General features: G+C 47.2%; 3 protein-coding genes and 17 non-coding genes across 20 annotated transcripts; 17 read left to right on the top strand and 3 right to left on the bottom strand.

Annotated features, from left to right (window-relative positions):
- Nucleotides 1-4,727: 4,727 nt before the first annotated feature.
- TRNAG-GCC (transfer RNA glycine (anticodon GCC)) lies at nucleotides 4,728-4,798 on the top strand. Its single transcript has one exon. It is a non-coding gene; the product is annotated as a tRNA-Gly (tRNA).
- A 12,107-nt stretch (nucleotides 4,799-16,905) lies between these two features.
- Nucleotides 16,906-16,976, top strand: TRNAG-GCC (transfer RNA glycine (anticodon GCC)). The gene has a single exon. It is a non-coding gene; the product is annotated as a tRNA-Gly (tRNA).
- A 9,217-nt stretch (nucleotides 16,977-26,193) lies between these two features.
- On the bottom strand, nucleotides 26,194-30,743 carry LOC146072846 (transcription factor HES-7.1-like). The gene is made up of 4 exons (XM_083180032.1): nucleotides 30,606-30,743; nucleotides 30,058-30,153; nucleotides 27,911-27,989; nucleotides 26,194-26,772 (listed from the first exon to the last, which is right to left on the bottom strand). Exons 1-4 carry the CDS (start codon nucleotides 30,639-30,641, stop codon nucleotides 26,294-26,296), a joined length of 690 nt encoding a protein of 229 aa, XP_083036158.1. The 5' UTR covers nucleotides 30,642-30,743; the 3' UTR covers nucleotides 26,194-26,293.
- Nucleotides 30,744-51,271: 20,528 nt separating this feature from the next.
- On the top strand, nucleotides 51,272-66,127 carry LOC146075856 (transcription factor HES-7.1-B-like). The gene is made up of 3 exons (XM_083185519.1): nucleotides 51,272-51,396; nucleotides 62,782-62,877; nucleotides 64,815-66,127. Exons 2-3 carry the CDS (start codon nucleotides 62,866-62,868, stop codon nucleotides 65,229-65,231), a joined length of 429 nt encoding a protein of 142 aa, XP_083041645.1. The 5' UTR covers nucleotides 51,272-51,396; nucleotides 62,782-62,865; the 3' UTR covers nucleotides 65,232-66,127.
- A 3,052-nt stretch (nucleotides 66,128-69,179) lies between these two features.
- TRNAT-AGU (transfer RNA threonine (anticodon AGU)) lies at nucleotides 69,180-69,253 on the bottom strand. The gene has a single exon. It is a non-coding gene; the product is annotated as a tRNA-Thr (tRNA).
- A 779-nt stretch (nucleotides 69,254-70,032) lies between these two features.
- On the top strand, nucleotides 70,033-70,114 carry TRNAS-CGA (transfer RNA serine (anticodon CGA)). Its single transcript has one exon. It is a non-coding gene; the product is annotated as a tRNA-Ser (tRNA).
- Nucleotides 70,115-71,387: 1,273 nt separating this feature from the next.
- Nucleotides 71,388-71,469, top strand: TRNAS-UGA (transfer RNA serine (anticodon UGA)). Its single transcript has one exon. It is a non-coding gene; the product is annotated as a tRNA-Ser (tRNA).
- A 210-nt stretch (nucleotides 71,470-71,679) lies between these two features.
- Nucleotides 71,680-71,753, top strand: TRNAT-AGU (transfer RNA threonine (anticodon AGU)). The gene has a single exon. It is a non-coding gene; the product is annotated as a tRNA-Thr (tRNA).
- Nucleotides 71,754-72,520: 767 nt separating this feature from the next.
- Nucleotides 72,521-72,602, top strand: TRNAL-AAG (transfer RNA leucine (anticodon AAG)). Its single transcript has one exon. It is a non-coding gene; the product is annotated as a tRNA-Leu (tRNA).
- A 2,801-nt stretch (nucleotides 72,603-75,403) lies between these two features.
- Nucleotides 75,404-75,477, top strand: TRNAT-AGU (transfer RNA threonine (anticodon AGU)). The gene has a single exon. It is a non-coding gene; the product is annotated as a tRNA-Thr (tRNA).
- A 4,631-nt stretch (nucleotides 75,478-80,108) lies between these two features.
- TRNAS-UGA (transfer RNA serine (anticodon UGA)) lies at nucleotides 80,109-80,190 on the top strand. Its single transcript has one exon. It is a non-coding gene; the product is annotated as a tRNA-Ser (tRNA).
- A 521-nt stretch (nucleotides 80,191-80,711) lies between these two features.
- TRNAL-AAG (transfer RNA leucine (anticodon AAG)) lies at nucleotides 80,712-80,793 on the top strand. The gene has a single exon. It is a non-coding gene; the product is annotated as a tRNA-Leu (tRNA).
- Nucleotides 80,794-83,551: 2,758 nt separating this feature from the next.
- Nucleotides 83,552-83,633, top strand: TRNAS-UGA (transfer RNA serine (anticodon UGA)). The gene has a single exon. It is a non-coding gene; the product is annotated as a tRNA-Ser (tRNA).
- Nucleotides 83,634-84,845: 1,212 nt separating this feature from the next.
- TRNAT-AGU (transfer RNA threonine (anticodon AGU)) lies at nucleotides 84,846-84,919 on the top strand. The gene has a single exon. It is a non-coding gene; the product is annotated as a tRNA-Thr (tRNA).
- Nucleotides 84,920-85,187: 268 nt separating this feature from the next.
- Nucleotides 85,188-85,269, top strand: TRNAL-AAG (transfer RNA leucine (anticodon AAG)). Its single transcript has one exon. It is a non-coding gene; the product is annotated as a tRNA-Leu (tRNA).
- A 1,384-nt stretch (nucleotides 85,270-86,653) lies between these two features.
- TRNAT-AGU (transfer RNA threonine (anticodon AGU)) lies at nucleotides 86,654-86,727 on the top strand. Its single transcript has one exon. It is a non-coding gene; the product is annotated as a tRNA-Thr (tRNA).
- Nucleotides 86,728-87,235: 508 nt separating this feature from the next.
- Nucleotides 87,236-87,317, top strand: TRNAL-UAG (transfer RNA leucine (anticodon UAG)). The gene has a single exon. It is a non-coding gene; the product is annotated as a tRNA-Leu (tRNA).
- A 7,081-nt stretch (nucleotides 87,318-94,398) lies between these two features.
- TRNAL-UAG (transfer RNA leucine (anticodon UAG)) lies at nucleotides 94,399-94,480 on the top strand. The gene has a single exon. It is a non-coding gene; the product is annotated as a tRNA-Leu (tRNA).
- Nucleotides 94,481-95,416: 936 nt separating this feature from the next.
- TRNAL-UAG (transfer RNA leucine (anticodon UAG)) lies at nucleotides 95,417-95,498 on the top strand. Its single transcript has one exon. It is a non-coding gene; the product is annotated as a tRNA-Leu (tRNA).
- An 835-nt stretch (nucleotides 95,499-96,333) lies between these two features.
- Nucleotides 96,334-114,624, bottom strand: GUCY2D (guanylate cyclase 2D, retinal). Its single transcript, XM_083185522.1, has 19 exons — nucleotides 114,115-114,624; nucleotides 112,829-113,554; nucleotides 112,221-112,519; nucleotides 110,389-110,740; nucleotides 108,915-108,999; nucleotides 107,724-107,817; nucleotides 107,505-107,636; nucleotides 107,012-107,092; nucleotides 105,436-105,612; nucleotides 102,318-102,474; nucleotides 102,057-102,206; nucleotides 101,731-101,879; nucleotides 100,855-101,018; nucleotides 100,539-100,731; nucleotides 100,267-100,441; nucleotides 100,020-100,118; nucleotides 98,788-98,882; nucleotides 98,614-98,699; nucleotides 96,334-97,095 (listed from the first exon to the last, which is right to left on the bottom strand). Exons 2-19 carry the CDS (start codon nucleotides 113,487-113,489, stop codon nucleotides 96,996-96,998), a joined length of 3,249 nt encoding a protein of 1,082 aa, XP_083041648.1. The 5' UTR covers nucleotides 113,490-113,554; nucleotides 114,115-114,624; the 3' UTR covers nucleotides 96,334-96,995.
- Between the last annotated feature and the right edge of the window lie 3,164 nt (nucleotides 114,625-117,788).

Raw genomic sequence — 117,788 nt, forward strand, 5'->3', positions numbered from 1 at the left:
AGCCATTGCACTTGACGAATCTTGCAACATTGTTGACAATGAACAAATGTCCATTTTTGGGCGATTTTATGATGTTGAAAGTAAACTATTTAGAAATGAGTTGCTAGCAATATTTCCATTTACAGGCAAGACTCGCGGAGAAGATTTGTTTAAACGTTTTGATGATTTCATTACTAAATCAAACATTAGCTATGATAAAATTGTGTCCATTTCAACTGATGGCGCCCCGGCCATAATAGGCAAAGAAAAGGGTAATCAGGGATAAGAATGCTGGGATATTATCTTCTCAGTGCATAATTCATCAGACATCCCTTTGTGGCAAACTCAGTGCTACTGTACATTGAAGAAGGTAATGGATACCTTGATTAAGTTGATCAATTTTATGAGGTCTCGCTCTGCTCTTCAGCACAGACAGTTCAAAGAGTTCTTGTCTGAATGTGAATCGGCCTATTCCAATTTATTACAACACAACAATGTTCGCTGGCTGAGTAAAGGCCAAGTTATTGAATGTTTTTGGCACATAAAAGACGAAGTGACAGCTTTCCTGGCAAATTTGAATACTGAAGAAGCAGGGAAGTACATGGAGTTCCTAGCCAACAAGTGCAATATGCAAGCTTTGTCTTTTCTGAAAGAACTTCTCAAATATTTAAATGAGCTTAATACAGAGTTGCAAGGGAACGGAAAGTTCTTTTTGCGACCTGATACAAAATGTTTCTGCTTTCCGTCGCAAGCTTGATATATTTGAAAAAGACATTGAAAAGCAAGAATTTATTCATTTTCCAACTACTCATGAATTAAGGGAAAATTATTCTGAAATGGACACTGCAGTATTTTCAAGTTTTGTCTCAGATCTTAGAAAGGAATTTGCAGCAAGATTCCAAGACTTTGCAGAGATAGGGAAACTGTCGCATTTTCTAAAAAACTCCCTTTGAAGTTTCTCCAGCGGGAGAATGGACTGATGTAGCTGAGAAGTTGTTCGGACTTTCAAAACCTAGCCTTCAAATGGAGACAATCAACATGCATGAAGATGTTTCCTTGAAAATGTACAAAACTGCATCCACTGAAGAATTTGGGGCTAAGCAAGTTTTAGACAAGTATGTAAATTGTAAAAAAACTGGCTATCAACATAGCTACCATGTTTGGTTCCACATACGTATGTGAGACCTCTTTCACCAAGTTGAATTTTCTGAAGAACAGACATCGATCAAGGTTAACAGATGCCCACCTTGAAGACACTCTGCGTATTTGTTGTTCGCCAAGAGTTCCAAACTTAAAAAAAAATGGCTTAGGATCGCAAGTGCAATTTCTCTCATTAAGTGGGTGATTCTGGTTGGTTTGCAAGAGCAAACTCCTTCTTTAATGGGGAAAACCATGTGCACTGCAGGTGGGGCTGATGTAACATGTGCAGAGAGAGTTACATTTAGATGAGGTATTTGTTCCTGTGCAGAGCAAATACTGGCTGCTTTACTCTTACACTGCAGTATAGATATCAGTTTGGACACACCCCACCCAAATGTAACTCTCTCTGCATATGTTACATCTGCCCCACCTGCAGTGCACATGGTTTTGCCCATTAAAGAAGGAGTTTGCTCTTGCAAACCAACCAGAATCACTGCCAAGACTGTCTCAGAGTACTTTTACTAAAGTACTCTTGGCAGTGATTCTGGTTGGTTTGCAAGAGCAAACTCCTTCTTTAATGGGCAAAACCAGGTGCACTGCAGGACCTCAATCAAAATAATTACAAACTTCCGTACTCCATTAAAAATGACTTGCCTACCCCTGATCTATAGCTTTCATTAGGAAGCTGAGAGAGAGCGAGTGAGCAGAGCAGCAGTGATCTCTGGCTCCCCCCGACTCAGCTCAGCCAGGTCGGGGGGGGGGGGGGGTCTGCACATGCACGGTTAGCGCTGACTGCGCTGATCGCACTGCCCCACCAGAAGTGCGGTAAGTAGCCCGTAGGATATTATGGGCTGCCACCATCCAACAATGGTTGTAGTCCAGGGACCCGATGCTGCCTGATATTGATACATCTGGCCGCGTTGCTGCTGGTGGAGCAGGAGGAGTCACAGCAGAGATCGGAGATTGCTGCTGCCATCCCTCCATGATACATTCCGGGGGTACTTAGACGCTAATTTTAAATGATAAGTGGGCCCCTGGGTCTGGTAATGTCTCATCGCCTGATCCTCACTATGGGAAGACAGCAGGACCCGTTGACAGGACACCAAAGTTACTGTAGAAGTGTCAAAATTAGCAGAAGGCAGCCTGGCACACTTCTCATTATCACAGAAGGAAGGCCAGCCCAGTAATTGGCACCTCCATGTTAATGTCACACACTGCCCTGGGAAATAGTTTGTCCCAATGTTCTCAGACATGGGAGGGGGGGTTTTACGGGAGCCCAGGAGTTTAAGGCACAGGTTCAATCAACCAAGATTAATATATTCAACAAACAAAAGATCTGCATTAGTTTACATGCAAAAAAGGAAGGTGTGGGTATATCCTGCGCTGGTCTTCACTGCTTAATGTTAGTGGGTGTGTAACAAAAGGGATAATTGACACAATGTGTATGTGAATAAAATTAATCCTTTTATTATACTTTATAAAAGATCAAAAAAAGAGTACTGAGTATAGGAATATATAAATTATAATATTAGTGATAGACTAGAAAGTCCTAATACCGGTATACAACAAAAAACTTTGACAGACTCACATAAAACATATATTGCACCGCCCCTATGTGGGCGTTACTAGTGCTTAAAATGAAAAAAGTCTCAATGGATGATCCGGAGTTTTGCACAGTCACTTGGTTTTTTAGCAACGAATTTGCTTACCAGGAGTTGGTTTTCAGTGTTCAGTGCGTATGGGGGTTCCAGGGATACGATCTGTGTCTGCCGGCAGACTTCTTACCTCCACTCGTAGCAGCGCTCCGTGCGGCTTGCTGTGTGGGGAGGGATCGATTACTCTGAGATCGACGCGTTTCGCCTCTGCTTTATCCCGAGGAAGCCTGTGACACAGGCGAAACGCGTCGATCTCAGAGTAATCGATCCCTCCCCACACAGCAAGCCGCACGGACCACTGCTACGAGTGGAGGTAAGAAGTCTGCCGGCAGACACAGATCGTATCCCTGGAACCCCCATACGCACTGAACACTGAAAACCAACTCCTGGTAAGCAAATTCGTTGCTAAAAAACCAAGTGACTGTGCAAAACTCCGGATCATCCATTGAGACTTTTTTCATTTTAAGCACTAGTAACGCCCACATAGTGGCGGTGCAATATATGTTTTATGTGAGTCTGTCAAAGTTTTTTGTTGTATACCGGTATTAGGACTTTCTAGTCTATCACTAATATTATAATTTATATATTCCTATACTCAGTACTCTTTTTTTGATCTTTTATAAAGTATAATAAAAGGATTAATTTTATTTACATACACATTGTGTCAATTATCCCTTTTGTTACACACCCACTAACATTAAGCAGTGAAGACCAGCGCAGGATATACCCACACCTTCCTTTTTTGCATGTATACTTATGTATAGGGTATCCAGTAGTATACCCAGGGTAAATCCCGCAGCGGCCATCCAAACTGCAAACCCAGCGCAGCTGCCACACACCTCCGTTTAGTAAAAGATCTGCATTGTCTTCTGAAATGACCTTGTCTTTTTCCAACCCTTTCGCTGCAGAGGGATTACCCTCTCCTGCGCTAGTTCCATATTTCGACATTTATGCTCCCCACATTCCAACATCAATATCACCAATTTTCTTATACCATGTTTTTTTTTTCCCCCAGAAGACTTTGGGGTTTAGCAGCGCAACTGACACAGATGCTGACACTTGCACCAGCTGGAGCCACCAGGGAGGGATCCTTTGGATTCCTCTCCTGAACTAAACCTGCAAAGGGTAGTCCATAGTCTAATGCCATTTAAAGATGGTGTTAGTAGCCACGACCAAGCTTGGCAAATGGGGGGAATATCTGCTGTGTTCCCTCTGGGATAAAACATTTATGGGGATTTTCAAGAGAATGTATTTTCCGATAATAACACCAGTCATTCTGCTTTTTCTAATACCGCAAATAAAATGTAACCACAGCGGCCCAAAAAGGTTTTTTTTTTTTTTTCAGTTTTTTTTGTGTGGAGACTGCAACCGAGAGACTTGGAAAGTTTCTAAGTGACGAAGTGGTGAAATATGAAAAAGTCCACAAAATGTAAACAAATTGTGGGGAAAAAATCACGCTGACCAATAGAATGTCAACCTTTTTACCTAGTCGACCTTTTGACTGGCGAAATTTTTATTTTTGACATTTTTACCCCGTCGACCTTTTGACTCAACTTTTTGCTGTTGGCCTACTGACTAGCTATCTAGACACTGTAGATATATCCGCCACAACCCCTTAAAAAGCCTTCTACACAAACCATAACAAATATATAAAACTAACAAGTCCACTCAAAGCAAATGCTTCGGAAGCTAGTCTGCTACCTTGTAATTGCCTCTGTGTTTGTGCATGTGTGAGAGAGAGAGATGGGCAAAGGTTGACGTGCGGTAGGTTGACATGGAGAAAAGTCTGTCACAAGCAAAAGGTCGACGTGGAAAAAAGATCAACACATGAAAAGGTTGAAATTAGTTTTTCACTTTTTTTGGTGTCAATGCATCAACGCCTGAGAACATTACATGAAGTCACTGATTTCATACATAGTCATTTTGTAACATTGTTAAAGTGATGTCATGTGAGCATTGGTGGTTCAGTGGTAGAATTCTCGCCTGCCACGCGGGAGGCCCGGGTTCGATTCCCGGCCAATGCAGCAAAGTTTTTTATATCTATATATATTCTAAAACATTGCACTATGTTATTGTGGCTGTTTTATGCCCCTGTGCATTTCATATCTGTGCCGTGGCTGTAACTACTGTAATGTTGCCATGCTGCATAGTGTGCTATTGTAAGGAATGCAGCGAGGGCGGATGCTGCAGGTTTTACTGCTCCCTCCTCCCTGCAGGTGGTTACCCAGAGGTCATGTGTGCACAGGTCGCGAACACGTGTAGACAGCATACTTTGCAGATGACAGTATTTACTAGTGCTTCATTCTCAAGATGCCTGCACATGGTGAGATTTTGACCGTTTAATTCCCCGGAGCCCAGAACTATACTATCATTACGTGAGATTTTGACTATGGCTTATTTGAACTATACTAGAACACTATACTGTATACAATATAGTAAAATTGGCTTGCCGGCAAAGTCTATTTATTCTTGCGATGCTGATCTTACAGGGGTGGACATTGGCATCGCAAGCTGTATACAAACTGTGCGATATTGCAGACTTTGTGCTAACTTTTCTTCCGATTTTGACCATAGTTGCCTACCCTCCTGTATTCTGCAGGAGCCTCCCTGAAATAGCAGCAATCTCCCTCTCTCCCTCATTAGTCTAGCAATCTCCCTCATGTCACCTAGCCCACATTACACTGTTACATCATAGTTACCCCCCCCCCCCTGCATTCTGCAGGAGACTCCCTGACAGCAGCAATCTCCCTCTCTCCCTCATTAGTCTAGCAATCTCCCTAATTTCACCTAACCCACATTATACTGTTACATCATAGTTACCCCCCCCCCCCTGCATTCTGCAGGAGACACCCTGACAGCAGCAATCTCCCTCTCTCCCTCATTAGTCTAGCAATCTCCCTAATTTCACCTAGCCCACATTACATGGTGACATTTTTGGGGAAAAAGGAATGAGAGACAGATGCATTTACACTGAATCATCAGTGCCATTTCCCAGCACTTTACCAAGTATACTAGCTCTTACTAACTACTTTGGGGCTCATCTACATTTGGACAAAAGTCATTTTAAAAGATTCCTCTCAGATGTAGCAGCACACACCCACGCTTCTTAGGCCTGGTACACACCAGAACGATCCTGATTGTTAGTAGATCGTTAGCAGATTGTGTGATGGTCACACGATCTGTTGGAGCACACAATCTGCTAACAATCTGCTAACCATCTGCATCCAATCTGATCCCAATCCAATCTGAGTCTGTATCCAGTTGAATGGATCTTTTACAGATCCTACCTGCAGCAGGTAGGATCTGTAAAACGACCAAACGACAGCGGGGACACGCATCGGATTGGAATCGGATCGGAATTGGACCTAAACATGCCCAATCTACATACAATCTGCATCCAATCGGTCGGAATTGGATCCAGATTGATGGAATTGAGCCCTAATCGTTCTGGGGTGTTTCCCCCCTAAGTGCCACGTGCACAATCTCTCCAGGATTGGGAGGAGCATGACAAGCCCTCTTAATGGGGCACTGTGCAACTTTCTACTACCAACTATAATCTCCCTGAAACTAGTTTTCAAAAGTAGGCAAGTGTGATTTTGACTATATCGTCAAAATCAGAATCTCAAATCACACTGTGTGGATGCACCTTCAGGGTCAGATTTACTAATCCTGGTGAAATAATGGATAAAGTGGAAGGTGATAATGCAGCAACCACTGAGCTTGACAGTTAGGGGCTGATTGCGTCATCACTCAATATGTGCATGCCTATGATCATGGTACGAAATCGTTCAGTATGTACACACGTTATCAGCAGTGCTGCGAGCCGTCTAGTGCAGTGGTTCTCAACCTCGGTGCTCAGGACCTCCAACAGGCGTATGTTTTCCGGGTCACCCGGCATTGTTCACTGACACATTTGAAAAGATCACAGGTGGAGCTAAATACTTCACCTGTGAGTCTGTGTGGAGACCTGGAAGACGTGCGCTGTTGGGGGGGTCCCGAGGACCAAGGTTGAGAACCACTGGTCTAGTGTGTCGCCCACTGAAGGACCACATGCAGGAAGGTCAACATGGGTTAGGTCGACAGGGTCATTAGGTCAGCACCAGCATTAGGTCAACATGGGGACGGTCGACAGCCAAAAGGTCAACGTGGGGTTTTTCATCTTTTTTTGTCCTGAATGTCCACACAGTCCAGATGGACACTTAAAAGTGCACCGCGTCCCCTCGCATGGCTCGCTATGATCGGCACACTATTTTATTCTCCCATCATGCCCGAGTGGATGGTATGGCAAGAAAAAAATGCCTGTCGGCACACTTTTTTAGTGTCCATGTTGACTGAGTTGACATTATGGACAAAAAAAGGTGAAAAATTCCATGTCGACCTTTTGACTGTCGACCTTCCCCATGTTGACCTAATGATTGTGTCGACCTAATGACTCTGTTGACCTAACCCATGTCGACCTTCAGTCCTGATGACCTTCATGCATGTCAACCTTCAATCATGTCGACCTTCAGTGGTCGACGTAATGCTTGTCGACGTAATGCTTGTAGACCTAGTGATCGTATCCCATTTCACCCGGTATTAATCAGCCACAGAACCTGTCTAATCCATGAGTGACCTGGTCTAATAGGATAATATGGTAATCCTACTTAGTATAGTCAGACACTATAGTGGTGTGTAACTGGAGGCTAGTGTACGTGGCAGGTGGCTTATGGGGTTAACAGCAGACACAGGTTAATAGGGTTTCCAGTTGCTTTAGGGTTATGCTGGGCATTGTGGTGCTCCAAGAGCAGTGCCAGATTAAGCCTTTGGGGGGCCCAGGGGTCTAAAGTCATTACTGGCCGCAATCTGCATAGGAGAATATTACACTGTCAAAACACAGAGTAAAGGCAGTATAAACTTGGGTACAATGGGTAACTGCTTACTCTGTAGGCCTGTAGGAGACCTCACAGTCCCAGTGCTGCCTCTGATTAAAAACCCTCCCATGACTAGGCTGCTGCTGCCGTTCTCCATGGACATGAGAAGCATGTAATGAGCTCTACCAATCAGAGCTCAGCATAAACCTCTCAGCCTCTGCCCTCTTGTGCAAAGTGTCATGGGACTTAGTCAACTAACAGTAATGTCAGTGTGCCTTGGCACCCCATGCTCAGCACCATCAATCATTGTCACATTGGCAGATAGGTGAAGCTGCAGCACTACCCCACTCCCATGCACAAAACCTTTAGCTAAAAAAAAAATCCGGCCCTGTCCAAGAGTATGCACACTGTGCATACTCTTGGACCCGGTGGCGCTGTGATATAAGCCCTGGGCATAGGCAATGTCTTTATTATGTGTTATGGGTATGTAGTCAATATTGGGGTGCGGACAGTCAGAACCCCAGCACCATAATCCCGATGTGGAAAATCACTACATATAGACTAATGAGGCTTATTCACATAGCAGTACATCCTGCCGCTGGCGCTCAGATGTCCCAGTGTCAGAGAGAGATGGAGTTCCCAATGAAAACACCTCATGGAACACACCTGTGCCTTTGTTGTGCATGAATACACAAGGGTCTATGGACCGCTGCGAGCACTGTCTCTCACACAGGGCAGCAGACACTGGGATGTGTATATATAGTGACACTGAGTATTTGTGTATTACTCCACATGAAAATACTGAAGGCCAAAGTCACCCTCAGGTTTATTGTTCCCCCCTGATTTCCATCCCCAGATGTGTCCTCCTATACAATGTTATTGAAATCAGGGACCACAAAGAGCTAAACACTGCATCAATAAGGAGGACCCGCCCCCGTGGTCCATCCTCGTTAGTTTCTGGACAGTGCTAGCCAGCATAACAATACATGGATTCCTCTATAGAATTACTATTACCAATAGTAAACACAGAGTAATCTTGCAGTGACGTGCAGTGAGGTCAGTGGCTGGTGAGGCAAATATGGCAGCTAAAGTACTTTCACTTTCAATCTCCCTCCTGGTCTGTACAGTAGGGATGGCCATCGACCATCGATGATTAGAAATCATCGATGGTTTATGGCCAATGTCGAATAGTTTTGCCATCGATGGGGGAGAACCAGATGGTTTCCCACCATCGATGTAAAGCTTAAACGAATAGTTTCGTTTTTGCTTTTTCCCTACAGTGCCGTAGCACGGAGCATAGCTCCGCCCCTGACACCCGCGAAGCCCCGCCCCTGCATTTTGATTGGCCCACAGGCCACTCAATCAGAGAAAATGGATGACCATCGATATGCAAAAACATCGATGGTCATCCATAGAATGGTTATAGACTATCGATGGGCAGTTGCACTTTTGCCATCAATGGCAATCATCGATGGCAAAGGCAACGATGGCCATCCATACTGTACAGCACTGACAATACCACTGGTCCATGAGCTGCTGCAGCAGGTACCCCTGCCCCCTACACAGCCAGTGCGGTGCCATTTATTACTATGTGCAGCACAGAGTTGGACTACATGATGGGGTTACATAGGGTTGGGGATGGGGGGGTTTGGTTTGACCAAGCAGATTTTTTTGCTCATTTGCAAGAAGTAGAATGTCACTATCAGGATACAGCAGTGTGAATACCTGCTACTGATGATGCAAAGTAACTTGTATGGTAGATGTGTCCCTGGTGCTCTTGATGCAGAGGGGAGAGAAAGCAAAAAATTGTATCTTGTGGGGGGGGTCGCTGGTGCCGTGAATGGGGGAGGGGGGCCGCGGGTGCAGCGAATGGGGGAGGGGGGGCCGTGGATGCCGCGAATGGGGGTTTTGAGTTTGCCGAGAATGTGGGGGGACGGGGCATTTACAGGTGCCGCAAATGGGGGAGGGCATGGTGTTACGGGTGCCGCAAATGGGGTGGAGGTAGAGTTGGAGCTGTGAGCAATGTTCCCTCTAATTTTACTAAGGATGTGTGCGGCTATAGATATTGGCTGTGCAACTTTGGAAGGAAATTTACATTTTTGTGCGTCTCCTATATATAACTGGAAAACGACGTTCAGCATTTGTGTTAACTTTACTTCAAAATGATATTAAACATTCAAAACATTTAAACATTCAAAACACAGCACACGATGTAGTTAATGGGTGAAACACACATTAATTGAGTCCACAACTGCAAAAAGGGGACAACTGCTGCTTTGTGCGCTCTGTTGTCATGTCTGTGCGCACGATCAGCGAGTTGTGTGCGCGCGCACACGCGCACAGCTTAGAGGGAACACTGGCTGTGAGGGGAATTTGTTTGAGGACTGAGGTACAGGAGGCGGTGTTGCAGGGCATTTAGTGCTGTGAGAGGGAGGGAAGACAGCAGGACAGGAGAGGAAAGGACAGGAGAAGCCACTCACTGTGCGCCACTTCAATGCTGAAGTCAGGACGACTGTCGGGACGGGTGGTGGGTGACAGGCGCTTCTTAAACTCTGCACACAGCACTGAAGTCAGCGGGCAGAGGCTGACTACTGCAGCGCAAATCATTACATTACCATACCGTATGCACTCAAAGAAACGCCGCGGCCGTACCCAGGTACCACTGCTACTCCCTCCATTTACATGGCCCAATCACATCGGCTTCAGTGAGAGGGGCGTGCTTTCATATTGGCTGAAAGCACGCTCCTGTCACTGAGGCACTTGTAACGTTGCCACTTCTAGTAGTATTTTTTATGGGCATTTGCAGCCCGCCCCCCTGCCCGTCCGCTGCTTCCAGGGTTTTGTTATGGGCAGCTCAGCTGGAGGACTGCTTTCGGTGCCTCCAAAATCAATGTAAAAACTGTGCAGCAATGAAAATGATTAGAGTAATATAAAGAAGATTCTTATGACACAGAATATGTGTCATAAGTATTTTCTTTGCATTATTTTAATCACTAATGACAGGGGAGGCACTGCCTCCCCTGACTGCACGTCCCTGTAATCTTGTTGCCATTGACTACCGCATGTATTCAGCAATTGGGTGAATACATATATAAGGGCAGATGTACTAAGCCTTGGAGAGCAGTAAAGTGAAAAGAGATAAAGTACCAGCCAATCAGCTCCCAACTGTCCTTTTCCAAACAGCCTGTAACATGACAGTTGGTAGCCGATTGGTTGGTGTTCTAATACTCAGTACATCTCCCCAATAATCTGCAATATGCAAAATATCACAGACCCAAATGTTTCTGGCCTCCTGTCACCAAGAGACCTCCAGTTTGTCTTTTTCTTGGTCCCTTTGATGTCCACACTTCTCCACCGCTCTTGGTCACACTTTTCACGGTGAGGCGTCACAAGGATGGGAAGGTGACAAGACAACACGTTCGGTTCCCCAGTAAGAGCTTCCCAGCCGCCTGTCCACACATGTCCTCCTCAGTAAAAAGAAACACTTAAAGTTTATTGCGCCTGTCCCTGCTGTAATATTGCTGCTCCCACGCCACACTCTCAGCCTTCCGCACACTTCCAAACTAGAAGGGTGATAATAGTCATGTGTGCGATAGGTTATTAGGTGGGTTGGTCCAGTTTTTATTATTTAGGTATAGTTTGATTAGTTTGTTTACTGTTCCTGCCTGCAGTGATTACCTTTCTGCATCCCTCCACTCCTCACTGTTACTGGCTGATGCACATGATGTCATGATGTCATGACATCACTCATTGGTCGCTCAGGACTCCTTTGGGAACATTGTGCAGAGGCACAGTAACAGGGCCCAGTGCCAGTGTTAGTATATTAATACTGGTCTGAGTCTCTGCAAAACTAGAAGCCAACCTTTGTGATGGGTCATGGATTTGCTGGATTTCGTGGACCCTTCGGGAACCCAACTTTGCCTTGTGGGAAATCCATCCCAGAATGTAGCAACTGTGTGAAAATATGAAAAGTGCTGCAGCCACAAGAATATTCTGACGCCCTCCGGCGATTTTGTGGGACCTAGCGGCTACCTGCATGTACAGCGTTGAACTTATTGCAGATGACAACCCCTTTATCACACTATGGCCCAATAGTGTTGGTCACAGCACACAATGAGCAGGGCCGGTGCCACCACTAGGCAGCTTTAGGGATCTGCCTGGGACTCCGGCCACTGGAGGGTGGCAGGAGGGAGCAGGATGGAGGTGAGCAACTCCCCCCCCCCCGGCCGCAACTCTCTCCACCCCCGGCCGCAACTCTCCCCCCCCCACCCCCCGTGCATCACACACACCATCCCCTGGAGTGACTCGGCAGCCCTCACCGCATCTCCCGCCACCCCCCCCCCCATATGGAGCGACACGGCGGCCGCATCACAACCCCCCCCCCCGCTGAGTTATGCGGCAACCCGTGCCGCATTCCCCCCCTGGAGCGGGTGACAGGTGAGCTCCTGACATTAATTACACTTTACCACACACTCCTGTGTCCTTGTTGTGTAGCAGGTTTGTGTGGCTAGTGTCTTTCACACAAAGCATCGGACACTGGGCTGTGTATTTTATAGTGACACGGAGTACATGTGTATTACTCCACAGGGAGACACTCGGGGCCAGTGTTACCTGGACATTGGTGTCTCTGGTTCCTTTCCTGTACCACGAGACCTAATAACTCCAGGAATAACAAGGCCTCGCTTCTTATGTCTGCGCCGACTTCCTGTCAGTCAACCTCCGTCCGCTTTGCATCTACAATCCGTACGCATTTCCTGTCCCTATCCAGCCGCATGCACATGTCATTTCATAATCGCTCAAATCGCAAACTCTCTAATTCAATGCTGAATTAGGCCCCATAAGTGAAACATTACACAGATTGGGCGATCTAAACTCCATACCTTCCCCATTTGAAAATTATTAAATGTGGGTGCAAGGTGCAAAGTGCTCCTGTGCCTAGGGGTAGGGATGGCCATCGACCATCGATGATTCAAAATCATCGATGGTTTGTGGCCAATGTTGAATATCGATGGGGGAGAACCAGATAGTTTCCCTCCAAACAATGTTTTGCTGGGTTTTTTTTCTCAAAATGTCAGGGCACGGAGCATAGCCCCGCCCCGACACCTGCGAAGCCCCACCCCCATGTTCTGATTGGCCCACAGGCCACTCAGTCAAACACAATGGATGACCAGTGATAGCTAAAATATATTGATGGTCATCAGCGGCGTAACTATAGCACCGCAGCCCCCGCCACCGAGCGGGGCGCCCCCTCCCCCCCTAATGGCGGGGGGGCACCCAAAACTTAGTTATGCCACTGATGGTCATCTATGGCATAGTTTAGCACTATCGATGGCCAGTTGCATTATTGCCATCAATGGCAACCATCGATGGCAATGATGGCCATCCCTAACTAGGGGGCAAACTCCGCATCCATATTATTTACTACTTACCTCCGCCCTGGCAGCAGCAGCTGGGCAGAATCACCAGAAAAATGGAGCAGCAGCCGTTTTCCATGTGTTGTGTAGGCGGTAGCACACCACTGCAGGTTATTATATAGAGGGCCGACAGTCAGAAAGTGGACAGTGTCTAGTTCGACCATAAATGATTAACATGGTCAACCATAAGCAAAAGAGTTGACATGGAAATGATTGACGCATGAAAAGGTCAACATGCATTTTTTATGGGGTTTTTTTTGTGTCACTTTCAGCACACGGACCTCCAATTTGTGTGCATCGTTTCCTCGCACGGCTCGATGTAGCGGCAGTGCTTCGCACCAGTACAATACGATATTTCTTTCTTTCTTAGTCAGTGTTGATCGATTTAAAATCACTTTTATCGATGATTGACTTCCAGGGCTATGACACACACATTTACTGACAGATTCATTTTATTGTCATTTTAGGGGGTTATTCAGACCTGATCACAGCTGTGCGAATCCGCTTAGTGACCACTTATCGAATGACTGCGCCTGCGTATGGATCGAAGCTTGCATACGCAAGGCCAAACAGCTACAAAAAAAACAAAAATTACTCTGATCGTCAGCCATTCCCAAGTTGATTGACAGGACACCGCCGTTTGTGGGTGTCACCCGGCCGTTCCTGGGATGCCCTCAATCAGCGATATTAATGTTAGAGTGTGACCAGTGCTAACATCGGATAATGACCTCAGCACAGGGGTGATTAAACCCTCAGCAAACCCTTTCCTCTGAAGTCTTTTACCCACCACACAAGAACGTGTCAGATATATCACCTCATCTCCGCCTGTTGTCCCTCTGGTGTCACTTCCCCAGCTCCCGACCCCCGGCTGCAGAGGTGGCAGACAGAAGTGTGGCCTCATTACTGGCCCATTGTCACCTGGACACACTTCCTGGGCACACTTCTGCCCCTGCAGCCTCGGTTGTTTGATCTGCTCCACAACAGCCCCTCTGATGTAGCACAAAAGGCCACTGCTGCTGTCTAGAATCCCCAGTAACACCTCCCAGGTGTTAGACATCCGGAACTAGTTTCTGCCCCTCGGGGGGGTCCAACATTTTGTACATGTGCCTTTATTACCCAGTGCAAACCATCTTGTTCTGCAGCTGGTCTCACAGGCAGTATATTCTTGTCTGAAAAAATCCTAAATTGTGCTTCAGCCAATCAGCTGCTGTAATTTTTTTTAAATGCCTGACAGTTAGGGGCTGATTGGTTTTATTATTATTATTTTTTTATTATTATTTGTTTTGGATTTATCATCCGTAGCGAGTGATAACAAGAATATCACTCGTTGACAAATCCGCCCCCCCAAGTTCTAATCTGTTCAACCCAACATCGTTTCCGCCATTTTCTGCCTGATGACCTCTTCCTCTTCACGCCCTAAAATCTACACCCATCTGCTGTGATTCCGCACGGAGAGGGGTCATAACACAGAGGTGACAATACAACACAATTCACAACACCTTCACCTCTCTAGGCACACTTCTGTTTCCATGACACACTTTAAAAAACACATGAGGAGTTTTATTGCCTGCTAGCTTGCGGTAAAGATGCGTATGCACTGTGTGACCGCTCCCTGCTGGTTACTTGTTGTCCCTGCATCCAGAGGAAGTTGATGGAATTTGTACTATTTTTCTTTTGCTTACTTGATGCCAAAACTTCTACACAACTGGTGTGCATTGCACTGGTGTGCAATGTGACAGGTTGTATTGGAAGGACCATATATGATGTTCATTGTATGTTTTAGTGGCATATTTATTATTTATTGGGTCCCAGACTTGACCATTGTCATTTACGGATAAACATTGCCCCTGAACTTATGACAAATCGGTTGTGTGTAGATCCACTTCTGTTTTTTGACCAGGATGTGATGAGGGCGGAAGTTGTTAGATGCCCTCACAGTGTTTTTGTTTTATTGTATCTATAATGTACGTAGGTGTAGGGGTACTTCCTCATCTTTGCGGCCACCGCTTACTCTATGGAACTTATGTAGCATCATCGTCCCCTCGCAGGCTCACTTCGCTCACCACGCTTCGGGCTTGGTGGCTCGCTCCGCTCCTCTCGCCACAACTTTACTAAAGGTAATAGATGGTGGCGTGGACACAGGATGGTGGCGTGCAAACAGGATTTGTAACAGGTCCATCATCAAAAATCCTTACGTAGCGGGGGAAAATAGTGAATATAGCGGCTAACTGCGGTGGCCACAAAGATGAGGAAGTACCGATGTAGGGTATTTTCTTTCATTTCAGCTGGATTGTACCCTCGGGGCAGATTTATTTTCTCCCTCAAGGTATATGTGGTCTCAGTGCATGATGGGAAAAGTCCAAATACAGAATTGGATCTAGCTGCAACCACGACGAACCTCATTACTGCCACATGTCAGAGGAAAGCCTCAATAGCAGTGATTTTCAACCTTTTTTACCTTGCGGCACACTAAATAAGATTTTAAAATGAGATCCCCACAGGGCAAAACACATTGGCCCCCACAGGAAAAAAAAAAACCTATTGCCCCCCCATATAAAAAACAATCACACTGGTCCCCACAGGTAACACAAATAAAATACATTGGCCCTTTAAATGAAAAGAAGAGACCAGTAATACCCCTTTTACACCGCCGAAAAATCCGGGTCAGCGGCGGGTCAGACCCGGATCTTCGGCGGTGTAAATCCCTAACGCCGTGTCCCTTTACACGGGACTTCTACCCAGGTCCTGACCTGGGTAGAACACGGCTAGGACCTGGGTAGAGGGCGGTGTAAATGGGAACGCCGGGTCGGATGACCCGGCTCTCATTTACATGAATGGGGAACGTCCAACCTGCGGACCGCAGCGTCCGCAGGTTGGACGGGTTGTCAGTCTGACACTGACAGGCGGCGCTGCTGTCTGCTATACCCTGCAGACAGCAGCGGCGGCGGGGGAGGGAGGTGAACGGATGCCTGTGTGCGGCATCCATTCACCTCCTGTGCGACGGCGGGGGGGGGGTGCGCGCGGTGACTGGGGGCAGCCCAGCAGCTTACCTTAGTGCTGGGCTGCCCCCAGCAGCGTTCCGGTCCGGCGGCGGCGGTGATTGGCGCTTGGAGATGACATCATCCTGTCATCTCCAAGCACCCGGAGGGGAGGGGGGGGGGGTGCGGGCCGGGCTGTCCGCCCGATGTAAATTGCACTAAACGCTGGGTCGCACTCGGCTTGAACCTGGGTCTAAAAAAGCCGGGTGCGACCTGGCGTTTTGGTGTAAAAGGGGTATAAATAACACTTGAACTGGAGGTGGCTGTAAACTAGTTTGGGCATCTCTAGATCTGGAGGCACACACGTGAGAACAGCTATAGATACTTTATCCCACACATGTGGCAGTTATTCCTCCCACAGCCAGAAGGGGTCACTGCAGCGCTTGCCCTGATTCCTTGGCAGTGTAATTAATAACATGGACATAATAACAGTGGTGTCTGTGTTGTAACACTCACTGTGCCTGAGAGCAGACCTCCCACTGGACAGGACAATGATGTGTTGTCATTGTCACCTTGGCACACTCCTCAGGCACACTTTCAGCCCTCTCCCCCGGGCTGTGCATGTGTGATGTGTGCATTAGCATCTTCCTTCACAGACACAGCTAGCACTAGTGCCTTTTGTATAACACTTAACACATCAAGTCACAAAATCTGGAACTGATGATTGGATTAGAAGTAGCTCTGGGCTATGGATAAGTGGTGACCAAAAAAAGTTGACTTTAAAGTCTAAATAAAGTTTGCAAACTTTAAATACGTTATAAGCAGCAGGACAGTCCTGTGCACTCCTATACACATCTCCCCCGTTGCAGAAAGTATGACTATGTGAGCATTGGTGGTTCAGTGGTAGAATTCTCGCCTGCCACGCGGGAGGCCCGGGTTCGATTCCCGGCCAATGCAGCAGAGTTTTTTTTTTTCTCTTTTTTTTTGTCATTAATTTTAATCTGTTTCAGGTTGTTTTTTTTTTTAAGAACAACATTGTAAGAAACACCAATGCCAGAATATTGTATTCATTGTTGGTGCATTCTTAATGGAGATGGTAAGTCACTTTCTTCTCTGGATGTGATGTCACAAATGGACCTATTTATCAATATTGAACAGAAAGTATATTCTTTTTTTTTTTTTATCCTTGACCTACTCTCTCTTTTTCTGTCCGTGCAAAAAAACAACCGCCGGACCGGACCACAAAATCTGCAGTCCAGAGCTTGTAGTGTCCGGTCCGGGGGGTGTCCTGTCCAGGGGGTGTCTTGTCCGGGGGGGTCCCTGCGATAGCTATAACTAGGGACATGGGGAAGGGGAGATTACAGCCTCCCCGTGTGGTCCGGACCGTCCAGTTTTTGCTACATGCCTGGACCATACAGGGAGGCTTTATTCTCCCCCTCCTTCTCTCCATGGTGACAGGTGTCACAGGTAGCCCCCCAGACAGGACACCCCCGGACCTGACGCTACAAGCTCCAAAATGCAGAGTTTGATGTCCGCTCCGGCGGTCTGGAGGTCTTGTCCTGGTCCGGTTTTTACCCATACCCGTTTCCCAATGCTTTGCATGCACTTGACTGTCGACCTATTAACCCCTTGAGTGGTGGGTTTTGCTGGGGCTGGACGAACCTACCAGAGCGTAGGATCCTCCCCCCCACACCACCCCCCCCCCCTTCCTCCTGTCACTCCCCCCCCTCATCCCCACTCTGGCAATCGTACGGCAGAGCCCCCCTGCCGCTGCCCCAGCCGCCATTCACAGCAGACAGAGACCAGGTAAGGTGGCAGGCTCGGGGATGTTCGGGGCAGTTCTGGAGGAGTCGGCACCCGAGCACCCCTGAGCCGCGCCAAGCATCCCCGTGCCTACCGCCTGCTCACTGCAACTAATGATGGTGGGGGCAGCTGCAGGGGAACAGGGGGAGTGACAGGTGGGGAGGGCAGAGCGACCACTTTGGGGGGTGCCTGGAGAAGTGATGCGCCAGTGGTGCACAGCTCCAGGCACCACTGGCGCACACCTTCATATTGGTGGTATGCCCGGAAATTTTCCGAGACAGCCCACTGCGGCAGCGCAGCTGAGCCCGGTCAATTTCCGGGCATACCACTGAAGAGGCTAACTTTCTAATCATACACTGTTGACCTATCATCCGGATCTCGGGCTCTAGCTCTCCACATTGTACGCAAGGGGTGTGGCTGCCTCCTGGCCGTGCATACGCACCAGTTGACGTGGCAGAGGCCAAATCCATTAATTATTTAATTATGAAACCTAAGGACCAAAGTTTACCTATATAGTCCACCATGAGACTCCACTATGTGCTAAGTAGAGTGTTAGTTCATCTGTTTGGAGCATGAAATCCCATAGACCATCTCATTCTCTGTTGCCCTCAGGTTTCCCACCTTGGCTCCTTATTTTGTGTATTTTCCCCTAAGTGTGAGAGTGTCCCCACCATTGATGTTGTCTGGTGACACGTTGGGTGGACACTAGTGCACCAAGTATATTCGCATAGGGTTTGGTTGCATAGATAGGGCAGGAAGAGCATTTAAATCACATGTTTGCTTAAAGAGGTGAGAAGCTGATTGTAGCTCAGTATACGGAGATACAATGGTTCCCGGATCACCTTCACTTGCTTCTCATGGAAAGCTAATGAGGTCCCTCAGAGTTCATTAGTAACTTGGTTATTTAGAGAACACTTCCTTGTTCCAGGTTCTCCGACTGTGGTGGGGGATGTGGTCATCAAGGGGGGCCCGGAAGTGAGGAGGATCCCAGATATTCTTATACACCCTTCTGAAGACAAATATGGTCCTTGTGCTCTTGCACCTGTTTGGCACGCCTTCTATACAGAACTCTACTGCAATGATGGGAGAGACCAAAATGGCGCCAATTATGTGAGAGACAAACTAATAGCATTGCCTAGAGATCAACAAGGTTCTTTATTTGTCTATCCATCTATTGGGCAACTTGTGGACCTCTATGTAGCACCAATTGCTAGATATCGCAGTAGACCTATGATACTGATGACACAATGCTGAGCAATCTGAAGTACACATACTGTAGATAGAATAGATACACAGGGGTTCCGTTTCCCAATACAAATCTTTGTCACAAAGCCTCTGGTTTCCACAGGTGTCTCTTATTTACATTGCAATGACCTGCCCCAAATGCTTCATGTTTATACATGAATGTGACCTGCTGCCTGGTCTTTGTCCCTATTATGTCCTTTTCTTTTGTGTCATTTCACCTTGTGTCCCCCCCCCCCCCCCCGACCCGGATATCTTCTGAGTTATTGACTTTCTGCATCTGGACACATGTTGTACACAGAGGGGCTCAGACCCGCTCAAGTGTTGTGGACAAAATGCCCAAATAGATCTCCTGCTCTTCACTGGAATAAATTGATAACAAACTATTTAAATAGACAAGGTTCCTGGTGCAACCTCTTATATAGCCATACCCTGGCTTAGTAGGAGAATTGAGGTCAGTCAGATCTCTGGAAGATCTGGAGACATCAAAGGCTCATTAGAAGTGTCAGGGGCCACCAGACGTTCACTTGTGAAGCAAGAAGTGTGTCTTTCCCATGAACACACTTCTCTTTAATGGTCCCAGGACAATAAAGTGGTGATGCTACCTCCATAATTTGAATGCCCTTGTTAATTTCACACCGCCCTGTGGCCAACACTCAGCTCCTCATCTCCTGGACGCAGGGAGTTCTCGTCATTTGGTGGCAGAGATTTCATGTTCTTGAGGAATTTTTTATGCATCATAATGGAATTTATTAAATATTGCCAGCAGTATATATATATACAGGTCGGGTATCCCGTATCCGGGCATCCCGTATCCGAATTATTCCAAAAACCGTGGTTTTTTGGAATAATTCAATTCCCCCCCCCCCCCCCCTAACCCTCTTTTAATACTTACCAAGTCCTCTGGCGTCCACGGCAGGCCTTCAGCATCCTCTCCGGCATCTCCAGCGGTCCCAGGAGTGCTTTGCGCGAGTGCGCGCGCCGGTGACGTCACCGGCGCGCCTGGGAACTTGCGCAAAGCACTCCTGGGACCGCTGGAGACGCCGGAGACGGTGCTGGTGGCCTGCCGTGGACGCCGGAGGACTCCATGGACGCCAAAAAACTGAATTTTCCCTTATCCGGAATGCTCGTGGTCCCGAGCATTTCGGATAAGGGATACTCAACCTGTATATATATATATATATATATATATATATATATATATATATATATATATATATATATACAGTATATACATATATATTTATTTGGGTATATTACCTGGCTATAATTTAGGGCCTGATTCAGGTTGGTTCAGTCCCCAGCTTATTCACGCCAGGGACCGATGGTGCGGCTCTGCACCTGTGTATCGGTAAATATACGTATATGTTTTAGCCAGGACATTGGGGGTTATTCAGACCTTATCAGAAGCAGGTTGGCCGATTATCGATAGACTGTGTATGCGTATGGATCGTACCTCGCACGTGCGAGGCCATGTTGGGATAAAATCCAGCGCCTTTTTTTTTATTGCTGGCCATATGCGGGTTGATTGACTGACGTTTGTGTGTAATAACGGACGTTTTCTGGGAGTGTCAGGGAAAACGCAGGCATTCCCGAGTGTTTTCAGGGAACGCCTGCGACGTCAGCTCCTGGCCTTTATCAGCCGGATTCTATCGCACAGGCGGAGTAGGGTTCTCAGCTACGCAACGACTGCACACACTGGATAAATCATTCCATCGAGGGGTTCATTTACTAAGATGGGAGTTCTATTGAAGATGGGATGTTGCTATGGGCAACCAATCAGATTCTATCTATTACCTTCTAGAAGGTGCTAAATAAATAAGTAAATTCTGATTGGTTCCTGTGGGCAAAATCTCATCTTCAATAGAACTCCCATCTTAGTAAATAATATAATTACAGTATAAGGTGGATGACTACACGGACAATTACTTATGCATACACCTTACTGGACATGGGTCCCAGGAAATGTTCCACAGATCACAAGATAAGTCCAGCATCCCAGAGCTGGGGATCATCTCAGTAGCAGCATTGGAACCTGCTGTCCTTTGATGTCACCCACAGAGCCCAGCCTGTCCTTCTGCTGTTGTCACACTTAGAGGATGTATGGAGAGGTGTTATAGGAATGGGGAGGCGATAAGGACACAATCCAAATTTCCAACCATTTGTCCCCCTCCCCTTCTCTGACACACTCTCAGATTTTCCCATAAAAAGTCCTGGGAAAACTTTCTGTAGACTTTTGTTCCTTCGGTGTGAACCACCCCCCCACCGTGACCTTGTGACTGGCACAAAGCGGTTTGGACTCCTGATCGTAAATGATTATCATTACCATGATAGGATCTACGCACAGGCCTGCAAGAGTAATGGACAGTTGTTCAGACATAGGAGCTTACATCCCCTCCATGGCCTGACCACTGGCCATAATACATCTATTACACCCAATACAGACATAGGCGCTTACATCCCCTCCATGGCCTGACCACTGGCCATAATACATCTATTACACCCTATACAGACATAGGAGCTTACATCCCCTCCATGGCCTGACCACTGGCCATAATACATCTATTACACCCTATACAGACATAGGACACTACACCCCCAACCTGTCCTGACCGCTGACCATAATACATCTATTACACCCTATACAGACATAGGACACTAAACCCCAACATATCCTGACCGCTGGCCATAATACATCTATTACACCCTATACAGACATAGGACACTACACCCCCAACATGTCCTGACCCCTGACCATAATACATCTATTACACCCTATACAGACATAGGACACTAAACCCCAACATATCCTGACCGCTGGCCATAATACATCTATTACATCCTATACAGAAATCTCGCTTGCACCTCTCGTAATCTGTCTGTCTCCCCTTCCTACTAGATTGTAAACTCCTCCGAGTAGGGCCCTCTTCCCTCCTGTTGTCAAAGCCCACTTCTCTTCACATTTCACTCACAGCTCTCCTATACTCCAACACTCAGTGACCATCTTCGTCCGCATACTCATCTCCATCATTGGCCTTAAGCCTCTAGTTGTATGTTGATTGAGTCCTCACTACTTACATTTAAGCTGTAATGTGTATTGATCTGTGGTGCTCTTTATTTGTACTGTATTTTTGTTATTTATTCAATGTTATGCCAAGCTTTGTCTCCCTGTACTGTTCCTTTGTACGGCGCTGCGAAACACTTGTGGCGCCTTATAAATAAAATTATAATAATAATAAATAATATTACACCCTATACAGACATAGGACACTACACCCCCCAACATGTCCTGACCACTGGCCATAATACATCTATTACACCCTATACAGACATAGGACACTACACCCCCCAACATGTCCTGACTGCCGGCCATAATACATCTATTACACCCTATACAGACATAGGACACTACACCCCAACATGTCCTGACCACTGGCCATAATACATATATTACTCCCTATACAGACATAGGACACTAGACCCCAACATGACCTGACCGCCGGCCACAATACATCTATTACCCCCTATACAGACATAGGACACTACACCCCAACATGTCCTGACCGCTGGCCATAATACATCTATTACACCCTATACAGACATAGGACACTACACCCAAACATGTCCTGACCACCGGCCATAATACATCTATTACACCCTATACAGACATAGGACACTACACCCCCAACATGTCCAGACCGCTGCCCATAATACATCTATTACACCCTATACAGACATAGGACACTACACCCCCAACATGTCCTGACCACTGGCCATAATACATCTATTACACCCTATACAGACATAGGACACTAAACCCCAACATATCCTGACCGCTGGCCATAATACATCTATTACATCCTATAGAGAAATCTCGCTTGCACCTCTCGTAATCTGTCTGTCCCCTTCCTACTAGATTGTAAACTCCTCCGAGCAGGGCCCTCTTCCCTTCTGTTGTCAAAGCCCACTTCTCTTCACATGTCACTCACAGGTCTCCTATACTCCTATACTCCAACACTCAGTGACCATTTTCGTCTGCATACTCATCTCCATCATTGGCCTCAAGCCTCTAGTTGTATGTTGATTGAGTCCTCACTTCTTACATTTAAGCTGTAATGTGTATTGATCTGTGGCGCTCTTTATTTGTACTGTATTTTTGTTATTTATTCAATGTTATGCCAAGCTTTGTCTCCCTGTATTGTTCCTTTGTACGGCGCTGCGAAACACTTGTGGCACCTTATAAATAAAATTATAATAATAAATAATATTACACCCTATACAGACATAGGACACTACACCCCCCAACATGTCCTGACCACTGGCCATAATACATCTATTACACCCTATACAGACATAGGACACTACATCCCAACATGTCCTGACAACTGGCCATAATACATCTCTTACACCCTATAGAGACATAGGACACTACACCCCAACATGTCCTGACCGCTGGCCATAATACATCTATTACACCCTATACAGACATAGGACACTACACCCCCAACATGTCCTGACCGCTGGCTATAATACATCTATTACACCCTATACAGACATAGGACACTACACCCCCAACATGTCCTGACCGCTGGCTATAATACATCTATTACACCCTATACAGACATAGGACACTACACCCCAACATGTCCTGACCACTGGCCATAATACATCTATTACACCCTATACAGACACAGGACACTACACCCCAACATGTCCTGACCACCGGCCATAATACATCTATTACCCCCTATACAGACATAGGACACTACACCCCAACATGTCCTGACCACTGGCCATAATACATCTATTACACCCTATACAGACATAGGACACTACACCCCCAACATGTCCTGACCACTGGCCATTATACACCTATGGACATATCAGAGCCTGTTCTATTTGTGTCCAAGCCCCTTTGCTTTTGATGCACGTATAGATCTGTATTTATCTGAAACGCAGTCCTGTTGTAACTAAAATGTCTATCTAGCTGTCATTACATAGACCATGCTAGATATAAATGACAGTACGAAGCTGATTGGCTGCAATGAGCATCTATTCAGGCTTCCTCCAAGGCTGGCTACATCTCCCCATAAGCCTGCCAGATGCCAGCTTGTGCTAGCAAAACAGCAAACTCTCCATGCTAGACAGCTGCTTACCATCCTTCAGGTGGGGGCCAGGGGATGGCCGCACGCAAGCGAGCTTATATCCATCGGAGCTTTCATCCCCGAGGAAGGGGAGCCTCACGGACGGTAGGAGGACGAGGGTGACACAGAGGGTGCAGGATGGAGGGGAGACAGAGGGTGTAGGAGTGCCGAGTGTCTCAGGCTGCGCCCCAAACTCGGCCCCCGGCATGACCCCCAGGTGCGGCAACACCATCCCGGCCAGCAGGACTCCCAGCTGGATAGGAGGCCGCGGCTGTTGCACCCGGACCTCAGATGCTGGGCCGCACAGCAGAGGGACATATGGGCCCGGCTAAAATGATGGTGGGGAACCTCCCCTCCCAGAGAAGCCCAAGGAGGAGGTATGGATTCAGTATCGGGGGCAGCGGTGGACCTCGAATCAGAGAGGGCACAACTCCGGCCCTAGGCCTTACTAACTCTCCATCCCCCACCCAGCCTCACTGATTACCCCCTCCACACACGCTGGCTCTCCCTACAGCCGTGGCTCTTACCAGGGCCCCTGACACGCTACCCCCCATAGCCCACAGCAGGACAGCCTCAGGATCCATCCATGCTGGCTGACTCCTGTGGAGTGCTTTATGGGTAGATGGCCTGTTGTCCCCTTGACTGCTGCCCGTGAGCAGCAAGATCAAGATGGCGCCGCAATATGGCTGCCTAGGAACTGTGCCACTCAGCCATATGTACTCCTGTGTCTCCCCTGTCTAGTACACTGCACAACTGTACTGTCTCTGCTTAATCATTACCTACCTGGCTGCTACAATGACCAGTGGTGCCACTGATGGCTGCCTAGGCGCTGTGCAGCTTGGTCGGTATGTGTTCCCTGTGTGCTAACTGTACTGTCTCTGCTTAATCATTACCTACCTGGCTGCTACAATGACCAGTGGCGCCGCTGATGGCTGCCTAGGCGCTGTGCAGCTTGGTCAGTGTTTCCTGTGTGATAGCTTTAATGTCCCTGCTTATATTGTTACCTACTGTACCTAGCTGCTGCAATGACTAGTGGCGCCGCCGATGGCTGCCTAGGCGCTGTGCAGCTCAGCAAATATATGTTTCCTGCATCTATAACCCCCCAGGGTACATCAAGCATATACATGTATGTGTTATGTATATCTGTACTCTCACTGTTTAACTGTTACCTAACCGGCTGTTGCACAGCAATCCAAACCTAATTCCTAGTATATGCAAGTATACCTGGCCAACAGAGCTGATTCTGATTCAGGCTTCTTGATCTCAACTGTTGCTGTTACTCCCCGATCAGTGATCAAGTCAGGGAAACACGGCCGTAATTAGCCATGGAGCCAGTATGACCAAGCAGACCACACCAAAGTCAGCCGGGATTAATCAGCAGGTTCTGCCAATGACTTTCCACCGGGTTTTTGATACCTCTGAAATAACAACTTGCATTGTGTCAAAAATGACCATTTTGTCACTAAAATATATTGATTTAAATGTAATAAAATTAGAAAACCTTATATTTTTGGTTCAAATTGCTGTATGCTGCTAACACCCCTTTCACATCGCGATGACCTGGTCGCACTCTGGGTTTGGACACAGGTCACGCGTCCATCCCGGGAGTGACCCGGTATTTGCAATGTTTATCCCCCACAGTGACCCAGCAATAATCCAGGCCGCTGACATCAGAAAGGGGCGGGGCAGAGTTGCAAGGAAGGAGGCAGCGCTTTATGCTGACACTACCCCCTCCAGATAGTGTGAATAGGACCCGGGTCGATTGACACGGGTTACCCGTTCACACAGCACAGAAACCCAGGTCCGACCCTGGAATTAGCCCTTCTTTTAACCAGGGTCGGCAAATTTTTAGGCACCGGCCAGCCTGCTTAAGCTGAAACTTACTTAGTATTTCATTTTTTTTGAAGACAACATACCTCATTATTGACTTGATAGACAAAGGCGTTAATTATATTTCTTTAATTTACAGTAAAAGTTACAGGCAGGAAGCACTGGAATAGGTAGCAAAGATTAAAAAAGAATAATTTAAATTTACAAAATTTACAAAAAACAAACAAAAAAACGAGAAAGTTTTTAGATAAGATTCTAGGGCCAAGGTCTCCAGACAAGGCTCGGGGCAAGGGAGGAGATAGAGGCTGAAGGAGGGAAAAGAGTTCTTTGGACAGACTTTCTGCAGCTGTTGGCTTGTGCCTTGTGTGCGGGAGACTGTGGGACCTGTTCAAAAGAGGGTGTTTCAGATGAACTGGAGGGTGAGGGATAATGGAATGATGGTTGGCAGGGTTGGGTTTCGGGGTATAGTTTCAGGGTGTCTTCTGGGAGCCGTGAGATTTGAGGAGGGCTTTCTTTGAGTTGTCTCTGGTCAACACTGAAGGAGGTATCTGATGTGGTTTTTGTCCACTCATTGGGACTCCTCTCCTCCATGTGTTGACATAATTTTTCTACAACATAGTCTCTCTTCTTCCCACAAATACTGGCTGTGGAACTTAAGAAGGTGGTGGCTTGGCTCATCCCTTCCTGAAACCCACCTTTGAACCCAAGCTTAGTCGTTTTTCCATCTTCTGGACCTACATGGAAGAAAGAAGTCAATATTTGTGAATATTACGTCAGTAAACACTGACTTCTTCATATTATTATTATTATCATTTTTATTTGATTAATATGGTGACAACAAATGTCCATAGTACAATACATGGAGAGCTACTATAGAATTAACAAACAATAAAACATAGTGAGAGACCGTTATTGACGGTATCACCCAATGACCCCATGCCTGGGAAGGGATTTGAGTCACTGACTGTGGGGGGGAGTGCACTCGATCAATGATAGGTAAGGATGACAACAAACAGGATGGAGGGCCCTGCCTATAAAGGTTTACAATCTACACTGATCCTCCCAAATAGATTAGACGTCCTATTTCATTGTATATTTAATGGCATTAAAGTCAAAACATCACTCACACTGGGGCAGATGTATTAAGCCGGGAGAAGAGATAAAGTGGCTATAAAGTGGAAGGAGATACCACACCAGCCAATCAACTCCCAACTGTCATATTTCCAACACAGCTGATTGGCTGGTGCTTTATCTACTTACACTGTATCTCCACTTTATCTCTTCTCCAGGCTTAATACGTCTGCCACAATGTTTTTTTTATGACTAATATAAAAAGTTTTGTGAATTAAGGTCCATACACATTGGGCGACTATGCCCAGCGTGTATGGACAGCGATGATAGCGTTCATCGCAGCGGGGAAAGCCACTCAGTGCATACACACTGAACGGCTTTCCCCCTGCCCGGCGCCGACGGAGCGGGGGGAGGACGGCTTTGCATAGTGAAGCGCTATGCAAAGCCGTCCTGAAAGCCGCTCATCTGCTGGTATAACCAGCAGATGAGCGGCTTTCCCGGCGATGTTGTGGGAGCGCGCAGCAGCGCTCACCGCTTATCACCGGGGCAAACACACTGGGCGTCTTTGAGCTTAAAGACATTTAAACATGCTGTTTTGAGCGACTTTCAGCTCAAAGTCGCCCAGTGTGTATGGGCCTTAATTGAAATAAACAACTTTGAATAAAATGTAAAGGTTTTACCTCATTTGTAAAATGCAAGGTCTGTCATATATCACACAGTACATAGCTTCATATTCTGCCAACTGATGCATTGTACATCTATTTATTTAGAAGTGTGTAATTGATTTAGAAATATCCTTACCTGAATTATGACACAGTTTTAAAAACTGCACTGTCTTTTTCAGTATATCCGCTTTTTCGGTTTTGGGATTTTTTAATGACTGCAGAGAAAAAATAATTCATGATATTTAGTTAAAAAAAAACAATTGTATCAACAAACGCTTTACATTACACAAAAAAAACAAAAATCCCCATAAAAAAGAAATTAGAAATAATAATAAAATTATATGTCATTGTACACAAAAATCATTAATAAACATATGAACTAAAGCGAAATGTTATGTTTATTACTTATCAGCTAAATTAATTAGTCAATAAAACTAACAAATTAAGACTACAAAAAATAGTATAAATACTACTCAAATGACTGCCACAATTAAAAGTAATAATAATAAGTATATTATTATTATTATATTTTTAGTATAATAATAATTATTATTATTATTAATAATAATATTAATTGTGTAAATATTATTATTATTATTAGTAGTAGTAGTTGTAGCAGAAGAACTATTATTAATAATAAGTATATTATTTTTATTATTATATTATTATTATCATTATTATTATTAGTAGTAGTAGTAGTAGTAGTAGTTGTAGTAGCAGAAGAACTATTATTAATAATAAGTATATTATTATTATTATTATATTATTATTATTAGTAGTAGTAGTAGTAGAAGTAGCAGTAGTGTCATTTTATTATTGTTATTATTATTAGTAGTAGTGTCATTTTATTATTGTTATTATTAGTAGTAGTAGTGCCATTTTATTATTAGTAGTAGTAGTAGTAGTAGTAGTAGTGCCATTTTATTATTATTATTATTATTATTATTATTAGTAGTAGTAGTAGTAGTAGTGTCATTCTATTATTGTTATTAGAAGTAGTAGTAGTGTCATTTTATTATTATTATTATTAGTAGTAGTAGTGTCATTTTATTATTATTATTAGTAGTAGTAGTAGTAGTAGTAGTAGAAGAATAACAATAATAACAATAATAACAACAATAATAATGAGGATGTATATATTATTATAATATATTATTATTCATAAATTATGTTCATATAGAAATAAGCTACTGTTTTTTTTTCATTATATAAACGGATGAAAATGATACTGCTTTCACATTGCAGAAATGGGTAATGACACGGTAAATGGGACTTTAAAACGGGTCAGAGCCTTGAGACCTTTCACATTGCAGGTGAAAACCGTTTTAAAAAATCATTTAATACCATTCAAACATTCAACCCGTTTAACGCCCAAGGGACACGTTTAAAGCCATTGAAATAGAGCTGTTCAAACTGCCCAAAAAACGGCTTTAAAAACGTGTAGGACTCTGCTTTTTAACCGTGTTGAAATACCGGTTAACTTTAACTCGGTAAATCAACTCTGGCACTTTCACATTGCAGCCTTAAACGTTTTAAAATGGAAAAAAAAGGCAATATACCGTTTTAAAAGTGCAATGTGAAAGGGGTATGAGCAAATCATCATTTAGAACTGTTTTGTTTGTGAATTATGTTAACAAAACATAAACAGCAATTAAATCTTAAAATGATGTATATGTAATTATTCTATTGTCACAGTGTTTGGGGTGTAGATCCCATAAAACTTGACCCAAGACATTTAATGGGCCATCACAGAAACATATTACTGTTCTCCTGGCATGGTAGTCTTTAAAGACATGGTTTATGCCTCACAGAACGTTATTTCCATTTGGGATGCATTAAGAGAACTTTATCAATATATTTTAGAGGAAGATCCCTAATTCCCACATTGCAGAGAACTGTGACATTTGCCTCCTCCTGGCCCTCATTCCAGTAAGGAATTCATGACCAGTAAAATACATGAAGTTGCTAATCTCACCAGGAAACAAGCCGTACTTTGTCTCTGATCTTTTGTTATTTGACTGTCTCACCCCCTGTGTAGAGGCCTCTTGGCTCGAGCTTTGAAGTTTCCCATACTGTCCTAGTGCATTTACACTCTACTCATCTCCACGTTCACCATCTAACAGAACATTGTACATTATCTATAAAACCCACCAACACCACCATACTAAGAAAATCAGCCTAACATTACCTTACAATCCCACCAGACACATACAGTTCATTATTTACCCCCAAAAAAATAATTAGGCACAATATCAATGTATAAAGTATCTTATATTTTCTAACCTCATCATGGGTGGCTTCCAGAAGAAGTGTCCTTAAATGGTCCAGGCTCTGGTTTATCCTGTTCCGTCTCCTTTTTTCTATCACTGGCTTCATGAGCTGGCAAGAGAGTGTAGGTTAAGGGTTAGTTATCAGAAGAAGAAGAACGCCAGGATACATAAGAGATGGGGGGACATTGGACAAGGCTTTAGGCAAAAGTTCCTACAGGATGTATTTATCAAAGCTTTAAAAGAGCTAACCAATCAGCTTCTTATTCTCATTTTTAAAATACCTGCCTGTAAAATGAGATCTAGAACCTTATTGGTTTGTGCTTTCTCGTTCTCCACTTTGTCTCCCTCCATGCTTTGGTAAATAACCCCCATTTATTATAAAGTATGAGCGAAACATACATTTAGGAGGGTGGAAGATTCTGGTTGGAGTCAAGTTGAGGGATGGTAAAAAATTGGGGAAATAAAAAACTTTTTTAGGAGATAACAGGGATGAAACAGATAGGCAAAGAAAATAGGCTATGGACAGGGGGATTTTTATCAGGGTCCTAAGTCTGAATGTACCTTTTTATCTTCTCTGGTAAGGTAGCTGTTCCTCATTGTAGCAGTCTGTTTAGTCCAGGGTTAGAGTATAATCTGAATGAGCTACAGGGTCACAGTCACTTTTTCCTACAGACTCCCCCGCCCCCAGGCAGCACTCAGACCCGCCCCCTTTCCCAAATACTCCACCCCCAGCCACCAACACAGTGCAGTCACAATGCTGCCACGGCCACTCCCACCCACCTCCATTTCCTGCCCACTAAAACCATCCACCAACCAGGACCCAGGACCGGTTATTTCTTTTTATCTCTTTGTATCCCCTGAGCCAGCACACTCCACATTTACCATCACAATACCAATTAGCTACCATCAATAGACAAGTGTGTCGGTGGAGGGTGAATGGAGTAATTGCTATGTGGAATACACAGTAAACAGCCAGGATGTTTACGAGACGTGTAATTTTATAAATGTATATAAAACTATATAACTGTATATAAACACACACAAAACAAACTAAGTGCCTAACGTGTAAACAGTCCAATACCAGGATACTGTATTTTATACCTATGACCTAGAACCTGATAATAATCACACTACTCTGTATAATACCATTATATATCATTAGATACTGATAGTGATCTTAGTGCACTGTATTATTAATATTATTATTTTATTTATAGGGCGTCACAAGGGAACCGCAGAGTCCATAGACGACTAAGTAAAACAATATGTATATTGGGCCTGATTCACGATCATTCAGAAGGTTCCGAATTTGGGCCTGTTCCGATGTTGGGGAACCTGCGCATGTGCAAACGCATTTTTGCGCATGCACAGACCACTGCAAGGAACGGCTTTGGCTAGTTACACACTCACTGGGCAGTTTGTTGTGGGAAGGGAGAGCCGGGGGTGGACGGCGGCAGAAACGGGGTTCACCCATGGAAACGGCCAGCGTTTTATTGGCGTCCCCAAATGCTGGGTGTTCCCATGGGAACATGGGCGGGCCGATACCTTCCCAGGACGTCATTCTTTGGTCGGCGACCATCGATGATTTGTCCTGCTAGCGGAGGCATGCGAGTGGTACCGAGGGGATGCGGTGGGTAGGCGTTTGGTGGGGCGGTATTTCAGTGCTCGGTAAGTAGCGATCTTTGCTGCTTACAGAGCCAAGCTGAATCAGGCCCATTATGTGTATTGTGTAATGGTAGAGAATGAGATTCAGAGGCAGAACTCTGGGAGACAATGGAGTCATCTGCCGCCGGGCTCCTGCTCCCAAGGGGGCACCTCTCCTCTCCCTGCAAGTTTAAATCAGTTATTTAAAAGCCAACGATATTGTTTCTGTGGCTGAGTTCTTAAATATATATGTGTTCTCTATCTATTTATCTATATTTCTTAACAGAAATATATATTTTATATAGGGTTGTGAGCGTATGTGTGTGTGTGTGTGGGGTGGGGGGGGGGGCACCAATATGTATCTTTAATACTCCCTTATATCACATGTGGGATGGGAGCCGTTTGGAAGCCTGTGAGTTTGGGTAACGAGCTGGGAGGTGCAGACCGACACACTTTGCCTTTTGCCCCAGTACAGCCAGTAACCCATTCACACCGACCTGAGAATCACTATGTATTTATCCTACAGAGGTCACACTGTCAGGTTCCCACAGTCATATGAGGCTCCATCTCTCTGGGTCAATGGGTCAGAGAGAGAGAGAGAGCGCGAGGTCCTTGGGTCGACAATGTCTAGGTCAACCACTAATGGTCGACCCCTAAAATGCATCGACATACCATAGGCCGACATTGACAGGAAGTCGACACGAGCTTAATGTTGACCTGGACATGGTCGACACTCAAAAAGGCCATGTGGGTTTGACACTTTTGTTTGTTTAGACCGACTTGGTTCTGTACACAACCATCCAAGTCGGTATAGAGTGAGGATATAATTGTGTGCCGAGGGCAGCGAGCCTAGCAAGGGGACGGGGTACATTTATATGGTGTCCTTGTCGACATATGTCGACATAGAGAAAAACAGGAAAAACTTGTGTCAACCTTTTGAGTGTCAACCATACGTTTGTGTCGACCTTCTGTCAATGTTGACCTATGTTATGCCGACCCTTTTCAGGTGTAGACCTAGTCACTGATGACCATTAGTGAATGTTGACCTAGACATTATCGACCCAGAGACCGGATACAGTTTTTGACGCTAAGCCTTGTGGTTAAGTCACGGTAACATCTTGACTTTCAGCAACATGGAGGGGATTACATTTGGCCCTGTGTCTTGTCTGTGGGTCCTAGGGCAGTGCTCTGCGTGTCCTCTGTGTGACGCATGCGTCTGTTAAGGAGCCCATACACGCTCCGTTTTCGCCGGCTCCATTTTGTACTATGTGATGCGCGCTCCCGCGCATCACATAGTACGGTACAAAAAATACTCCACCCCCAGCCACCGACACAGTGCAGTCATAATGCTGCCACGGCCACTCCCACCCACCCCCATTTCCTGCCCACTAAAACCATCCACCAACCAGGACCCAGGACCGGGGATTTCTTTTTATCTCTTTGTATCCCCTGAGCCAGCACACTCCACATTTACCATCACAATACCAATTAGCTACCATCAATAGACAAGTGTGTCGGTGGAGGGTGAATGGAGTAATTGCTATGTGGAATACACAGTAAAAAGCCAGGATGTTTACTAGACGTGTAATTATATAAATGTATATAAAACTATATAACTGTATATAAACACACACAAAACAAACTAAGTGCCTAACGTGTAAACAGTCCAATACCAGGATACTGTATTTTATACCGATGACCTAGAACCTGATAATAATCACACTACTCTGTATAATACCATTATATATCATTAGATACTGATAGTGATCTTAGTGCACTGTATTATTAATATTATTATTTTATTTATAGGGCGCCACAAGGGAACCGCAGAGTCCATAGACGACTAAGTAAAACAATATGTATATTGGGCCTGATTCACGATCATTCAGAAGGTTCCAAATTCGGGCCTGTTCCGATATTGGGGAACCTGCGCATGTGCAAGCGCATTTTTGCGCATGCACAGACCCCTGCAAGGAACGGCTTTGGCTAGTTACACACTCACTGGGCAGTTTGTTGTGGGAAGGGAGAGCCGGGGGGTGGACGGCGGCAGAAACGGGGTTCACCCATGGAAACGGCCAGCGTTTTATTGGCGTCCCCAATTGCTGGGTGTTCCCATGGGAGCGTGGGCGGGCCGATACCTTCCCAGGACGTCATTCTTTGGTCGGCGACTATCGATGATTTGTCCTGCTAGCGGAGGCATGCGAGTGGTACCGAGGGGATGCGGTGGGTGGGCGTTTGGTGGGGCGGTATTTCAGTGCTCGGTAAGTAGCGTCTTTGCTGCTTACAGAGCCAAGCTGAATCAGGCCCATTATGTGTATTGTGTAATGGTAGAGAATGAGATTCAGAGGCAGAACTCTGGGAGGCAATGGAGTCATCTGCCGCCGGGCTCCTGCTCCCAAGGGGGCACCTCTCCTCTCCCTGCAAGTTTAAATCAGTTATTTAAAAGCCAATGATATTGCTTCTGTGGCTGAGTTCTTAAATATATATGTGTTCTCTATCTATCTATTTATCTATATTTCTTAACAGAAATATATATTTTATATAGGGTTGTGAGCGTATGTGTGTGTGTGTGTGTGTGTGTGTGGGGGGGGGGGGGCACCAATATGTATCTTTAATACTCCCTTATATCACATGTGGGATGGGAGCCGTTTGGAAGCCTGTGAGTTTGGGTAACGAGCTGGGAGGTGCAGACCGACACACTTTGCCTTTTGCCCCAGTACAGCCAGTAACCCATTCACACCGACCTGAGAATCACTATGTATTTATCCTACAGAGGTCACACTGTCAGGTTCCCACAGTCATATGAGGCTCCATCTCTCTGGGTCAATGGGTGAGAGAGAGAGAGAGAGAGAGAGGTCCCTGGGTCGACAATGTCTAGGTCAACCACTAATGGTCGACCCCTAAAATGCATCGACATACCATAGGCCGACATTGACAGGAAGTCGACACAAGCTTAAGATTGACATGGACAAGGTCGACACTCAAAATGTCGATGTGAGTTTGACACTTTTGTTTGTTTAGACCGACTTGGTTCTGTACACAACCATCCAAGTCGGCAAAGAGTGAGGATATAATTGTGTGCCGAGGGCAGCGAGCCTAGCAAGGGGACGGGGTACATTTATATGGTGTCCTTGTCGACATATGTCGACATAGAGAAAAACAGGAAAAACTTATGTCAACCTTTTGAGTGTCAACCATGTCAGTCGACCATACGTTTGTGTCGGCCTTCTGTCAATGTTGACCTATGTTATGCCGACCCTTTTCAGGTGTAGACCTAGTCACTGATGACCATTAGTAAATGTTGACCTAGACATTATCGACCCAGAGACCGGATACAGTTTTTGACGCTAAGCCTTGTGGTTAAGTCACGGTAACATCTTGACCTTCAGCAACATGGAGGGGATTACATTTGGCCCTGTGTCTTGTCTGTGGGTCCTAGGGCAGTGCTCTGCGTGTCCTCTGTGTGACGCATGCGTCTGTTAAGGAGCCCATACACGCTCCGTTTTCGCCGGCTCCGTTTTGTACTATGCGATGCGCGCTCCCGCGCATCACATAGTACGGTACAAAAAATACTCCACCCCCAGCCACCGACACAGTGCAGTCACAATGCTGCCGGGGCCACTCCCACCCACCCCCATTTCCTGCCCACTAAAACCATCCACCAACCAGGACCCAGGACCGGGGATTTCTTTTTATCTCTTTGTATCCCCTGAGCCAGCACACTCCACATTTACCATCACAATACCAATTAGCTACCATCAATAGACAAGTGTGTCGGTGGAGGGTGAATGGAGTAATTGCTATGTGGAATACACAGTAAAAAGCCAGGATGTTTACTAGACGTGTAATTATATAAATGTATATAAAACTATATAACTGTATATAAACACACACAAAACAAACTAAGTGCCTAACGTGTAAACAGTCCAATACCAGGATACTGTATTTTATACCGATGACCTAGAACCTGATAATAATCACACTACTCTGTATAATACCATTATATATCATTAGATACTGATAGTGATCTTAGTGCACTGTATTATTAATATTATTATTTTATTTATAGGGCGCCACAAGGGAACCGCAGAGTCCATAGACGACTAAGTAAAACAATATGTATATTGGGCCTGATTCACGATCATTCAGAAGGTTCCAAATTCGGGCCTGTTCCGATATTGGGGAACCTGCGCATGTGCAAGCGCATTTTTGCGCATGCACAGACCCCTGCAAGGAACGGCTTTGGCTAGTTACACACTCACTGGGCAGTTTGTTGTGGGAAGGGAGAGCCGGGGGGTGGACGGCGGCAGAAACGGGGTTCACCCATGGAAACGGCCAGCGTTTTATTGGCGTCCCCAATTGCTGGGTGTTCCCATGGGAGCGTGGGCGGGCCGATACCTTCCCAGGACGTCATTCTTTGGTCGGCGACCATCGATGATTTGTCCTGCTAGCGGAGGCATGCGAGTGGTACCGAGGGGATGCGGTGGGTGGGCGTTTGGTGGGGCGGTATTTCAGTGCTCGGTAAGTAGCGATCTTTGCTGCTTACAGAGCCAAGCTGAATCAGGCCCATTATGTGTATTGTGTAATGGTAGAGAATGAGATTCAGAGGCAGAACTCTGGGAGGCAATGGAGTCATCTGCCGCCGGGCTCCTGCTCCCAAGGGGGCACCTCTCCTCTCCCTGCAAGTTTAAATCAGTTATTTAAAAGCCAACGATATTGTTTCTGTGGCTAAGATATTTGTGTTCTCTATCTATTTATCTATATTTCTTAACAGAAATATATATATTATATAGGGTTGTGAGCGTAAGTGTGTGTGTGTGTGGGGGGGGGGGGGGGGCACCAATATGTATCTTGCCTCCGGGCAACTGTAACGAACTTACGCCTCTGGAGAGATTAGTAATACCCTGATACTTTGTAATTAGTGATGCCAATCCCGGGGCATTTTTTCAATCCCGGGATTGAAAAATGCTCAATCCCGGGATTGGAATCCTTAGTTTGCTGGCGTGTACCCGATACCCACCCCCACACCAGCCGACCCGCAGATTTACTTACATGGGCGGGCGGCCGGGAGTGGAGTGGGTTCTGAGGTGCACGGTGCCGTCGGGCTCGTGCACCTCCTCATCAGCAGTGCACTGCAGCGGGAGGAAGGCGCAGGACCGGCGTCGGTGAAGGGGCGGGCTGGCCGGCGCAGGAGAAGACGTGGGGGGCGGGCGGCCAGGAGGAGCGACACTAACAGTAGTGTGGGCGGCGTGCGTGGCCTGTGCAGCGTGACCGTCACGCTGCGCAGGCCGCATGCAGGGGTCTGGAACAGCCGGGCACTGGGCAGTGTCTGAGCGAGTGCTCAGACGCTGCCCGGTATTAGACTGCGCATGCGCAGTCTAATACCGAAATCCCGGGATTGGATACTCCAATCCCGGGATTGAAATCCCGGACTTTTTAGGGCCAAATCCCGGGATCCCGCCGATCCCGATCCTGGGATTGGCCACCCTATTTGTAATACTGTACATATAATGGGTGAAATGTAATAGGATGAGAGAATCAGACAGTGAGAGATTTTGGTGAGAAATCTCAGTTTTTTGTTAAAGCGGCAATCATTTACACTGCAAAACCTGTTTGATTTCTAAGTATAAATGCCGCTTACCAAATCTCTCACTTTCTGAATCTCTCATCCTATTAAATCTCACCCAATCTTTCCTATAAATAAACCTCTTTAATACTCCCTTATATCACATGTGGGATGGGAGCCGTTTGGAAGCCTGTGAGTTTGGGTAACGAGCTGGGAGGTGCAGACCGACACACTTTGCCTTTTGCCCCAGTACAGCCAGTAACCCATTCACACCGACCTGAGAATCACTATGTATTTATCCTACAGAGGTCACACTGTCAGGTTCCCACAGTCATATGAGGCTCCATCTCTCTGGGTCAATGGGTCAGAGAGAGAGAGAGAGAGAGAGCGCGAGGTCCCTGGGTCGACAATGTCTAGGTCAACCACTAATGGTCGACCCCTAAAATGCATCGACATACCATAGGCCGACATTGACAGAAAGTCGACACAAGTTTAAGATTGACATGGACATGGTCGACACTCAAAATGTCGATGTGAGTTTGACACTTTTGTTTGTTTAGACCGACTTGGTTCTGTACACAACCATCCCAGTCGGCATAGAGTGAGGATATAATTGTGTGCCGAGGGCAGCGAGCCTAGCAAGGGGACGGGGTACATTTATATGGTGTCCTTGTCGACATATGTCGACATTGAGAGAAACAGGAAAAACTTGTGTCAACCTTTTAAGTGTCAACCATGTCAGTCGACCATACGTTTGTGTGGACCTTCTGTCAATGTTGACCTATGTTATGCCGACCCTTTTCAGGTGTAGACCTAGTCACTGATGACCATTAGTGAATGTTGACCTAGACATTATCGACCCAGAGACCGGATACAGTTTTTGACGCTAAGCCTTGTGGTTAAGTCACGGTAACATCTTGGCTTTCAGCAACATGGAGGGGATTACATTTGGCCCTGTGTCTTGTCTGTGGGTCCTAGGGCAGTGCTGTGCGTGTCCTCTGTGTAACGCATGCGTCTGTTAAGGAGCCCATACACGCTCCGTTTTCGCCGGCTCCGTTTTGTACTATGCGATGCGCGCTCCCGCGCATCACATAGTACGGTACAAAAAATACTCCACCCCCAGCCACCGACACAGTGCAGTCACAATGCTGCCACGGCCACTACCACCCACCCCCATTTCCTGCCCACTAAAACCATCCACCAACCAGGACCCAGGACCGGGGATTTCTTTTTATCTCTTTGTACCCCCTGAGCCAGCACACTCCACATTTACCATCACAATACCAATTAGCTACCATCAATAGACAAGTGTGTCGGTGGAGGGTGAATGGAGTAATTGCTATGTGGAATACACAGTAAAAAGCCAGGATGTTTACTAGACGTGTAATTATATAAATGTATATAAAACTATATAACTGTATATAAACACACACAAAACAAACTAAGTGCCTAACGTGTAAACAGTCCAATACCGGGATACTGTATTTTATACCGATGACCTAGAACCTGATAATAATCACACTACTCTGTATAATACCATTATATATCATTAGATACTGATAGTGATCTTAGTGCACTGTATTATTAATATTATTATTTTATTTATAGGGCGCCACAAGGGAACCGCAGAGTCCATAGACGACTAAGTAAAACAATATGTATATTGGGCCTGATTCACGATCATTCAGAAGGTTCCGAATTCGGGCCTGTTCCGATGTTGGGGAACCTGCGCATGTGCAAACGCATTTTTGCGCATGCACAGACCCCTGCAAGGAACGGCTTCGGCTAGTTACACACTCACTGGGCAGTTTGTTGTGGGAAGGGAGAGCCGGGGGTGGACGGCGGCAGAAACGGGGTTCACCCATGGAAACGGCCAGCGTTTTATTGGCGTCCCCAATTGCTGGGTGTTCCCATGGGAGCGTGGGCGGGCCGATACCTTCCCAGGACGTCATTCTTTGGTCGGCGACTATCGATGATTTGTCCTGCTAGCGGAGGCATGCGAGTGGTACCGAGGGGATGCGGTGGGTGGGCGTTTGGTGGGGCGGTATTTCAGTGCTCGGTAAGTAGCGATCTTTGCTGCTTACAGAGCCAAGCTAAATCAGGCCCATTATGTGTATTGTGTAATGGTAGAGAATGAGATTCAGAGGCAGAACTCTGGGAGGCAATGGAGTCATCTGCCGCCGGGCTCCTGCTCCCAAGGGGGCACCTCTCCTTTCCCTGCAAGTTTAAATCAGTTATTTAAAAGCCAACGATATTGCTTCTGTGGCTGAGTTCTTAAATATATATGTGTTCTCTATCTATTTATCTATATTTCTTAACATAAATATATATTTTATATAGGGTTGTGAGCGTATGTGTGTGGGGGGGGGGGGGGCACCAATATGTATCTTTAATACTCCCTTACATCACATGTGGGATGGGAGCCGTTTGGAAGCCTGTGAGTTTGGGTAACGAGCTGGGAGGTGCAGACCGACACACTTTGCCTTTTGCCCCAGTACAGCCAGTAACCCATTCACACCGACCTGAGAATCACTATGTATTTATCCTACAGAGGTCACACTGTCAGGTTCCCACAGTCATACGAGGCTCCATCTCTCTGGGTCAATGGGTCAGAGAGAGAGAGAGAGCGCGAGGTCCCTGGGTCGACAATGTCTAGGTCAACCACTAATGGTCGACCCCTAAAATGCATCGACATACCATAGGCCGACATTGACAGAAAGTCGACACAAGCTTAAGATTGACATGGACAAGGTCGACACTCAAAATGTCGATGTGAGTTTGACACTTTTGTTTGTTTAGACCGACTTGGTTCTGTACACAACCATCCAAGTCGGCAAAGAGTGAGGATATAATTGTGTGCCGAGGGCAGCGAGCCTAGCAAGGGGACGGGGTACATTTATATGGTGTCCTTGTCGACATATGTCGACATAGAGAAAAACAGGAAAAACTTGTGTCAACCTTTTGAGTGTCAACCATACGTTTGTGTCGACCTTCTGTCAATGTTGACTTATGTTATGCCGACCCTTTTCAGGTGTAGACCTAGTCACTGATGGCCATTAGTGAATGTTGACCTAGACATTATCGACCCAGAGACCGGATACAGTTTTTGACGCTAAGCCTTGTGGTTAAGTCACGGTAACATCTTGGCTTTCAGCAGCGTGGAGGGGATTACATTTGGCCCTGTGTCTTGTCTGTGGGTCCTAGGGCAGTGCTCTGCGTGTCCTCTGTGTAACGCATGCGTCTGTTAAGGAGCCCATACACGCTCCGTTTTCGCCGGCTCCGTTTTGTACTATGCAATGCGCGTAGGGTGGCCAATCCCGGGATCGGTGGGATCCCGGGATTTGGCCCCCAAAACGCCGGGATTTCAATCCCGGGATTGGAGTTTCCAATCCCGGGATTTCGGGATTAGATTGCGCATGCGCGCAGTCTAATGCCGGGTAGCGTCTGAGCATCAGAGGTCACGCTGCGCAGGCAGAGGTCGCGCCCGGCAATGTGATGCCGCGCCGCCCGCCCAGCCAGCAAGCCCGCCCAGCCAGCTATGAACCCACCCAGCAAGCCCACTCACCCGCCCAGCCAGCAAGCCCACCCGCCCAGCAAGCCCACTCGCCCGCCCAGCCAGCTATGAACCCGCCCAGCAAGCCCACTCGCCCGCCCAGCCAGCAAGCCTACCCGCCTGCCCAGCCAGCGCGAAGCCAGCCAGCATGCCAGCCCGCACCATGGACAACCCGTCCCCCCCACCCAGCAACCGGGCTCCTGGCAACCCTGCTGCACCCTCAAATGAAGGTAAATGTGGGGCAGCTAGGGTGTCTTTTTATTAGGAAACGCAATCCCGGGATCCCGGGAATCCCGGGAATCCCGGGATTGAGCATTTTTCAATCCCGAATCCAGGGATTGAAAAAATGCCCCGGGATTGGCTTCCCTAGATACGCGCTCCCGCGCATCACATAGTACGGTACAAAAAGTATGTGCTGCACATACTTTTTGTACTAGGTACACATCGTATTGGATTGCAGTGCACACTGCATGCACAAGGCATGCGATCCGATAAGATGTGTACTTTAAAAGTACAAAACGGACCGGCAAAACGGACCGTGTATGGGGGGCTTTAGGCTGATGGACATTAGCCGCCATGATGGGTTGTAGTTGGGAACCAAATGGAGGTGATGCTGGTGGTCAGGAGACCAGCGCCATAATCCCAGCACCTGTCACAATGCCGAAGCCGGAATCCCAACAGGGCCTAGTGTGTACTCACATCGTTAGCACCGATATTGGTGTCAGTCGGATGTAATGATGACCTAGTTCCTCAATCACAATCTGGTACGGTGGCGCAAGCGAGAACGACAAACAAAAACTGCAGAGGGAAGTGAAGACTGTGGAAAGGATCATAGGGACCAACCTCCCCCCGATAAGGGATCTGTTCTCATCCAGGGTAAGGAAACGCGCTGAGAAGATCGTGAAGGACGAGCTGCATCCCGGTCACAACCTGTTCGACATCCTACCATCCGGAAGACTGTTCCGGTCCATCCCCGTCAAAACGTCCAGATCCGCAAGAAGCTTCTTCCTGTTAGCCGTCCATCACCTGAACAATCCAATCAAAGCGAATGCAATCCCAATATCAACAGCCAAACAACGTGTCCTTACTTGGCGACCTGACCACCATAGTCGTAGCTAGAAACGGAATGCTTGTAATGTCTTAATGTAATGTATGTAATGTCCCCCCCCCCCCCTTACCCCTGCTTGATGCTGCACTGTAATCCACAAAAAATTCCTAGTGTGCGCAAGCATACATGGCCAATAAAGTTGATTCTATTCTATCCTAGTTCAGTGGCCATGCAGGATGCCGGCCGAACGCTGACATTTTTTTAAAGGGGCAATCCTTTACAAGGCGTGGCGTGTAAGCAATTGCCCCTCAAGTTCATCCGGGAGGGTGGATGGTTGGGTCAACAAGAATAAGGACGACATTCAATAGGTCGACCACTATTTGGTCGACAGGCATGTCCACGTGAAAAAGGTTGACATCGTTAGGTCAACATGGTCAAAAGGTTGTCACGGACATGAGTTTTTCAGGGTTTTTTTGTTGTCTGTGTTGACATAGGTCGGCATGGATGCTGTATTGGTGCACCGTGTCACCTCGCATGGCTCGTGGCACTCGGGACACTATTATTTTCTTCCTCGGTACAGACATGGATGTACAAGTCGTTTTTTTTTTTAAATCATGAAAAATTCATGTCGATCTTTTTCCATGTCGACCTTTTGCTTGTGTCTATCTTTTTATCATGTCGACCGAGTGCACGTTGACCTTTTTTCACGTATCGCCCAATATCGGTTGACCCTTTTGACTGTCTGCCTAGACACTGATGACCGTTCCCTGTTTGGCCAGCATCCGACGCGGGCGTCATTACATCTGGCTCCATATGTGACATGGGAGTCCCAAATATTAGCGTGCCTTGCAAAGGTTCCTCTCATCCTCACCCCTTGCAGGAGGTCAGGCAGAGGGAAATGCAGATCCCCCCACTCAGAGCAGGACCACTCGTGACAACTGTACAGCCAGCGTTCCCACACTCACACTTGTGTGGCTTCTGGTGTGATACATAAAATCACTCACACTCTGGGCGAAGGTGTAAAGTGACATAATGACAGGGACCTGTTTGCCGGGCTGGGGTCGCCATCCTCTAGGTGACCTCATGCTGGTAGTTACAGGTCCACCAGTGATGGGAATATGAATATGCACAGCACCAATCAGAGTCCTTATGTCATCTACCCTCTGTACTGTTCTCCCGTGATTGGTGATTGGAGAAGCAATGGGACTCCCAAATGGGTCACTGGTCCCTAGCGGTTAATTGGTACTTGTGTATTATCTGGACGCCCGATTTTTACATTGCATGCCACTACTTAAGGCATGCGATGCGATGCAATGCGATTTTTCATTGTAAAGACCTGATTTTTAATTGTATAGTCACCCATGGGTGATTTCATACCCCCACTATCCAACTACGCATGGAGTTGATTTTATATAGTGTGGCGAGCGCTGCGAGCCCCGCGAGGGGATGTGGATTACTTTACATGTATTCTGTGTCCGCTCGCCACGCTTCGGGCTCTAATCAACTCCATGCGTAGTTGGATAGTGGGGGTATGAAATCACCCGATTAAAAATCGGGTCTTTACAATGAAAAATTGCATTGCATGAATTGTATGCCACTATATTGCATGCGATGCGATGCAATGAAAAAATCAGGCGCCCAGATATTACACAAGTACCGGTAAATTTACGAAAGGTTTGTTTTGGGGTTTTGGTTGTTTTTCTATCTGTTTTCCAACGCAATCAGACCCGACTCTAGGACACTTTAAAACATAGGACAAATAATCAATGTTTTAACAAAGACAAGAATGGAGGGCCTGAAGCTAACCTTCGTTCACTGCTCGCAGGGTGATTGACACCCTGCGGACGTTTGGGGGCATGCCGTCTTTGTTTTCTGGGCGTTCCCCAGCTGGCGGGAGGGAGGGCCGGCCTCCTTCTCCCCATGGCCTTCTCAATGCTGAATGAGTCCTGGCTCACAGTCACTCCTGGCTGTGAGCAGAGGGAAATCATTCGATGGAGAATAATCCCCCCCCCCCCTGTGTGCACGGCTGCGTATGTGTTTGTAGCCGTGCACAGGTGCGGGGAAGTGCTTCAGTGGGGCAGCACTATATCAGACAAACCAAAATGGAGAGACACCAGACCATCCTCATCTCTGATTAGTCCTATTCACTACATAGAATGTAAGCTCTCGTGAGCAGGGCCCTCACTCCTCATGTGCTTTTTCCTTGCATAGAAAATATATATTATTATTATTATTTTGTCTTAGTTACAATGTACTTGTCCTAAATTGCCTTGTACTGTCATTGTATTCTCGGTTTTGCCTATGTACGTATTGTTAGGCGCAGCAGAACCCTTGTGGCACCGTATAAATAATCTATAATAATAATGATGACGACGATGAACAGACTGTTTCTTATTTGAAGGAAGTTTCGCTCTCAGCAGAAAACAGATGAAACCAGAAACAGAACAATACGATTAGGAATGCCATCGGCGATCCCGGGATTTCCTGTATTTCTGGCCTTGACTTAGATCCCAGGATCGGAGCCTCCAGTGGCGGGATTTCGAGACTGAAATACACACGCGCGTTTCGTCCAGCAGCGCTCAGCTCCGGTGCTGCCCAGAAAACAATGCTGTGCGACAGGCCTTATGTCGACATCTGAAACAGGTCAACATGGGGAAGGTCAACACAAGCATTAGGTCAACAATGGGAAGGTCGACAGTCAACAGGTCAACATAAGGTTTTCACAGGGTTTTTTGGATGGAATGTCGACACAGCCGACATGGATGCACCGCATCCCCTAGCATGGCTCGCTGCTCTCGCACATTATTATTCTACCATGCCAAATGGTAGGGCATGAAATACCGCAGCTGCATCCACCAGGCCCCCACACACCTGTTTGCCAGTCTCTGCATGCCGTCTCCACTACCTCCCGCCCCCTTCACCGCATCTGCCGGCCCCCGAACAGACTGTCAATATATCATCTTGTAATACTGACACTAATAGTTGCCTGGACGTCACATTATCAATGGCTATACCACACACTGCCTGGCAGCCATTGCTGATGATGATTACCATATACCACACAAAGCCTGGCAGCCATTGCTGATGATGATTACCATGTATGGCAATCCTCCTTATCCTCATCCGCTGGCAGGCTGTGTACTGTACTAGCAGGATATATCATCAATTTCTGGGGGTACCGTGTGCTTTACAATTATATGATTTCCTTCCTTTCAAATCATGGGGGTAACGTCAGAGTATCTACATATATTTGGGGGTAAAAGGTGAACAGGATTGAAAGGTCGACATGAGTATTACATACCTCCCAACTTCTGTGCTGATGAAATAGGGACACTAGCGTCCGGAAAGGGGGCGGGCATATGCAAATGAGGGCGTGACTTATGCTAATTAGACGCAACCTCATTTTCATACGAGAATAGACGCTGTGCGCATGTCTATTGTATTAGATTGGGAGGTCTCCCAACTGCCACCCCCCGCAGCGGGACAATGCCTGCCACGGGTGGGACAGCGGGACAGGACCCGAAAATCGGGACTGTCCCGCTGTAATCGTGACAGTTGGGAGGTATGGTATTAGCGATTACCCCAACTCATAGAACAGAAAGTGAAGACGTATATATATATATATATATATATATGTATATATGTATATGTAGCTTTGTATGACTCCATTGCCGTACCCAGCTCACCATGCTCAGGGCTGGACCAAGCACATAGAGGCGTCTCTCTACATCATATGGATGCCGGACTAAAAAAAGATATTTAATTATTGGTGTCAATTTGTAGATTTCATCACGTGGACTCCGAAGTACTGTACCCCCATCCCCCCGTGTGGCTGACTTAGCTCGGAATGCCCTGGGCCAGGAGCCTTGCTCCGCACACCTTACCCTTCCCAGTCTAAGTCCAGGTGGATGATAGGAAAAAGTCCCCCCAAAAGTAAAAAAAACCTCATGTCAACTTTTTCATGTGTTGACCATTGGCATGTTGAAATTTAGCCTGTGTCGGCATTTTGTTTATTCTGACCCTGTGCATGTTGACCAAATCGTGTTGAACCATTGACTGTCGAGTTAAACAACCTATCAACCGGATACCCATTGTAAAGGAGCCACTGGGATGAGCCCCTGATTGGGACAGTTTCTGTACAGGTGGTAGTGGCGCACTTAGAACGGGTGCGGGTGTGGGCTGCACAGCTCTCATCGTTCATGTGTTTGCTCTTGGTGGAGCCACCTTTCCAGCTATCCATTGGCAAAAGATGGCACCGTCATAGGACAGATTAAAGGCATTGGCAGTCCAGTGGTGGATCCAGAGGAGGGGTTGCAGCACAATTCAAAATACAAAGTGGGGAGCCACACCCACTGCCACCAACTGCCATTCCAAACTGACTCCCCGGCAGTGGGTGTGGCTCCTCACATGAAAAAGTAGATTTTTCATTTGTGGGGGGAATCTTTTACAATTTAATATCCACCTGGACTGGGATCGGGAACGGTAATCCCAGAAGCTTTAAGGCCCCCATACATTAGTCCGACTTGTCCTAGGGACAAGTCGGACATGATTTCCTCGGCAGCTCTCCGGGAGGGGAACACACGATTAGGCACTTGATGTGCCAAATTTTGCATATGATAAATCTCATGGATTTATCATATGCAGTCCCCGGGGAGCTGCAGGGGGAGAGCCGGGTGGGGGACGCTGGGGAGCTGCAGGGAACAGCTGGGCAGGGTGAGCTGACAAATAGCAGGCGGATGACACTGGTGATCCGGACATGGGGAGAGGCTGGCAGGGGCAGCGGACACATAGGCAGCAGGCGGGGGTACGCCGGTGAACCGGCGAGGGGAACAGCTCACGTGCTGGGCAGGAGGACCAGGAAGATGCAGCTGCAAGGAAGAAAAACCCAATACAAAGAATGGGGAGGCAGTGATTGGCTGAGAGCTCTCTCAGCCAATTGCTAATTGTCTGAGAGAGCTCTCTCAGCCAATCACTGCCTCCCCATTCGTTTGTATTGAAGCTGCGGCTGCCTGGTCCTCTGCCCAGCACGTGAGCTGTTCCCCTTGCCGGTTCACCTTCACCGGCGTCCCCTGCTTGCTGTCTGTGTGTCAGCTGCCCTGCCAGCCTCTCCCCATGCCCGGCGTCCCCCGCCTGCTGACTATTTGTCAGCTCAACTTGCCCGGCTGTTCTCTGCAGTTCCCCGGCGTCCCCCGCCTGCTGACCCTGTCCGGAGACTGCACATAAGATTTAGGAAATCTTAAGGCCCCCATACATTAGGCCGACTTGTCCTTAGGAGAAGTCGGACCCAATTCTCCTGTGAGCCGCCCGGCAGCTCCCCGGGAGGCTTACCTACAATTTGTCACTTAATGTGCCAAATTTACATGTGATAAATCGCTTGCGATTTACCACATGTAACGGGGAGCTGCGGGCGGTGAGGAGCAGGGGGCAGGCGGTGAGGGGCAGGGGGGCGCCGGTGATCCTCGGGCACAGGGAGCCGTGTAAGAAGCCACTGCCGTCAGCAGGAGCAGTGGGGCCAGCGCAGAGTACCAGGGAGCCGGGCCGGGCAGGAGAAGAAGCTGCCGTCAGCGGGAGCAGTGGGGGCAGCGCAGAGTACCAGGGAGCCGGGCAGGAGAAGACGCTGCCAGGCAGCGCGAGTGGCGCCGGGAGCAGAACACTTAAAAAAAAAAAGCCCAAGGCAGCTTCTTCTCCTCCTCTGCCGGGCTCCCTGCGCCGCTCCCCTGATCCCTCCACCCGGCTCTGGTAGGTCCCCCCGCCAGCTGCAGTCCCCGCACGGCTCCGGGCAGCACATAAGACAAAATCTTATGTGCAGCCCGTCCGACCTGCCGACTCCGATCTGATGCGCACGGGGCTGCGCATCGGGTCGGAGGGCATGTCTCCATATGCGATTTGGGCCGATTTTATAGCCCGATTCGTTCGAATCGGGCAAAATCGTGCCCAATTCGCATAGTGTATGGGGGCCTTTATGTGCAGCCGGTGCGACTGGCCGACTCCGATCCGATGCGCACGTGACCACGCATCGGGTCGGACAGAGTGTCAAAACTTGCGATTTGGGACGATTTCACAGCCCGATTCATCCGAATCGGGTGAAATCGGGCCCAAATCGCATAATGTATGGGGACCTTTAGTGTGCACTGCTACATCTGAGAGGAATCTTGTAAAATGACTTATATCTAAAAGTAGCTGAGCCACTAAGCAGTTAGTAAGACCTACTATACTTGGTAAGGTGCTGGGAAATGGCGCAGATGATTCAATGTAAATGTATCTGTCTCTTATTCCTTTTTTCCCAAAAAATGTAACAGTGTAATGTGGGTGACATGAGGGAGATTGCTGTTATTTCAGGGAGTCTCCTGCAGAATGCAGGAGGGTATGCAACTATGTACTGAGTGCGATACTGTGTCATCCCGTGTGTGTAATGGGAGTGTTATTTCTGGATATGTCAGCACACACAGGGCAGGGCGAGGGGGAGTGCAGCAGTCTGTCCACCCCTCCGCCCATGTTTGTCACCTCACTCTGTGTGCCAAGTGTGTCACGGTGTCCGTCCTCACACCCCAGGGCATAGCAAGCTGTGTGCTCCCAGAGCAGTGGCAGCAGAGCAATATTCCTCACTATGACCCATATACCTCAGCAGTGTAATGAGAGCTACTGCATAGCCTGGCTTCCCCTGGGTTTTGTAATCATGGGCCTTTCTGTCCCAGAGGCAGTCACCAATGTTAATTCTGCACAGTGTTTTGCTTAAAATAAAAATAATTAAACTCTTTGCGAGTGATAAAACTTGCTGTGTATGGTAAATAAAGGTCAGACTCGGCTCCCAACTGTCAGTTTTGAAACATGTGGCATTTAGGAGCTGATTAGCTGGAACACCATTTATCCTTCACAACGAGTTTTATCACTTTAAATACTGTCTCCTTCTAGTTCTCAGTGATCCAGAGCAGAACATGTTTTCCATATTCCCTACTGGAGCAAACATATAATCAGTTCTTTGAAGAGACCAGAAAAACATGCAATGTTGTCATGAGGGATTCGGTATGAAATCCCGACGGTCAAAATCCCGACAGGGTCAAAATCCCGAATGGGTCATAATACCGACAAGGTCAAAATCCCGACATTTAAAATCCCGACAAGGACAAAATACCGACATTTAGAATGTACAGGTGAAACAGTCAACATGACTTTGTGTCGACAGGTCGTGAGGTCGACATGGGTTTTTTCACTGTTTTTTTTTACCCGAATGTTGACACGGCTGACATGGACACAGTTGGAAGTGAACCGCAGCCCCTCGCAACGCTCGCTTCGCTCGCCAGGCTTCGGGCACACTATTTTATTCTCCCACCACGCCCTAGTGGATGGTAGGGCATGAAATACCACCTGCTGGCACATGTCGGGTCAAAAAACAGTGGAAAAACCCATGTCGACCTTGCGACCTGTCGACACAAAGTCATGTTGACTGTTTCACCTGTACATTCTATATGTCGGTATTTTGACCGTCGGGATTTTGACGAATCCTGTCATGAGGACTGGATTTGGGAAAAACAGGGTTGCCTGCTTTTAAAGTCTCCTCTCTGGGAGAAGCCCGGAGATGAGGCTGTCAGCAGCACTTCTGGGGGCGGGTCCTGATGTAGATGTCATCAAGCTCCACCCCCAGTACCGCAACTTGCGGGTCTTCATTTGAAGGGGTGGTGCTTAATTACATGAATAGCCTATTTAGCCCTCCTGAAAAGCCACGAATTCCAGTTATTTACCACCGCGGCCAGGCCGGATTCCGGGGTATATGGAGGTATCCGGCGCGGGGGGGGGGGGGAGCCTCCCAGCCATTACGGAAGGCTAGGCATCCCTTTCCTTATGTTTGACAACAATAAAGCACTGTGTAAAGGGTACTCAACTTCTGTCCCTTAAGTTGGACTAACATGTCATGTTTTCTGTATAGGTGAATTGACCAACATGTCATGTTTTCTGTATAGGTGAATTGACCTATTTAACTTACACCCATCAGTTTCCACAGACAGAAATCCTGAAAGCATGTCCTGTTGGGGATACTTGAGAACTGCTGACGAGGGAGCATCATATCCGCCTTTATTACATACTTACACATTGGTGGTTTCAAACCTTTCTATGGTATTTCTTGGAGCGCGCTCGTACTTCCTGGGAAATGGGCGGATCGGATGACTCCACCGGAACGGATGGTCACGGATGGTCACATGGGTCATTGGATCTACACATGATTGGTTTGCAAATTTTCTGCCCCGAATGCTGACATAATTGACAAGGGCACCGTCAAAGTGAACCGCGTCCCCTCGCATGTCTCGCTGCCCCCGCCATGCTTCGGGGAATGGTGCACTTGTCACAATATTTTATTCTCCCACCACGTTGGACATGAAATACCGCCTGTCGGCACATTTATTTATTTATTTTATTTATTAGCAGTTTCTTATATAGCGCACACAGATTCCGCAGCACTTTACAGAGTATATTTGACCATTCACATCAGTCCCTGCCCCAGTGGAGCTTACAATCTATATTCCCTACCACATGTACACGCACACAGACATTCTAGGGTTAATTTTGTTGGGAACCAATTAGCCTACCAGTATATTTTTGGATTATGGGAGGAAACCGGAGTACCCGGAGGAAACCCACGCAAGTACGGGGAGAATATACAAACTCCGCACAGTTAGGGCCATGGAGGGTATTGAACCCATGACCTCAGTGCTGTGAGGCGGTAATGCTAACCATTACTCCATCCGTACTGCCCATGTCGACTAACTAAAAAAAATCATGAACTATTCAGGTCAACCTTTCTGACTGTCAACCTTCTCATTGTCGATTTAATGCCTGTGTCGAATTTCCAACCCTGTCGACTTTAACCATGTCGACCTATTTTGTGTGTCGAACTAAGCCCCGTCTACCTTCAGTGGTCAACCCAATGAACGTATCCTGGTCACTTGACCCCCAGGAGATGCTGCGGTCACCGGAAACAGGGATGTTTTATCGACATTCTATCGAGTCGACCTCTCATCCGATTAGTATTGACATGATCACTGTCGACATAACATGCCACCCCATGCTATATTCATCAGCCTCGCCCCAACCGCGGGTTCTCCGTATATTGGAATCCAGGTTTTGCTAAAAAATTAATATTCTCCCTAAGGGCCAGATGTATCAATCTTCAAAAAGTGATAAACGTCCAGCTAATCAGTGATAAACGTCCAGCCAATCAGTGATAAACGTCCAGCCAATCAGTGATAAACGTCCAGCCAATCAGTGATAAACGTCCAGCCAATCAGTGATAAATGGCCAGCCAAACGGCCCGCCATGTCACCATCTGGGTCTGAAAACGACATTTGGGAGCTGGTTGGCTGGTGGTTTATCACTCTCCACTTTATCACTGTTTGAAGCTTGATGTTTAACCTTCTTCTTCCAGGAGCGAGTTGTATACTGTTATATGACTGCAGATGAGCCATATGCGGTGTGGACATGACAGGAGATTATAGAGGCCGGATGTGCATAGGTTAGAAGGCACCATACAGTCATCGCTGGTATTCAGGTAATTACTGAGGCTGGGCTGGTGATTCTCCTTCTCCGCCCCACTGCTCTCTCTTTTCTATACACCCTCCGCCCTCTCTCCGGGATTCCTTCATGCCCATTCATCTCATCCCTCAATGCCTGATTACCCCCTACTCTTCCGGTACTGCCCCCCTCTGTGGTCCTTCATTGTGGCCACCTGCCCCCCTGCCAAGCATCCCCCAACAATTCATTTAAACTTAAACCCCTCCTGTCCATGGCTCAAACATTAAATGCATCTTAGCCTCAGTGACTTGTGCCTGGTCCTGGGGTGCTGGTTACAATCTAGAACATTGTTCTATGGGGGTGGGGGGGTGGGGGGGGGGGGGGTATTCAGACCTGCTCGCATGGTTGTGAATTCATAGGCCAGGCATTTATTGGTACCTGTGTACTGTACGCATGGCCATTCTGAAATATGATCCTGCAACTTTTTTTTTATTGCTGGCCGTACGCAAGTTGATTGGCAGGAAGCTGGTCAATGGGGGTGGTAACCGGTCACCTAAATGGGATTCCCAGGTAAAATGTGAGGTAAGTCGTGTGACGTCAGCTGCGGCCCTGATCTGACTGTTTCTATTGCACCTGCCGAGTTAGTCCTGGGCTATGCACAGACTGCACAGACTTAAAAAAATCATTAGATGGTGAACGGCTAAGCGGCTAATTCAAAGAGGGGGCCATACCAACTGCTGGTGAATTTTGAACTTGGCTGCAGCCCCCCAAATCCCCCCCCCCCCCCTTGATCCGCCACTTTCTTCCTAGTCTCATTACTTCCTAGTCTCAGCTGCAATTTTACAGGGATGTGGTTAGAATCCCGGTGGTCAGAATTCTGAAGCCGGCATTCCGACTAGCAGCAAGAAGACCGACGCCAGAATGCCGACATTGATGAGAATGTAGTTGCAGTCAGGGCTGCCGAGAGGGGGGGGGGGGGCGGTAATTAGTACCTCAACTTTAGAGGGTTTTTTCACTCTCCTCGTAATAATTTTGGGGGCCACTGGGGCCCAAAAGTAGTGTAGCCTGTCCTCTTGCTTTGAGCCGCTTTCCCATTGCCGATTGGAGGACACGTAGAGGGTACAGCATGAATAAGTCTGGGGAAAAATCATGATAAACTCATGTCGATCTTTTATTTGCGTTGACCATTTGGTGTCAACTTATTGACTGTCTACCTAAAGATTGTGTGTGAGCCATCCGGATACCAGAGGTCAGGGTGCTGCGGCTGCGTCACGTCTCTGCCACTCAGATCTCTGCTAACACCTGGCAAACAGGTTACTGTGAGATTTTATAATGTATGGGGTCATTGCGTCGACTGTACGAAGGTCGACATACATTAGGTTGACCGCTGAATGTCGACAGGGTTAAGGTCGACAGGGTTGGAAGGTCGACACAAGCCTACGGTCGACAATGGGAAGGTTGACAGTCAAAATGTCAACACCAATTTTTCATGTTTTTTTTTTTTGTGTCGCGAATGATGACATGTCGGCATTATCACCTTCTCCATGCGCTGCATCCCCTCGGATTATGAAATACAGCCGAACTTCCGACCCTGTTCACCTTAGCTATGTCGACCAATTGCAGGTGTCGACCTAAGGCCTGTCAATCTTCAGTTGTCGACCTAATGTATGTTGACCTTCATAGGGTCGACCTAGTGACGATATCCCAACTTTATCATGCGGTGTCTGTGTCATGCTGCCACCTGCTGGGACCTGTAGGGTAGTGTCGGCCAGTAACTAGGGGTGTGGAGCTGGGTAGGGATCATTGGATAGACAGCAACTAGGTCGACAAGCATTAGGTCGACACCACTAGGTCGACATGACTGAAGGTCGATATGCAGGAAGGTCGACATGACTGAAGGTCTACATGGGTCAGGTCAATAGGGTGATTAGGTCGACACAAGCTTTATGTCGACATATGGAAGGTCAACATTCAAAAAGTTGACAAGGGTTTTTAAACTTTTCGACACAGTCAACATAGACACTAAAATGTAGCACGGCACTGGCTGCGCTTGGCACACTATTTTATTCACCCACCGCCCCCTAGTGGATGGTAGGGCATGAAATACCGTCTGTCGGCACATATTGGCTCCATGTCGACCTAATGACCCTGTCAATCTAACCCGTGTCGGCAGTGCTCAATTTCTATGGGGTGAAAAATCACCCTGTATGTATGCCGCCTAAAACGTGCTCATAGGAATGGAAAACAATTCAGAGAATGGAATTACACCGGAGGTGGACACTATAACGGTACGCAATGCCGACACGCACACAGGCGGCCAATGTAGGGCCTGTATGCAAATGCATTCATATCTGTGACTCTGTACGCAGCCACTGTACGGGAATACACAAATGTTGCTGCCGCCTGGATTGGTGTCAAGACGCTCATCGGACACTTCGCAAATCCCATTATTTACTTTAATGGAAATCTGATCCTGATGCCCTCTTAGGAAATTGAGGCCCAAATTGATGTTAGCTAAGACGCTGCACGCTGCCCGGCCGCATCAAATGATGTCTCCTGCCTTTTATTTTCGAGCACTCGGATGAAGATGGGGCGTGCGGTTGATGTCCTGTGACGCCAGCGGCCCGCTCCCGGCAGGCATTGGCCTGCCCGCGTACCCATAGGAATGCTCAGCGTTTATCATGGGGACGCCCATAACAGGTAAGTGCAGACGCTGATCCCGGCGGGACCACGCACCCGGCAGAGAGCGCAGGAAGTTGATGTCACACGTTGCCCGGCCATAGCCTTCAAATGAGTGCGACAGTTTAAACCATCACCATGGCAACACAAACAAATAACACTACCAGCTTTATACGCTGGAACAATACACAGTTTAAAAACATACAGCAACAAATATAAGGATTACAGATAACGGGGATATAAAATTATGAGTTCAGACGTACCAGATTGTTCGTCGAGACCGTTAGGGGATAGAAGTGGCGGATTAAAGCAGGGGCGATAGGGGCGGTCACCCCGGGGCCCCCACACATCAGGGGGCCCCCTCACTCACGGCGCAGCTGCTAAATGATGCCGGGCAGCATCTGAGTGAGTGCTCAGACACTGCCCAGGAGTTCCCGATCCCCGGCCCGCAGTATAGCGGGTATAGGCAGTCCGACGTCTGACCGTCATGCTGCGCAGGCCGCACCGGCCATATCCTGTTGCAGCTGCGGCCGCCCGCCCTCCGGGCGGCTCTGCTGCTGCTGTTGATGGCACCACCCGCCCTCTCCTGTCTGCCCTGCTCTGCCTCCCGCTGATTTCTGACATTGTCGGCGTGATCTGGGGGGGCATCGTTGGCGTGATCTGTGTATGGCGTATATTGAAAATCCCTACCCATTCCAGGGTGCGGGAACGTTGCCCCCTTATCAGTCTGATTTATAGGCCAACTTTTCATAGCTATCTTTTTAACAATCTGGCTCATATCATTGTAGGTAGTGACCCATGGGATATAAGATTTGGCATCATCAGATTTGATCTTATGAACAAGGAGATCAGCGCTGTCTAGACTGAGTGCTCTCTCTTTGGCTGCACCAGTTAATGATGTCCTGGATAACCTCGTTGTAAGAACTTAAGGACCACATCGTCCATTTGCCTGATCCAGCCACATCAGGACCGGAGACAAGTCTTCTAAAGGTGCCCACACACTAGAACGATTTTTGGGCTGATTTCCGATAAATCGACCAATATTGGTCCGATGCGTGCTCCCGTGGATCTTTTGCTAAATCTTCTAATCTTACGTGCTGCACGAAAGATCAGAAGATCTAGCAAAAGATCCATAGGAACGCACAGGGGATCTTAAGAGAAATCTTTGGTGAAGATGGGCTCTGGCCTGAAATCTTTTGTCCAGGACGGACAAAAAGATTTCAAGGCTAATTTATGCGCACATCTTATGATCGCAGATCTTTCTAGTGTGTGGGCACTTTAACAAGTTGTTCTTGTCTGTAGGCTTTGTATAAAGAGATGTATTAATGACGCCATTGGCCAACCTTATCTCAACGTCTAAAAAGTTGACTACCACCACACACACACACACACATGCTCGTGTGTCAGGCTGCTGGGTATGTACAATAGCGAATCTCATGCACATTTCCGGGGGGCCTCATTGTGCTCCTACTTCCTGGGCAGAAAATTGGATTTAGCAGCTAATGCAATATTTGCACTGGGAGTGAGGGAGAAGGGAAAGGTGGGACACTTCTCCAATCCATTGTCCACCCCCCTGATCCATCTAAAGAGGGATTTAGCCGGGGCTTATCCCCCTAATCCATTTTATCTCTGGGGCTCATTATACTGTTCTCATTTTGCCCTTTTGTGACTTTTAATCTCATCTCATTTTTCCCCCATTTTGGTCCAGTAACTGCTTAGATATTCGGGATGCCCTAATGCTTCCTCGCTCTCATCTCTCCAATGGGTCGGAGCTTCCATAGAAACTGCGGATTACCACTGGAAATCCATCACAAAGAGCAAATGCCTGCGGTCTGATGGCGGATGTAGGGGGTGGGCACTTTCTTTAAAGTTATCCCTAAAGTTTTTACTGTACAAGCAGAAACCTTATTCGATCGGGGCTGTTTAATTCTTGAGTCAAGCTATCATCCTGGTATGCGTCATAAACTTTCCCAGAAATATGGCAGCGTGCATGCAGTAACTGCTATGATCCATTAAAGCCCTCTGTGATCACTAACAGCTGGCCAAAAACTGTAAACAGCACCTGAGCTGTAAAGGGGGGTTCCAAGACAAGGCCTGGCTGTTTATATTTGCTGCCTGGTTTCTACTTACTATACTACGCCAAATCTGAGGTGATTGACATCAGGTCCAATTCGGTGCAGCAAGTCGGACCTGTGTATGAGGACCTTTAAATGTACTACTTTGCGTACAACCTTCCGAAACTTTTCCTGAATGTAATGCTTTAAAAATTGTGCCAAGCTTAAACGTCATTATTTCCGTAGTAGCTCCGCCCCTGGCGATTCTGGTAGGTTGCCTTGTTAAAGCGTTCTTCCAAATGGCCGCAGTAATTGTTATAAACAGGGATCATCTCTATAAACTTAATTGCATAAATATTACAATAAAGGATGTAGGGATTGCTCAGCTCTCCATTACCCCCCCCCAGATCTCACAGCTTGTTACACTGTCATTTCATTAATTAGGTCCTTATGGGAACACAGTGGATGTGGAGTGTGTATGTTGTATTATGTGCAAGGATGGGTAAGCCTCCGCTGATTGGCCGGGGTGTGTGCCTGCTCTTTGCTGATTGGCTTATCTCTATGTAAAGGGAATTCTGTGTGCAAGTGGTGGTCCTGTATATATAAGTAGGGTCTCTTAGCCCCCCTATTAGTAAGAATATGCTTCTATAGGACGGGGAGACATAATACAGCAGCGGAATCAGCACAATGAGGAGCGACACTGAAGGACAATCCCCGGAGACCTCAAGAAAGGTTAAATATATCATCATCTATTAACTGTAATGGATATGCATTTATGTGTGTGTGTGTGTGTGTGTGTGTATGAGTGTATGTTTGTGTGTATATATATATATATATATATATACACACAAAGAATGTTTGTAGGGTATGAAATACCGCCTGTCGGCACATGTCGGCTAACAAAAAAAGCAGGGAAAAACTAATGTCGACATTTTGACTGTCGACCTTCCCTTCCTAAACCTAATGTTTGTGTCGACCGTCCGGGCCCTGTTGATCGTAGCAATGTCAAACTATTTCATGTGGGACCTAAGCAATGTTGAACTTTAGTGGTCAACCTAAATTTGTGTCAACCTTTATCGTGTCGATCTAGTGACCGCGACATTGAAACAAATGTTTTATTTAAAAGTTGGAGTAAAGGAAACGACTTCCTCATAGGAATAAGAAATGCCGCCTTTGCTGGTGATATATATATATATATATATATATATAAACACACGTCATGGGCCACCGTGTGCCTTCTGACCTGCAGAAGCACACTGCCCTAGTATTATGTAACATGTTTAATTCAAGACGGAGACACCTATTTGTGAAGCAGTAAGGAGCAGGGAGGGGTCCGAGGTGAGGGCTGGGGGGGGGGGGGGGGGGGAGGCACCTGTGGCCCATCGCTGGTCTAAAAGTCAATGGTAGCCAACTCCAGTCCTCAAGAGCTACCAACAGTTCACGTTTTCCAGGTCTCCCCACAGGTGCACTCATTACTCACTGACACATTTTAAAAGATCCCCAGGTGGAGCTAATTACTTCACTTGTGATTCTGTGAGGAGACCTGGAAAACGTTAACTGTTAACTGGTATCTCTCGAGGACCTTTAGGTGGCTACCCCTGGTCTAAGGCCCTTATTCTGGTTGGTGCGGTCAGAGCCGCACACGGGGCTCCGACCGCACAAACCAAGGGCCGCCCACCGGACGGATCGCCACGGCCGTCCATACACGGACGGCTGGCGATCCGCACAAAAATGGTGGAGGCTACGCCTCCACCATGGTGGGAGCTGCCCCCTGCCTTCGATGGTCGACGACCATCGAAGGCAGGCCCGCACGCCGCGGCAGCTCCCGCAAGCTCAGACCACACGGACAATCGTCCGTGTGGGAGCTTGTAAGGGGGCTGAAAGCTGACATCCGGCGACGTCAGCTTTCCGCCCCCATGTCATGGTAATGAGGGCGTCATGCCCTCATTACCATGCATACGCCCCGCGTTTGCATGGGAACGCCCATGAAACGCGGGGCGTACACATAGGGAAATGAGGGGCTGAAGCCCCTCACGCCCCTATACGCCCCCTTTGCGGCGGACAAAATCCGTCTGCGGCGAAGGGGGCTGCACATGCGCAGAATGACCTCTGCGCATGTGCAGACAAAAAACATCGGCGGTACGGCCGCACGCGGGCCGTACCGTGCCGATCAAAATAAGGGCCTAAGTGATGTGATGTTATAGAATTAGAACTGAATTTGCTCGGTACAGGACTCTTCGTAGGGTTGCACTGATCATCAGATTCTCAGATAGACAGGTAAAGTACCGCCACTAACCACTAGAGGCCACTCAACGGACCAAATTACTCCTTTGTGGCAAATGTACTTTGATGGGAGTTCTATTGAAGATAGGATGTTGCTATGGGTAACCAATCAGATTCTAGTTATTATCTTCTAGAAAAAATAATACGTAGAATCTGGTTGGTTGCCCAACATCCTACCTTTCACAGAACTCCCATTTTGGTAAAATGTACCCCTTGGTGTGCTAAAAGATGTCATAACAGCAAGTGAAAGCAATATTTGCAGGGACACTGATCTGTTTCAAACTTGCTGGATATGGAGGGAGGGAGCGGTGAAGGCAGAGATTGGAGGTGGGAGCAGATGGGGACTGGGGGTGGGGTGGAGAGTTTGTGGGCTAAAAACTGTCACCGTTCAAAGCTAATGTAAAACTGTCACAGTTCAAAGTGAACGTAAAAACTGTCACAGCTCAAAGTGAAAGTACATGGCAGAAGCCGTCTTTCTGACGGGCTTTTAACTAGTTATATAATAAATGCCATAATCCCGTCAGTATGTTCTAAACCTAGGAGAAAGATAAAGTACCAACCACCAAGCCCCTAACTTCCAGTCATTTTTTAAACTGTCTGTAACATGACAGTTAGGAGCTGATTGCCTGGTACTTTACCTCTGTCCAGTTTATCTCTCTCCAACGCTTAGTACAGGCATGTCCAAACTATGGCCCTCCAGCCGTTGTGAAACTACACATCCCAGCATGCCTTGCAATAAGTTTAGCATTCCCTAATAGCAAAACTGTGGCAAGGCATGATGGGAATTGTAGTTTCACAACAGCTGGAGGGCCATAGTTTGGACACGCCTGGCTTAGTACATAGCCCTGTACATATCACACCAGACCAACTGTAATACTGTCAGGGCAGGGCCGGATTATAATGGGGGCACAAGGGGTCAGTGCCCCTGGGCCCCCCTCTAGCTAGGGGCCCCCTGTGGTTGGCATGTATTTTTCAAAAAAAAAAATATATATATATATATATATATATATATATTATTTTTTTTAGCTAAAGGTTTTGTGCATGGGAGTGGGCAGGGGCTGGCTGGCAACTTTTAGCCTAGGGGGCAAGTCCAGAGCACTGGCCCATAATCAGCCAAGTCACCGTCGGAAGGAATGCTTTTGCGCGCCGTAGGCGCGCCGAAAAATTAGGGGCGTGGCCTATCATAAGGGGCGTTGCCTGTACCATGATTGTATTGTGTACCTGCAGATTGCACATTTTAGCGAACCTTGTAATACCCATTACACATAAAGCCACATGCCGTAATGCCAATTACACATTATGCTGAACACCATGATGCCAGTTACACATTACGCCCAAACACTGCGATGCTAATTACTCAATACACCGCACACTGTGATGCTAATTACACATTATGCTGCACACCTTGATGCCCATTACACCCCATACTGTGATGGCAATTACCCAATGCTCCCCACACCGTAATGTCCATTACGCCCCATACCATGATGCCCATTACACCGCACAATGTGATGTCCACAGTGCCAGATATGCCCCCACAGTGCAAGATATTCCGCCACAGTACCAAATACACATATGCCCCCACAGTGCCAGACACAAATGCCGCCACAGTGCCAGATATTCTGCCACAGTGCCAAATACGCATATTCCTCCACAGTGCCAGATATGCCCCCAGAGTGCCAGAGACACATATGCCCCCACAGTGCCAGAGACACATATGCCCCCACAGTGCCAGAGACACATATTCCCCCACAGTGCCAAAGACAAATATGCCCCCACAGTGCCAGAGACACATATGCCCCCACAGTGCCAGAGACACATATGCCCCCTCAGTGCCAGAGACACATATTCCCCCACAGTGCCAAAGACACATATGCCCCCACAGTGCCAGATATGCCCCCACAGTGCCAGAGACACATATGCCCCCACAGTGCCAGAGACACATATGCCCCCACAGTGCCAAATACACATATGCCCCCACAGTGCCAAATACACATATGCCCCCACAGTGCCAGACACATATGCCCCCACAGTGCCAGATACACATATGTCCCCACAGTGCCAGATACACATATGCCCCCACAGTGCCAGATACACATATGCCCCCACAGTGCCAGATATGCCCCCACAGTGCCAAATACACATATGCCCCACAGTGCCAGATACACATATGCCCCCACAGTGCCAAATACACATATGCCCCCACAGTGCCAGATACACATATGCCCCCACAGTGCCAAATACACATATGCCCCACTGTGCCAGATACACATATGCCCCCACAGTGCCAAATACATATATGCCCCCACAGTGCCAGATATGCCCCCCACAGTGCCAGATACACATATGCCCCCACACAGTGCCAGATATGCCCCCACACAGTGCCAGATATGCCCCCACACAGTGCCAGATATGCCCCCACACAGTGCCAGATATGCCCCCCACAGTGACAGAAACACATATGCTGGGGTGAGGGAGGGGGGGGGGAGAGCGCTTACCCACTCGCTAGCTGCGGGCCGTGCTGCGGCTGGATCAGCTTCTCCAGCCCTCCTGCGCTGGCCGCGGCTTCCAGAACACGGCCGCGGCTACAGGAAAATGGCCGCCGGCCTCCTGCACTGAGAACATGTCCTCAGTGCAGGGGGCCGGCGGCCATTTTCCTGTAGCCGCGGCCGTGTTCTGTAAGCCGCGGCCAGTGCAGGAGGGCTGGAGAAGCTGATCCAGCCGCAGCACGGCCCGCAGCCAGTGGGTGGGTAAGCGGCCCGGGGGGCATATGGTACTCTGCCCCCCGGCCCAGCCCGCCCCTGGGAGTGGGGTAGTGCTGCAGCTTCACCTATCTGCCAATGTGACAATGATTAATGGTGCTGAGCATTGGGTGCCAAGTGTGCAATGCATTACTGGGAGTTGACTAAGTCCCATGACACTTTGCACCAGAGGGCAGAGGCTGAGAGCTTTGTGCTGAGCTCTGATTGGTGGAGCTCCTTACATGCTTCTCAGGACCCATGGATAACAGCAGCAGCCTAGTCATGGGAGGGTTTTTAATCAGAGGCAGCACTGGGACTGTGAGGTCTCCTACAGAGTAAGGTGCAGAGGGACAAACACAGGCTTTTCATGTGGTATGTATGTATGTATGTATGTATGTATGTATGTATGTATGTATGTATGTATGTATGTATGTATGTATGTATGTATGTATGTATGTATGTATGTATGGTATGGTATGTATGTATGTATGTATATATATATATATATATCCATATCCATATCCCCTGAAGTTACCCATTGACCAAGTTTATACTGCCTTTACTCTGTGTTTTGACAGTGTAATATTCCCCCATGAAGTTTGCAGCCAGTAATGACAAGTGCAAGGGGGCCCCCCTGTCTAAAGTGCCCCGGGCACCCCGAAGTCTTAATCTGGCACTGTGTCAGGGTCATCATTCTCAAGTGAGGGGGGATTGTTTTGTTTTCTTTCAGTATTTGTAGTTTTATTAATGTCTGCCCTTAAAACCAGACCAACCCCCCAAAAATACAAAACCTGAGACCTTCACTATAGTACACAACGTTATTGTCACAAAGCGGTGAATGAATGGTCCGGTTACAAATCTCACCTGGTCATAAATGGGTTAATAAATAACAAGTAAAATATACGTTTGTGACATTTCCCAGCATGCATTGCTACCTATCACCTCAGAGATATGAATACTTCTTATGGAAGTAAATATGGCAGCTTCCACTGTGTAGGTCGTGATGTAGGGGCACTTGAATGCTAATTTAGCCAATTGATCAACTCAGTGACATCCATCCAATGTCATCCTTCTGCCAACCTTTGCCTTCCCTGCTTTTTGTTAGTCATCCTCTGCTGTCCCCATCACCCTCTGCCTCTTCTATCCCTGTCATCCTCTGCCTTGCCATGCAGCCACTGCCTTAACCTCTCTCCCACTGTCACCCTCTGAATCTCCTTTCCACCCTCTGCCACCCCCATCGACCTGTGCCAGCCTCTTCACGCACTGTTTCCCCATGCCATCCTTTGCCGCCCCATCCCCCTATGCCTTTGTCCACCCCTGCCTTTCTCTGCCATCACCCCTGTCACCCCTACCACTCACCATAACCCATTGCTTCTTCCTAGTCACCTTGTCTCTGTTATCCCGTCACCCTCTGTCTCCTGTCACCCACTGCCTCTCCCTAGTCACTTTGTCTCTCTGTCATCATGTCACCCTCTGCCTCCTCCTGTCACCCACTGCCTCTCCCTAGTCACCTTGTCTCTCTGTCATCATGTCACCCTCTGCCTCCCCCTAGTCACCTTGTCTCTCTGTCATCCCATCACCCTCTGCCTCCTCCTGTCACCCACTGCCTCTCCTTGTATGATCGCAAAATCAATATGTGTGGATTTTTTTTTGCTTCATACGCAGATCTTGAAACCTCAGGTAGAAAAAAGGAGGAGGGAGAGAATTAACAACAGTCTGGAGCAACTGAGGGTCTTATTATCTCAAGCAATGGCCAATGAGGTGAGGTGCTGAGATTGAACCCTTTATTTAAGCTGGCTATAGATTGCATGATTATTGCAGGCAAATCCGCGGCAGCCGGCGGCACCGATCATTGGATTGCCACCATACACTGCATGATGTACGAAGGCAGCCTTCATGGGCGTGGATCACAGGATTGACAGTGTCTAGGCCAAGAGTCAATAGGTCGACAGGCACAAGATTGACAATGACAAAAGGTCGACACAATTAAAAATGTCGACATGGGAAAAAGTAGCCAAATTAAAAGGGTGACATTAGTTTTTCATGTTTTTTGTTGTTATGCCGACACCTGAACATGTGGATCCCCAATTTGTGTAGTGCGTGTCAGGTTCCTTGGAGTCAACATGGATGGTAAAGTAAAAAAAAGTCCTACAAAGTACAAAAAAGTTGACCTAGAGCATGTCGACATTTTGTCAACTTCGGCCTAGTGCATGTCGACCTTTTGGTGTTGACCTATTGACTGTTGACCTGTATATTGTAGATCGATCATCTGGATCCGGGCCTTCATTCCCTGCATGGAATAATCAGAGGGACGGCTGGGGTGGATTGTACAGATTAGATCATTCAGGGTTGCCGACCCTCCCGGAATTTGCGGGAGTCTCCCGAAAATCGGGTCACCCCTCCCGGCCCCCGGAAGGGTGAGAAACCCTCCCGGAATCAGGGGGACCCCCATTGAGCCCCCCCCCCATCGCAGCATTTAAATGCCGCAATCCGCGGGTCTCAGAGGAGGGGGCGGAGCTAAAACGGCACAATCGTGTCATTTTAGCCCCGCCCCCTCCATGGAGATCAGTTATTTCGGCTATTTGCCGTAATGGGGGCGGGGCTTAATGACATCACCATTAAGCCCCACCCCCAAACTTGTAACGAAATATGGTACTTATGTAGTATCTGGGCTGCCGATTTAGAAATCGGATCGCATCGCATCGTATCGCATCGCATGCGACCAAATCGTATGCGATGCGATGGTCAAGATTTTTCCATAGGATTCAATGTTAAAATGGTCTGAGTCCATTTGAACATAGAATTCAATGGGAAAAAGGGGTCCTTTTCCTTTCCCCACTATCCAAGTGGGCATGGAGTTGGATATAAACCTGTGGCGAGCGTAGCGAGCCACCGAGCCCGAAGCGTGGCGAGCGTAGCGAGCCCCGCGAGGGGACACAGAATACTTTTTAAGAAATATGCGTCCCCGCGCGGGGCTCGCTTCGCTCGCCACGCTTCGGGCTCGGTGGCTCGCTGCGCTCGCCACGCTATATAAAATCAACTCTATGCCCACTTGGATAGTGGGGAAATGAACAGGACCTTCTTAACATTGAATCCTATGCAAAATCGCATCGAATCGCATCGCATCGCATCGCATCTGATTGTATGCCTTAAGGTAAGGCATACAATCACAAAATCGGCAGCCCACATACTACATAAGTACCCGAAATATTCCTCTCCGGGCTTCTCCCGGAGAGGATTTTTTGCAAGTCGGCAACCCTGAGATAATTCGATCAAATGATCCAGACTGATAGGCGGACATTACTGATCAGGCCGAAGACATTACTTATTGGCAGCTGTGGATTGTCTTTCGAAGCCTTTTATATAACATTGTCCTTATTTTACACGTTTAGGTGTAGGGTATTATTATTATTATTATTATAATTTTCTTTATAAGGCGCCACAAGTGTTTCGCAGCGCCGTACAAAGGAACAATACAGGGAGACAAAACTTGGCATAACATTGAATAAATAACAAAAATACAGTACAAATAAAGAGGGTCTAGTCTGCTGAGAAGATCATGATGTCCAAGGAATGTAGTACAGTGCAGATATTCCCTGTTCCTGATAGCAGCAGACGTTACATCCTATGGACATCTGCACCTTTGTCTGGGCAAGAAATTGCTGGTTAATGTACTTATTTATCTTTTACTCTAACAGAAACTGAAAAACCCAAAGATCGAGAAAGCAGAGATTCTGGAGCACACCGTAGAGTTCCTCCAGTCCAAGATGATGCCGCCTGAGGTCCAAAAGGAACTCGACCAGAAATTTCAGTCTGGCTTCCAACGATGTCTCCAAACCACTGTCCACATAATAAACTCCAACCAACAGTTCTCCAAAGTGAGCAGAGACTTTCTCTTCCAACAGTCGTCTTCCGTAAATATGCCGGAGACATCTTCTACCACTGTCCAAGATTCCGTTCATCACCACAAAACCTTTCCTCCTATTTCCCACCAAACATCCATATGGACCAGTCGCCCAAACAACACCACAGAAGACCTCACACATCATGTTGGCAATGTTCAAAGGGAATGGATTTCTGACCAAACAACAAGGTCATGGAGGCCTTGGGTGTAAACGGCCTGAATTCGTCAATCTGCCTTCAGTTAAGTCATCTTAAGACATACATCATCGTGTGTTCAACTTTAGCTGATATCATCCCATAATGCATGGGATGATATCCAGGCATGAGATAATAATACTGAATTCAATGGATATTAGTAAGCAATGGACTGCTGCAAAGAGATGCAGAGTGATCTGGAGTCCTACTAGAAAACCTCAATTGTTCATCGACAAGCACTGGGAGATGATTCCCTTTATTAAAACAGCCGTAGAAAAAATACAAGGACCGAACGTCTTCACAAATTATTCCTCCACCATCACTACTGTCCTGAATGATCATATCCTGTGGCTTGTATCATCTTTATTCAATGAAGGTAGCCATTTGGAGGGTCTAGATCAATAGATCACACAGGCTTTGTGATTTTAGAATTGGTTCTTCCAAAAAAATGGCTAACTCCACTGTATGTGGGTTAGGTGGTTTTCAAAAGGAATGTAGTAATAGTAATAATAATAATAATATTTATTTATTTATATAGCGCTTTTCTCTGAGAGGACTAAAGGTGTTTTACAATTACAGCATACTTGCCTACTTTTGAAAACTAGTTTCAGGGAGATTATAGTTGGTAGTAGAATTTTACATAGCGACCCACTGAGTCCTGCTCCACCAAAAGGGTGTAAGCCACTGTATCAACTGTATCATCAGTAGATTACCTAGGTCTTGGGTTTGAATCCAACCAATACTCTCTGTGTGGAGTTTGTATGTCCCCTGCTGTTTGCATGAGGTTCCTCCCACAATCCTATGCAGGTAGTTTAATTGGATTCTGAATAATATTAATGTATCTGTACATTAAATAAGGAATATAGACTGATGTTAACGACTAAACATTCGCTGAAATGCGCTGCAGAATCAGTGTCCACTATAAGTAACTGTAACAACTTTATTTATACTGTCATTTTGTTTTACATTTATAGTTGATAAATAAGAAAATGTATATCTTCCTTAAAACGTGTGTGTTTGTGTGTGTGTGTGTGTGTGGCGAGGCTATTGCAAATGGTTCAACTATTACAAAGCATTCATGCACATCGGGCCTGGAGGTTTTGGTGCTGCTGTAACTTCCTGCTGGAACATTTTAGTCATGGGTAAGAAATGTTGTGATAGACGTAATAAGCGACAGTGACATCTACTGGCTGCAAGAGGATACTACATGGCAAACTATAAGGCGGCTATAAAATGCACGAAGGTAGCAACACATAACTGATCGATCAGTTTTATGATTACAATCAGGGCCAGTGTGCAGGCTCTGATTGGGACCCCTGCTCTCCGGCAGTGCAATAGACTCTGGCATACCCTCCAACCAGGGCTATTTTTGTACAGGCTTCAGCAGGACCTGAGGCCCTTATTCTAGTTCACTCTTTCTGACAAAATATTTCTTAGATGGACAAAACTATGTGCACTGCAGGTGAGGCAGGTGTAAAACCCCACCCAAATCTAATTACCTCTGCACAAGTAACACCTGCCTCACCTGCAATGCACATGGTTTTGTCCATCTAAGAAATATTTTGTCTGAAAGAGTGAACTAGAATAAGGGCCTCAGTTCCTGCTGGAGCCTGCACAAAAATAGCCCTGCCTCCAACATTTTATCAATGGAAATCGGTACAGGGGGCGTGGTCACGGATATAGGGGCGTGTCTATGTATAGAGGGGGTGGGGCAACACCTCAGATATCCGTGACCACGCCCCCCACCTGAGGACGCACATTAAATTTAAAATTGTACAGTACCCCCTTGAGCTGCTCCGTCATCCGAGTCCCGCGGCTGCGGCGCCATTCAGATCACCGGGTGCACAGGAAGCATGCTGCACGGGTGCGCAGGCAGCGTGCAGGACGGGTGCCTAGTCTGTGCTGACATCATGTGACACATGAACGCTGGCTGTCGGGATGCCGCGCAAGGCACCACTGGGAACGGGAGCAGCTGCACTGGGACACATTTATCCCCACTCAGCCTGATAATATCTGTCCAATATCCATCGCAGCCCGGAGCCATTGCTTGCGGAGTTGGAGGAGCGACCACCGCCAAAGAAAATCGGTACATCGGTACATTTGGATTTTTGCCGGGACAGTCCGTTAAAAACCGGTACTGTACCGGCTAAAACGGTACAGTTAGAGGGTATGCTCTGGCATTGTAAAAAAGTCTACTGCGAATGGGCATAAGCCGCATAACCATAACTCAGGGTTGCCGACTTTCTTCTTCTCCTCTCCGGGAGAAGCCCGGAGAGGAGAGATTCAGTAGCCGCTTAGGGGGCGGGGCTTAAGCGTGAAATCACTAAGCCCCGCCCCCATGCTGTTAACCCAGCTAATTCAGTGATCCCCGTGGAGGGGGCGGGGCTAAAATGACGCGATTGTGTCATTTAGCTCCGCCCCCTCCTCTGAGACCCGAGGATTGCGGCATTTTAATGCCGCGATCCGTCGGACAGTGGGGGTCCCCCCTGAATCCGGGAGGGTTGCCCACCCTTCCGGGGGGCCGGGAGGGAGCCCCGATTTTAGGGAGACTCCCGGAAATTCCGGGAGGGTCGGCAACCCTGCCATAACTCCAGGAAAATGGCGTACACACCGCATTCCAGGACACTTCTCAGGACACTTCTACTGCGCATGGGCAAATAATATGATAAACTAATCACTTAAATCAGGACCCTGCTTATGGGAGCTCACAATCTAATAAAGGAGTGCTACAGGCTGCAGAGGTGCATCCTCTCAGTAACTGACCAGCAACATGCATGTGATCCTCTATTGTAGATTCTAAAGCTGACCGTCTGTCTAACCAACCAACCAACCAACCAACCAAGCAATTCGCTGTTTGGAAGGAGAATCTAGAAATGAACGGGTCTTCAGGGGATGCGGTGCACTGGCAACTGTGTCCATGTCGAAAGTGTCGACATTTGGGTAAAAAAAAAACAGTGAAAAAAACCATGCTGATCTTTTGACTAGGCACTGTCAACCTAATGCTTGTGTTGACCTATTGACCTGTCGACCTAAACCCATGTCGACCTAAACCCATGTCGACCTAAACCCATGTCAACCTAACGGTGTTGACCCAATGCTTGTCGGCCAACATGCTGTAGATCAAACCATCCCAACCCGTCCAAATATCTGTGCTACACTTTATTTTATCCCCTAAAAAATTGCCAGATTTCTCATGAAAGCATTTGTCATTGTCATCCTAGTATATGTTGAGCATCTCGTGTTGACCTAGACATTTTCTACCTACCGAATGACAATCGGGGGCAGATGTATTAAGCCTGGAGCAGATATAAAATCGAAGGTGAACCACCAGACCCCCAACTGCCATTTTCCCACCCCAACCTGTAATGTGACAGTTAGGGGCTGGTTGACTGCTGCATTATTACCTTCCACTTTATGACTTCACCAGGCTTAATACATCTTCACATGTGTATTTTTTTTTAGATTTTATTAAATTCTAATTTTTCACCACGTTAATATATGGTATACAGTCAGTAAAATGTTAGTTTTGGGGGTTTTCTAGTGACAAGTAGTGAATACAACAATGTTGCAAGGGTGATATATATTCACTAGTTACCAGTCTGTCAAAATGACGACTCCCAAATCGAATTGAATTCCCCCCGTAGAGGGGAGGAGCAGTGTTTATTATATCAGATTAGCACAATTCACAGGCTATACACAAAACTAATTTACACGCCGGCTGACATACAGTATGACGGGTGCTCCTGTTTCTCACACAAATTCAAGGGGGAAAAAAAGCTAAAGTAGGTCATTGTGATGGTTCAGTAAGTTGCATTTTTTTGTCTTGGCTGCATTATATTTTTGGCTGCCTTCATGGAAAAAAAAAGGAATTATGTGAAAATGTTATAGTAAAAATTAAACATCAATTTCATAAAAAAAAATAAAAAAAATAAAAAAAATAATAATAATAAAAAGAAAAAAAACATAGGCACTGCTGAGATTTGAACTCAGGATCTCCTGTTTACTAGACAGGCGCTTTAACCAACTAAGCCACAGCGCCAATGGAGCCCAGGGGTGGAAAAGGTTCTTCAGCTGGTCACAGGTACATGTGTACTAACACTGAGACCCAAAACCATCAATTCCCCCAAAAGTTTTTTAAAAGCCTTTATTCTTATATAAAGGGGTTGCATTGGTTTTACACCAGTGGGATTCGTTTCTGTTACTTGAGGCTTGTGCACACTTCGGCCAATGCCGCTCGTGTACACTTTATCCGCAAGGTCATAAACCTGGAATCGCTGACCCTGCTCTATAGCATCTGGGCAAGAATGTTCTGGCAAAGGGCAAGTTGGTACTCGCTGTTCCCAGATACATTTTACACAGGCAACCAGCCAGCCACAGGAAATCTCTTAAAGTCAAATGCAGCTGCTCACTCCTATAAGGAGCTTTTGGGACAGCCACCGATGCCAGGCATGGAGGCCCCACAGTATATACAACTACTGAGCCAATGACATTATATCAGTGCCTTGCATTTTATCTGTCTCCTTTCTATGGCCTTACCCATAAACATGAAAATTGTGTTTAAAAAAAAATATTTTTTTTTTTAAAGTTCTGAACTAACAGCAGCCAAAATAAAACATCCAATGAGAATATAAAATCTGCAGAAAAAAGAAATAATAACAAAAATGAATAATAATTATAATACAATAATAACAACAACAACATCAATAATAATAATACAATAATAATAACAAAAATAATTACATTGTTTATTTTATTTTTTAAAAATAAAAAAATAACGACTCAATATAACACAACAACCTCTGTGTTTTTTTTCATCAAGCTGTGATGGCCGAGTGGTTAAGGCGTTGGACTCGAAATCCAATGGGGTCTCCCCGCACAGGTTCAAATCCTGTTCACAGCGGTTTGAGATTTTTCTTTGAAAAATATATTTAAATGAATAATAAAATCCCATACTTAGAGTTACTACCTTACATATGGTTTGTGCAACCTAAAATTGCTTATCTTAAATGAAAAAGTTAGAAAAATGACCCATGGGTTTGGCTTCAGATTTCAAGGTAACAATTTTAGCACCACCTACTGGTCACACAGCGGTATTTTTTTTCCAATGTCCTTGGGACCAGCAGTGACGTTACACCCAATATAATGAAAAGGAAATAGTGCAGGTTTCTGGTCAAATGTTTGCCGACATGGTTGAGAATAGTTCAAGAAGATTGTGGAGAGATAAATGGAGAGAGATAAAGTTCCAAACAGGAACAGGCTGCATTACAAAAAAAAATGTCAGTTAGATTATTATGATGATAATGATAATAATAATAATGAATAGATAATTATTTGGGGAACACACACCCAAATTCCTTCTATTAAATTTGATCCGCGAATGCCTTCAATAATTTGTCAGGATGCAGCAGCAGTCAGGGGCGGATTGGGACTTGATTCCGGTCCGGGAGCGGGGGAAGGGGGGGTGCGGCTGTATGTAATGTGCGCGGGGGGCGGCGGTGGTATGTAATGCACGCGGAGGGTGCGGCCGTATGTAATGCGCACGCAGGGGGGGGGGGGGCAGCTCACCTGCTGCTGCTTCTTGTTTCTGAAGGCCCTGGGAGGTGCTGTGCCACTTGAAGGCCCTGGGAAGTGCTGTGAGCGCATGCGCAGCAGCTGCCCGCGGCCCAGCCAGCCCAGGCTGCAGCACGGCTGGCTCCTTTTTAAAGAGTTTTGGGCCGGCCCACCGGGAAATGGCCCGGTTTCCCAGTGGGCCAATCTGCCCCTGGCCGCAGTACAACTCAGACATGTGCGCAGACTGAAAACATTATGTGTGCACCATTGATGCAGCATCCACCTCTGAATCAGGTCTATTGTGACCACTGTAGCGTATCCAACATGGCTGCCTCACCCGGTACACCATTGTGTACAATGATCAATGCATGGATCTGAAGTTCTCATCCAGTATATTTATCGCTCCCCGTAATGTGTCATCAATTCTAGTTCTATTAAAAATGGGATGTTGTTTATAGCAACCAATCAGACTCGACTTCTTATTTAATTAGAACCTTCTAGAAGATAATATATATAATATGATTGGTTGTTATTAGGGGCAAAATCCAATCTGCAATAGAACTCCAAGCTCAGTGCATTTACCTTGCTCTTGTAGGGAAGATCTCACAACATCGTTCATGTCAGCTATGATGGCTGAGTGGTTAAGGCGTTGGACTTGACATCCAATGGGGTCTCCCCGCACAGGTTCAAATTCTGTTCACAGCGAGCTACCGGGTTTCTTTTTACAATTTCCTCTTGACAATAAAGGCCAGTGAAATTGAATTGGGGACATTGTCCGTGACAACCAATCAGAGATACTAGCTATCATTCTATACTATGACCAGACGAATGACGGATCCAATGCTAACTTTTTCTCATCACACGAAGCCGAAGACTCAAAAAGTAGAAAAAGATTTTCAGGTACTGTAATCACCTGGTGCTGTGGCTTAGTTGGTTAAAGCGCCTGTCTAGTAAACAGGAGATCCTGAGTTCAAATCTCAGCAGTGCCTATGTTTTATGGATAAACCCAAGGTCAGCGCCGCACAATTGATAGATACAATGGCTAAATCAGACTGAACAATTAGTACTTATCAATCAATAATCTATGTAAATATGCTCATTTTACGGTATTGTAATTTTTGGAAAAAAAAGAAACTGTTTAACTCTGATTCTTGTATGGAAAATGTTCTGTTGGTTAAACAACAAAGGAAAAGGCCCGTGCTCAGCTTTGCACAGGAAACTATGGAGCCCACCGCTGCAAAAGCTGCTGCACTGCAGATGGGGCAGATGTTATGTGTAATCGCAGGGCTCACTGCGGGTCCTGCCTCCTGCACAGCTTTCCCAGGCTGTATGCAGAGAAAGCAGTGCGGGGATTTGGCCGGGGTGATTAAAAAAAGTAAAATAATAAATACCGGTGATCGGTGCTCTGGTGAGGGCACCCAGTGCAGTAAAGTGAGGCTGCTCACTGTGCAGCACCGGGGGCCAAAGTAGGAAGACGATACGTTAACAACAATATAAGGGCCATATGTATCAAGCTTCAAAAGGTGATATAATGGAGAATGATAAACAACCTGCCAATCAGCTCCTACCTGTCATTTTTCAAACCCAGCCTGTAACATGGCAGGTAGGAGTTGATTGGCTGGCTGTTTATCACTCTCCACTTTATCACTTTTGAAGCTTGATACATCTGGCCCTGAAACCCTAGCTTTAATTGCTACCGGTGTGTTGTTATTTCTGAGACCAGCAAAAAACAGGGGGGGCACAGCTGCAACCAGTTGGTAGCGTGGCCGAGCGGTCTAAGGCGCTGGATTAAGGCTCCAGTCTCTTTGGAGGCGTGGGTTCGAATCCCACCGCTGCCAGTATGGTTTTTTTTTTGCCCTTCTCTTATGTATTGCAGGTTTCCTGGCTTTTAGGCATAAAGGTGCCCTTACACCAGGCATGTCCAAACAGTGACCCTCCATCTGAAACTACACATCCCAGCATGCCTTGCCATAGTTTTAGTATTGCCTAATAGAAAAACTGGGGCATGGCATGATGGGACTTGTAGTTTCACAACAGCTGGAGGGCCGTACTTTGGACATGCCTGACTTACACTGTCCCGATTTGTCCAGTTTTCATCCAATGACGACAGATCATCCCGATATATCGGATGAAACCTGCATGCGACATCCGATCTGATGCGCTGTCCCGTGCACATCGGATTGTGTTCGGAGATCTTATGTGCAGAACATAAGATATATCGTAATCGGGCCCATCGGCAGCACATCACCGGTGCCTGACCTGGAGGCTTACCAGATTTTTGCCAATATATGTAAGATCTTTGAATTACCTACTACCAAATATTATATCATTGCTAATGTCCCATGGGTGCGCTGAGGAAAACCTGTCTATCTAGTCTAGAACAATCTCCTCGCTCTCAGCACCTGAGGGGCATTACTAATATGATTGCGCAGCTTCTATTCTATGTATTATTAGTATCTTAAGGTGTGTACACACGGGTGCGATATGGCTTCCAATGTTGACGATATAGTGCACATCGGAAGCCATATCGTATACCGATTGTGTACTTTTCAGGGCTTGCGAGCCCGATGCGCTGCCGATGCGCGCTCCCGAGTGAGCACAAATCGGCAGCGACATAGTGAGGGCAGGCAAGACTATATAGTGCAGATCTGCACTATATAGTCTTTGTGCCTGAATACTCACTATAGCTCCGGTGGCCAGAGGGTGAGGGGCTTCTCCTGTGGCTGCGCTGCAGGGCTGATGACCCAGAAGAAGTCCGCCTAAAGAGGAGGGTGGGGGGTGTGGCCTGATGTCTGCATGGCGGGGGGGAAGCTGATGTGCCGCGGCCCCGGGTGTCGCAGCATGCTGACATCCCGGCACCCTGGTGACAGGTACTGTCCTCTGCTCTCCTTCATGTTCTTACACGGTCGACATGCTGCCGTGCGATGCGAGTCCCGATGCCATCAGATCGCATCGGGACTCGCATCGCACGGCAGCATGTCGACTGTGTGCACACACCATTACCTGCTCCTGTTGTGTAGATCTTGCATAAAGTTAACCGGTTAGGTAGCTGTGGTGGCCAAGTGTTTTGGTTAAAATGTGTATAATATATATATATATATATATATATAAAACAAAGAACAATGGTCTAGGTATTGCGCTATTTACATTAATCAGCAAGCCACAACTCTAGAATGTCTCTCCTGTTAGTGAGAGACACAAAATAGTATGAACAGAAAAGGGGTTGTCCAGAGTGTGCTCTAATGGTGCCACCTAGCAAGTACATCAACATGATATATCAATCATATATCTTCTGGAGTAAAATTCAGTTTGTTCGAATATTAGTCCTTTATTTAAAAATTCCAACGCGTTTCGTCAACACAACTTCATCAGGGGAAATGCAATATATAGAATAAATTATATGAAGGATAATCCTTACATCGAACAACGCATTAAAATCAATAAAGGGTTGTGGGAACAATTTCCCTAAGGTAAATCTTTCAATGACCTGCAGGCAACGAATGGTGACGCCGTATCAACGGAATAAGATGACCACACTATAGGGTACTCGCTTTAGAATGGAAAATCCCAGCAGTAGGAAGGTAGTCCACAATCAGGACAAACAGTCAACTCCACTGCAGGTTGAAAGTGAGTTTTTCACTTTTATTGTCCTGAATGCCGACATAGTCAACGTGGACACCGTCTAAGTGTACCGCGTCCCCTCACATATGGCAAGCTACACTCGCCATGCTTCGTGCACGGTGCCTCGCTACGCTTGCCACATTATTTTATTCACCCACTAGGCCGTAGTGGATGGCGGGGCATGAAATACCGCCTGTCGGCACGTCGGCGCAAAAAAATATATGAAAAACTCATGTTGACCTAAATCTTGTGTTGACCTTCAAGCCATGTCAACCAATTTGAGGTGTCTACCTTTAGTGGTCAACCCGATGCATGTCAACTTAATTAGGGTCAACCTTGGGACTGTATCAGATTTATCTCTCCCCATTATGTGTCATTAATTCCAGGCATTGCCTGTTATGCCATAAAAGTGGAAGTCCTGCCCGTGGTGACCAATCAGATTCAAGATGTCATTCTATAGCATAAGCAGATGAATGCTCCAATGCAAATATTTTCTCAACAGTGACGTGAAGCAGAAGAATAAAGAAAACCAAGGTGTTTAGGTTCTCATGGCCGGATAAGAAGAGGGGCGATAAGGGCCCCCACATACTCAGCCATTCTGAGGGGGCCCCCACCGTAGCAGATCACTGTGCTCCCGCCTCCACTACCGTCATGGACAGCTGGACCGCCGGTGCTGAATAGCAGAACAGGGCAGCCCAGCGACGGCTCAGCTGTCCAATAGTACTTACAATCACACAGGGTCCATAGTATGCCCTGACACCCGCTGCTGATGCCCAAACCAGAAGTTGCCAACCAACCCGCAAGTCCCACGCGGGTGGCAAGGAGCAAGCGAGGATGCCGGAAGACTCGGCGAGGGGCACGGAGCGCCGTTTGTGTTGTTGCACTGGTCTCGTCTCCCCACCGCAGACCGATCCGCAACTACTGAGTGCCAACAATTGTACTTGTCAATTTTACAAAAGTGTTGCCCCATGGGACCTCCACCAGCCTTGATCCAGACCTGTAGGGCAAGTGAGCACCTGGCGCTGTGGCTTAGTTGGTTAAAGCGCCTGTCTAGTAAACAGGAGATCCTGAGTTCAAATCTCAGCAGTGCCTATGTTTTATGGATAATACAAAGTCAGTGATTAGGGCAGGGATTCCCAACCTCGGTCCTCAAAGCGCACTTAAGGTTCATACGCACTATAATGATTTTTTGACCAATATCGTTCTGAAGGGCCCTGCTGTAGGACATTGGTCAAAATATCTTTCAGTGTGTATGCACGAACAACGAATGACCCTCGTTCATCAAGGTTGTATGACGACTGTGCAGGCAGCCCAATGCTCAGCTCTGTACAGGAAACTATGTAGCCCGTCACTGCAGGAAATGCTGCACTGCAGATGGGACATGTATCATATGCATAGCTAGATTTGGGTAACTTAGAACCATACCTCCCAGCATGCCCCTCTCCAGGAGTGACACAATGCTCTGCTCCTGGACTTCCCTGGTAATGCATACCTCCCAACTTCTGTCCGTATGAAATAGGGACACTCGCGCGGCGAAGCCGCGCGAGTGGGCGAAAAGGGGGCGGGGCGTATGCAAATGAGGGCACGGCTTATGCTAATTAGCCGCAACCTCATTTTCATACGAGAATAGACGCTGTGCGCATGCGCACAGCGTCTATTCTACTAGATTGGGGGTCTCCCAACTGCCACCCCCCGCAGCGGGACAATGCCTGCCGCGGGTGGGACAGCGGGACAGGACCCGAAAATCGTGACTGTCCCTCTAAAATCGTGACAGTTGGGAGGTATGGTAATGTAGGATTGCCGTCACCTGTGATAAAACGTCTTTCTTATCAATTAACTAGCTCCCCACAGGTGATGGCAATCATACATTACCAGGGAAGCCCAGGGACAGAGCATTGTGTCCTCCTGGAGAGGGGCGTGTTGGGAGGTATGTAGTAACATAGTAGTTGAGTTTGAAAAAAGACGTATGTCCATCAAGTTCAACCATTGACCTAAATTCATCGTCCTCACTTTGAAATATATACTTTGTTATAACATTGGCTAAATAGGGGTTATGGGTTGTACCCCTGAATGTTTTTTCCAATAAATGTTTGTCCAACCTTATTTTAAATATGCTCAATGTGTCTGCCATCACCACCCCTTCTGGAAGGGAGTTCCATACCTTTACTGCACCGAAGTCAAAAAGTTGACATGGGGTTTTTCACTGTTTTTTTACCCGAATGTCGACACAGTCGACATGGACACAGTTTTAAGTACACCGCGTCCCCTCACATGGCTCGCTGCACTCACCATGCTTCGGGCACGGTGCCTTGCTGCGCTCAGTGGATGGTAGGGTATGAAATACCGCCTGTCGGCACATGTCGGCTCAAAAAACAGTGAAAAACCCCATGTCAACCTCTTGACTGTCAACCTAACCCATGTCGACCTAACGCATGCTCTGTATGCACTGCTACATTACAATTCATACTTACCTACTTTTGAAAACGAGTTTCAGGGATTATAGTTGGAAGTAGAAGTTTGCACTGTGCCCCATTAAGGGGGCGTGACATTCTCCACCCAAAGGGGCGTGTCTACTTCCATATATGGAGATATTGTGAAAAGAGATTGTGAACATGGCACTTAGAATCTTTTAAAATGAATTATATCCAAATGTAGATAAGCTCCAGAGCAGTTAGTAAGAGCTACTATACTTGGTAAAGTGCTGGGAAATGGTGCTGATGATTCAATGTAAATGTATCTATCTTTTATTCCCTTTTTTCCCCTAAAATGTAACAGTGTAATGTGGGCTAGGTGACATGAGGGAGATTGCTAGACCAATGAGTGAGAGAGGGAGACTGCTGCTGTTTCAGGGAGACTCCTGCAGAATGCAGGTGGGGAGGTAACTATGTTACAATTACAATTAGGTGGTGTATGGGAGTTTTTAGATTTAAAGATGCCAGATTCTCTAAGCTTCAAAAGTGATAAAATGGAGAGTGATAAACAGCCAGCCAATCAGCTCCTACCTGCCATGTCACAGACTGTGTTTGAAAAATGTCAGACAGGAGCTGATTGGCTGGCTGTTTATCACTCTTTATTTTATCACTTTTGAAGCTTAGAGAATCTGACTGGCCCCCAATCATGTGAAGACCTTAAAAAATCTGCCAATCCAATTGCAATATTGGGGACCGTATGGGTGCAAATTGCAATATTGGGATTTCATACAATCATAGAACAAATTGCTATGGATTCCAGACAGGGCCGGCGCCACCACTAGGCAGGACTAGGCATTTGCCTAGGGCGCCGGCCACTGGAGGGCGGTACTGAACCGCCGAGGTACCATAGAGAGGGAGCAGGTGAGTATGTCATCCTCCTCCCTCTCCCCTTCCCGACCCCCATGCCACCCGTTAATTAACGCTGCCCCCTCCGCGCCGCCCGCTTCCTGCTCCCCGCTGGGGGGATTTCAGTGCGGCAGTATCGCCCGCACACACTCCCCCCCGTGCCGTAACGCACCCGCCGAACCAACACCCCCCCACACTCCCACCTCCGTGCCGTAACGCACCCGCCGAACCCCCCCTTCACAGTATCGTCCGCCGGGCGGCACGGGGGGCTTTGCCTGGGGCGGGCGGGGGGCTTGCACCGGCCCTGATTCCAGAGCGCTGATTTATGGAGGCCTTTAGATGCTGATTGGCCAGTCAGAGGACAGCAGCCTGCCTGCATGCAGAGAACAGACTGACAGCTCTGACAAACCCTTCCTGCAGTTCCCCTGGTGTGTGATCCAGCACGGCAGGAGTTACAGCACTTTCCACACAGCTGCTCCCGGTCCCACAGTTATCTGGCTGAGCCTGACACTCCCTCTGCAGGCATCCTGCTCAGCCATCCTGGAGAGCAGATAAGTGCACACACACGGGGTGTTTCTGGCCAGCGTGTATGGACAGCAATGTGTAAGAAAATCGATGGGCCGAAAATCCCTCAGTGCGTACACACTAAGCAATTTCCTCCTGTCCAAACGATTTTCCCCGGGGTGGACGGCTTTCCATAGCAAGATGCTATGGAAAGCCATCCACCCACCATTCATCTGCCGGAAATACCATGTAGGAGCGCGCATCTGCGCTCAACACTAACCACCGGGTCGTACACACTGTGTGGCTTTTGAGATGAAAGCAGCTCAAACCAAAACTGAGCTGCTTTCAGCTCAAAGTCGCCAGGTGTGTATGGGCCATAAGAGAAGTAAAAGCACATGAGGGAAGAGGGCCCTGCTTGTGAGAGCTTACATACTGAAGGGGAGGGGCAGAGAGACAGGGGTGACTCATGCTGCTTTCCCACTGCAGAACCGTTTTAAGTTACAGGTAATCTTAAATGGTATTTAGCATTCCCACTGCAGCAGATTACAGTTTGAAATGCCATTTAAGTCCCATTCCCATTGCAGGTAAAACGTTTTAGCTCTTCAAAACGTTTTTACAGCATTGGTGTGCAGTGGTGCTAGTAATATATACATTGCTGGCCTGTGCCAGCAATGTATATATTACTGGCTGATAAATAATCATTGGTGTGCAGTGGTACCAATAATATATACATTGCTGGCCTGTGCCAGCAATGTATATATTACTGGCCGATAAATAATCATTGGTGTGCAGTGGTACCAATAATATATACATTGCTGGCCTGTGCCAGCAATGTATATATTACTGGCTGATAAATAATCATTGGTGTGCAGTGGTACCAATAATATATACATTGCTGGCCTGTGCCAGCAATGTATATATTACTGGCCGATAAATAATCATTGGTGTGCAGTGGTACCAATAATATATACATTGCTGGCCTGTGCCAGCAATGTATATATTACTGGCTGATAAATAATCATTGGTGTGCAGTGGTACCAATAATATATACATTGCTGGCCTGTGCCAGCAATGTATATATTACTGGCTGATACTCCGTTACTGGCTCAGTGGCTCCGTGTTCAGCGGGGGGGGGGGGCGAGCAGGTCTCCGTGGCGGGGGGCGTGGCGAGCAGGCCGGGAGGGGCGGAGCGCCCAGCTTGTGTGGCCGGGCGGGGGAGCAGGACTGCCGGGCGGTGATTGACAGCGGGACGGCGCCGGTGAGCGACAGCGGGACGGCGCCGGTGAGCAGCGGTGAGTATATATCGCTGCGGGCCGGGAGGGGGGGTGGCAAGGGAGGGAGCAGACAGCTGGACTGAAAGCCGCGCATCTTTCAGCCCGGCTGCTGTATACAGATTCAGCGATGATGGCTCAAATATGAGCCATCCTCGCTGCATCTGCTGGTAAAACCGTTTAAGAGGCATTCCCATTGCCTCTTAAACGGTAGATTACCGGCTAAAACCCTGCTCTAAAAACGGGTTGAAATACCGTTTAACTTTAAACGGTATTTCAACTCTGGCGCTTTCCCACTGCAGCCTTAAACGGTATTTTGCCCTCAAAAATCGGCAAAATACCGTTTTAAGGCTGCAGTGGGAAAGGGGCATCAGATGGGGAAGACAGCGAGCATGGAACAGAAGGGTAGGGTGAGAGTTGTGCTGGGTTTGTTTTTGAAGTTTTCTATTATCTCCATGGTCTCTGTATTTCATACAAGTATAAACCTCTGTATTGTGTTCATACTGTTATGTGCCTTAAGTCTCATTGATGAAAAGTGCTATATAAAAATAATAATTATTTTTATGATCATCACCAACGTCATCACCATACCTGATCCTGTTTTGTTGATGTTACAGAAATGTACTTGCAAGCTGTGATGGCCGAGTGGTTAAGGCGTTGGACTTGAAATCCAATGGGGTCTCCCCGCACAGGTTCAAATCCTGTTCACAGCGAGCTGGAACACTTGTTTTCTATTCGCTACTACAATTTTATCTTGACAATAGTGGTGGCAGACATCCTTGTGGAAGTGCGGACCATGGTAACCAATCAGAATCAAGAATGTACAGCATAACTAGGTGAATTTTTTGCAAATATTGTCTCAACAATGACACAAAGCAGAGGAACAAACCACACAAAACAAAAATAACGCTGTTCCAGTGCAGCAATCACCTGGCGCTGTGGCTTAGTTGGTTAAAGCGCCTGTCTAGTGCCTATGTTTTATGGATAAACATAAGGTCAGACCATATGGTATAACAATATTTAGATACAATTAATAAATCAGACTGATCCATTGGTATTTATCAAGCAACAATCTTCTATGTAAATAAGTTTTTTGAAACACGTGTCCAATTATTTATCTTTGAGAGTCCGGGCCTTCGTTAGGATGTGTTTGGCCACCACCATCACAGGAGATACCATGCACCAGACCATTGATGAGTAAATAAGGAGGGAGACATCAAAGACATTTCCAGGTGGTAGCGTGGCCGAGCGGTCTAAGGCGCTGGATTAAGGCTCCAGTCTCTTCGGAGGCGTGGGTTCAAATCCCACCGCTGCCAGGTTTCATTTTTCCCATTTACAAAATTATGCTATAATATCCCCAGCATTCCATGAGCCCTTGGCTGATATTACCCTACTGGACCTCCTATAATTAATGACTGTATCACCGGATGTCTTTCTCTGCCAAAAAAATGGTCATGAATATATTAAGTGTATCAGACATAATAACATTTTATGGCAGAGAAATCCAGATCTTAACTGCTCTAACTGTGAAGAACCCTTTCCTTCACTGTGCTGGAAATCTCCTTTCCTCCTTATGGGATTCCTGTGTGTCCTGTGCATAGACCCCATGTAATCAGAGCGCCTTACGGTCCTCCCTGATCTATTTATTGATATTAATCATGTCCCCTCTTACGTGCCATTTTTCTGGGATACGGTCATTTGGTCTACAGCATTATGGTCGACAGTCATTAGGTCGACACCATTAGGTCGACATGGTAAAAGGTCGACATGGGTCTAGGGCGACATGGGAAAAGGTTGAAATGGTTCTAGGTCGAAAGGTCATTAGTTTGACAGGTCTTTAGTTCGACAGGCCGTTAGTTCGACATTGTCTAGGTCGACAGTCAAAAGGTCGACATGGGGTTTTTCACTGTTTTCTGAGCCGACATGTGCCGACAGGTGGAATTTCATGCCCTACCATCCACTATGGCATGGTGGGAGAATAAAATAGTGTGCCGAGCACAGCGAGTGATGTGAGGGGATGCGGTGCACTTTAAACTGTGTCCATGTTGACTGTGTTGACATTCAGGTAAAAAAACAGTGAAAAATGAAAAAGTGAAAAATCCCATGTCGACCTTTTGACTGTCGACCTAGACAATTTCGAACTAATGACCTGTCGAACTAACGACCTGTCAAACTAATGACCTTTCGGCCTAGAACCATGTCGACCTTTTCCCATGTTGACCTAGACCCATGTCGACCTTTTCCCATGTCGACCTAATGGTGTCGACCTAATGACTGTCAACCATAATGCTGTAGAACAAATGATCCCAACCCATTTTTCCAATGTAAGCATTCCTAGCCTGGCTAATGTCCCTTAATTAATTTGGTCTGTCTTCTCTGGAGCCTCTCCAGTTCCATAATATCTTGTTTAAGGCACCTATTACTCTGGATTCAGGCAGAATTCCAGCTCTGTGAATTAGAGGCCGGACATGTGATCATCATCATGTCTGTGATCATCAGCGCTGCCAGGAAACAGGACTCCCCTATTGGTCCAGCTCAGATGGCAAACACAGTGGCTGCACACACATAAGGTCAACCCCGCCTCCCAGAGGTTAGGGGAAGGTTCATCAGGTGGTGGGGCTCACCCTGCTCCTGTCGCTGAGCCAATGGTATGACTTTCTTCAAAATGGCTGTGCTGTGGCCCAGGAAAAAACTCATTGCTAGGTTGGGCAGCAGTGGGCCCCGCTGCAATGCACCTGTTGCACCAATGGTAGTTCCGCCCCTAACTGTGACCCCCACAGCAGCAGATGATCAGCAAACGACGTTAGCGGAGTAGCTGGGGTTTGACAGCCTGAGTCAGGATATCCGTAATAACTACCGGTTATGTCCTGATGTCACAGTGAGTCCATGCAGTGCACCTATAACACTCGACAATGACACCACCTAAGTGTACCGCATCCCCTCACACTCGCCATGCGTTGGGCAAGGTGCCTTGCTGAACTGGGCATTGCTATTGTAAAGCGCAACGGAATCTGCTGCGCTATATAAGAAACTGCAAATAAATAAATAAATAAAATTCTGCCGCCAGTCAGCACATCGGCTAAAAAAACAGTAAAAAAATCATGTCGACCTTCCCATTGTCAACATAATGCTTGTGTTTACCTTCCAACCCTGTTGCTCTTAGTCATGTTGACATATTTCAGGTGTCAGGAGGCGTTTAGATGCTGATTGGCCAGTCAGAGGACAGCAGCCTGTCTGTATGCAGAGAACAGACTGACAGCTCTGACAAACCCTTCCTGCAGTTCCCCTGGTGTGTGATCCAGCACGGCAGGAGTTACAGCACTTTCCTCACAGCTGCTCCCGGTCCCACAGTCATCTGGCTGAGCCTGACACTCCCTCTGCAGGCATCCTGCACAGCCATCCTGGAGAGCAGATAAGTGCACACACACGGGGTGTTTCTGGCCAGCGTGTATGGACAGCGATGTGTAAGAAAATTACTGTGCCGAAAATCCCTCAGTGCATACACACTAAGCAATTTCCTCCTGTCCAAACGGTTTTCCCCGGGGTTTAAGGCTTTCCATAGCAAGAGAAAACCATCCAACCCACCAGCAGATGAGCGGCAGCAGTCGGCGGTGATACAGGAGCGCGCATCTGCGCTCAACACTTACTGCCGGGCAGGACACACTGGGCGGCCTTTGAAATCAGCTGAAACGGCAAAACTGAGCTGCTCTCAGCTCAAAGTCGCCTGGTGTGTATGGGCCATAAGAGAAGTAAAAGCACATGAGGGAAGAGGGCCCTGCACATGAGAGCTTACATACTGAAGGGGAGGGGCAGATGGGGAAGCCAGCGAGTAACAGAAGGGTAGGGTGAGAGTTGGCTGGGTTTGGTGAAGAAGTTGGTTTTTAGTGCCCACTTGAAGTTTTGTGTTATCTCCATGGTCTCTGTATTTAATACAAGTATAAACCTCTGTATTGTGTTAATACTGTACATTGATGAAAAGTTCTATGTAATAATAATTAATATTATTATAATCATCACCAGCGTCATCACCATACCTAATCCTGTTTTGTTGATGTTACAGAGATGTACCTGTCAGCTGTGATGGCCGAGTGGTTAAGGCGTTGGACTTGAAATCCAATGGGGTCTCCCCGCACAGGTTCAAATCCTGTTCACAGCGAGGTGGTATACTTTTGTTTTTTAATTTCTACTACAATTTTCTCTTGACAATAGTTGCGGCGGACATCCTTGTGGAAGTACGGTCCATGGTGACCAATCAGATTCGAGCTGTCCTACAGAATAACTAGATGAATTTTTGCTCCGATGCAAATATTTTCGGTACTTGTTTCCTAGCACGGCCACAACGATCATGATCGTGGGCATCGTAAGGGATTTCCCTATAGGGAACAATGTTAAATGCCTCAATTTAGTCGCGATGCCCCCGATTTCCCATAGGAAACAATGGTAAATGGGCCAGAAACCCCCCAAAACACCCCTGAACAGTGAAATGTCCCCCCAAAAGTATTTTACGCCACCCCACGATCAACGCGAACCCGAAGCGTGGCGAGCGGCGGCGGTACGCGTCCTCCGACCTTTTCATACCCCCACTATCCACGTCGGCGTGGAGTTGAGAATAGAATAGTGTGGCGAGCGCAGCGAGCCACCGAGCCCGAAGCGTGGCGAGCCCCGCGAGGGGACGCGGATACCTGTGAAGCCCGCGAAGGGACGCGTTTACCTGTGAAGGTATCCGCGTCCCCTCGCGGGGCTCGCTACGCTCGCCATGCTTCGGGCTCGGTGGCTCGCTGCGCTCGCCACACTATTCTATTCTCAACTCCACGCCAACGTGGATAGTGGGGGTATGAAAAGGTCGGAGGACGCGTACCGCCGCCCCTCGCGGGCTCGCTGCGCTCGCCACGCTTCGGGTTCGCGTTGATCGTGGGGTGGCGTTAAATAGTTTTGGGGGGGAATTTCACTGTTCAGGGGTGTTTTTGGGGGTTTCTGGCCCATTTACCATTGTTCCCTATGATGATTTGTTGAAATTGAGGCATTTAACATTGTTCCCTATGGGAAATCGGGGGCATCGCGGGTACATTGAGCCATTTAACATTGTTTGCTATGGGGAAATCGTGGCCATCGCGTCTGCACCATTTAAGCCTTTTTTAGCCGCATACGACGCGAACGACACGATTTTGACTGTTTTCAATGCATTTCAATGGGAAAATCGGGGGCATCGCGTCGGTCGCGTCGTATACCACTAAAAATGACACACGATGCCCGCGATTGTGGCCGTGCTAGGAAACAAGTACCATATTTTCTTAACAATGACACAAAGCAGACAAATACACAACACAAAACAAACAAAAATAACGCTGTTCCTGTGCAGCAATCACCTGGCGCTGTGGCTTAGTTGGTTAAAGCGCCTGTCTAGTAAACAGGAGATCCTGAGTTCGAATCTCAGCAGTGCCTATGTTTTATGGATTAACCCAAGGTCAGACCATATGGTATAACACTAGTTAGATAAAATGAATAAATCAGACTGATCCATTGGTATTTATCAAGCAATAATCTTCTATGTTAATAAGTTTTTTAAAACCATGTCCAATTATTTATCTTGGGAGCGGTCGGGCCTTCATTAGGATTTCTTGGCCAGATCCACCATCACAGAAGATACCATGCAACAGAGGCCGACTGTGGAGATGTTCTTCATGGCCAACAACAACTCACAGCAACAGGTGGTAGCGTGGCCGAGCGGTCTAAGGCGCTGGATTAAGGCTCCAGTCTCTCCGGAGGCGTGGGTTCAAATCCCACCGCTGCCAAGCTTTTTTTTTTTTCCCCCATAGCAGCTGTCCATATACCTTTACAATATAACACAATATAACCCACTATTATTGCAGTTGCTTAAATATTTGGTCAATTGTACTAGTTTAGGTGTGAAGATTTGCACCCAAAATGTCTGACCCTGAGCCACCCATAACTACATCACCTGGCCCATTTCTTATGGTGGAGAGAGATCTCGGAACGTACACTCTAATTACACATACATCAAGAGGTGTGATCATGCTGGCACTTGTAGTTCTACAAAGAATTGGGTTCATGGAGTCGATAGTAAGAAGATCGACATACATTTAGGTCGACAATGGGAAAGTTTCCTGGATTTTTGTGTAAGCCGATGGACACCGTCTCAGTGTACCGCGTCCCCTCGCATTGGCGAGTGCAGCGGCACAAGAAAAATTTGACCTGCATTCAAAAGGTTGACATGGTTTTTACGGGTTTGTTTGTTTCTATGTCAACATACGTTGACATGGACAGTGTGTAATTGTACCGTGTCCCCTCGTGTGCTCACTGTTACATTCTCCCTTTATGCCCACTGGGATGGTCAAGTATGAATGTGTTACATGAGCCCACCAACCAGCATCTAGGCGACCTCGTCTCCTTGGTGGGTCACTAACATTAAGTTTGAATCAGGGGCACAGGACACAAATACCAGGTAAAAGCCGGTCACCCCCGGAGCAGCGCACCAGTGGCAAATTAAAGTTCTAGTGAGTTCATAAGGTAGGCAATTTACATGTGATTTGGGGTCTTCTCATGGGATGGCGGCACCGGGACCTGCGAGTTGCACCAGCTGTAGAATCGATCTGTTGGATCGCATCAGGGCCAGGCAGGCTTGGCTGGGATTACATGCGATATATCGTATGCGAAAGAACTGCATACAATATATCACACTTGTTAGGAAGGTCCTGGGTGGCTCAAGGTGGGATTGTGGGTGACTTCTCCATTCGAAGTGTATGAGTCCCAACATTCAAGGGTACTATGGGCCTTAAGGGGGTCTGACAGCAGCGGCCGAATGACCCGACTTTTTGAAAGCTGGGTCAATGCCGCTAATTACCGGGTTATTCGGGGGAGGGGGGGGGCGCTGCCTGAAAGCGGTATAATTCTTAATTTTGAGCATCCCTGTATCTTTCTCACCAATAGTGGTTTATTTATTGCACTCATTATTTTATATCTATTTTTTTCCTTTCTGTAGTACTATCTTATGTACCTTCCACAATTAATAAATAGTATTGTCTTCAGAAACATTTGCATTCAATTTGATGTAACTTTATTGCATTGATAAAAAGATGCAAACGTTAACTCAGCAGCGCGGAATGGATTGTACAACACCTCTAATAAATAAAATAAATTGATGTAGAGTGGCCATCCGGCGCTGTGGCTTAGTTGGTTAAAGCGCCTGTCTAGTAAACAGGAGATCCTGAGTTCAAATCTCAGCAGTGCCTATTTTATTATTTTTATCGATAAACAAAGGTTAAGTTAGTTCAAAGCATCGATAGGTAAAATGATTAAAGTAGACTGATCAATTGTTCTTTATCAGCAATAATACTCTATATCAATATTATACTTTCCTACCTGACCCTGTCCATGAGGGAGAAAATGCTCTGTTCCTGGACTTCCCTGGTAATGTGTGATTACCATCACCTGCGGTGACACCTTTCTTATCAATTCCCTAGCTGCTCACAGGTGCTGGCAATCCTACATTACCAGGGAAGTCCAGGAACAGAGCATTTTCTCCCTGAAGGAGAGGGTCAGGTAGGTAAGTATGATTTACCTTCTCATTATTTTAGTCCTGGGTACTGATCCATTATTAATGCCGTACCTGTTTCTATTGACATGTCCGACTTTGTGGGTGGAACATTTTACAAACTGTCCCCCAATTTAATGTTCATGGATGGCAAGGCATGACAATGTAAAGTTTTATACTTCAAACTTAGCTGAGTCCTGCAGGTTGGTAGTGTGGCCGAGCGGTCTAAGGCGCTGGATTTAGGCTCCAGTCTCTCTGGAGGCGTGGGTTCGAATCCCACCACTGCCATTACTTTTTCTTTTTTTTCTACCCTTAATAGAATATCTGCATAAAAGCATCATTATTATCTACTGAAAGTGAAATATTTCAAATTATACCTGTCCTATGAGGGAAGGCGCAGCCTCTGCTAAGATTGTCACAGCAATGAAACGCGTTAGCCTTTTTTAATATTTGCATCAAATTCTATTACCTTGATACTGCTGCACATATTGGCTGATGTTAGTCACATGGATCTCCGTGCACAGATACACATGGGACCTTATTCAGGTCTGCCCCCTCCAGCAGGTTCGCACAGGGGAGCAATGTTTGGCACGCACGCACGCAGCATGTGTGAACCATAACCTCCATGGCGTAAGGGGCTGCGCCCCCTTAATTTGTGAACGTTTGAATTGTGAGAAATATGGTTAGAATTGTATGACAGATGCCTGTATTGCAACTTATAGGTGAAATGTGTTAAATAGAGAGCATATGATGTGGAAGGGGGGTGTATTGTTTTGTTTAATTAAAAAGCGGTTACAGAGAAAGATGTACATTGATAGTGTGGATGGTACGGTGACATTTGTGGGTGTGGGGGGGGGTGCTGTGTGTGCATGTTGTTTAGGTGTGTGTGTGTGTGTGTGTACAATAGTATAGTAGGGTGTTTTTGAGTCAGCGGCTCCCCACTGGTGGAGGTCATGACACAGGAAAACAGGAGACTGGGTAGTGATAGGGGTGTGTGGGCATACGGGGGACTAAAGAGGAGGGTGGGAGATACTGTGCCAGTGGGTGAGGGTCCAGCGTGGCAGCACAGGAGTACAGGACGGTGGCCCTGAGTCAGTGTCTCCTCCTACTGGGTGGGAGTTAGGGTGCATGAGAGCAGGAGGCTGGGCTATGAGGCATGATAGGGGCATGTGGGCAACACAGCGTCAGTGACTCCCCAGTTGTGGCAGTTACGGTTCAGGAAAACAGGAGGCAGGGTAGTGATAGGAGTGTGTGGGCATAAGGGGGACTAAAGAGGAGGGTGGGGGACACTGTGCAGCTTCTGCCAGTGGGTGAGGGTCCAGCGTGGCAGTACAGGAGTACAGGATGGTGGTCCTTAGTCAGTGTCTCCTCCTACTGGGTGGGAGTTAGGGTGCATGAGAGCAGGAGGCTGGTCTATGAGGCATGATAGGGGTATGTGGGCAACACAGCGTCAGTGACTCCCCAGTGGTGGCAGTTACGGTTCAGGAAAACAGGAGGCTGGGTAGTGATAGGGGTGTGTGGGCATAAGGGGGACAAAAGAGGAGGGTGGGAGATACTGTGCAGCTTCTGCCAGTGGGTGAGGGTCCAGCGTGGCAGCACCAGAGTACAGGACGGTGGCCCTGAGTCAGTGTCTCCTCCTACTGGGTGGGAGTTACGGTGCATGAGAGCAGGAGGCTGGGCTATGAGGCATGATAGGGGTATGTGGGCAACACAGCGTCAGCGATTCCCCAGTGGTGGAAGTTACGGTTCAGGAGAGCAGGAAGCTGGGTAGTGATAGGGGTGTGTGGGCATACAGGGGGGAGGGTGGGTTGCCGCAAATTGCGGGAGGGGGGGTCGTGGGGGCAGGGGTTGCCGCGAATCGTGGGAGGTCGCGGGGGGGTGCCCCAAATTGCGGGAGGGGGGGTCACGGGGTTGCCGCGAATCGTGGGAGGTCGCGCGGGGGGGGGGTGCACCGAATTGCGGGAGGGGGGGGCACGGGGTGGGGGTGTGCCGCGAATCGCGGGAGGTCGCAGGGGGGGTGGGGGTGCCGTGAATCGCCACAAGAAACAATAAACACAGAAAGGTCAACACATGTGTGTCGACCATAGCCATGTCAGTGTTTTGCCTGTGCCATTTAATCCTGGGAGGGGGGGTCGCAGGGGTGTGTGTGTGTGCAGCGAATTGTGGGAGGGGGGGTCGCGGAGGGGTGGTTGCCGCGAATCGAGGGAGGGGGGGGTCGCGGGCGTTTGCAGCGAATCGCAGGACGGGGGGTCGCGGGGGTTGCCGCGAATCGTTGGAGGGGGGTCACGGGGGCGGGGGTTGCCGCTAATCGTGGGGGGGGGGGTGTGTCGCGGGGGTGGCTTGAATCGTGGGAGGGGGGTCGCGGGGGGTGCCGCGAATCGCAGGAGTCGCGGGGGGGGTCGCAAATCGCGGGAGGGGGGGTCGCAGAGGGGGTGTTTGCCGCGAATCGCCATGTAAATGTTGACATAAGTGTGGCACTTCATTGGTGTCCATGTCGACACATGAGAATGAATATGAAAACATAAAAAAATTGAAAAATAAATCTTCAAAAACTCATGTCAACCTTTTTCATTGTCGACCATAGCCATGTTAGTGTTTTGCATGTGCCATTTAATCCTGGGGTTGCCGTGAATCGCGCAGGGGGGTGGGGTGGTGGGGGTGTCCGCGAATCGAGGGAGGGGGGGGTCCCAGGGGGTTGCCGCGAATTGCGGGAGGGGGGCGTTTTTTGCAGCGAATCGTGGGAGGGGGGGTCGCGGTTGGGTGTAGGGTGCCGCGAATCGCGGGAGGGGGGGCGTTTTGCCGCAAATCGCGCGGGGGGGGGGGGGGCACTGTGGGCTCACCGGGCTGGTTCTCTGTCATTCTGAGTCAGTCATGTGAGTCAGAGGCTCCACCCAGCGTTACAGACACACTCACAAACTTTGAGTGACAGATGTAGCCAAATATATAAGAGATTTATTTTGTTTCTTATATAGCGCATCGTATTCCGCTGCGCTGTACAATTGGAGCCAATGCGCAGATGCAATTTTATGTCCGTACTATTTTGTCTTTCCACGACAAAGTACATTCCATTGTGAGAACCGGGTGATTGCACGGACCTACCCGTATCTAACATACCGTCATTATGAAGGTCCACATACATTAAGTTGAGGCCTATAGGTCAACTGGGCTTAGGTCGACACCTGAAATAGGTCGACGTGGCTAAGGTCGACAGAGTTGGAAGGTCGACAGAAGCATTAGATAAACAATGGGAAGATTGAGTCAAAATGTCAACATGACTTTTTCAGAATTTTTTTATTTTAGCTGACATGTGCCGACAGGCGGTATTCATACCCTACCATCCACTACGGTGTGGTGGGAGAATATAATAGTGCCTGTGCAATAAGATGTGTTACACTTAGATGGTGTCCATGTCGATATGTTGACATTCAGGAGAAAAAAAAAGTGAATGTTGCGGACCCTTACCCTCTGATATGTGGTATGTTGCGGACCCTTACCCTCTGATCTGTGGTATGTTGCGGACCCTTACCCTCTGATATGTGGTATGTTGCGGACCCTTACCCTCTGATATGTGGTATGTTGCGGACCCTTACCCTCTGATCTGTGGTATGTTGCGGACCCTTACCCTCTGATCTGTGGTATGTTGCGGACCCTTACCCTCTGATCTGTGGTATGTTGCGGACCCTTACCCTCTGATCTGTGGTATGTTGCGGACCCTTACCCTCTGATCTGTGGTACGTTGCGGACCCTCACCCTCTGATCTGTGGTATGTTGCGGACCCTCACCCTCTGATCTGTGATATGTTGCGGACCCTTACCCCCTGAGTCACATTGACGTGGCAGTTAAGCTGTTTGTGGCATATCCCTCGCCGCTAGCATGGAGTACAGATACTAGCGATGGAGTGAGATCAGGGGGCGGGGTGACTTTCCGCTTGCAGAAACATGGACCCTCACATCGGCGGACTGGATTTTTGCATTAGCATTAGGTAGTCATTTTGGGAGCCCGCGGCTCCCCACAAATACAGCCACTTTGCGCATGACTCAGAATCATCGACATTGTGTGGTGAAATACTGCGATGTTACATATTGGGATTGGAATGGAGAACTGAAATTATGTTCCTACACTTCAGACGATAGACTAGGTGGACATCTACTGTAGGTTCTACAGGAATCATCGATAGTTTATGGCCAATGTCAAATACTTTTGACATCGATGGGAGAGATCCAGATTGTTTCCCCTCTCTCAATGGCATGATGTTAACCAAATGTTTTTTTTTTTCATCACAAAAAAACTGAGCATAGCTCCGTCCCAACGCACATGAAGCCCCACCTCCAGGTTCTAATTGGCCCACAGGCCAGCCTTTCTGACCTTATGTTCTAAGTCCAATTGTAAAGTGCAATGGAATATGCTGTGCTATAAAAGAAACTGTTATGCCCCTTACACATTATACCACACACTGTCATGCCCCTTACACATTATACCACACACTGTCATGCCCCTTACACATTATACCACACACTGCCATGCCCCTTACACATTATGCCACCCACCGTCATGCCCCTTACACATTGTGCTACACACCGTAATGCCCATTACATATAATGCCACACACCATCATGCCCCTTACACATGCTACACACCGTAATGGCCATTACATATTATGCCACACAACATAATGCCCCAACCAGTGCCCCCTTATGCATAATGCCTCCACCAGTACCCCTTAAACATAATGCCAGTTGACTCACCGCTCCAGGCACTGTTCCTCCATGTCCTGTTCTGCCCCAGCACTGTTCCTCCATGCCCTGTCCCTCCATGGCCTCACCGGAAAGCCTGGCATGCAGGCTGTGCAGATCAGCAGCATCAGACTCCCTGGTCAGTCACCAGTGAGCGGTGGTAGCATCGTGTCCCGCCGTGTCCTTCCATCAGGGCTGGCAACAGAGATCTTGGAGAACGGTACTCTGAAATCTCTGGGACCCCCCTCAATATACAAACATTATATAATGTGTAAATGAGAAAGATACCTGAGGGAGAGACCAAGGACAGAGAGAGAAATAGAGAGATAGAAACCAGGGAAAGAGAGAGAGAGAGAGACAGACGAGGGGAAGAGATAGAGACAGGCCAGGGGAAGAGAGGGAGAGAGAGAGATAGACCAGGGAAAATGAGAGAAAGAGAGAAAGACCAGGGAAAGAGAGAGAGAGCAGGGAAAGAAAGAGGGAGAGAGAGACCAGGGGAGGAGAGAGGGAGAGAGAGACCAGGGGAAGAGAGAGAGACTAGGGGAATGGAGAGAGAGAGACCAGGGGAAGAGAGAGAGAGAGAGACTGGGGGAAGCGAGAGAGAGATAGACCAGGGGAAGTGAGATAAAGACCAGGGAAAGAAAGAGAGAGAGAGAGAGAGAGAGAGAGAGAGAGAGAGGCAGATCGACCAGGAAAAGAGAGAGAGAGAGCAGGGAAAGAGAGACCAGAGAGAAAGAGAGACCAGAGAGAGAGGCAGACCAGGGAAAGAGAGAGAACAGGGAAAGAGAGAGAGAGAGACCAGGGCGAGAGAGAGAGACCAGGGGAAGAGAGATAACAGGGAAAGAGAGAGAGAGACCAGGGCGAGAGAGAGAGAGACCAGGGAAATAGAGAGAGACCAGGGGAAGAGAGATAACAGGGAAAGAGAGAGAGAGACCAGGGCGAGAGAGAGATAGACCAGGGGAAGTGAGAGAAAGACCAGGGGAAGAGAGGGAAAGAAAGAGAGGGAGAGGGAGAGAGACCAGGGGAAGAAAGATAGATACCAGGGGAAGAGAGAGAGAGACCAGGGAGAGAGGAATGTGAAAGACAGACCAGGGGCAGAGAGGTGGAGACCAGGGTTTTGACACCTCACACAGCTCCAGGGAAATTGTTATTTTCTGCTACTGCTGGGGACGGCACAGCTCACAGCTCCTCCTGCCGAAGCCATGCTGTCTGCTTTCTCTGATCTGAAAGTGAAACTAACCTTGGAGAGAAGCTGATTGGTCATTCTGATCTCAGTGCACTGCAGTTGCTGGAGGATCCCTGCACATCCAGCCAGTGCTGACACACCACAGCTTCACTGTTTCCCCTCCGCTCGGCGCTCAGGCTCAGCTCTCCGCTATCTGCTCCTCTCTCCCTGCTCCTCGGCACCACGAACACAAGAAGTACGGGCGCATGTCTACAAAGGGGTGTGGAGTGGACTAAGTGACATGGAAAGGGGGAGGCGGCTTTGGTGGATGGGCTGCGGAAACAGCATTAATTACTTAGACTTAAAAAAAGAAACTAAATGACAGCGGGCCAGAGGGTGGAGCAGGACTACCGAGCACACACCACAAAGCTCCGCAGGAGGAGCTGGTGCGGCTGCACATACGCAGCAGCCCTCCCTCTGCAATTTTGACTACTGTCAAAATGGGCGAGCCGAGTATGCAGCCATTTTATATTTGGGCTAACTGCTGAGATCGGGCAGTACGTGGCCCAGCCAGGGGGGAAGAGCGACCGGCCTGGTTCTGTGTCTTACGGGCCGGCCAACCGGAAAGTGGCCTGGTTTCGCACTACGGCCAATCCGCCCATGCAGTTTGTCTAGGGTTACCACCCATCCGAGATTACTCCGGACAGTCCGGTAAGTAAGACCGGTGTCCGGAGGTGTGGCTTACCTGAACTATACAATGTCCGGGAATAGGCAGCTACATTACAATATATGCCAGGCTGGGGGCCTCCTGAGAGAGGGGGGCCCAGGGGTACTCACATCCTGAGCCCCCCCCCCCCCCGAATCCGGCTCTGCACCTACTGCATATTTGCTATGTCAAATACAGAATAATTGCCCATTTATCTCATGATTGACGGGTTGAAAACGTTTTGGCATAAAATTGGAGAACTTTGTAACTTTTACATCCTTGCAGTTGATAGGTCGACAGTGTCTTGATCGACATTCAATAGGGTCAACACTAAAACGTCGACATGCAGTAGGTTGAGATTAAAAAATGATCAACATGCCTTAGGTTACATTGACAAAAGATCAACACAGGCAAAATGTTGACAGGACAATGGTCGACACATGGAAACATCGACATTTTTTTTCTTCACTTTGGGAGTGAAGCTAGTCATACCTGGGTACGCTTTACACTTTTTTGGGGGCCCATGTCAACAGATGCCGACATTGACGAAAAAACCCTGAAAAATTTAAGTTGACCTTTAGTTGACCATTTGGGATCAACCTATACACTAGAAACCTTTCAATCCACACCCCACCACAGCTGCAATACTAGCCCCAAGAGGGTGGAATTGTGAAATATTCCATGTATGCTGTTAAAATAGTATATTGTGATTTTTGTTTCTTTTTTTTTGAGAAACTGTTAACAAAAACCAACACCTGGCAAGCAGGTAGCGTGGCCGAGCGGTCTAAGGCGCTGGATTTAGGCTCCAGTCTCTCTGGAGGCGTGGGTTCGAATCCCACCGCTGCCAGTATTTTTTCCCCCTCCCCCTCTGTAAACGGTAATCATGTACAAATATTTTACAATGAGTTCCTAATTAATGTCAGTACTGTCTCATACAGGATGTCCCAAACTCTACCATTACAGGCCAGGTTTTCAGAATATCCATGCTTGAGTACAGATGACTTAATTACGAACTCATTCAATTTGATTCAATCACCTGGACTTAAGCATACATTTCCCAGAAATCTGAACTGTAACAAGCGAATCGCGCCATTTTAGCCCCGCCCGCTGCCATGCAATGCCTTTAAAATGGCATTGCACGAAGTGGAAATGGCTAAAACGACATGACTGCTCTGGCCACGCCCACAAATAAGTAACAAGAAAGTCAACATGCACTAGGTCGAGATTGACAAAAGTTCAACACAGGCAAAATGTCGAATTGAGTTTTTCTTCAATTTTTTTTTACTTTTTTTGATGGCTTATGATCCAAGTGAACTACAAATGAGAGTGAAGCTACACCTGGGTACACGTTACACTGATAGTCAACACTGTAACAAAAACCTGAAAAATGCAAGTCACCTTTTTCGCTGGTGTTGAGCTTTTGTCTATGTCATCCTTTTGCGATCGACCTATACACAATACATCCGCCGCCACTCTCCAGCTGCCAGAAGGGGGCGCGTGTGCATGAGTCGCGCGTGCGCCCTGTTCTGGCCGAGCCCTCGGCAGGCTCCCCGCTGCTCCCTCGTACCCCCCACTAACTCTGACCATCTCCCTGAAGCAGAGACGGGCAGGGAAACCGCTCCCCACGCGTGCGTGTGAGGTGCTCGCGGATCCACCTCTCTGGCGATTCCCTGAGCTGGCTGGGGGGCGCTCCATCTGTACGCTGTTAAAATAGTATATTGTGATTTTTGTTTCTATTTTTGAGACACTTTTAACAAACACAAAATGCAATTTCTTGCAAGCAGGTAGCGTGGCCGAGCGGTCTAAGGCGCTGGATTTAGGCTCCAGTCTCTCTGGAGGCGTGGGTTCGAATCCCACCGCTGCCAGTATTTTTTCCCCCTCCCCCTCTGTAAATGGTAATCATGTACAAATATTTTACAATGAGTTCCTAATTAATGTCAGTAGTGTCTCATACAGGATGTCCCATACTCTACCATCACATGCCAGGTTTTCAGAATATCCATGCTTGAGTACAGATGGCTTAATTACAAACTCAGTCAATTTGATTCAGTCACCTGGACTTAAGCATACATTTCCCATAAATCTGAACTGTAACGGTAAGAGTTTGGGAAACACTGGTCATGTAGGGTGGGGGGTTTGGGTAGGGGGACAGGGTAACTATACTTACCTGATCCTCAGGATGTCGCTGTTGGTCTTTTGATCACTGTCATCCCATTGACATGTCTCACTTACATGTGCATGTCTCATCTGCCATTTAGGAGGCCTGCATGTGACACCAGTGTCATGCTTCAATAAAGCAACATTTGTTTTGAAGAATCAAATTCATGAATTCAGTGAATCCTTAAGGCTCCCATACACTAGTCGGATTTTGTCCGATCTCCCCTGATCCCGACGGATCGGGCAGAGAAATCAGCCGAAATCGGTGTTGTTTGACGCCCCCCTTGGGTCCGATGCGCGATTCCGTGTGCATCAGATCAGAGCTGGAGGTCGGACCTGCTGCCGGTCCGACCTCTCACTTGCCTCCCCTCCTGGTGGCAGAGAACAGGGTTATATTGTCTGTTGTGGGGCCTACACGGGGAGATTTGCTGAGCGTTCTGAGCCATGCTAGATTGCTCAGCAAGATCGCTCAGCACACAGCTTCACGTAAAGGAAAATAAAAATAACGATCATTTACGCAGAAGTATTGTACTATGTGGATTTTTTTAATATGTTTTTACCTTTATTTACAGTGATGCGTACACAATATTTCAGTTACAATCTTTTTACACACTTGGGGTATGTTGTACTAAGAGCTTACTCAATGGGGGAAGCTTAGTAAGGATCACACAGGTTAAAAATGAAATCATTTTAGGTCTCGGTGCAGAGCAACCAGCAACCAATCAGGTGAGGCGTCAATCCTCAAACAACCAATGATGTTGCAAACAATCTGGCTTAGATGATTGGCTAACGTATCAGTACACACAAGTTTGGAAGTCCAGCCAGTGTTGGAGATGCAATTGGAGATGGGGTTGGAGGTTGGAGATGCAATTTTTCAATCATGTGACCTTCAAGCAACAAACATATCTTCCAGGTAGTAGACGCAGCTATTGGCTGGGCAAAACACCATCAAGCTTTAGAGACTTTGGTAAATAACACTGAAGAATACGGTCTACTATATTGTACTAACTGAGGTGGCAAAGTCATCTTTGGAATTTCATCTTGCATTGTCCTCAAAGACTTGGAGCTTATCCAAACGTGTCTCGGGAAGATCGAGTTTTCCACAGAAAACAGTAAAACAGAGAAAGTCTCAGAAACTTTGGAGGAGCTCTCCGGAGGTTCTCAGCTTCTGTCTGAGTAGCGATGACGCACGGGATTCATGGCGGTCACTTCATTTTCTGCTTGTTCACTATTTCCCTCTCCATCTCCAGCTTCTTCCTCCTCCTCTCCGGGATTTCATCGAGACTTATGCCGTGGTTGCTGCCTCTGTAATATAGGTGACACAGATGACAGTCCAGAACAGAGAGAGAGAGAGAGAGAGAGAGAGAGAGAGAGAGAGCTCCTGCACTGACGTACTGAACCAGAGTGGTTGGCAAAATAATGCAGAAATGGGATGTAGCCATAGGTCAGCACTGTTAAACATGTCAGCACGTGAAGAATATTCACTGATATTTGACATGTCAACATTCTGCACCGACACCGACAAGTAGAGGAGGGTTAGTCTTTGGCTACGGGAGGAGAGGTTGGGGTTAAGCACCAGGGGGAAGGTTAGGGTTAAGCACTAGAGGGAGGGTTAGGGTTAAGCACTAGAGGGAAGGTTAGGGTTAAGCATCAGGGGGAAGGTTAGGGTTAGGCTACGAGGGGAGGTTAGGGTTAAGCATCAGGGGGAAGGTTAGGGTTAGGCTACGGGGGGAGGTTAGGGTTAAGCACTAGAGGGAGGGTAGGGGTTAGGCTAGAGCAGGGGAGATTTATGGAGGAGGAGTTGCACTAGATAGGATTAGGCTATGGTCTGCTAGTGCAGAACCCTCCCCTAGCCTAACCTGAACCCTCCTCCAGTGCTAAACCCTAACCTCACCTCCAGTAACCTAAATGTACCCTAACCTCCCATACCCGAACACTCCTGTATCGTATCCCTAACTCTGCTCGTAGTGCAGAACCCTCCCCTAGCCTAACCTGAATGCTCCACTCCCCTAGTGCTAAATCCTAACCTCACCCCTAGTAACCTAAATCTACCCTACACTCACATACCTTACCAACTTGTCGGCCTAATGTCAGCCCTGACTTCCCCTGAGCTTGCAGGTGGAATGAAGGCAGGGTCCGGGTCCGTGGTGGGGCAGGGTCCGGTCCAGGGGAGCTGCAGGAGGGGTAGTAGGCTAGTGGCAGGAGAGGTAGCAACAGGAGGGGAGCGGGGACCACAGAGCAGAGTCCGGTCCCTGCGGCGAGTGGAAGGAAAATAGAAAACATCCTATTCAAAAGACTGGGCGGCGGGCTGAGAGCTCATCGGTCCTTCTGGCATTTCCCAGAAGTGCCAGATGGCCAGTCCGGCCCTGGGGTTAAGCACTAGGAAGTGGGTTAGTGTTAGGCTAGAGGAGGGGAGAGGTAGGGTTTGGCTAGGGAGGGGAGGAGTATGGTTATGGTTAGGCTAGGGGAGAGGAGGGTTTGGTATAGGCTAGAGGAGGTTAGGTTTAGGCGATAGTTAAATAGGGTGCCGGACGGGATCCCGACTTATTTACCCGACGTCGGGATCCCGACTGTCAAAACACTGACAGCCGGGTGCCCGACGGCCACCGGCTATTCTTCCTCGTGGCTAGCCCGCAAGGGGCTTTGTTGCGCTCACCATGCTGTCTGAGTCCGGCCAGTCAAGATCCCAGCGTCGGGCTAATGACTGTCGGGATCCCGACTGTCGGACCCCTATACCACACCCATTAAATACTCCACTTTTTAAATGTCGGCACTCTCATGATGAATGTTGACAAAATACACTACAGACAATGGCTTACTCACCCCGGTATTACATCTGGCGGAGTCGGTAAGGGCTTATTGAATCCTTGTTTTCCTACCAGCCAGAATGTGTCCTCCACTCCTTTACCCTACAGATAGAAAGACAGATGGCGCTGCTGAGCACAAGCAGAGAATGGGAGGTCTCCTGTCCCCCAAAGTAGAATAGCAACAGTTTACCTTGAGTTCGGTTTTACCCCTCACTTCCGTTATGTATCCTTCCTGCAAGGACTTGAGGATGTTCACCGTGCTGAGATTGACATGGATCCGGTAAGCTGCAGAGGATTCAATCCATCAGCAACTGAGACAGTAATGCGGTTTTCACAACAGAAAATGTACGCTCGGCCTTTGAAATGGTCCAGTCCCGGTGCGACCCTGCATTTTGGTCTGTTCACGTCCCCTCAGCGAGCCGGCATTGCCGGTTCGCTAGCAACATGTGTCGGCAGGGCAGAGCATCATTAGGGGCGGGGGAGGAGGCAGTGCTTATAACTGGTGCTGCTCCAAGCACTGCCTCCTTCATAAGTGTGAACGGGAAATGTTTCGATCAACCCGATTAACCCGTTGACACCGCAAACATGGCAACGAACCAGTAAGAACCCTTCTTTTTTTACCGGTTCATATTGCTGTGTTGGTACCGGTTTGTGGGACCCATTAACCCCTTTCAGATCGCACCAATTACCGAGTCAAACCAGCAAGTAACCGGCATGACACCGATAATTAGGTGCAATGTGAAACTGGTATAACATTTAGCATCGGGGTTTAAATCTGCCGAGAACGAAAGGCTATTGCCAGTGGATTTACATAGAAACATAGAATTTGACGGCAGATACGAACCACTTGGCCCATCTAGTTTGCCCCTAAATTTAGTGGATTTGGTGGCAGATTTATTAAGCCTGGTGAAGTCATAAAGTTGCTGGTACTTTTCCACCAGCCAATCAGAGCTGTCAAGTTACCACCTGGGTTTTAAAAAAAAGACACTTAGGAGCTGATTGGCTGCTGAGTTATCACCAGCAACTTTATCACTTCAGCAGGCTTAATACATCTGCCCCTTTGTGTCTGAATTTCTCCTAATACAGGTCTCAGGTTTCCTATTCATAGTACAGTGGGTCTGATTCAGGGATGGGTGGTAATGCATTCACAGCTGCACATATGTACGCATCTACTGTGTGGAAATATGTAAATTAGGCAGGAGCCAGGATATGTGTTGAAAGGCCTATCTGTGACATCACCAACCCTGGCAGCTGCGCACGACGATGCATGCCCTGATAACAGATAACAGTTTGGGGGTGAGGGCCCTGCCTAACTCCTCTCTGAGTTGCAGGCCAACAACATAACAGTCTAGTATTTGTATGCTACATATTAAACCAGCCAGGTTAGGTTGGCTACAGTACGAGGTGGTGACCAAAACTTACAAAGCCCCGTGGACTCCATGCGAGATGCTGTGTTGACAGTGTCACCGAAGAGGCAATATCGTGGCATCGTGAGTCCAACCACGCCTGCTACACATGGGCCTATGGGATACATGCAGAAGAACGTGCTTAAGAGAGAACATAAGGAGGAAGATAAGTGAAAGGAATAAAGTGGCGATGGCCAGACAGTGATTCACCAAGAAGGAGGAACAAGGGCTACAAAGTGACTGATGGAGAAGTACATACTCACCAGAGTGGAGCCCGATGCGTATCCGGACCGGGACATCCGGCATGTGTCTCATTTTAAATGATCCGATGGAGCTTAGGATATCCAGGGACATGTTGGAAATCTCTGCCGCATGACGAGTCCCATTTCTTTTAGGAAGGCCTGAAGCCACCATGTAGGCATCTCCAATGGTCTCCACCTTTTAAGATAAACAAAAGTGGACAACTTCATCTCCAAACGAGAAAAACTAAAGGACAAAATGATGTCCATAAATATGAAAGGGCGAAGTCAATTACCTTGTAGACGTCATGGGATCCAATGATGGCATCAAAAAGTGTGTACAGGTCATTGAGGAGGTCAACGACTTCAATAGGGTCACTTAGGGAGGAGATGGTTGTGAAGCCTACAATGTCACTAAAGTAAATAGTGACCTGGTCAAAATATTCCGGCTCCACAGGGACACCGGTCTTCAGAGCCTCGGCTACAGATCTGAGGGAGACATGTTCACAATGTAAGGGAAGGGGAAAAAAAATCCTAAACATCAAAAATCAATCAACAGATAATTGATTTCCCAGCCCCAAACGTCTCCTTTCATCTCCTCACTCCACTTACGGTGGTAGCATCTGAGTGAGGAGTTTGTCTGTCTTCTGCTTCTCAACTTCCAGCTCCTCCGTTCTCTCTCGGATCAGGTCTTCCAGGTTACTAGAATACTGCTCCAGCATTCTAAGCATTGAGTCGATGATGTTGGTTTTGCGTCCCCGGTTTATATTTTTAAACTGAATGAAATAATACAGAATAAAAGCTTGAAAGTAAAAACAACAACAACAAAAATGCAACAACTAGGGGAATATCATGCTGGGAAGTTATACAGGCCTTTAAATGTTCTTCTGCAAGTTTTGCTCCATCTAGCTCTAGGATCATCCGTTTGCTCATGTGAATGTTCTAACACACCCCCGCCCCCCCATCCAGTGCAATAATAGTAATCAGGGCTATTTTTCAGCAGGCTCCAGCAGGAACTGAGGCCCTTATTCTAGTTCACTCTTTCTGACAAAATATTTCTTAGATGGACAAAACCATGTGCACTGCAGGTGAGGCAGGTGTTACTTGTGCAGAGATAATAAAATTTGGGTGGGGTTTTACACCTGCCTCACCTGCAGTGCACATGGTTTTGTCCATCTAAGAAATATTTTGTCAGAGAGAGTGAACTAGAATAAGGGCCTCAGTTCCTGCTGGAGCCTGCTGAAAAATGTCCCTGATAGTAATACATATATTGATTGGTAAGCGGCTGTGCCATACTCTGGGCAACACCGGCCCTCCAGATGTTAGTGAACTACACATCCCAGGATGCTTTGCATTAGTTTTGCTATGTGGCCATGCTGAAACTGATGCAAGGAATGCTGGGATGTGTAGATCATCAACATCTGGAGGGCCGGTGTTGCCCAGCCCTGCTCTAAGGTGAGAATATTTGAAAATGACAATAATCTTTACCTGGTCAAATATCTGGTCTATGTTCGGTCTCCTCTCTGGATGCTCACTCCAGCACTGCTTCATTAAATGTATACATTCGGGGGGAGCCTGGTCCAAGGACACCGAGGGTCGGCATAGCGGTGGAGGCCGACGGACCTTACGGACAATTTCTGCAAGAAGATAGGATGAATGAAGTGAACAGAGGAACCGAGAGGCAGAAAAGCATTGTTTGGGAATAATAAAAGGAGAGAGAGAGGGATAGAGGGAGGACTGCCGAGAGAGAGAGAGAGGTGGAGGACAAGACGTATCGAAGAGCATTGGCTTTGGTCTTGTAGTGCCCGACTTACCCTCAGCGGTGAACTCCAGCATGCAGTAAGGAGTGCCTCGTATAATAACTTCCTGCACTATAATAGCAAAAGCATAGATGTCTCCTTTGTAGCTTCCTCTGGTACTCGGTTGGGGATCACGCAAGATTTCAGGCGCTGTCCAGAACAGGTCTAGAATGACAATACGCTTCATGAGGGGCATGTGGAATATTAAGGGTTATGGTGAAATACATGTTTCTTTTTCCTAATCTAACTCACATCCCATGGCTAGCACCAGCTTACCTTCAGGCATGGACCTGGCTGGAGTCAGTCTCTGAGCCTCAAACAAGTCATTCATTCCATGGTCTGTCACTTTAAGGACAAATCTCCCATCCACCACACAGTTCCTGGACTTGAGACATCCATGAGTGATCTCACGGTGATGAAGGAACTTCAGACCCTGAATAAATGCACAATGGACAGCAGTGGTGAGAAGACTCTACATTAGCTCCATGGGATAATTCCGGGATCAGAGTATGCCGGCTGTGGGGGGTCCAGCACCTGATTGGATTTAGCATGTTAAATTTATGAAGCCAAGTCTAATTATGAGACTCAAAACCAGATGGATAGTATCAGGCTCTCTGGTCACAGCATTACATGATGGGTCAGTCTCAGGGGCGTAACTATAGCACCGCAGCCCCCGCCCCATGTAGCAGATAGTTCTCTGAAACTGTCTGCTGCATGGGGGCAGACATTTTGTGGTGGTCCTCATAGCAGAAGAAGGGAGCCGGGACCAGCGCGTACTGAGCGTAGCCAGGTAAGACTGGGGGGGATTGCATGGGCGGCGAGGCGGGGGTTGGTGCGGCGGGGAGGGTTGATGCGGCGGGGAGGGTGGGTGGGCGTTGGTGCGGCGGGGTTCGTGGGTGGTGCGGCGGGGTGCATGGGTGGGCGCCCTCCCTTTAACGGCGGGGGGCGCCCAAAAGCTAGTTACGCCACTGGTCAGTCTGCTTTGTCAGGGTAGATTATTAGATAGATTTTCAGAGCGGAAATAACATGGTGGAACTGCATAGACTAGGGTTGAGGTTATCGTTTTTGTTGGAGAAAGAGGCAGCCTGAACTGTAAGGAGTGGTGGTTATAATAGAATGTAGAGGTCTTTGTGAAAACAAGAGGTGGATTGTCACGAACCTGGGTTGTCCTTCTGTTCTTCAGTTTCTGCATGGTATTTCGGTGTATTCTGCCTGAATTCATTCAGCCTACACACAGGCTGCAATCATTGTGTGTGAAACAATGCTCAGCACTCCCTGATTAGACACCTGAGAGACTCTAGGCCACTGTTCTGACAGCTGTAACCCCTTAGTTCCCCTGCTAGCAGTGGTTCAGCATTCTCCATTTGAACTCTCGCTAGAATCTTCTAATTACACTCCTGAGATTACAGTTACCACCCTGCTAGTCTGCCAATCAATGCAAGGCAGAGGTGATAAATATCCTGCTCTCAAACCCAGAAGTCGCCTTCGGCAACGTCACTACAACGTTCTAATACCGGGCACCCTGTATGGTTATTCGGCAGTTTCCAGTCGTTACTCTGCATCTGTGACAGTTCGGACCCCAGCTTTTTTCCCACAGTATTTCTGTAACCAGGACCGGCTCAATGAGCCCGGGGCTGGTTATGGCCGGTTGGGGGGACCTCATGCCTGTTTTTTTTCTATTATTTATTTTTCTACTTTTTACACTTTAGAAGCATGCAAATCCGCCTGGAAAATTAGGAGTATTCTCCATTTGTAAGTTCGGCTGAATTACCAGCCGAATTCAGCAGTATGGGAGGAATTTACCGAGAAGGCCGATTACGGTCGATCCCACGTACGGATGGGTACGACCGGGATCGTCAGAAAATACGAATGGAGAATACAGCACATTTACTAAGCTACCGTATTCTCCATATTCGTATTTGGTGCAGAATTTGCGTCAGCCAAATACGTACGAGCCACCAGCATCGCATGGATCAGTCAGATCTGTACAATGCTTCTCTGTGTAAAAAAGCTGTGCAAACGGGGGGTAAACCATTCTCAATCACTCACCATCGCATGGATTTCACCCTGTTTGCAGCCGCCAAGTAAGTCTAGGCTTACCAAGTGTTTGATGGCCCTGATGTCAGCGGCCCTCCCTCCAAACGGCTGTGCAATGCCTGCGTTTACAGGGGCAATCCAAGAAAACACAGCCCAGCTGCCCACAAACAGCTGCTGGTTTGCAATGACTAGCCATCTCTGGCTTTGTGCACATGGACGGTTCACGCAGCGTACTGTGCGCATGTACGGCCGACTGATAATTGGCCCCTTAGGTAGGGTAGCGACCAGCTTCTTCTACATTGCTTTAAAAAGCCCTATTTAGGCCTCTAGTTTACCCTTTCGACCTGCCTCGCCATTGGAAATTTTGCATAACTCATGTGATTAAGTCCCCACTCGATCCTTCTCTTCCCCTTTGACACCACCCGTGTCACTTAATCATCTCTCACTTTTATTTTACTTTTCCGCAATTGGGTTTCTACCAAAAACATTTCATTGAGGTTATACAAAGATCATCAATGATCTACTCTACAGCAAAGTTTATAAGTTGTTTCTCTGTATTCCTCATACTGGACCTCTCTGCTGCTTTGAACACTATTGATTGCCCTCTTCTACTTCTACAGACCCTTCACTCCATAAGCCTTCATGGCACAGATCTTCCTACAATTACAACTCCTCTATTGGGGTCTTTACCTCCGGAAAAAATCCTCTCCACCTAACCAACTCCCCCGAAAGCTCCCTCACAATCATTAACACCAGAATGTCTCCGTTCTCTCAGATCCAATGCCTTGGTGTCACACTGGACTTAATCCTTTGAGTTCTTTCTTATGTTCAGTCTCTACAAGTCCTGCTGCCTCCACCTATGGAAGATCTTCCCAAGATACGACCAAAATGCTTACTCCATTGCGTCCTGACTATCCCAGACTTATCTTCTATTTTTTCTTGCCCTGGCTTCTTGTGTCCTCAAAAATCCAATTCAAACTGATCGCTTCAAAATCGTCATTACCACCATCTCCAAGTCATACATCTCAAATCTCATCTCAAAATGATCTCACCCTGATCCTCTTAGGTCTAACTCTTAACTGTGGCCAGCCTCTCCTCTGGCAACCTCCTCTCACTTCTAACAAGACGTCTTCTGTACTGCAGTCCGTTGATGGAAATCCCTACCATGCCTGATCAGACTCTCCAACAACCTTCTGATCTTGAACTTATCGCTGTAAGCCCACTCTACTCCCACCTTCTATGTCCCTGTTTTATGTACGTCCTCTTTTCCTCACTGTCTGGAACTGTGCTGCCTTACAACGTTAACAGTAAATAATACAGGTGAATGTTCTTTACATTTTTATAGGACCTTTCCCACCTTGATGAGATCTAGAAGAAGTGAGGATTTGAACATCCAGTCGAGTTTCATGTCTTGGTTCTGGATGAGGTCTTCCAGGCTTCCACGAGCGCAATGTTCAGACACAATACCCAGGACTCCCATGTCATTGAACATTCCCAGGTAGAGGTTCACGTTCTCGTGACGAAGGTCTCGGAGCTGAGAAAGTAATCGATAACAATGCGTTCAAGAGGAATCAGCAAAATATGTGCTCAGCTATCCGACATGGAGACTGAAATCTTATGGAAGAATATTTCATCGGTAATATTGCGGTTAATCTGGTTTCTGGAATTGATTTACAAATAGGACACAATGAGTAGACTACAGGGATGAGAGCATGAAGGTCGGAAATTGCGTAACCTCTTCACCCTTCCATGATGGGAGGACAGATAGATAAGCAAAGAAACATGCAGAAAAAACATTGCTGAAGAACGAGCTGCGATGAAATATTTCAGTTCCTCTTCTGCTCTAAAATTATATTTAAATCAACAGTCTCACTGAGCTCTGCCAGCTGCCTGCAGTGGCGTAACAATAGCCCTGCAGACCCCACGGTGGCGGGGAGGCGCGGTATAGGTGTGGGCGCCGGGGTCTGCAGGGCTATTGTAATGCTGCTGCCACTGCCGGGAGCTCACCTGTGGTCAGAGCCCGGGACCCGCAGAAGATTTGTCTGTGGTCCAGGCTCCCCTGTCCCCTCCTGGCTTCTGCTTCTAATCTAAATGGACTATCACAAAATGTCCGCCCCATACAGCAGAAAAGTGTCTGCCGTATGGCGGAAGACATTTTGTGATGGTCCGTTTGCATTAGATGCTGGAGCAAGGAGTGGACAGGGGAGCCTGGACCACAGCCAAATCTTCTGCGGGTCCCGGGCTCCGACCACAGGTGAGCGCCTGGCAGACAACTTTACTGCGTGGGGAGGTGTTTAACTGCGGGGGGGCTGCTGAAATTTCGGCGGGGGCGCGATATTTTTAGTTACGCCACTGGCTGCCGGTCATAGTCAATCAAATTATAATAAAACTGTATTAGGTTCTTTATTTCCACCATAAAGAAAATGAATAACAACCATTTTCAAATCACATTATCATCAGTGGAAGGGGGATGAAAAACCATACAGAGAAAATTAAAATATAATAATTGTCTGGGGTTCACTTTCTACAGGTCCACCAAAACTAAAATACAAAATAGACTCTAGAATCCTTCAAAAACAGACTCAAGACTTTCCTGTTTACTCAAGCATTTTCTTAATTCCCTATTGTTTATGAAAAGCTTTTCTGTACTTCATTGTTCCTGTACTGTATTACGTTCATTCTATCTGTTAAGCGAGTCCTGGAGATCGAGCGCTATATAAATAAAATTATTATTGTTATTACTATATATGATCATTTCACCTTGCGGAACTGATGTTGAGACCACAGAGATCTTGTCCGTGATCCCGTTGAGGGACATTACAGTCTAACAGTATAATTCCATGTAATTACTATGATTCTAATGTAAGCCTGCGTGTATTATAGGTTTACTGATGCTGTAGCTGTGGTTCCAACCAATGAGTCCAGACACTTACAGTGCAGAACGTGTTCTTTGTTGCTGGACGGAGGTCTCCATGCTTCTCACCAGGAAACTTTTTGAGCCATACCCAGTCCCCCTGAGCAGAAGAAAGAGTTGACAACATCTCATAAAAAATTAGCATTACTATAGGTCTCTTGAATAATAAATAGAAAAGTTCAACTTATAAACTTCAAAAACATTTGTCCGCAAGTCATGAAGGAAAAAAATTGCCCATTATGCACACAATGTCCAACTCATGTATCTGCCCAATTTGTTGTGGTGGTAGACGTATCTTATGGACCCTACCACCAGGAGGAGCAGAGAACTCATCATAACCGCCTGAGATGCATCAAGCTTTGGAGAGCGGTAAAGATGAGAAGTTGCCCAAAGCAAACACTCAACTTCCCTCATTCATCCAGAACCTTCTATAATTGTTACACTCTGATTGGTTGCTATGGGAAAAGCTAGGGGTGAAGTCTCCACTCAAGTATTATGGCCGGAAGGCTTACCTCGTAGACTGCCACATTTGTGTTGTACGGTGTGGCCGCTGTCATGCTCTTCCCAGATACTGAGTGCCGAGGAGTCCGGATTTCACTGACACTCTTCCCCAACATACTCGACCTGCAGTCGTCGCCCAGTTTCTGAGAAAGAAACACATTTGATTTGTCTATGGTCTCCTCTGGTTGAAGCGGCCGACCTCACCACCTACTGCAATGCCTGTCTCTTACCTTCCTGCTCTGAGTGTGAATGAAAACTAAATCGTCCATAGTTAGGATAATCTTGTTAGGACCTCTCGTGAGCTTCGCATGCTGAATTCTTCTCCTGTGGAGAATCAAATGAATTTTTTTTACATATAAAGCCATTATCAGTTTTTTTTTCCCATTTGGAACCACTGGAGTCCATCTGTGATGAAGCATTAGTGCAAACCACCCAAGCTAAGGAGAAAATCAATACTTTTTATGCAATGAAAGAGTTTCTTGTGATGTGGTCAGTGGTTGGACGTGGATTGACCTGCTCCATCTCTCTGCTCACCTAGGTACAATTTTAGTTGGCAGAGGTGTCTCCACAAGGTCAGAAAGAAGACGCACCATGAAGGGCAGTGAGGAGACCATCTGTGGGGTGGGGGGTGCGAATTTGATGCACTTTATGAATACGTTAACAACTCATGAAGTGCATCGAGAACATCTCAAGAACATCACAATGCCAACAGGTATAACCATATAATATCTTGGGCTCTGTTCATTTATTCAACTTAAGCTTAGAGAACATTGACAAGGAATAGGTCATCTGGTTCACAGCTGACTCGTAGGGCATGCTGGGATATGTAGCTCCATAATAGCAAGTACACTGTCAAAAATAGGTAAGGATAGCAGGAGGACCTTGTGCTCCAGGGGTACCCCCGCCAGGCTGCCTAGGCCGAAAACAGATGAGAATTTCAGTGTAGGTGCCTTTCTACCTTGTGACCCCCCAAAATGTAAACTATATTGTAGGTTAAGTGCCAAACAGGGCTTCATGGATCAAGTGCTGCTGACCCCAGGCATGGTAGCCTGGGTAAACCAGTTTGTGGTCCAGGACATACTCAAATTATTTTTTTTTCAAAGTAATCGGCAAAACCAGTGCTCGTGGCATCCAATCATAATTTTTGTGGACAAACAGAATTAACCCTGTCCCTCACCAGATAATTGAACCTAAAAATCACATAAAAACACAACTTCACAACACTTCATTTTCTTTCAAAATTTGTCAATAAGAAACTTTTGGCCTAGGGGTGCCGTGAAAAAAAATTCTGATTCTCTAGGGTGCCGCGATTCAAAAATGTTCGGGAACCACTGAATAGATCAAAGATTCTGCATTACCCAAAGTGGCCACAGGGTGGCAGAGAGCAACAAGTGACAGAACTGTGCACTCTGTGTACGTACCTTATGTAGAAGGTTAGGGAGACTCCTGTGAGTACAAAGCTGGCAATGAGGATGAACAGCAGAATCACAAAGGCAGGATCCACCCCTGTGAATGAAATAACATAAAAGGCATTCATAAATATGGCGCTCATTCATGTCCATGCTGCCTGTATTATAAGTTATACACGGTGAGTGGACAGTTACTTTTCCCAAACCCTTTCCTCATGGCCGACTCCCAGTTCAGGTGCTATGAAAATCAATGCATGAACACAGGTGAATTAAGTAGCGCTTGCCGGTTTGGTTTACCCAATGATAGCATACACCTCCACAGAAACGGGGGAGAAAGTGAGATTAAATTGACAACCAATCAGCTCCTAACTGCCATATTGCAGGCTGTTTGAAAATAACAGGAGCTGAGTGGCTACTTATCTCTCTCCACTTTATCTCTCTCTCTCCAAGCTTTGATAAATCTCCCTCAAAGTCTCAGATGTAAGGTGTACAGAGAGTTAGATTTGGGAATAGCATGTCCTGGCTCAAATCTAAATAGCGGTATTAGAATAAAACTGCAAAGCATGTGTGGGCTACATGCAGAAGCAGCATGTATTTACCCTGCATGCAAAGAACATTTTTTGCTCTCCTTAGATTATAACATGGGGTGACATTTACTAGGATTAGAGATTTAGAAAGTGAGAGATTTTGTAAGAAATCGCCAGTTGTTTAAAAAGCGGCAATCAGTTACACTGCAACATAAAACTGGTTTGCAGTGTAAATGATTGCCACTTTAAAAAAAACTGGAGGTTCACTTTCTCAATCTCTCATCATATTAAATTTCACCCTTGGCTTCTCCTAAACTCTGATTCAGCTCCAGAACGTGGCGGGGCAGCACTATCAAGTGACCGACATAGGAAACTTGTTAAAATAATTTTTGCTTGAAATGGCTGTTGGAATGTTCATTAAATGTAATGATAGAAAGTTTCCGGATAATAACAATAATCCATATATATATATATATATATATATATATATATACACATACACACACATAAAAATTCCACCAATATGTGTAGATGCCCCCATCTTACCTCCTGAGGCCCAAATCATTCAGCATGCCCCTGAAATTATGAAAAAGGGTGGTTGCGCGCTAGGCCACGCCATCCACCAGAGGACATGCCCATTCCTTAAGTATATCCTCCCCTTTTTCAGGACACCCAATCCAAAAGTTGGGAGCTATGGAATAATGCAGGCCCGACCGAAACTACTGGTCGGCCAGGTGTGGTGCGGTTGGCCGGAACCCTTATAAAAGAGTAGTGGATAAGTGGAATAGCCTCCCATCAGAGGTGGTAGAGGCAAATACAGTAGTACAATTTATACATGCGGCGTTGCGAAACACTTGTGGCACCTTATAAATGTACGGCGCTGCGAAACACTTGTGGCGCCTTATAAATAAAATTATAATAATAATAATAACCCGGTTCTGGCCTACACATGGACTCACCTCCAATGCAGATTGAGCTACGATCAAACCAGCAGTCAGAGTCTGTGCCGGGGTGATAATTGTACGGGAAGTGAATCTTTCTCAGGTGATGCAGGTTCCCCGTAGACGGATCGATAGTGTATACTGGGGTGAGTAGCTTGTTCTCTCCGTCTGTATCCAGAATGATGTACGTGGTCTTGGAGTCGCCATCGTCATCCAAAGATAGCTGGTAGCCAAAGCCCTCCATCTGAATGTTGTGTGTGTGGCGTGCGATGGAGGCAGCCGTCACTCTCTGCCCGGTCCGGTAGGTCTTCTTGATGATGGTGGCCATCAGGTATACCGAGTTGTAGATGGTGGCAAAGAGTGGAGACACCTAGTAATAGGTATGAGATACAGTAACGTATTGGTGTATTGCATTACTTTACAGACCCGGATAATCAACAGAAGATAATTGCAGTCTCCTGTATCCGAAAGTCCGATCCCCAAAATATTCTGACTGAAATAGCGACACCTTTTCTTTCTAACAGTTCAATGTGAAATGCTATACAATACAAAGAATAGGGATTTCCAAAATCTGAGGCGCAATCTGAAATGCTGCATAGAATGACCTCACAGCCCTGTGTATAAGGGATATATGAAATATAAATGCATTTTGTGTTTAAACTTGGTTCCCTCTCCCACAATATTTAATTATGGTACAAACTACAAAAACATCATATATCCAAATGACGTCACATATGAGAGACGCAACCTGTACTATTTCACTGGATAGGGAGAGAGAGAGAGGGAGAGGGAGAGAGGGAGGAAGGAAGAGAGAGAGAGGGAGAAAGAGGTGGAGACAGAGATATAAGAGGGGGATAGCTAGGGGGAGAGAGAAGGGGAAGTGAGAGAAAGAGAGGGACAGTGGGGAGAGAGGGAAGGGGATGGGAGAGATAGATTCAGGAGAGATAGAGAGAAGTGGGAAAGAGAGCTAGAAGGGAAAGGGAGAGAGAATGAGAGGAGTGGGACAGCTGTTGAGAGAGAGTAGAGAGAGAGTAGAAGGGAGAGAATAGAGAGAGGGGGGAGAAAATGGTAAAAGTGGTGGAAAAGAGAAAGAGTAGGGAAATTTAGAGAGTGTGTGTGTGGGGAGAGGTCAAGGGGAAGTGAGAGAAAGGGGGAACAGAGATATAGGGAGATGGGAGAGAGTAGGGGGAGCAAAAGAAAAAGAAGTGAATAGAGGGTGAGAGGAAGAAGTGGAATAAATAGAAAAGGAGAAAGAGAAAGCAGGAGAGAAAAAAAGAAAGAAAGAAAGAAAAAGAAAGGGGAGAAACAGGAAAAAGGAGCATGAGGGTAGAGAGAGAGATGGCACAGAAAGGGAAGGGGAAGAGAAAGGAGGAGAAGAGGGAGTAGAAGGAGAGAGAGAAGGGGGAAAGAAAGATAGAAGGGGAAGTGAGAGAAAAAAAAAGAGGAGAGGGGGGAGGCAGCGGAGGGAGGGAGACAGGGTGGAGTGGGGAAAGAAAGAGACAGTGGGGAGAAGAGATGGGGAGAGACAGGGATAGTGAGAAAGATAGGTAGCAATCAGATTGGAAGAGTGGGAAGAGAAACAAAATAGGGAGATGGAAGAGAGAGACACAGGAGGTGAGAGAGGAAGAGCCATGAGAAAAGAGATGGGGCGGAGTGTGGGGGATGTAAGAAGGAAAGGAAGATAGAGGGAGAGATGCAAGAAAAGAGAGAAGGGACAGATAGATAGATGGGGAGTGAAATATGTAAGAGAACAGAGTGGCCAAAGAGGGGAAAAATATAGAGAGAGGGAGAGATGTAAGAAAAGAGATAGAGGGAGGGGTGGAGAGTCGTAGACGAGATGTGAGGACTACCTCCATTGGATCAATATCTTGTGGGACCCCTTCATTGGCTTTTGCATCCTGGAACGCGTTATAGAAGTTTCCATGTTGGGAGGAGATGGTGATTGTGAGGACGGAATCATACGCTCGGCGAAGCTTAGTGTTATTGGTGAAGATAGGAAACGGGCGGTCATATGGAAGACTGTACAGAAGGGTATCATATGGGATGAAAACCGTGGAGCCATCTGTCATGCGCATGTCTGAAGCTACTTCTAGAAGGTGACGTTGGTCCTCTCCACCAATCAGGACCGAGTGCATGCACATCACCACCACTGAAGAACAAGAGGAAGATCGTTTTACCATTTTACAAACAGAATTTTCTTCTTCTAAGGCTATTCTCGGTGAGTTTTGGAGTGTGCCATCAGTACAGGGATTACATGAAATCTGTAGCATGTGGGTTTGGACAGTTTTAATCTACCACCATGACGTATGTATGTATAAATGTATGTAAACATTGACATTCAAGGTATTTTATAGGCCATAATGAGACATACGAGTGCTCTTAACATACAGTAGCAAGAATAATCTAGTTACAAAGAAGCCACAAGAGAGATAAGAAAAAACTGTGTAAAAGGTCTTACCTCTCACCCGCCGTTTCCGTTTTACCTTCCTCAGGGCTTCTCTTGCCCCATCTTCTCCTTCCTCCATGGTGACCACTGGACCAACTGGAAGGCCCCAGTTCCGCAAAGCATCTGAGAGCTCCCTACCAGCTCCAACCCAGTGCTCCTGTGGCCCAATGACCACAGCTACGCCAGCCCAGTGAAAGAAGCTAAGCACTGCATAAAGGATATGGACCGGATGTGGAATGGGACTCAAAACTCCAAGGCAGGACCAGGAAACCATTGGTTTGTTCCAACCTTTGGCGAGTAGGCTTGCAGCTGAGCAATAGGAAGGGTTGGCCGGGCCAACGAAGGCAGCCACTGAATGTTCCATGACAGCGAAGGCCGCAAATGCCCGGGGAGCCGAGCACCCTTGAGTCAATAGCACATGGTCAATCCAGACACCAGAGGTGAGTGAATGATCCGTGTTCGAGTCGTAGAGTGCCAGGCGAGCCGCAACATCGGGGAGAGCCTTAGCTAGCAGTGGGTCACAGGCCCAGGGACCCACTAAGCCAATTCGAAAGGTGGCTGCCAAAACTGTCCTTGGCAAGAGAATTAGTACAAAGATCAGCAGGACAGCTGAAGACTGTAAGGTCCACCTGGGATGGTTGGAAAGGAAGAGGAGGGAACTTGGACAAGGCATGACGTTTAGCACAATTTCAAGGATGTGTGAGAGTCATCGTGGAAGGTTGACGGTTATCCTTCGGGCTAGTTGTGCCGGATTGTGACAGATGAACATGGAGGACAGCAAAGGACAGTCCGGAGGAAAAGAGACAAAATTAGTAGACTGCAGTAGGAATCTATTAGGCACAGTGGTCACGGCCTGTGACACAGAGCACTTTATCTCATCCCAATGCCTAGATCTGGGGATTTTCCTTACAAAGGCCACACAGAGGTCAAGCAGGGCTTTGAACAGACCTATCATAATCACACCTGCTTGGTGACCAAAATGACATTTTTGTAGCAAACTAAACTAGAGTTGGACTATACGGAGCACTTCACGCACAGACTTAGCCGTATACAAAAACACCCTATAATAATACTATGGAACAAACTGGTGTAAGGACATTAACAGTGTGTACGCCTCAAAGGAAGATAAATGCAACAGACTTTGTGAGCCATTGAGAAGCCCATGCAAAGGTTACCCCTCCAAACTGTACAGCCGAGAAGTCATGCAGAGCGTCACCTTAATTTCATTCGGTGACCTGCAGAGCATTGCTCCTTTAATCTTTTCAAATGTTTAATTCCGCCGCATATCAGGTACTCACCTGGGCATTCTGAGATCTTTGTATCCTGGATTTTGATGAGGTTGGTGTGCAACGGATCTTTGGGATGGAGGTACTAGATTCCTCGAGAGATCCACAGGGACCGTTTGGTTACAGCGAAGCCAAAAGAACGAGAGCGAGAGAGAGAGACACCTAATCCTGATCTTTAATCTGCTTTTTTTTTTTTTTTTTACTCTTAACCTGTCTCCTACTTAATAGACTGTTCTCTCTCCTCCTCCTAATCTCCCATTCTTCTCATTCTAGCTGCACCATCTCTGGTTCCTCTCGGCTGGTCAGTTCTCCACTCTTCGAAGAATTTACTCTCGCTCGCCCCTTCGCAGTCTGCTTTTTTGACGCTTTATCTCGTCTTCTCTCAGCCAGCCATCTTCTCCTGGTGTGCTTCTTAAATAGGTTATACAGGGTTCCCTTAACGTCGGTCAGTTCACATTTGGCAAAATGACTGATCCCCTAACTCTAAAGGTTCCTCATCCACTAACACTTGTTCTTTTTTCATTGCTGATACTAGTTCTCCTCTCCACCTGTCACTCCACCCCCCCCCCCCCCCCCCTAGCAATTCTCTCCAACCTCATTAAGCTGATTAGCTGAACCAGTGTTCAAGGGGGGTACACATTAGGTCACCTCTTGCTGTGTGTTGGTATACAGTCAGCACCGGGAGCTGTGGGCACCTTTGTAGTGAGAAGACGGGCAAGTGTGTGTGATACAGAGGGACAGTGGCGAATATTCTCGAAAGGAACACACTTATAGGAAACTGTGAGGTATATGTACTAAGCCTTGGGGCCAAATGTATCAAGCTTCAAAAGGTGATAAAGTGGAGAGTGATAAAAACAAAACAGCCAATTAGCTCCTACCTGCCATTTTTTTAAACCCAGCCTGTAACACGACAGTTAGGAGCTGACTGGTTGGCTGTTTAACCCTCTCCGTTTTATCACTTTTTGAAACTTGAAAAATCTGGTCCTTGGAGAGAAATAAAGTAGGCAGAGATAAAGTAGCAGCCAATTGGCTTTTAACTGCCATGTTACAGGATGTGTCTGAAAAATGACCAACAGTAGCTGGTTGGTTGGTACTTATATCTCTACAGTGCTTAGTATATAGACAACTTTATGTGTTAAGCCCCATGCACAGTAGAGGATTCATTAACGATATCAGATAAACAGTCTAGTGCATGCACACTGAATGTTATTGGTCAGTGATGTCACCGGGCCCTCCACTGACCAGCGGTTGATAATATAGTTTACATTAAGCTGAATATTCAAACAAGAGTAGATATCCAAAACGACCCGTGGGAGTGAGCATTGATGGGGGAAAAAACTATATTGTTATCGCTCATATCGTTCTTGATATATTGCCTAGTGCGGGGGTCCTAAAACTATTTTGCTCTGGGACCCCACCAGACAATAAAAGTTATTACAGGACCCCAGCAAGTTACTGCAGAAAGTCCTCACATCACACATGTAGTCAGCAGACAGCACATACATGGCAGCAGTGTGGAGGCACAGAGTGATGGGAGGTGGCTAATATACCATAACCCATCACATCACATGTGTAGTCAGCAGGCAGCACATACATGGCAGCATTGTGGAGGCACAGAGTGATGGAGGAGTCTAATATACGATAACCCATCACATCACACGTGTAGTCAGCAGACAGCACATACATGGCAGCATTGTGGAGGCACAGAGTGATGGGAGGAGTCTGATATACCATAACCCATCACATCACACGTGTAGTCAGCAGACAGCACATACATGGCAGCATTGTGGAGGCACAGAGTGATGGGAGGAGTCTGATATACCATAACCCATCACATCACAGGTGTAGTCAGCAGACAGCACATACATGGCAGCAGTGTGGAGGCACAGAGTGATGGGAGGTGGCTAATATACCATAACTCATCACATCACATGTGTAGCCAGCAAACAGCACATACATGGCAGCATTGTGGAGGCACAGAGTGATGGGAGGAGTCTGATATACCATAACCCATCACATCACATGTGTAGTCAGCAGACAGCACATACATGGCAGGATTGTGGAGACACAACATGATGGGAGGAGTCTGATATACCATAACCCATCACATCACATGTGTAGTCAGCAGACAGCACATACATGGCAGCATTGTGGAGGCACAGAGTGATGGGAGGAGTCTGATATACCATAACCCATCACATCACAGGTGTAGACAGCACATACATGGCAGCACTGTGGAGGCACAGAGTGATGGGAGGAGTCTGATATACCATAACCCATCACATCACACGTGTAGTCAGCAGGCAGCACATACATGGCAGCATTGTGGGGGCACAGAGTGATGGAGGAGTCTAATATACCATAACCCATCACATCACACGTGTAGTCAGCAGACAGCACATACATGGCAGCATTGTGGAGGCACAAAATGATGGGAGGATTTTAATATACCATAACCCATCACATCACGTGTGTAGTCAGCAGACAGCACATACATGGCAGCATTGTGGAGGCACAGAGTGATGGGAGGAGTCTGATATACCATAACCCATCACATCACACGTGTAGTCAGCAGGCAGCACATACATGGCAGCACTGTGGAGGCACAGAGTGATGGGAGGAGTCTGATATTCCATAACCCATCACATCACACGTGTAGTCAGCAGGCAGCTCATACATGGCAGCACTGTGGAGGCACAGAGTGATGGGAGGAGTCTGATAAACCATAACCCATCACATCACATGTGTAGTCAGCAGGCAGCTCATACATGGCAGCACTGTGGAGGCACAGAGTGATGGGAGGAGTCTGATAAACCATAACCCATCACATCACACGTGTAGTCAGCAGACAGCCCATACATGGCAGCACTGTGGAGGCACAGAGTGATGGGAGGAGTCTGATAAACCATAACCCATCACATCACATGTGTAGTCAGCAGACAGCACATACATGGCAGCACTGTGGAGGCACAGAGTGATGGGAGGAGTCTGATAAACCATAACCCATCACATCACATGTGTAGTCAGCAGACAGCACATACATGGCAGCACTGTGGAGGCACAGAGCGGTGGGAGGAGTCTAAAATAACAGACAATTCAACAGACTTTTCAGACTCCTTGAATCACTGACTGAGATTAGAAAAGTCATCAGCCTGATGGTCAGTAACATGGAGTCACTACCCTATGCTGAGAAGGTCGGGACCCACGTTGGGGTCAGGACCCAGTTTGAGAACCGATGGCCTAGTGTGTATGGGGCTTTACACAGTACATCAAGAAGGGGTTTGGATGGAAAGGTCTACAGTCAATAGGATGACACCAGTAGATCAACACTGACAAAATGTACACACAAGCAAAAGGTCGACTCACATTCGGCACACTTTACTGTACAGCCGGATACCACCAGGAAAATGCCGTAGCTGTGTGTATATTATACAGGAATCAGCAGGGGGAGGATAGCCGCGTGTATATTATACAGGAATCAGCAGGGGAGGATAGCCGTGTGTATATTATACAGGAATCAGCAGGGGGAGGATAGCCGTGTGTACATTATACAGGAATCAGCAGGGGGAGGATAGCCGTGTGTATATTATACAGGAATCAGCAGGGGGAGGATAGCCGTGTGTACATTATACAGGAAACAGCAGGGGGAGGATAGCAGTGTGTATATTATACAGGAATCAGTAGGG

Source organism: Crinia signifera, chromosome 4 (genome assembly GCF_055691185.1).
Source record: "Crinia signifera chromosome 4, ASM5569118v1, whole genome shotgun sequence".
Taxonomy (NCBI): domain Eukaryota; kingdom Metazoa; phylum Chordata; class Amphibia; order Anura; family Myobatrachidae; genus Crinia; species Crinia signifera.

Coding starts and splice junctions, on each gene's coding strand:
- LOC146072846 (XM_083180032.1), bottom strand. CDS start 30,641: ATGAGGAACAGCTACCTTACCAGAGAAGATAAAAAG. Junction 27,990..30,057: donor TGGAAGCCACCCATGATGAG/GTTAGAAAATAT, acceptor TTTTCTCTGCAG/TCATTAAAAAATCCCAAAAC. Junction 26,773..27,910: donor AAAACTGTGTCATAATTCAG/GTAAGGATATTT, acceptor TCTTCCATGTAG/GTCCAGAAGATGGAAAAACG.
- GUCY2D (XM_083185522.1), bottom strand. CDS start 113,489: ATGCCTTGTCCAAGTTCCCTCCTCTTCCTTTCCAACCATCCCAGGTGG. Junction 110,741..112,220: donor AAGATATTGATCCAATGGAG/GTAGTCCTCACA, acceptor ACCTATTACTAG/GTGTCTCCACTCTTTGCCAC. Junction 101,880..102,056: donor GCTGGAGTTCACCGCTGAGG/GTAAGTCGGGCA, acceptor ATCTTCTTGCAG/AAATTGTCCGTAAGGTCCGT.